General features: G+C 40.9%; 6 protein-coding genes and 1 long non-coding RNA gene across 17 annotated transcripts; all 7 read right to left on the reverse strand.

Annotated features, from left to right (window-relative positions):
* Positions 1–1,347: 1,347 nt before the first annotated feature.
* Positions 1,348–7,267, reverse strand: calr (calreticulin). The gene is made up of 9 exons (XM_084355038.1): positions 6,991–7,267; positions 6,323–6,424; positions 5,275–5,478; positions 4,855–4,949; positions 4,391–4,600; positions 4,170–4,283; positions 3,256–3,399; positions 2,878–2,970; positions 1,348–2,737 (listed from the first exon to the last, which is right to left on the reverse strand). Exons 1-9 carry the CDS (start codon positions 7,082–7,084, stop codon positions 2,498–2,500), a joined length of 1,296 nt encoding a protein of 431 aa, XP_084211164.1. The 5' UTR covers positions 7,085–7,267; the 3' UTR covers positions 1,348–2,497.
* Positions 7,268–8,716: 1,449 nt separating this feature from the next.
* Positions 8,717–14,083, reverse strand: tor3a (torsin family 3, member A). Its single transcript, XM_084354319.1, has 6 exons — positions 13,554–14,083; positions 13,272–13,394; positions 11,790–12,055; positions 10,791–10,966; positions 9,843–9,967; positions 8,717–9,735 (listed from the first exon to the last, which is right to left on the reverse strand). Exons 1-6 carry the CDS (start codon positions 13,900–13,902, stop codon positions 9,488–9,490), a joined length of 1,287 nt encoding a protein of 428 aa, XP_084210445.1. The 5' UTR covers positions 13,903–14,083; the 3' UTR covers positions 8,717–9,487.
* A 210-nt stretch (positions 14,084–14,293) lies between these two features.
* Positions 14,294–17,526, reverse strand: LOC311258296. The gene is made up of 12 exons (XR_014622722.1): positions 17,457–17,526; positions 17,206–17,253; positions 16,972–17,018; positions 16,431–16,475; positions 16,187–16,237; positions 15,953–15,990; positions 15,730–15,767; positions 15,503–15,545; positions 15,277–15,325; positions 14,893–14,948; positions 14,684–14,712; positions 14,294–14,438 (listed from the first exon to the last, which is right to left on the reverse strand). It is a non-coding gene; the product is annotated as an uncharacterized lncRNA (long non-coding RNA).
* A 1,409-nt stretch (positions 17,527–18,935) lies between these two features.
* Positions 18,936–51,477, reverse strand: osbpl9 (oxysterol binding protein-like 9). Of its 5 annotated transcripts, none has more exons than XM_084354423.1 (24): positions 51,300–51,477; positions 49,511–49,561; positions 46,154–46,232; positions 38,566–38,642; positions 33,431–33,526; positions 32,596–32,643; positions 30,904–30,933; positions 30,761–30,811; positions 30,154–30,192; positions 26,967–27,060; positions 26,015–26,119; positions 25,207–25,366; positions 24,909–25,021; positions 24,293–24,411; positions 24,032–24,117; positions 23,743–23,923; positions 22,869–22,953; positions 22,522–22,632; positions 22,355–22,418; positions 22,121–22,261; positions 21,944–22,022; positions 21,625–21,716; positions 21,399–21,534; positions 18,936–21,043 (listed from the first exon to the last, which is right to left on the reverse strand). In XM_084354423.1, the coding sequence occupies exons 1-24, from the start codon at positions 51,408–51,410 to the stop codon at positions 20,969–20,971; spliced, it is 2,223 nt and encodes a 740-aa protein (XP_084210549.1). In that variant the 5' UTR covers positions 51,411–51,477; the 3' UTR covers positions 18,936–20,968. The 5 variants fall into 5 exon arrangements, with proteins under 5 accessions (XP_084210549.1, XP_084210551.1, XP_084210550.1 ...); XM_084354425.1 differs by lacking the exon at positions 51,300–51,477 and adding an exon at positions 50,830–51,069; XM_084354424.1 differs by lacking the exon at positions 30,154–30,192.
* Positions 51,478–53,269: 1,792 nt separating this feature from the next.
* On the reverse strand, positions 53,270–81,766 carry abl2 (c-abl oncogene 2, non-receptor tyrosine kinase). 4 transcript variants are annotated; one of them, XM_084354557.1, is made up of 11 exons: positions 81,058–81,766; positions 66,871–67,032; positions 63,049–63,344; positions 62,690–62,962; positions 62,340–62,424; positions 62,027–62,204; positions 61,746–61,930; positions 61,496–61,648; positions 61,189–61,278; positions 60,761–60,943; positions 53,270–58,772 (listed from the first exon to the last, which is right to left on the reverse strand). In XM_084354557.1, exons 1-11 carry the CDS (start codon positions 81,272–81,274, stop codon positions 56,947–56,949), a joined length of 3,648 nt encoding a protein of 1,215 aa, XP_084210683.1. In that variant the 5' UTR covers positions 81,275–81,766; the 3' UTR covers positions 53,270–56,946. The 4 variants fall into 4 exon arrangements, with proteins under 4 accessions (XP_084210683.1, XP_084210682.1, XP_084210685.1 ...); XM_084354556.1 differs by having other exon boundaries at positions 66,871–67,035; XM_084354559.1 differs by lacking the exon at positions 81,058–81,766 and adding an exon at positions 67,394–67,564.
* A 747-nt stretch (positions 81,767–82,513) lies between these two features.
* Positions 82,514–90,675, reverse strand: soat1 (sterol O-acyltransferase 1). 4 transcript variants are annotated; one of them, XM_084354610.1, is made up of 17 exons: positions 90,554–90,675; positions 90,390–90,450; positions 89,968–90,107; positions 88,701–88,759; positions 87,730–87,878; positions 87,588–87,647; positions 87,303–87,410; positions 86,864–87,149; positions 86,136–86,214; positions 85,947–86,031; positions 85,818–85,863; positions 85,596–85,725; positions 85,383–85,480; positions 85,201–85,299; positions 84,885–85,020; positions 84,547–84,692; positions 82,514–84,465 (listed from the first exon to the last, which is right to left on the reverse strand). In XM_084354610.1, exons 3-17 carry the CDS (start codon positions 90,104–90,106, stop codon positions 84,388–84,390), a joined length of 1,698 nt encoding a protein of 565 aa, XP_084210736.1. In that variant the 5' UTR covers position 90,107; positions 90,390–90,450; positions 90,554–90,675; the 3' UTR covers positions 82,514–84,387. The 4 variants fall into 4 exon arrangements, with proteins under 4 accessions (XP_084210736.1, XP_084210733.1, XP_084210735.1 ...); XM_084354607.1 differs by lacking the exon at positions 90,390–90,450; XM_084354609.1 differs by lacking the exon at positions 90,554–90,675 and having other exon boundaries at positions 90,394–90,543.
* Positions 90,676–92,555: 1,880 nt separating this feature from the next.
* On the reverse strand, positions 92,556–112,148 carry LOC311258089 (uncharacterized protein). Its single transcript, XM_084354135.1, has 60 exons — positions 112,067–112,148; positions 110,031–110,150; positions 109,440–109,478; positions 109,201–109,254; positions 109,020–109,073; positions 108,412–108,519; positions 107,888–107,941; positions 107,670–107,723; positions 107,500–107,544; positions 107,064–107,287; positions 106,931–106,982; positions 106,805–106,849; positions 106,649–106,702; positions 106,508–106,552; positions 106,342–106,395; positions 106,203–106,247; positions 105,928–105,981; positions 105,736–105,843; positions 105,583–105,636; positions 105,413–105,466; positions 105,034–105,078; positions 104,889–104,942; positions 104,028–104,072; positions 103,849–103,902; positions 103,644–103,697; positions 103,493–103,546; positions 103,318–103,371; positions 103,116–103,169; positions 102,902–102,946; positions 102,754–102,798; positions 102,440–102,547; positions 100,954–101,007; positions 100,753–100,806; positions 100,525–100,578; positions 100,260–100,367; positions 100,041–100,094; positions 99,342–99,449; positions 99,197–99,247; positions 98,801–98,854; positions 98,637–98,690; positions 98,459–98,512; positions 98,173–98,280; positions 98,035–98,088; positions 97,225–97,278; positions 96,971–97,024; positions 96,833–96,886; positions 96,654–96,707; positions 96,434–96,487; positions 96,285–96,338; positions 95,776–95,829; positions 95,627–95,680; positions 95,496–95,549; positions 95,395–95,412; positions 94,913–94,975; positions 94,554–94,739; positions 94,323–94,458; positions 94,109–94,215; positions 93,854–93,934; positions 93,545–93,751; positions 92,556–93,314 (listed from the first exon to the last, which is right to left on the reverse strand). Exons 2-60 carry the CDS (start codon positions 110,133–110,135, stop codon positions 93,162–93,164), a joined length of 4,158 nt encoding a protein of 1,385 aa, XP_084210261.1. The 5' UTR covers positions 110,136–110,150; positions 112,067–112,148; the 3' UTR covers positions 92,556–93,161.
* Positions 112,149–118,801: the final 6,653 nt, after the last annotated feature.

Raw genomic sequence — 118,801 nt, forward strand, 5'->3', positions numbered from 1 at the left:
TTTGTGTCTTATGTAGCAATTTGTTTCACTGTTTAATTCTATTTATATACATTTTATTCTACAGTGTGAAGGTGTTAATGTGTTTATATGCTATTCACACCACCAGAAATAAAATAATCATGAATCCTTTGAGGTAGCCTACGTGTGCTTACTTAAATATGTCCATTTTCTGCTTCCTCCACTTCTTCTACGCTACATTTTAGTTGCAATATTGTACTTATGTATCTGTAAATGTACTTAGTTACATTATGAACACTTGCTGCATCAGAGCCAGACTGGCACATTTTAGATGAATGTATTTTATTAGAGATCAGATAAAAGAAAACACTGACACTGATAATCAGAAATATGGTGAATATCAGGCCAAAATGGTGGCAGGAAATCGGTCGACCCTACACAGTGTTCATGTTAATATATGCATACTTTGCTTTTACTTGTACTTTTGATATTTGGTTAATAAAATTGATCAAATTCCTTTAATATCATTTACTTTAAGACTTTTACTCAAGTACTTCGTATGGGTAACTGTCACTTTTACCAAAGTCATACTGTAACATAGCTTTGACTTTTCATAGATGACTTCAACACTGTTTATATCTTTCTATTGGCCTGAAACTTGTCAGTGGGTATAAACATGGTGGACTGAGTCTATAAAATAAAAGATTTACCATGTGTAAGTTTTCAACTGTAGGAAGTAAATGTCCTCGGTTACTAAAATCCTTGAAGTCCAAGAAAAAAACACTGAGGATATGACCTCAGTGTCGTCAATGAGACCAATGGTGCCTGACGACAATGTCAAAATACTCATTACTCAATACTGCATTTGAAATCTTATGTAAGTGAAAGTGTTATTATTACCACAAGGAGGACAGTTTTCTCAGATAGTGCAAAAATAACTCCTAACTAACTTTCAGATAAATGCAGTATAATAAAAGGTATAATAAGGGTTTAAAGTAGCATGAAATGAAATTACACACAATGGTTATAAATTCTAACTAACTGGAGAGGAGCTGCAGGCTTTTAAACTGTGTGTGGGTGTTTTCTTACAGAGTCGTTAAGGACACGTGTTTCAGAGTCGTTAGTTAGAGCTGAAGAAGCCTCTTGGATGAGAGGTGAAATGTCTTCAAGAAACTGAAACAAGTCCAGCACTTAGATTTACCATGACCTGGATGACTAAGAACCTTTATCAACAATGGTTGTAAATGTTAAATTCCACTTCTGCTGTGGAGAAAACAAATAATGGGAGTAAACAACAAATACATATGCACTACTATCCATGTAAATGCAGGCACTCAAAATGAAAAGTCACTTTAAGTAGGACAAAACAACAACTGAGGAAGACTTCCGCTCTTTTTCTCCTGGTTGTTTTTATTGGACAGCACACCTGTCTTTGATTTGTTTTGTTTTTTTACACAGCAACATGAAAATCTTCCCACTTCAATTACTACCATTAGTACAAAATGTGTCTTTTACAAAAGGATCATCTTTCAGACTGTTTCGGGACAGTGTGTTGGGTTACAGCAGTGCAGATATATTAGCATCAGTAATGAGGAGACTGGTTGTGTACACACCGACTACAAGTAAACCTAAAGTGAACGCGAACTAAATGAATGGAAGCTTTCCTGCTACTGGAGTGCTCCTAATGTACATCTGAGATTGAGCACAGTTTATTTAGACACACAAGACTACAGTATGTGCATTGAAGTGAAAAAGTGTTAACTATACAGTACAAAACTATGCAAAGGATTTCCTCTTAAAGCACCCCGTATTACCATCCTACAGACGACAGCTTTTTTTTTTTTTTTTAGAACAGGTTGTCAAATATATGATGTCAGTCCTGATGCACTCCTATCCCCAAGCTATTATCCTTTTTGTTTGAATCAGAGAGGTTTAAATAAGAGCAGGCAAGCTAACCTGCGTAACGATGTCCAACCCTGTGGAGTCCTTTTTAAGATCGACGTAGCTTTTAAAAGGGGAGCGCGAGTGACAAAACTGACTTTTAAAAAAACAAACAAAAAAAAAACAAATGTGACTGATAAGACAAACACATGAGGTAAACAAAAAATATTTTCATGGTATCATCCACAAACCAAGTATAGCTTCTTTTCATGTCACCACATTTTACTTCATAAAAACCCAGAATTTTAGTTGAACACAAATGACGATTTCTCTATTTCTCTTGGGTATAAAGTGGAAAACAATTTAGTTATTTCCTGTCTAGACATTCATTATGACATCTTCATTTTTTATAATAATAATAATAATAATAATAATAACAATAACAATAATGCACATGGAAACAGGAAACAGAACAATAATTGCCCTTTTTTTCCGCCTACTTCCCTGCGTTGTAAACAAACAAAGAAATGAAAAACCCCATCCCACCCCACCCCCACCCCTGGGTGTCAGTCATGAGGGTCGATCATCTCCAGCCTCGTTCCAATGGCTCATTGACACAGACAGTCTGCTTGCTTTCTCAGCAGTTCCTGCATGGAGTTTATAACTCATCCTTGAGTTTAGAGTCTGAGCCTTCATCGTCCTCTTCTTCCTCCTCCTCCTCCTGCGGCTCTTCCCCCTCTTCCTCTTCGTCTTCGTCTTCCTCCTCCTCCTCTTCCTCATCCTTCTCCTCTTCCTCCTCGTCTTCCTCCTTTGCCTCTTCTCTCCTCTTGCTGTCCTCGTCCTCACGCTTCTTTCTCTCATCCTCCTCTTGGCTTTCCTTCATCTTCTTCTCTGTGTCCTGGAGAGGACGCACAAAAAGAAAGCAAATTAAAAAGCTATACAAATATAATTCCTCATAAATACACCACAAAATACTTAAATTAATGCTCAGGATGCATGTTTACATGAGTTTTGAAAAGAAATAAGTTTTGGGCTGACCTTAGTTTTTCCCCACGTGTCATTGCCTACTTCCTCCGCCAGGTTTGGGTCATTAGTGATCACGAAGTTATCGAAGATGGTACCAGACTTGACCTGCGTCAACAAAAAAAAAGTTATCAGGTACTTAATGCAAACAGATACAATAAAAAAAAGCCAAATTTTTTAATCGTGATTTATCTTCACTGGAAATTGACAAACTATTTTTCACCCACTGACTCTCAAACATAAAACTTTGCAGTGGCTCTAACCGAAAATAAGCACCAACACACTGTGCATGTAAAAATGTTCCTATTCCTGGGTGGATATAGTTGAAATGAGATTCAAATACTAGTTTTTCAGCCTGCATTAATCAGTCAGTCAGCTTCAGGATCTTCTTACCTGCCACAAGTCGAGTCCAATCACGCCGATGCTGTCGTATTTATAGATCTCAGAGTCGGGTGTATACTCCGGGTTGTCAATCTCTGGGTGGATCCACTTGCCTTTGTAGGCAGGATTGTTGATCTCTCTGGGCTTCCACTCACCCTGTTGACAGCAAACAGACAGAGAGACACAGAAAGTGTGGTTAGTGTTAGAAGTTCTTCAGAAATGGGAATGTGAATATTAACAACAAACATGCTCCATCTTCTTTAAAATGAAATTAAAATTCAATCTTTACTTGTGTTGAAACAGGCCCGGATCAATCTCTTATTCCGTCATTCCTCACTGACGCCGATTTATGTATTGTTGTACAATTGTAATTTTCATATCCATCGAATGGAAAATATATTTTTTCTTCCCATGTGGAAATTCTTCGAGGGGAAACGTTTTATACCCAAATATTGCAGTCAAATAAAATGCCATTAATAGATAGTATTATTGCAAATAGGGAGTAGAGAATAATCTTGTATTTCCAGATCCACACTGTGTCAGTGCTGGAGAAACATCTGACTGCCCCCATTGTCATATTGCAATAGGAGAAAAAAAACACTCTGGTTTGTTTGTATTTATTTAAACCAATGACAATCGACTGCGGTAGTGAAAAGCCAAATTACACCCTGCTAAATACTGTTGGAGGAAACTTGTTGTGGTGGAATATTTACACATGGGCAAGTCCTTATATTAAAATGGCTAAATCCCAATTTTCTTATTTATGTTCGTACCGTTAGAAACCAGGTTAGGGTGAGGGTAATTAACACACACAATTCAACCTAAGCGGCCAATGGCAGGCTAATACCAACAATCTGCATCAGGAGAGTCAGACTACCTATTGACTGATTATCGTATATTAATTACCATTATCATTCGCTGTTTACCTTGTAATCAGGGTTAGTGACCATAGGCGGCTCCCACTCTCCGTCCATCTCCTCGTCCCAGTCATCAGGCTTCTTGGCATCAGGATCTGGGATGTTTTCAGGCTTGTCCCACTCCTACAAAAAAGATACAGCCAGAGATGAATAAATAAATAAAGAAAAATGGGCCCAAATGGATTGTGAAAAATACAGAATTCTAGTGTGGCTCCAGCTGCCCGACTGACCTCTGGTTTCTTATCATCGGGGTCGGGAATCTTCTCCCTGTCGTCCCAGTCCTCTGGCTTTTTGGCTTCAGGGTCCTTAATCTTTTTGGGAGGCAGGAAGTCCCAGTCATCCTCCAGATTACCGGACTCGACCTTCTTATTGTCGATCTTGACCTCGTAGGTGTTGTCGGGGTTGACGATCAGCGTGTACAAGTGGGTGTACTCATCATCCTGCAAGGTGTAAAAGACACGTTTGCAGCTGTTCTCTGACTTTGTTTTATTCATGGCTGATTTACATATAATGGTTTTATAATGCAAAACACTTTCAGCATCTCCTTGTCGGTTTGGTTTTATGCTCAGAAGAACAATAGCAGTGTTATTACAAAATGTAAGTGAATCGTAAAAAACTTTTTTGTTGCACCAGGAATTATAAATAGCTCAGAATTAGAAAAACGTCTACCGTTTCCAAAGTAAACATGTCTCACCTTGCATCTGATGTCCTTGTTAATCAGATGGTTCTTGCCTTTGTAGTTAAAGATGACATGAACCTTCTTTGTGCCAGGGCCACAGATATCAGGTCCTGAACAGGCAAACAAATACATAAATACGTAAAAATGTGGAAGCTAATCTGCGAGTCAAGAGTGGACGCTGCAAAGACAAGGGGTTAAGCAATGTCTAAAATCCATCTAAAATGAAAAAGAGCCATTAAATTCACTTTGCCAGACAAAATTTGTACATTGTTTCTAGAAAAGTGAGTTACTGGTGTTTCATGTATGCCTATTTGTCAGAGTATACACCATAATTAAGACCTGTCAAACTGTGTGGAAACATAACGAGAAGACGATGACATGTACTATTATCACTGAAGAATAAACAACAGAGTCTTAAACTATCCACATACTCACCAAACATGATGTTGTAGACTGAGTCTCCGTGCATCTCCTCCTGGTTGAGGCCAGAGGGGAACAGTTTGATGTATCCTCCACCACAGTCGATGCTCTGCTCGTGTTTCACTGTGAACTGGATGACTAGAGACTGGCCTTGGTTGTTGAAGTCATCAAAACGGGCCGACATGGCGTAGAAGCGGGCGTCCTGGCTGGTCTGCAGACCTGTAGTGAAAAGAAACAAAATGTCATTGCAATGCATGAAGGGAAGTTCCATCTTTATAATTCATCAATGTTTCTGTAAAACTGTACAGGTTGGCTCAAATGTGGGAAGTCTTTTCTCAAGTTGTACAGCTGAGAGACGGCCTGATGTGATGATGTCATGCAGAGGCTGCTCCACAGACAGTAAATAATGGAACAACTGTGAGACGCTGACAACACCCACAGTGATTTCACTCTGAGTGTTGTCAGCAGCTGATGGACAGTTTATTGTAAGTAAAAAGTATGTATTTACCCCAAAAATGTAGCGTAGTGGAAGTATAAAGGAGCAGAAAAGGGGAAAGTTCAAGTACCCCAGAATTTACTTCAGTACAGCACTTGAGGAAATGAGAAATTACTTATATGGTATTCTATCTACTAATGTATATCGATTCCAAATTGGTTATCGGTCTTCTTGATTACTAATAAATGGCATCGGCCCTGAACAAAAAAAACAAACAAACTTGCATATCGGTGGATCCCTGCAGGAGGCCCTACCTTCAGAGTAATCTCATTTGTGTGAAATCTCACAAACAATATTGACATACGAGTTTATAGACTCAGTAGTTCTGTGTCATCTGAACTTTTTATTACCAACGACCTTCATCCGGGTGTGAGCTACACAGACGCCTTACACATCCCTGTTTGATAAATAGGGAATAGTCTCTCTCTAAACTTCCTCGTCACACCCCGCAGATGACAGAGGATACACACCCATATTGTAAAAAGCACAGCTTAACACCCAACACAATGAGAGAACAATGCGGGTGTTGACCACAGATCCACATCGGGTGGATACCTTCCCACTCACCTTTGTCTTTCTCGGCATCTCCATAGAACTTCCCTGCAGTCAGGACAAACTTGCCGTAGTCGGTCTTGTGCTTGGATTCCACCCAGCGACTCTTCCAGGCATCTGCACAAACAAGAACAGGTTCAGCTGCACAGCAGTCACTCACAGGCCCCTAATCCACCACTGATGATGCATCAGTGCAGGTGCACTGGGAGTGTGTTACACCGCAGGGGCAGTCTGCATAGTGTTTAATGTGAAGATGGAGATTTAAGAACAGGACAGATGATGGTAAAGAGGGGTAACAGTGAATGACCAGTGGGTGGAGATGTGCAGCAGGGGGGGGTGGGGGGTGGGAAGGCAGACATGGTTAGATGATAGCTGGGGGTGAAATGGAGAGGACGGAGAGGAAGGGAGGAGAGAGGGGTCAAAAGATGAATAGTGCCCATGTAGAATAAATGCATCTCAAATGAAGCATCAGGCAGACAATGCATCACATAAACGGAGGCGAAATTATAAGATGTCATGTCAGAAAAATCACTCCAACCAACCAACCAACACGCTGAATATCTACCGGTTTAACCACACAGGCACCGATTCAGTGCTGCACTATGCGACGGATTGTACAGTTTCAACAAATCACGACCACACGGTTACATAATGAAGGAGCAGATCTGTGTGAAGGACCTCACCCGCGTCTTCAAATTGCTCTCGAAAATACACAGAGGACTCGGCCAGGACAGATGCGGCCGACACGGCCAGCAGGAGCAGCGACAGGGCTGTCATGGTGACGAGCTGGAGCACGCTGCCGGACACAAGACGAACAAACTGTGACGATAAATAACTGTGGATAGTCTCTCTACACCGTGCAGGAGCTGCTGTTCGTCAGTCCGGTCCTCTCATACAGGTTACAGTGGAAAAACGCTGCCGCCGCTCTCCTCTCGCCTCGGAACAGATGTCTGAATCTGATTGGACGGCGGCTGAGATCCTCAATGAGGAAGCGTTACCGCTCTCGGCCAATCGGAGGAGAGGAAATCCGAACGAATAATCGCTGCAGCCAATGGGAGCAGACCACGCGTTTGCTTGATACACGCCCAAGGAAGGCTGATGCGCCGTGGGTGAATCATAAAGGGAGGAAATCGCTGTAACATTGATAAATCAGCGTCAAATCACTAATATCTGTTGATTTTTTGAATGTATGTGAAAGCAAACTAAATGTAATAATTCGACATATGAGACACATCCTCATTTTTGAGGATTGTCTCGTGAAATGGTTTGAAATATAAAAATACTCCGTTTTGAATAGTCTTGTTTCATAAAAAAAACAATTAAAAAAATAAAATTGGGTTGAAAACACATGTATTACTTCTTTCTATGAGTGTGCAAACCAAAAGTGTAACTGCTACAAGATGCCTCTTATGTCACTGAAAAATCCGTGAATGTGATTTGGAAATATCAAATCTCAAATCCCACTTCTTTAGGTTACATATTATCTTAAAAACTAGATGTGATGTCACAAAATAAAGCTCATGCATTTTAAATACTCAGGTTTAAAGTGAGAACAGAGACATTATGAAAACAGCCCTCTAGTGTCCGACTCTGCATCATTCCTCTCAAATATCCAAGTGAAGTAACAAATAGCGAAACTCATTTTTGAGTGGAGAGAGACTTTAACTGTGTGGGTCAGCAACTACCAATTATTTTCATCAACAGCAACTCTGACAACTGTTTTCTTGAGGAATACAGTAAAACACCTACAACAATTTTAATGTAAAACCTAAAGGTAGTCCATTTATGCACATGGAAACACACCCAAAACATCAATTATTCACATTTGAGAAGTTGAAACCAGTGATGTTTTTGTTATTTTTACCACCCCTGGCATGATGTGCTTCAACTATTTAAAGGGTCTCTGTGGAACTTCTGTGTTGTGCAGAAAGTCGTTAGTTTATGTCAGCGAACTCCATTTCTAAACTAACATTACCTGCTGTCTCTGTGTTAGCGAAGCAGAGAGCCGAAGCATTCGAGAACGTGCATAAAGGACATCCATGCAAATCATCCAAATCATCCACAATAAAAAAGTTAATACGTGTAAATTGCTACGAATTGTTCCACAGAGTCCCTTTAAAGAAAGAGAAAGATGGTAGGCATCATGCACAGCTGAGACTGAATCCCCTCAAATGATTACATTAAATAAAAACAACTCTTGTTGGTTTACTGTGGGTGTTTATTTTCTCAAAACCATTTATGACATTTCTTCGTATGTTCTTCTTGTGATGTGACTCTGAGCTATAGAGTCACTAAAGCAGACCGACTCAGACCAGTGTGAGAGTATGTGAAAGGGAATGCATGAATCGTGGAGATAAAGCAATGAATAAACAGATTCGTGAACCATGCCCCCAAATTAACAGCAATATATTAAGTAAAGATGATGACATCCAAACATTTAATATGTTTCTATGAATCAACCAAATTACAGACAATAAAAAATACATTATTAAAGTCATCAAACATATTTTACACACAAAATCTAACTTTCAAATAGACTCATTGCTTTTGACACATTCCCAGGAAAGATTTCAAGTAACATTTGCATCACAGCACCACACACTCCATACTCTTCACACCACAGTGCGCTTTAATATTTTCTAATGGCTTACAGTAGCACCAATGTGCATTCAAACAACTCCACTGCTCTCTCCAAATAAATAAATAATGCCGATACAAGCACAATGTCTGACATGCAAATACTAACACATGAAGAATGACATTATCTAAACGTAACAAAGTGCAACTCAGAGTTTGGCAAAGGTGAACAGACATAAACAGTGTGATAAAAATGTATTCCTCTGTGACATACACTGCACAACCACTAACACCGTCTTCTTCAACTCTCAGTCTTGATTCAAACCGGGCAGGTGAGGTAGAGCAGCCACACTGCACATGATGACCGTCTAGCACTTCTCATATCTGCAGGGTGGGTCGTGCTGCTTTCCCCTCTGGATCTGCCCTGCTGCCTGACCTTCTCTGAGGGACCTGGACAGACACATGTTGTATCTTTGGGGACCGGGTGGGGGAGTACATAGAGCAGAGCAGAGCAGAGCAGACACATCTCCTCTGTGGCTCTGTATGCAGATGGGCTGGTAAAGCAATCTTACACCTCCTCCAGGTCTCTGTCTGTGTCTCCTTCTAGGGGAGAAAGAAGTTGATCCGCTGGGGTATGGACTTGCATCCCTGGGCAGAGAATAGTCTCTCCTCTTTGGGGACATATAGCATCGCCTTGGCCACCTCATCCAGCGTAGCTTCATCCGTCTCCAAACCTCGTGCTGCATAGGCGTCCCGTGCACAGAGCTTAACATGGCGGTACTCCAGAGGCAGGAACGGCACGAAGAAGTCGATCAAGTGGCCGGACATCAGTTCACTCTGAGCGAATCCACCTGGGAAGAAGAGCCATACGGAAACAATGCTTAGAAGTGTACACAATTATAGTTTCACCACTAGATGTCTTATATTACAGTGCAAAAGACATGTGAGAGCAGCTTACCTTGAGACTCCATAGTTTCAGCGCGTAGCCGATGCTCCAGGTCTTCCATACCGATGTCCTCTCGATTTTGACCGGAGTGCCAGAAGTCCAGTGCTACATCATTGATAGTTGCTCCACCTATATTACTGCAGACACAACAAGCACGTCAAAGAATATGATGTAAAATCTCTGCATTTGTGGGGGATTTGATTACTTCTGGTTCGGTTTGATGCGTCTGTGAGATGAAAAATCTATCCGTAATCTAAAAAACTGCCTATAGTGATGTCAGTCAGTGGCACCAGGTATTCCACTTTTCCACGGTTGAAAAACAAATGATCAAAATCGATACAGCAGAGCCAGAGATATTACCTTTTATATTCCACCCATTTTTATTCCTTTTCAAAACCTGGCACCTACATTACCAACAATGCAATTTAGCTACTGAGTAACATCACTGGAGGCAATTTATCAGATTACATGCAGCTGCCTCTGGAGCCACAAACGGCTTTATGCTACTTTTTCACATTTGCACTTTTTACACTTTACATCTGTAAAATTGCTGGAGTTACCCTTAAAATCAAAAGAACATCATACTCAACAAGAGATAGATTATTGCAATTATTGTGACACAAAAAAAATTCAACGAAATTTAATGCAGATTTTTTGATTATTAATGATTATTAATAATTATTTAAATGCATCCATAGTGATCGCAAGCCTCTCCTACATCATATCACATAACATTGAGGTGAAGAACGAGTTTCTATATTTGACTGAGCAGATTATCTGTCAGTAGAAGTTGGACATGAGTTATTGAAAACATAAAAAATCCATGAAGAGAGCTAACAGAGACAGAGGAAGAACCATCCTTCATCACAGATGAGCTGCCAGAGGAGCAATAAATTCTGAGTGGTAGCGAGTTTCTGACCCAGCTTCATCAGACGCGACGTGCCTGATGTGTAAACCAACCTGAGGAAGAGGAAGATGGCTCTGCGGTAGCTGACGCCATCTACGTTGTCATAGTGGTCCATGTAGGGTTTGATGGCATCTATGAGGCCTGGGTGAAGCTTCTCAGCCTCGTCAAAGATGAACAGAGTCTGAGGGCAGCGCAACACCATGTCCCGGATCGCCTCTCTCAGCTGGCCCTGGATACAGAGAGGGGGGATCAGAACCTTAAATTAGGTTTGAAACCGTTGGTGCTAAACCCATTTATTGAAGCCTTCCTGATTGAAGCACAGGACAGGTCTAAAATCTGTTTTATGGTTTCATGGAATGCCCTTGGATCCAAACTACAGCTGCAAATCACAAAAGTGTCTATAACCAGAGCACCTTAAAAATAATAGATCATTCCAACATGAAGGAGAAGGATTTGCATTCCTGCACATATTGTATATGCATACATTTTTTTTATTACTAATACCTTTTTACTCTGTGAAAATTCTGTGTTTTTCCTCTTCCTATACTGTGTGTAAACATTTAAGCCATTTACAAGACAAATTTCCATTGCCCTTTAGTCATGAGGGAAAGGAAATGTAATTGAAAAGTTTTAAAATCTATTTTATTACCACCCTTTAACCTTTAGAAGGGAGACCTTACAAACAGCTTCTGAGCATTTTGATAGTAAGAGTTTAAAGGTTATCATGTGTACTATACCCTGTTAAATCAGGAGTCAATATGTGTAATAATACTGTGTCAATATTAGTTTGTAATCTGATGCAGTGACTCTGTTTAACTGTGTTTAGAGGGGACCAGGTAAGCTGGTCCTGGCTGGACAAACACAATGTTTCAAAAAGCCAAGTATGTCAGTACTTGTGTGTTTGATTTGAACAAACTAAACGTTATCATACGCCGAATTACAAAACACAGATTAAACATCTGTCTAAAGCACGTGGGCCTCCGAGAACATGTCCTGCGTGATCCTGGCACAGAGCGTCAAACTCTGTGCCAAGAGGGCTCTGCACGGCTCACCTTGTACGTGTCCACCAGTCTGGCGTGTGGGAAGTGGAACGGGGCGATGAACAGTCGGACACACTCACTCTTCACCCCGTCACGATACAGGTTATCTGCGATGATCCGGGCCACAAAGTTCTTGCCGGTGCCAGACCAGCCGTGGAAGGAAAGAGTCAGTGGCTTGTTGGACTCAGGGTTGTTAATAAAACCCTGGATGGCTTTCAGAACCACAGACTGAGCCAGGTGCTGCCCGTGGAGCTTCGTCTGGAGGTCCTTCGCCAGACCTGCAAAGAAAAGAGGTTTCAGCACATACTTAGTTTTACAGTATACATTAATGTGTCTCTTCAAAGTATGTGATGCACCAGCAAACACATTTGAAGATTAAAAGGGACCTTTTAATTTTCAGGTTGAACATATGTAGTGAATCTACCTTTCCTATATAGCTGGTGTCATTTGCATAATCTTGCAAGCCTTATAATAAACAGTATTCTTTATACCGTTTGTAGCTAGAGCAACTGAAACTATATTAAAGTTGAGAAGCTCTACAAGGCTCAGACGTTAGTCCATGTATCTCAGTCTTACTCAGTCTAAAAATCTTTTGGACTGTTACTACAGTCAAGCAGAGATATTCAGTAATTCGTGAAAATATTCAATGTCTGATATTTTACATTATGTGAAATAGCAATCAATAACTAAAAGTATGAACAGCTGACAAATGGAAATAACCTTGCTTTCCTCTTATGGACTGTGTAACTGCTCGTGCAACAGGCCCCCAATAGAACAAAGCACTGTGAAAGCCTTCATCACCTTTGATTGGCATTTATGAACATCTTAACACCTCAATTTCCAAAGTTTCTCAACAACAGCTCATTGAAGCCAACCAGCAGCTCTGCTCTGGTCCAAATTCAGAGTCTAATGTGGTTAATTTCAGGCTATATAAATGAATTTTTTTATTTGATTTGATTCATGAAATTGTCTTGTCCCTTAAGGTCAGTTTGTTTCTTCAGTCAGGAAAATTAAGAGCTTGTTTATTTAGTCAATGTAGATCTTTGTCTTCTGATAATAAATTTCTTCCCCAAAACTACATAGTGCACCTTTAAACAAATGTAGCGTGTAAAAACTACAATATTTGCCTCCAAAATGCAGCGGAGTGGAAGAATAAAGGAGCAGAAAATGGAAATAATATGTTAAGTACATTAAAATTGTACTTAAGTTCAGACTTTAATAAATGTACTTATCAAAAGGACCTTTATGAGAATTGTTATTTTCATTGAAAGCAGTTCACCTGCTGCCCTGTCCATTGTATACAGGGCCGTCTCAGAGTCTAAAGTAAGGCTTATAAAGCAACGTTTATTACTCTTGCACATGAGCTGTAAATGTATAACTACAATAAAAAAAGCCAACAGGAAACACACACTGAGTTAAAAAGAAAAATCCCTGTGAGAAACACGATCTGTGAGTTTGCACATGCAGTGGGTCATGTAGTCAGACAGCCTCTACCTGTGATGTTGTTGGTTATCCTGCAGTCTCCGGACTCACAGCACTGGCCCAGACTACAGTACCACTGATGCAGCAGGCTGATGTAGTCCTGAGGAAAACCTGCCCACAGGTCTCTGGTAGGAACTGTCACATCAGCAACCAGACACAAACAATACAGTGACATTTACACTGCACAGGCTAGAAATTGTGGTAAATTTAACAATTACATAATATCTTTCGTTAGCCTGCACAAAATCATTCATTCAAAACTGCCCATTATTTCACTCGGCTCAGTCTCTTTACCTTGCTGTGTGGCATCGTCCTGGTTCGGCTGGCAGTCCCCCTCCCATATGTTGCAATAAATGTAATTAAAATAGTAAGAGGAGACATTAGAGATGCTGTCGAACTGGAAGAAGTCGGCCTCTGCGGACAGAGCCCAGAGCACAGGCAGCAGCCACCGCACAGACATCGGAGAAGAGGACGGTCCGAGGCGGGCGAAAGGAGACTGGACACAGCGTCCCGATCTCTCTCTCCCATTTATCTGAGGCTGGCCGTCGGCTGGAGGCCTGCTCTGTGTGGGGTGCTCACCCCTCTGCTCATGGTGGCGAACAGGGGCGCTCGTTTTGTCCACATGACAGCGCTTGGCGGTCATTTAGCCCCGCCCGTCTCCAGTAGGCTCGACATTAGCTGAATTCAGTGAGTTATTCAACCATCTACCACTAGTTCGTAGAAAACGTTAACCGAAACACCGGTTTATAACGCTTAAATACACGTTCAACCTTATAGCCGCCCGTGAGAGGTACCCAAAACATAAAAACAAAGCCACCTTTGGCTAGTGGGACACTGCCATTGGCAGCCGTTGAATGTACAGGAAGTAGGTAGGCAGAAGACAACTGCGTCATTTCCGGCGACGTTTTGCTAGTCTACATACACGCTACAGTTCACCCACTTATTGACCACTTTGTGCCATTACAGTGGCAAGTTCACTCACTTGATTTCTCAATTCCATAGATTTGGCCAAGATTAAAACGATAAACATGATGCAAGTTTTTAGTACAGGTTTTATTTTCCTCAAACACAATCAGGTACTGTTTATTTTAGCATTTATTGACAAAACAGTTGAGTAGTTCTTGATGTTCTTATGTCCACAGGCTCCCAGTTCATCCAGGACCAAACTCAGTGACATTCCTGAGGAGGGAAATGGATTCATAAAGATCAAGAGGAAAACCAGCAACAGGACAAAACAAAATGTTTACTGACCACATGACCTCAGAAATAATGGAACGGTATGGGTTATAATCAGTAGAAATCATTTGGCAGAATCTTTTCATCACAGGCAGTGTGGACAATTTTATCTGAGTTTGGCACCCACATATCAGAAATTGTTTACTGAACATGGGGCACTAAAGGCGAAAGTACTTTAAAATGCTTACCAAGATCAGCTTTGAGATCCAGCTCTTTCCTGGAGATTGAAAAAGAAAAACCTTATTACAAGCTGGTGACTGGTTGACTAAGATTAAATTCACTGGGTTTCTCAGTAACAGATATTGTCCACATTTTAAGTTCAGGTCAGACATTTGTTAAGACATCACTGAACCCATGGCAGCCATTTTGCAGCTTGTGGGAGTATTTGCATTCTCACCTCAGTTTCTCTCTTCCCTTCCATTCACACCAGCCGCTGAAGTGAACGGGCGTCACCTGAAGAGAGATGGGGATAAGTTTAAAACGAACAAAACATTAGGATGAATCTCTACACAGTGACCAGGTCAGCTAGAGCTAATATACACATGACTCCATGGTTGAAAGTCAGTCTGTACTTTGTCATCACACAGGCCAGTCTACAGGGATCAAAGGGTTTACTTTAAACCACGATCCATCCAATACATGTGCAGCTCTTGAGACCCAGAGGAGACAGTTCTTGGACAATGGCATGAATTAGAAAGTAGTGACAAGTAAATTTAAGACTAACTCTACTGGTCATCTGGGTCTTAAGATGTGCTTAATGTCAACATTTATATACACTCACCATGTTTGTGTGACATCGTGCGCTCAGGACAGTCACAATTCTGGGTCAGCTGTAAATTGAGAATACTTGATGTGAATTAAGATTTTAAAAATGATATTGATTTTGTTAATACAATCCAGATCAGAATAAATGACTAATTTCCTCAACTGGATCAGCGACCTGATTCAAATTCATCACATCTGAATGCCATTAGCTGCACATGCCACATCTGTGACATGATACTTACCAAGACAAGGCTGTGAAGAGTCCGACAGCAAGGTTTCACATGTCTGATAGGATGAGAGAATAGGTTTGTTATTCTGGTGTTTGATAGTTGAGGACTTGATCACAATTACAGTTGACACATCAGATAGGAGCGAAAGACAAGCATAATCTTCACGGTTTAATCTGCTGAACTATGCGATCATCATTGCATCACGTAATTAAAGATGGTTATACATCATTTCAACTCACCTTCAATTGGCCTTTTGTAGAGCCAGATATTCTTGCTACTGAAAATGAATATTGGAGAATTTAAACATCACTTCAGAAATAGAGCCTCACTTTTCATGCAGGTTGACACATCAGCTAGGAGCGAAAGACAAGCATAATCTTCATGGTTTAATCTGCTGAACTATGCTCTCATCATTGTATCAAATGCCATTTTAGACAGTTGTGCATCAGCTATTCAGCTCACCTTCACTCAGCCATTTGTAGCACCAGATAGTCTTCATTCTGAAACGTGGAAAGAAAAAATTAATATAACTTCACAAATGAAGAGGCCTCACTGGTCATGGAGGCCGACACATCAGCTAGGAGCGAAAGACAAAGCATAATCTTCACGGTTTAATCTGCTGAACTATGCGATCATCATTGTATCAGACCGGTTTAAGTCATAGGATGTTTATGCTTAAGCACAAGTAAAACTCACCTGTAGTTGAGACAAGAATTTGAAGACTGGATGCAGGAATGCGAGCACCATCTGTAAGTCAGTTTCCAGACATTAATAAAAGCCCATATTCAAAACTACATGCAGACATTTCTTTATATGCACTGCATCAGTTCAAAAGATCTCTTTCACTCTTAATCAGAGAGATTCCCAATGTTTTTTAAACATGATCATCATTGACAGTTTGCTTCAGAGGAACACCAAGGAAAGTAAATTGGTCCATTACCTGCTCTGGATGTTGTTGAATAGTCAGTTCAATCATCCCGAGAACCTGCAGGAAACAATATAAAATGAGCAATCAAGAGAGAATCTATCATGGTTTACAGGTATCAAGTTCTGTGCCTCAGATAATTCAACTGGTGGGTTGAAGTTATCGTCATCCATCTTGTCGAGAGTAGCAAATAAATGTCATCACAGCAGCACAGTGAGTGCATGTAGGATAAAGTCAGACTGATGCTTCTCTAGGTGTCATGTGGGACAGCGCAGCTACAGTTTTAGACTTCAAATATTAAGTTTATGCCACACAGATGGCAGGAACTTAACGTGGCCGACAATCACCTGCACTACAATTGTTTTAGATAATGATCTTGTCATTTCCTGGTGACCCTCTCCATTGTAAACATTTAATTACCAAGTTTAATAGCACACGCTACATTTATCTAGTGTTGCAAGGATGTTATAGGGTTTTTACCTATGTCAAACATCAGTACACCTCAGAGAAGCATAAATCCATACCAACTGCCCTTTCAAGTAAATCTGAACCTTACCCTTTTTGCGCCATTGTTAGCGCCATGTCTCTTGACTTTCCCGCTTCCTGTGGATAAATGTTACAACTTTAGTCTCATACCAGTCATGTCAAGCACAAGAAAAGCTTAACTAGAGAAGTCTCAGTGTAAAATTGCTCAGAAATCACTTCTGTCCACTACTCTTATCATTTAAATCATCACCGACTTCCAGTTAGGATAATTAGGATTGCTTTATTCAGAAGACATCCAACTCACCAGCATTGTATTCGATGATGTTCATGACGTGCAATCATCATTTTGGACCTGAAGAAAAAAGGTACTTAAGTTACACAGCTTATACCAGTGATCACTTTTATGATTGGTTAAATTGCATAAGTCTACTAAACTAATGCCATTAATTCAACTTCAGTAATGCAGTATCAGAAATCACTTCTGTCCACTACTCTTATATAATGAAACATCACTAGTTGTATATTCATAAACCATTGCGTTTGAAGTTTACTTACCATGTGATAGCCACCTCCATTTTACTCAGATCCTGTCGACAGGCCTGCAAACAAATCATAAAACGTACATTTTAAACTTCAGACAATTTTTAAACTATGCAACTTGTAGATTAATCAGGATTTGAAACAAAATCCTGTGATATACAGCACACCCAGCACAGGAGCTGTGCAGCTAGCTCAAAGCTAACATTAAACTAAATTCAAGCAGTTGTCCCATACTGTCAGAAGAGTTGGCGTTTCTTCACTCTTATTCAGATGTCCCTACCAACATATATATCATCACATAGTCATGGGACAACGATGTAGCACGCGTCTGAATCAAGTGAATAAAAGTGAGAAATTAGCTGGTTGGCTAATTAGCATCTCAACATGCGCACTGAGGCACGTGGTGGAGGCCTGCAGCTAACCTAGCACAAGTTCACAATGTTATTCAAAATAAGCGTTTTTGCTTAAAACAGCTAAGATTTAGAAGAGTAAACATAGACAGTGCATGTTAATCTCCTAGTTTTTACAGTTAAATACTACAAATGTAGCAAGACTTCAGAAAGACAAACACTTGAAGACGGAGACGTGGCATTTACCTGCTGCTGCGGAGGAAGAATGAGGACAGGCGAAGGGTGCAGCTCGCTTTTATAGAGGATGGCGCACAGGCCGATGGGAAAAATAGTCCAACGTCTAGCGCCTCTGCCGGACTGTCCGGTTATCAATGAAAACTAGGAGGAATACAACATTTAACACTGTAAATCACATAAATGAAACCAAAGTTTAAATAAAAAATAATCAAATTTAATTAAACTACAAAATTAAACGTTATCTATGAGGGGGAACAGTATCTATAAAAATCGTGATTCCTGTCTGTACCTGCATTTCATTCATTGACTCTAATGTTGCGTTTCAGATTTTCTCCGATTTTCTCTGTGCCTTATAAACACAGATTACAGATATGTTATCTATGCATGATGTTTCCTCACACATGCTGGATTTCCAGACGGGCAAAAGGGGCAGCTTCCCAGGGGCCCCCACAGTGCCATGTGGGTTAACTGTGCGTCAATTGGTTATTTTTGGGCAATAAATGCAAAATATCAAGCAAGGTGGCGATTACTTAAAGGGTTACTCCAACAATTTTACACATTTAAGTGTGTTTACAAGTTTTGGGGAGTCACTAGGTTTTGAAAAGCAGCCCACTGCCGAGAAACCTGGCGCCTAAATCACCCACAATACAACTCACACTGACATCTGGAGGCAATTTATCAGATTACATGCAGCTTCTTCTGGAGCCACAGAAGGCGTTCTACTGTATTTTTCACATTTGCAGAAGTACTCCCCAAGACCTGTAAACACACTTTAATGTGTAAAATTACTGGAGTCACCCTTTGAGTTTGTGTTGTTTATATGGTTTATATGCACATGTTGGTTGGGGTTGGCAATATGGGCCTAATATCACCCATGCTCATCTGAAATAACCATGACAATATCTCGCAGGATTAAACTCATGGAGATTTAATATTATGCATTGATAAACAGGAAAATCTGATACAATCAATGTTTATGATCCAAATGAAATAAAAAATACATTTTGATTCCCCTCTATCAGGCAATACCGAGTGATAATGAAATGTATGGCAAGGCCTCAATTCAATTTACAAAGACATAACATGGAGGAAAAAAAACAATATAAGAGCTTCAAATTTAGCTTTGACTGATTTTTATTTGGCTTGTTTCTAAAGGCCCTTTTTGTTATGGAGGCTTTAGAGAAGGATCAAACTTAACATCTGCAACTACAGGCATTGAGATCTTTACCAGGTTTCATTGATATGCATACAGCACCACTAATATGTTTCTCTTCACCACATTCATTGAATATTCATTTAAAATCAACCAGCGTACTTATCACTCAGGCCAAATATGTAGAATAGATGATAATCACATCTTAAATGTCAAACACAAAGATAACAAGGGACCCAGATTGAGAGATATTCTTGGGAATTTTCGGGTGAAAATTGTTTATTTCTACATTTCATCCAAATATCATTGCATTTAGATCCAACCTATAGCTGTAAATAAGAATGACGAATGATGGTTCAAAAAAAGCAGAGGTGTACAGTAGGATAAATATCGCCCTCTATGTGTGTTATCTTGAAAAACATTGGACAAAAAACAAAATTAAGTTTACACTAAAATTGAACCGGTAGAACAGTCTGGACTGTAGCAGCACTCTGAAACAGCAGCGTGTTTCACAGGTCTACTCTGGTTCCTCGTTTTCACTTTCCTCACCCTCTGAAAGCACAAGAGTTAACCATGAAGGTGATCCACTCTGTCACCTGTGGGTTTGGAAAGGAAAGGTATTGTGCGGAACAAAAGGGGAGCCTTTGGTCCTCATCATGGACCAACGATTCAGAAAGACAAAAATATGTAAACAATCATTTGTTCATAAATGCCTTCAGGTAACATGGAAACCTCTTCAGAGGATCGTTTGTTCTCTGCCCAGATCAAAGTCCCTTCAGCCGTTTATCTAAACCTTTTTGGCATAATGGACACCAAAAATTGTCCTTTGACAGGTAATGTCAATGATCGCTATATTGCATATATTTCACAAATCTATCAAATCAGTGTGTTCAGATGCTATGGCTTATGTAGGGCTTTGCTTCTGGATAACACTTGAGACACAGAACAGTGTGAAGGACCCAAATAGGTGGCAAAATCAACTTGAAATGGGAACAAAACATCAAAAGGGGAATGGAATGATTCCTAAAGATGTAAAGCCATCAAGTTCATATCCTCAAATATTTTTACACTATTGCAGGAAAGGAAAATAAACAAAAAGAGCATTGAAAATAAAAAAGAATATATATTTATATATCCATCATATGTATATCTATATATAAACAACAGTTACAACTGGTTGCAGGCAAGTGGAGAATTTCTCCCCTGGCCCTTTAAGATTCGTCCATTCCACCATTATAAGGCTGTCAAGACTCGTAGAGGGGGCAGCAGCTTTCTTTCCTCAGTCACCAGATTCCCTGAGATGTAGAGCGCCGTTTTTATTTGTTAAGATTTATTTGATTTGAACACCATCAACCACACATCCCTCGCCCTCCTCCTCCAAAAAACCATTAGTGTAGGGAAACTGCTCTGGCTCGTCCTGTGGAGCTGATGTAGGGTGTGGTCGTGAAGCAGACGGACAGAGTTGGATGACGTCGAACCCTCCCGTCTCCACTCTGCGCTGCCGAGTCTCATGTTGGCGGGTGTCAGTGGAGGTGGAAGTGAGATTGCCCAAGTAGGGAGAGGAGCTTTACTAATTTTCATGTTACATCTTGCTTTTCCATTCGATTTCATTCATCTCCATATTGTTATTTTACAGTCAAATGCAAAGCTGTGTACATATTCAATCATCAGTCATTCCAAGGCCTGGAAAACAAGTGGTTTTGCAAAAGAGTTCTTATGAAGACTCTGTCGTGTGTGCATTTATTTATGCATATGTATGTGTGTGTATCAGAGTGCACGCAGTCTTCTCAGTGCCTCTGAGAGGATAATCTCTTTAATAGAGGCTCATCGTAGACCCAGCACTCCCCGTCCTCGTGGAATAGCTGCAGAAACACACAAACAAGTGAGTGAGTGATTATTACACTCAAGTATCTGAGAAGACTTTATTAGAGCTCATCCTGAAATTCAGTTGAAAATTATCTGACACTTCTAAGTGATCTTTGTCAAGCTTTTTGCCTTTTCCTGTCACTATGAATGTAATTGACAACAAGATCTGTTTACTTGCTAATTTGATCATTTGCTTTTGCTCATACAACCCCAGTATGTTGCATTTAGATTCAGTCATTTTACATTAAAAACACAAATACATATTGCTTTGTAGGTAAAAAGATTCACGTTTGTGACTGTGTAGTCTATTATCACAGTGTTCAGATGAAGAATATGGGCTGACAGCCTCACCCTGGTCTCCCACTGCTGCTCGTTCTCCTTCCTCTCTCTGGCTTCGGCCCTCTGTTTCTCCTCCAGCCGGTGTTTGGCTTCTGTTGCCGAATCGATGTCTTTCAGCTTCAGGTTCAACGTCACGTCTCTCCACAATCTGGAGAATTGAAGAAGTGAGGGTTAAAGTTTCAAAGACAAAAGGTCTCATGATGTGAAAGACTGCCTAAAGGTCAGTTTCATTTCTCACCTCCGGGACTCGTAGTCCAGCTGGTCTTCCAGCTTTCTCACTTTCTTCTTAATGATGCCCATCCTCTTAGTGTCAATGAACACTGTGTTCTCCTGGAAAAACACACAAACACATTTATTCATGCATGAGTGCATTTCCTTGCTTCAAATCACTTTCCTTTTGTCGTTGTTCTCCAGTGCATTGAATGCATACATTTTGTTTTGGTTCAACTTATAAATGACTGCTTATTTTTCTTAGGTAATTATTTAATTTGATATGCATCCCTCACCAAAAAAAATTAAAAAAATTAACATCTAATATTATCTAAGAAAAGACTCACTCCAGTTGCCCACTTGGCATACATCACTCCGTTCCACTCTCCTTCAATGGAGCAGAAAGACTTCTTGTCATTAGGTGGACTGAAAGAGAAAAAGAAAAGAGTCGTTAAACATTTCAATAAAAAAATTAGTTGTTGAACTGTGATTTAAAATGTACTGTGTGGACATTTTTCTCTTACAAGATCTCAGCTGTGATCCTGTGCTTTTTCCCTCCGTAGAAGGGTTTGGTGTGGAACACAATGTTAGCGCTGTAGCCTGACTTGGAGCAGGAGATGTTGCACTCCCCGCCCAGCTCCACCCACGGCACAGTCAGAATTGACCTGGACAGACGAACTCAGGGTCAGCACGGCACATTATTGATAATTCAGCAATGACAGGATCACACAAATGAATACCCTAACACACATACACACCTGCCATATCCATTGGGGAAGGTGAGGATGTAATGTTCATCGTGCTCCAAACACGACACACAACCTGAAACGAGACCAGCACAAAATTATAACATCAACTTGAAGATGTGACTGCAAAGTGTGTAAAAATTCAGATTTTGGAGTGTATAAAGTAGCAATCTGAGTACCTTGGCCAATATTGTGGACACCTATGGACATGCCTAAGAACTTAGACTTAGTCCAGATATGAGCGTTGAACTGGATCTTCTTACTTAAACACTCTGCGTAGAATGCAGAAACTACAGAAAGAAGAAATAATCGAGAGTTAATAGAAAGTGTCAAACAAGTTACAGTTCTGAAAGTCTGTCAAATAATCCTTAACATGCAATCAACAGCCTGTATTTAGCTTTATAAGGACAAATGATCTGAGCGACCGGTGGTTACTTGTCAAAAGCGATCAGTGTTTTGATCCTACATGTCAAAAGTTTGTCACAGCGCTCTGTAATCAGTTAAAAGAAGAAAGTTCAACACTCACTGGGTGGGTGGTGAGAGACCTGCTCTGCCACAAAACGCACACTGTTGGCTGAGGACCAGGGAACTGGGCCGTCTGATACCGTCTCCTGGAGGGGTGGAGGAGATGAGGGCGGTCAGAACAAACGAGTGCTGGAGTTTCTCCATTTTATACACAGTGATATATGAAACACAACAACATTTTGATGATTCAAGAATATTAAAAGGAATTGTGCGTTGTGTTATGTGTTAACACAGGAAAACAAAACATAAATGTACATGAAAGGCAACGCAAAGTTTTACAATTTAGTGTTTGTTTGTTTGTTAAGAGTAAAATTGAATCAGTTCTAAGGTACCTAAACCAAATTTTTAAACTATCGAAGCTTTTATCATCACATCTTAATTGTTACTGTAAAAGTAACAGCAAAAAATAAAGTTTACAGAATTCTTTACACCCCCACAGTAATCGATGTGTACTGTCACTTTGTTCATTTTACCAGCTGTACTTAACAACTTTGATTGTATGTTTTGATCTTGATATTTAATGCTTACTATTGCTAAATTCCAGAGTAAGGGACCAACATAAGACAAGTGAAAATGCCAGGGGACAGCATACAAATATGACGACGGGATTGTTTGATTTCATATTTACAGATTTTTGGTTTACATGAGTGATTGTGTTGACTCCTAATCTTGATAACATTTAAAATTCAGCATTTTCTAAATTTGATTCTGATTAGTGGGCATGTGCACAACTTGTTTTATGTGTAACATTAATGTGAGGTGAAAAAAAAATCAGATGCTCTGCCATAGCTGGTCCTATTCTATCAACAGACGCTTAATTACATAATCCTAAGTAGTGAAGAACCAGTAATAGTTGCAGAGGCATGTGGTCTCACCGTGTGTGGGGGAGGCTCCTCTGTTTCACAAGGCAGATCCCAGTGGCAGTAGAAGACTTCTCCCAGGATGGGGTTGTAAGGTTTCTTGGCCACTGAACCTTTCCTCCCTGCATGGAAAGCTGACAGGTACCACTTTACCACATTTACCATGCGCTCCCGGGGCTCCGGCTGCTCAGCGATACTAGTGGAAGACACGTGAATGAGTTAAACTAATGTGTTCTGACTTTTGGATGCATTTAAATATATGTGTGACACAGTTGCTTGCACCAATGAGAGAGATGAGCATTACCTTACAAATAAGTCTGGATGTGCAAAGAAGTCTGCGTACATTTCTAACAAAGATCTCCTTTCTAAGATGAAGGTAGGCAGGACCACCTGTGAAATATAATGAAGGAGAAAAACTGTAAAACTGGAGCTGCGTGGGTTGTTCAAAAGAAAACAGTGTGCGCAAACAATATTATAGTGAGTAAAAAGATTAAGGACCACTGCAGTGAGGGGAATTTAGACAGAAATAAGAGAGAATGGAGTCCAGTATGGAGGGAGTCTTTACCTTTGTGAGGTCCATGCCCAAACGAACTTGAGAGAGAAGGTGCATGATGACGCTCTTGTGCTCCTCCACAGACTCGCCCTCAGGGTCATCATCACGGTCATCGTGGCTATCAAACGGGTCTGAAGACAACAGCAGAGGACAAGTCTCACATGGGTGAAAAATGACTGACTTCCCTGCCACTTCATGATTAAAACATCACTTAACTTTTACCATCTGACGAAACCGGAACCAGACTTTTCTGAATTGATAGAATCGGAAAAAAAGTCAAAATTATCTGATTCCAGATTCTTAAATGTGAACATTTTCTGGTGTCTTTACTCCTCTGTGACAGTTAACTGAAATTCTTTGTGTTGTGGACAAAACAAGGCATCTGAGGATGTCATCTTGGGCTTTGTAAAATCTGTAGTTCTCACCATTTTCTGACAATCTATAGGCCAAACAACTATCGATTAATAAAGAAAATCAACAACGAAAATAATCGTTACTTGCAGCCCTACATGAAGCCAAATCTTTACTGTTACCTTCAATTTCAGCAAGAAGAGCACCAGCTTAGAGTTTAATAAAGCACAGAAACAGAAGTAGTTACAATATGTTTGTGTGTGCAGTCCTATTTTACCTGCATCTGTGGTGCCGTTGGACATGGACGAGTTGAGGGACTCGGTGGTGTCTGGTCGTTTCATAGCTGTTCCTTCATTAGTAAGGGGCGAGGCAGCTGGAGGCCCTGAGGGACTGAGGGCAAGAGGAGGAGACAGAGTGAGCGGAAAGGAGGCAGGAAGCAGGAGAGATGAAGAGATAAAGAATAAGTAGGAATTCACAGGCAATTCTGTTACAAACTTCTCCGACTTCATTCTCTCTAAGCAGCATTTTCCCACCTGTGCTGGCAAACGCTTTAATTACAGTGTTACTATACTCACTCTATGCAGTGTTTGGGGGAAGTGCTGCTCTGGTAAAACTCATCAGCGTCGTAGAACTCATCTTCGCTGGAGGAATAGGAGAAGTCTGGCACAGAGTGCGAGGGGATGGGGATGTGAGCTGGGGAGGCGACGCCGCTGCTGGGGCCTGAAGGGCCACTCCCTGACAGAGGGGAAAAAATTTAATCAAACATTGTGTGTCATGTCAGTGCCCGCTTGTGCTTTTCTTTTCATTTTATGGATCTAATTTATGAGATTTCTCTATTCACACAGCATACAGTTCACAGTCAAATCTACATAATGTTGTTCAGCTGGAGCGTTCATTTCTGAGCCTGGTCCAGCAGGCTGTGTAAAGTAACATTAAGCTGTCTTTAACATAGTGATGGCTTCCTCCGCAGAGCGTATTGACAGTACTCTGGAGCTTGCAGCTTTCCTTCTTAATGCACAGCGCAGCATTTTAATACTGCTGCCTCAGCACAGAAGACAAACAGGCATGCACCTCTGCTTTCCTTTGCTTTTGTACTTTATGTTCATGGACAAGGCACTCCAGGTTGGAAAAGAACAGTAATAATTAATATTATTATTGATTTTGCACTCATGGTTGCGTTCTTATTACGTTAGCCTCATGTTGATTGTAAATTAAAGGCTCTAAGAGGCTTTATGCAACCTGTAATATAAGTCAGCAAACTGTCTAAAACCTGCAAGAAGTCAAGACAAAATAAAACCATATATGTGCAATGTTCCTAAAATGTAATTCGTGGAACGTGTAATCGATGCTGATCATTGGCTGCAGGAGTGAAGTGAACTTTACCTGTGCTGTTGGGAGTTGGGGTCTGCAGACTGCCCATCACTGTGACGACGGGACCAACGGGTAACGTGGAGGGTCGTTGGTCTGATTTACACACCTGAGAAGCGTCTTTAGAGGAAATGAGAAAGTAGATGAATTAGCACCGAAGCCTCAAAATGAAACCAAATCGCATTAAAAACAGCGTCTCAGAGAAAAAAAAGATCTAAGACGCTGCAGACAGAGACTTCAGCTGTGAGGGGGATTACACAGTCTATTAACAGACCGAAATGAGAACGGCCTACTTTGCATGGCTCATTTCAGCAGCACTTTTAAACAGTCTTGTCATAGTCAGCTGACCAAAATAGACTTTGATTTTTTTTCTTTGGTCAAATCTTAGTCATGCGATTAAATTTAATCAATTATTATTCCACTGAGGGGGGGCTGGAGGGATCTGCTTCAACACAGAACAACATTAATGAATCAATTTTCAAAGAGAATTAAGTTGGAAAAATTAAATATAATCCCATTAATATGTGTAATAACCATAACAGATTTAATGCCACTGAAGCCTGCTGTAGATCCCCAACAGTCAGGAAGCTGACTTGCATCACTTTCCTTCAAACACGGATAAAACATTTAGTACATATATTGAAACCCTGAATGACATCAATATTGTCATAGTAGAACATGCTTCAGGTTTCATCCCATTGTGTTCAACACCACAGTGAAACATTACACTTCAAATGCAATTGAGGGAGAACATGAACTGTTGTTAATTGTTGATAAATTTGTCAAAAACGAGAAATGAAAAAGGCTTTTGCCAGCAAACACTCGAGACAGAATTAAATGTGCTGCGCAGAGCGGCCCATCAGCTGAAGGAGATGAAGACTGTGTGAACAACAGGGGGAGCTGCTGCCACCCTCTGTGAGGCACCGGTTTGAGTGTGCATAAGAAACAGTGAGGAGGTGACAAGAACCTGTGGGTAGTGTGGTCTGTGTTGGCATCGTGGTGTTGTCTACAGGGGTAGCCAGAGGGGGCTGGTAGATCCCATCCACTGGGTTGATGGTGCTCTGGAGCAAACAAAGAAAAACAACATTGCCATCAACAACAAAAACAAACAGACACTTGCTCCAACAATAGCACACCCACGCCACTGCCTGCTTACTAATCTATGATGCTGTTCAACAGATAATAAACCAAAAGAGAATTTAGCCCCAGTTTTGGACTTTAAACTGTCTACAGACATTTTGGAAAATATCAAAGAGCCTATTTTAGTGTTGAGTTTTGTTATTTTTGCTATACCCAGTTTATGTCTTGGAAAGCAAGAACAAATGGTGAAATCAAATAAAATCTATAATCGAATGTGCTGACTTGAAACACAGAAGTCAATGTAACCTCTCACCCTCGACTGGGCACCAATCACAGCCTCTGTATAGATCCTTTTAACGGTATACACTGAAATAAAATATGCACCATCCAGCCTGGGAAGATCAATTTCCTCTCACATCATTTCCTGGAAAGCGTGGCGTTTCCAGGTTTCATTATTTTGATCAATACGAAAACCAACGGCAAGGCTTGAAAACCCAAACACCAGCAGCAGCTTTACACAGTAACTAACAGTGCCTCTTGAACTCGGTCTAAAAAGGGTTAATTAACTCCACAGGGCTGCAGACTAAATCTGTAACATGTTTTAACTCCCCAGCTTGTGATTTCCCTGTGGTGAAAACCTGCGGGGACGTTCCTTTCTGCAGCAGCCTGCCCTCACCGGTGCCACCTCAATCAACATCATATGTCCATGATTTGAATACAGGCAAACACACATAAGTGCGCATGCACATAGAAATCAGCCTGTTGGCACGGCCTAATGGGGTCAGAGGCACCCGATGACCCAACTGACAGGAACACCAACAACAATGCGAGCTAAAACAAAACCATATCGACCCTTTATTCCCCAGCGACTTCCCCTCAGGGCTCTTGGTGGCACTGAAATTAGATCCAGTCAATGCGATGTGTAATATCCTATTACTTAAACTTGACCTGCAGTCAAAATGAACAGGCACAGTGAGTCAGAACATGACCCGACCAAAGGCTGTAAAAGCGAAAATACAGTAGCTGGACAAGAATACCAGAAAGTAAACAACATGCCTGCACAATCCCAGGATGCAACACTGTGCATGTTACACAAAACATACTGACTACAGAGGAAGTAGAGCTGTGAAGTAAAATAATGGTCTGTTTTGTGTTGAGAGATGTGCCAACAAAATGAAAGTTATGATCAGAGGTAGAAAATATCATGCAGAGAAGCTTGCTCTGATGTTTCAACTTCATTTGCCCTCCTGTTCACACTACTTTCAAGCTTCTTGCCTTCATTTCTTCCTTTCTCGCTCTCCTCTGCCCAATACTCGCCCTGTCCACGTGCCTCCGTGAAAGTAAGGCGAGGGCTACTAATTATAGACAATTACAGAAATATTGGTCTGTCATGGTGGGACCCTGCAAGCGGGAGCGGAAGCAGAAGCAGGTGAAGGGAAGACAATTGCAGATAAAACGGGTGTAAATGCTGTGTCATGATCGATATATATCTTTTAATCACAGCACATAAACTATTTTGACAGATAAACACTGAACAGGCTGAAGGCGATTCTTACACTTACGGCAATTCCCCCATCGGTGCAGTGTGCTTGGCATGGTCAATCAAACATGCTGCCTGTGTTTGTGTTTTTTTTTTAGCTCTGCGGTGCATTTATCATTTGCTCTACATTAAAAGGCACACATGCAACGTGACATTTAGACCTTCTACAGCTCAAAATGAGATATCTTTAGCACAAAGCTTAACGCATGTAAAGTGTGCACAGATAAATGTGTAGACAGAGCTTATGCTGTGCTATTTATACTACGTAATACTGTACTTAATGACTGTGAGATTAAGTCAGCTGTAAGAGTAAATGCAGGCCTATGAGCTGTACGGCCCCTGTGGGATTCTTGATTCGCAGACCACACTGGAGGTTTTTTATGCGTTAGTCCATTACCTACAAACCGTTCACATTACATTACCCACATTTTCCCAAAGCATACTGAAAGTTTTCAGATGGATTTTTCACCTACAAGGTACTCACTGGGTTTTTGGTCAGAGTAGGGTGGTCAAAGCTCTAAGTACACTTTTCATTTGCCCTTCAGTCCTCACATTTCTGGGACATTCATTTTCCAGTCCACCTCCCTCCCTCTAGAGAAAAATCTACTTGAGCAAAATCTATAATCGCAATATGTAACCCATTCGAGTTGAAGTCTCATTTTTTTCGTAGCACTAGATTGCATGACATTGCCGTCGTGAGCTGTTTGGAAAAACTGGTGAGAATTGATGGCTGACAGCAGACTCAAGCTGTGCCTTCTGAAAGTCAAACAACACACAAGCATGGACGTGTGTGGAAAGGAAAACGCACAACCCAAATGCCAAAAAAGTGGGGACACTGTAAAACCTTAATAAAACATGATGTGACAATTTGATAATCTGTTTTGAGAAAAGAAATATGTTTTTTGAAAACCTGTAGGATAAGAAATCAATTTAAGAACTGATAGTCAATTCTTTGGAAAATGAGTCAGTGATTTAAAGTACATGTGATTTGTAGATAAAACAAGTAAAACTGCTGGTAAGACCCTTGACATGAAGACACGACACCTGCAGAGTCAGCAAAAGTGCTGTGTGGATGGCTTTAGTGCTCGATGGTTCAATAAGCAGGCAGTGTGTACACATAAATCAATGGTGAATTAGTTGACTAATTAATGAGTGAAGGAAAGTGCAATACTCTCATATACAGGCATGCAAACACACATACATATTCAGCAAAAATGTGCATTTTCTAGATTAAAAGTTTGCACACACATACACATTTTGTATCTTGATGTAGAAAAGAATAGTTCCCAACCACTGCTGAAAGAATCCAAATCTAAGATGAAATCAGGAAATTTTTCTAAATCTAAACAGGAAAGTGGTGGCAGAAATGAGGGAAAGAGCTTCAGAAAGAGCTTATCTCCAAATTAGACAGCATGCACTACAAAGATCTGCTTTATCTGATTTTCTACAGTGGAGAATAAATATAGCAAGAAGAGAAAGTTAGCAGCTTGTTTGATTTCAGTTTTCTGTCATGGACGGAGAATGTCAAACTTACTATAAGTCCGTTTGCGTGTTGCTGTTCGTTACTTTGGTCCTTAAAATTTTGAGAAGACAATGTTAGACTACTTAGTGTAGGAAGAGTCATTTCATTTAAAGCATCCTGAGCAAATGCGGTGTAGACAGCAATGAGATCCATCCCTCTCATAACATGGAGCTGAAAATTCACCAACTTGCCACATGTAGTAATCCTTTCATCACATGGTAAAACACAGATTTCTTTCAGTATCAGTTAATACCAGGATTACTCAATTGGTGAAACAATCTCCACGAGTACTCATAAATAAGATTGTAGAAAATCTTTTTCATGAGTTTTAAAAGCTACAACTCTCACCTAACGACTATGTGAAGCAGAAATGATTGCTCCACTTCCTTTTCAAAGGGCTGAATGGAACATGTGATGAAACGACTACTGGGCTACACCCTCATCAACCACCGACCCAGATAGCAACTGTAAGCAGGGAACTACCCCAGAGACACACAGCAGGTAACACAGTGCACACACTCAACTTGTTGTGATGTGGTCTCACGAGAACAATGACTATGGTGAAGTGGCAGAGCAAACAACAGAGATACGAACCAAACTGTGCTGATGTTGTGTTTACCTTGGCGATTTGCAGCAGTACAATACAGTGCTTGATGGACTCTACCATGCTCTGAAAGAAGAAGACAGAAAAGGAATTTAGCAACTCAGAGCTGACTTGAAAACTGAAAGACAGGAAGGAAAATGTGTTCATGTGTCACTTACACAAGTAGTCTCTTTCAAATTTTCAACTTTCTGTAAAAAGGAAAATGAAACAGACAGTAAGATTGAAGAGCGTTTTAAAAAAAACAAATAGAGGTCAAAAGCAGAAGCGTTGCACAACTGGTCGAATAACATCAATGTAATGACGTCCTACTTACTGCAAGAATCTACAAGAGTATTTCCTATTCTTGTGAAGTCAGTGACCAACAGCCAGCATTAATCCCACAGAGGAAGTGAATCACACAGCTGCTGGTAAAATACCGTGACACTCTGAAACTGAACTGCTTCCCCCAACAATAACATGACTTATCTAGGACTAAAATTTTACAGAACAATACAAAATGTGCTTGTGTTGACTGAATGGTCTTAACAAACAAGAAAAAACAAATGCAATTGTAGTGTTAACTGAAGCTAATTTCTGACAACAGTCCCTCAAGTACACGTGTCTTTACTTCATTAATACAAAAGCATGGCCTCTTGTTCATCAGCTGGCAACCCACAAAACACTCAATGTGCCAAATTTAACTGAAGAGCTAACTGTGCCCGTCTGTTAAGAGCTGTGACCATTATCATAATCAGCTGCTATTTTGATAATCTATTATTACCAAGCCAAGGAGGTTATGTCATCACCTGTGGTCGTTTGTTTGTTTGTTTGCTAACTTTTGGTGCTGCTGCCGATAAAGGGAGAGATCCATGATGGCGGTAAGCGCTCTACTGAGTGACATTCTAGTTATCTATTCAGCCATTTATCAAGCAAATATGCTTTACCTTTTCTTGTTCTCCAATGTGAGGAATTGCTGCTGTTGTCTCTTTTAAATCATTGCAAACTGTTTTAAACAGCTGATTGGACAAAACAAGTCACCTGAAGACATAATTTTTGTGATCTGGGAAATTACAATGGGTGTTTTCCACCATGTTGCAACACTGTGCACACAAAACAATTAATTGATGATGAAAATAATAACTTGTTGTAGACATGAAGTCTGCACAGTCACTGCTCTGAAGTCTGGCCTCTCAGTCAGCTGAGGACAGTTTTGGTGTGGCTGGGTATGGCTGAAGATTCAAACTCAGAAAGGTAATATTTACAATATTAATAAGGTAATAATAAGACAGAAATATTCATTTCTTCCATGACTGAATAAATAAGCCGTCCTAAGAGGGGAATAAGATCCCCAGAAGACTGTCTGAAGCCAAAACGGTTGCTACTTAGACGGTTCCTGCAAATATTAACAAAGTAAAAACTGTCTGAAATTGTGTTGTCCTTTGAAAATTGTTTGTGTATTCAATCATGAAAAAATAAATAATGAAAAATGTTCTCTTCTGATTAAATTTCCTCCCCCAAAACTACATTGTGCACTCTTTAAGTAATGTATGTAATGAACTATGATATGTGCCATGATAACTGTTTGGCTAGCTTTTCAAACATAAAGACAAATTCTTCATTTACTTTCTCAATACAAATGCTAAGAAACAGGTTGTACAGTCCAATTCAATCACCTTTAAAAATACTGACAATTTCAAACTGACCAGTGACAGCTACCAAACGCCTGCACCACACTAACAGCTATCATTTTTCATTCCCGAGCGCTGTGTGTCAGCCTGCTACCCCTGCTGTTAGCCAGGCCTCTAATGACAGCGAGAACAGCCGACCAGAGAGCTGACACACAAGGACAGAGCGGCACTGCTGGTACTCACTCTGCGTGATTCATCCTCTTTGCAGTCCTTGATCTTCTCATCAAACAGCTGTGTGAGAGTGACCGGGAACAAGAGATGAAAAGGCAAAAAAGAGAGAAAGAGGAAATATGAGCTAGAAAGGGTACACAGTCAAATGAGTACTGAAATGATCAGATATGAGATAATGTGGTGGCAAGAAGCAAGGTCTTTTCACCAAGGAGGGACACTGTGTTTTCATTATGCTACTGCTTCTCTTAATTTTTCTGCCTTATCATCATGCTACAACAAATCTTATTTTTAATAACTTCTGCTTTGACATCAGAGAGGAAATACCCACAAAAAGTGAGACAAAATAAAGGAAGGTCATCATGACATGGATTCAAATGCAAGTCATGCCATGTATGTGACACATTTACAGATTTAATTTCAGGTTGTAATTTGGAATAAATTATTTGATCAGTGTGGAAAGTCTTTCAAATTGATCATAGTAGCTCTGGATGTCGAAACAAAATATATTAAAGTGAGTGGCAGATATCCTAAATTTCTCAAATCTACATTAGTGTAAAGCAGGATTATTCAATACTTTTTGAGAAGGCCCAGATTTGAAAAAAGTGACGTGCCAAGGGGCCAGACATTGGTCAGTATACAAAAGTACAGGTAAAATAAAAATACAATTCCCTCTGCTTAAACAACATGGGTTAAAAACTTTTTAACGGAGGTAAGAGTATTTTTCTGCTTACCAAAAGACATAACTAATGGGTTAATCAACCTACCAATTAAACGATCAAAGGGCCACATTGCTCTGGTGCAAAGAATTTTAGATGAAATCATGTTGTCGGTTCGGTGTTGCTCCTACCTTTAACTGGTCAATCAGAATCTGTAGGTAGGCGTCGGCTTCAGCAAGTTTCTTATCAAAGTCTTGAACACTCGGAACGAATCCTGTCTCAGCCTCCTGATGGTGGAGAAACAAACAAAGCTGAGCATTAGTGCAGCCTTAACCAAATCAAACACCATGCAAGTATTCGCATAGTCAAAGTAAAATACACAGCCACTACCAATAATATCAGACATGTATTCACATATTATCCATTCATAGAAAAGAAGAGCTCGTCTCTGTCGCCTCCTGGCCAGGTGAGCTTTGTAAACTGTTACACAAAATGGTGGACAGAAACATCAACAGTTCAGGGGAATCTTCCAGCAGCGTACTGTACTGGGGGAGATATGAACACTATTGTTTAAAGGCTAGCCTACATAAAAGGCCAGCAGGTCTGTCTGCCGGCCGGCCTGACTGGAGGCCAGCGGATTTCAGGCTTCAACAAAACTGAATCAAGGAACTCGAGGCTGGAGACAATTAAGCTACTGACAGAGAAGCATGTGTGTAAATGGGCTGTTGTTTTAAATAGCTTGACTTAATAGCCCACATCAGAATCAGAAACGCAGACTTCACACTAGTGTTGTGTTATATCAATACCATTGAAATGGTTTGAATTAGGTGTGGGACAAAATGTCTATAAAGCAATACATCATATTGCTTCCTCTTGCAATACCATGATCGATAGACTGGTGTCAAATATAGCTATTTTTTATTAAAACATGTAGGTGCTCTGAACAGATTCCTCTGACAATTTGACTCACCAGAGTAATTCAATTGGTGTAAACTTAATTTACACAGATTGAATTGAACAGATTTTAGTGAACCATAGTTGCTTCCTTCTTTTAATAATGTCAACTCCAGAAGTGTCAACCTTTTGCCAGTTTAAGGGTATTTTACATCGTAATGATGGCACACATGGACAAGGACAACTTGCAGTCAGTCTGTGTGATAAAGAGGCACTAAACAATGTTTCATCTCAGTTCCTGCCAAATTTTGAGAACTGACACCACAATGCAGTCAATAAATGCACAATTCCTGCACTTTGCCTTTCTAGGGGTCTTTTTCTTCTTCAGTTAGACAGGTATTATGATGTATCGTTAGATGATTGTCTTGCAATGTATTGTATATCACAGAATCGCTGTTTCATGATACTATCATTATTGTGTACACTAAATATATAGTGAGTTACTTTGATTCCCAAGCCTGGTTTCAATACTCATTTTCTGCAGTATCGAGACACTCGCACCAGCTTTGTTGCCATTTCTACTCTCGAGCAGTGAGTTGACACAAACACACACACTGCTGCAGTGCCTACATGGTCAGAGGTAAATTAACTTAGATGCTGTTCTGCTTAACACACAGTACACAAGCCTTGTTATATTAATCTTTTAATAAAGACCTACAATCTTACGCACTCAATGTTGTGTGAACATGGCACTCGATCGATTTTTTTCAAGGTCTTGTATCGTAGATAGAAATTCTAGTATCGCAACAACACACAAACTGACACACACAGAAACTCGGGCACAGTTAATGTCATTACATAATATGCATTAAAAGGTAATTACTAGAATACTGGCAGGACGGAAGTGACCGGACATCTGTCTCTATCTGTCTGAGCTCAACAGAGCACGAGCAATCCAGCTGACTGTGCCACAAAACCAAAAACAGGAAAATGAGCAGATAAGGTACGCGCAGACAAGACTTCCTTAAAAAAAAGAAAAAAATCAAAAAATCATCTGTCAATAGGGAGGAAACTCAGCACCTATGACAACACAATAACCCCTCTACGTTAAGCCAGACAAATCAGTAAGATGACTAACACAGCGTGTCACTGCTACTGTGCACACAGAACAACAAAACTGATAACACACTGAGACCCTGTTAGTCAATCAAGCCCTTATCAAACCATGTTCGGTGGTGCTGCCGCTGCTTTGGATTTGCTGCGTCGCATAGTCCTGGTGTGTCCCGAGTCTGTGGAGTTTTTCCTTCCTGCTAAAGACGATCTCACAGGAACGTGAAGGAAAGCCATTAACAGCCAAACACTAAACACCGTTGGCAGTCACCCTGGCATGAGACCTGCTAAAGTTTAACTGTAAAAACACGCTTTATAGAGAACAAAGTCTGAGTCAACTCAGCAGCCATGAAGCCTGACTGCAGTTAGCTGTCCAACTTCCTCAAAAGGATCAAAGGTGCTTCACTGTTAATGTGACTGCAGAATATAGCTGGCCACATGAGGGCCTGAACAAAAATCGACTGCCATTTCAGTGTGAGCAACTTGCCTTGTCCGATTACTCACACTTCACTGGAAGGATCACCTCAGCTTATCAAGATAAGAGCTGTCTTACTTGAAGCTGCCAGCAACACACCAGCACAAGCACAACATCTGCAGGTGCCTGTGTAAACTTGTGTGGACTACCTTTGTGAATGTTATACTCTCCAAATTTAGAGAAGTGTTGCCTTTTATTTTGGCATTCCACCTCAAGATATAGCAGGGATTAACTCCATCATGCACCACTTCTGTAATACAGAATACAGAGCTGCAAAATTTTTTTTGATATAAATGTCAAATGCGTCACAACATGGCATTATAAATGAAGCATGGTGGTGCTACAGAGATGCCACAGCCTACAAATCATATTCTGTAGACGTTACAGGAATGCATGTGTGGTACAGACCTCAGAAGAAAAACACAATTTCTATATTTTTTTCAGTGAAAATGAAAATTGCTATTCCCACTAAAATGAAGACACACCAACACTTGACAACATGATGCAACTGAATTAAAGACCAAAAAGATGTGTTAAAAAAAACAACCTAAACACTTAAATGCCTCTTAAAGGCAGTGTTTCCCACAGGGCTTGTATATTCAACTAGTTCATTGCACAGGTGTTCTACCATACATCACAACTCGCACTATTTGTATTAAAGCTATAAATACAAGTGAAAAAGAAACCAAAACAAAATTAGAGCAGGAAAATGAAGCTGATAAGGTGACAAAACAGGACAGAAAAATAAGATTGAGCCCCTATTATTACATAGTGAACCATTACTTATGTTTTGTCAACACACATAATGGAGGGGAAGTGTGTTTTTTTTGTTTGTTTTTTTTTTACATACAGAGAAGATAAGTTTGGGAGCGGAAAGTCAGAGGCAGGTGGTTGCTTTTATAAACAGCCACTGTAGCACCACGTCATGGTGCTCGTTTAGTCACTGTTCCTGAAATATTCCCAGACGTCTGCACCTCTGCTCCCCCTCAATCCCACCACGCAGGCCGTGCATCCTATCCTGTGAGTGTGTGTGTGTGACTGTGACGTGGGAATTTTTCAGAGCAGCCTGCAAAGTCTCACACATAAACAGTCAGAAACACACCCAACCACCCAGACTCTACAAATAACACTGCCCTTGCACCCTCCCCCCGCCCTCCCATATCTATTTGTCTTTTCACTCAGAGTGACCCACTTTAAAATGCTGCTGCCCCAGCAGCGCACTGCAGCCGTTAAAGTTCTCCTTGCCGTGGTGCAGTGGCGTTTGTGTATGTGTGTGTGTGTGTGTGTGTTTACTTACTGGGTGCCTTGCTCCAATGGACATACTGCGTTAAACCTTCTACATCTCTCCCATCAGGCCATTTAGCCTGACACAAGATCCTTTTCTCTTTCTCTACATCCGTTATTCTGTTTTTCTCTCTCTCTCTCTCTCTCTCTTTCTGAAGTTAGCGCTCTTTCTCCCTCCTTCTCCTCCTCCACACAGAAACAGAAAACAATCTTCTCCGCTTGCTCTCCACTGCAGTTTGCCAATATAATCCAAAGCAGCCTACAGATTGTGAGTTAGCTGTGCAACCAGTCCGACTACGGCATATCCTTGGGCAGCAGTTATCAGCTGAGCCTTTGCTATGAGGGCAGACGGAGCTGAGTTAATCCAGGACCCTCCCCTGGCAGGAAAGGCAGACTTCCTCTCACGCAGGCAGAAGAGAAAACACACAAAGCAGCAGCAGCAAGTGCTGACAGGGACAAGCATTAACAGCCACTCTGATTGGCTGAGGCAGCAGAGGCAGATGTTTGGTTGATCAAGCAAGCGGCTCTCGGGTTGGTTACTGCTCGGTCACATGGTGCTACGACAGCAGCGCACTAACACTGCATAAGTGTGTGTATGTGTGTGTGCGCACCGAGCAAGCAGGCACACGTAGCACATCAGAAGGACTTGTCACAGAAAAAAAAAGGAGGAGGGAGGGAGAGCAAATGAAAAGGTTGGTCATGAGGTGAAAAAGGAGGAGGAGATGGGTGGGAAGAGCTGTACGTAGATGATGATGAGGGGGGAAGGACGAGGAAGAGTTGGTTTAGGGAAGGAGAGGAGGAAAAACTGTTGGCTAGAGAAACAACTGGAGGGCATGACACACAGGAAAAAGAACTGGTGGAGACACACTCAGTCTCAACAATCATAAAAAACAGAGACACAGAATAAAGGAACAGAACCAGCTGCCAGCAGGTCAGCAGTAAAACTAAGCGTGGTCCTCCTGATACCAGTCCAAATCAGCTGCATAACATGCCATATCATCCTCCATTCACGAGGACATGACTGTCACCATTGTTTCCATGTACACTGGCAAGACTCATCACGGAGTCTCAACTGCTCTGCTCAGCAAAATAGGTAGGAGCAAGACACATGAAGCTTAAAAGCGCTAAAATCAAGACGAGAGATGCAAAGTCCCTTTCAAAGCCATAAGGGTGTTGCCATGTGGCACGGTACATGATTTACAGAGTATGCAAACACATCCAATCTGAGGTTCAATAAAAATCCCACAATGAAAGGTTTGATATCTAGGTAACATACTTATCTACACTTTACAGTTTCAGATATGTTCGCCAGACCGCATCTATACCAGTATACTCTTTAGGTATTACAGAGCATAGCATGCTTACCACCATGTCAGTAAACTACAGAGATACCGTCATGGGAATAAGTAGAAACTGTAAAACAAACATCACAGAGCCCCACAGCAAAGCTACTTTTTCTTGGAACTATAGAGGATGGATTAGACACACAGACATATAGAAACACACACACACACACACACTTACACACACATGAACAAACACGTGTCGTGCATATTAACATACCCGGAGTTGGAGGGTGTGACGGAGGATAGTTCCCTCTAGGGCGTGGATCCACTTCTCCCGCTCGTCTGCATCTCGGGCTGAGGGCAGAAGGACACAGACACACCCAGTGAGCCACGTTTTCCATACAGATAGTAGCCATTACACTTGAGTTACGCACTCAAGGCACCAGGACACAACACTGAGATGACATGAGTACTGGTGACCGAATGATGACGCTGCATATTCATGTAGAAATTATAGCTTGCTTTTAATCTTAAATACTCTAATTTGGTTTATCCTCATGTTCAGAGCTGAAGAATCTATAATTGTATGCAGTTTCACGAGTAAGATAGTAACTATAAGCTTCATTTGTAGAGCCCATTTTATATATTACAGAGGCACATTGTGTGCTTTGAAACTGAAGTAAACAACATAGATCAAAAAAGATAATAAAATCAAATCAAACGATAAAAAGAAACAGATTCAGATGAGTACATAATAACTTCCAGGCGGAAAATCAAAAACAGAAAGATGTCTGGAGATTTCTTATGGCAGATAGTCATAGATTTCCTAAAAGGGACAGTTCAGCATTTTTTTGGTTTTTTTTTTGAGTGGACTGACACCACGCTCGTATCTGTCAGTTAAATATGAAGCTACAGTCACCACCCAGTTAGCTTAGCTTAACATAAGACTGGAAGCAGAAGGAGACGGGGAAGGTTTACCTGTTATTCATAGGGAAAAAAAACGAATGTAGCAATATTGTCTTTGTACGCAGGTTATGTGTCAGACTATTTCTTGGCCAGGTGCAGTCACTTCCTGTGCAGTCACAAGAAACTACGCCTGGGCTAGAAATAGTCAAGCACATAACTCTGACCAGTGCCTGGCTAGCCGTTTCCCCATCCTTTCAGTAATCATATTTAACTAAGCTAACGTCTCCTGACTATAGCTTCATGAAAGAGGTGTTTTTAATCTTCTCCTATAACTCTCAGCAAGAAAGCAAAGTGTGTTGCCAAGATGTCGTTAAATTACAATATTGATCAAGGCTAGTTAGCTAAATAGTAGCCTCAAATTTAACAGCTGTGCTACTGAACTAAACAAATCTAAAGAAAGTTAGCTTTCATTTAATAGATTGAAGTGTACATTTCAATCAAAGAAGTGAAGCTAGATAGGGCATTTACTGATCATCATAAGGATGAGGAATTAGAGCTCCTTCAGAGTAGCGAGGCACTGTTATCACCCTGTCTTTTCACATGGAAGCTTTGGGGTCTATGTGTGAAATGTAGCTGGGCGAGGCTGCACCCTCACAGCAAAGACAGAGAACAAACAGACTGCCGGTGACATTAAACAGTGACCCAACACAGGCTCCCACATGTGCAACACACAGAGACTGCAAAATGGCAATAGCATACAGAGATGTCACGTTCTCTCCTCTGCCAACACACGACCAGGACTGAATCCATCCAGGTCAGGTTGTCTCATGTCTTCGAGTGTTGTGTGCGTTCATATAATGCCACTGAATTCCCTGGCAAACTATGTTCCTGTGTAAGAGTCGTTTTTCATTGAGCTGGAAACAAGACGGCAGAGCAGATAAATGGCTGTGCTAGCACAGAGGCTGAGCAGCACTACGGCACAAAAGCTTTTAAAGACATTAAAAGGTAGCCGAGGCTCGGGCCAATCCACTCAGACAGCGCCTCACTGCCCTCTCACTTTCCCCTCATCCAAATAGACTCTCTAGAGGAAAAGATTACTGCGGCTAATGTTGTTTAGCTCTATTCATGACACAGGAGAGGTTTTAGAAGGGCCACTGAACATAAACAAATACTGTATGAACTGTGTCCCAAGTCAAATTTTTTGTCTGCGGCTCATGTGCTCACTCCATCGTTAAAATTCCCATGTAGGTATGAGCAGTTTGTCAACACAACAAATCTTCAGCCAGTCACATGAGGCAACTGGCAGCCATGACAGTCATGGCAGTGGCTCATCATTAACCAGGAAGTTAAATATTTAAACAACCAGGAAGTTAAATATTTAAACAACCAGCAAGTTATTTGCTGTTCAATTATCTAGGGGTGCAGTGACTGGTTATTTTCAATGTCATTTAACCTGTTAATTATTTTCTCAACGAAGCCCAGGAAGACCTACTCAAAGGTCTTGTTATTGTCATAGAGGAGTAAAGAAACCAGAGTATAATTAGTAATTAGATGTAAATGTAATAGTTGACAACTAATCGAATAGTTGCTGCAGCTCCACAACTATCTGACCTCAGTGTAGAACAGCAGGTGTACTGCTACCTTGTGAATGTTACTTGGAACAAGCTATGAAATGGACCCAGGGAGATGTGTTTTTCCAAGGGTTAAAGATTTGTAGAATATGCATCTTTCGTTCCTTTTTTCTCCATCTTGGGATGAGAAATGAGGAGAATTTCAAAGTACATAAGGGGAAACAAAAGTCTAAACGTCACCAAGTTATTTTGTTCTCCTGTAACTGCACACGCCTGACATTAACACAACTTGAGTATTATGCTGCTGTTTCAACCCTCTTAGAGTTGCTGCTACTGAAGGTGTGCTGACTAAACCCTGTTACTGCAGGCTCTGATGCTTCTCAGCTAAAGGAAAGTGGAGAGGCGCAGCAAGGCTGTTGGAAGAACAAGCACACACAGGACGTGTTGTACCTCACACCAATACACTCCAACCTATCCACCCACACACACCGTTCTAATAATTACAGACAGACCCTGGCCGTTATTGGATCAAGACCCAAGAAAGAAACAGACACAGAGCACAAATAAGCCCAGAGATGCAAACTGAAATGCCTGAATACTGCAGTTCAGTACGCTGACCCATGGCAGGTCACCTCATATCCAGCATGGGGAACTGATACCAGACATTTGTGATATAATACTTACCGATACCAAATGTTTAGACTATACACCTACTTTCACCACCACTGAATGTCAAAACAAACCTGCTATGGCTAGAGCTGCAACTCAAATATCTAACATCTGTTCGATGAACCAGACTTAGTGTCAAAGTAAACTGAACCCTTATAGAGTAAACATTTGAAAGGTAATCAAGTGTCACTTCTAAAAAGGAATCTAAGGTATTACTTTACTCAACAATGACATATCCTACACAAAACCACAATTACATAACCACATGTTGGAACCAGGATTGTCACACTGAATTGCAGGGACCCATTTTGCTCATATTCTTGTCAGAAGTCAGTAAAAACTTAACACCTGAACTCTTTCTCAAACTTTTTATTAAGTCAATGGCTCAATGTATTTGTGTGTTTGCTTCAGGGGGAAGTAACTTACTTCCATGTAACTAAAATGATGTTATGCGAGTGCGCTCCAGTCTGTTAACTTGATTTTCATACTCATTTCAAGTATTTTTTTTTTACTAACCCCCTGGCTAGTAGAATGCCTCTTATATTTTGTTTTCATCTATTCTGTAACTGCATTCTGGAAAAAACAACGAAACAGTGTTATTATACAGAATATACACCGATAAACTGGCAAACTGCTGGCATCAGCATTTATCCACAAGAAAAGGAATATTATTATTGGTCCAGTATCATTTTTATGTCAATACCTGGCCAAAACTGTAAAGCAAGCAACTCTGTAATCTTTTTTTTTTAAGTAAATGTCACTTTCTATTATTTAAACTATAAAAATGGACATGCTTGAAAAAGCTTTGCCTTTTTCCAATTGTTTCTTAAGCAAGTTATTAACCAGACAAGCATCTTCTGCTCCACTGTCCCTGATTTTATTTGCCTCAGGATACTACCGTCTCTAATTTAGATAATGAATACTGACTTTAAAAATCAGCAGGTTTGGGAAATAAATGTACACAAATTTAAGCTACTGGTAATGACAGTCACCTGGACTGTGGTAAATGCAGTCATAGACAGATGGTGCTGATATCTATAACCAGCATGAACAATTACCACACATACAGACAGACAGGTACCAGGTCCAGACAAGCAGACAATTGACATGCTAAGCTAACAGCACCAGTGGTACATCTTTAAAAAAATTATTCTCCTCCATTCTCAATGGTCGGGGTAGATTTCCTTTTACAACGCTCAGCCTCTCCCAATAACGCTGCTCCTCCATTCTCCAAAGGGTCCCTGTGAATTATTCATCCCTCCCCTCTTCTTTCTCCTCCTGCCATTTTCCGACAAGCTGATGAAATGTCTCTGTACATGCTCCAGTGGGGAGGATGGACTGCAACCCGTAAATAAAGCAGTAGCTACCCAAATGTGGTGCGAGGAAAAAGCACAATTTCATGATGAGTATAACCAATGAAGGCCAATGAAGTAAAGTTGTCTACTAAATATCTGTCCAGTGCTCTGCTTAATGAACACATAATCATATTGCTTTGGAGTGACTGAGGCATGTGTGACTGTTTTAATTAGAAAGAGTATGTACTTGGGTACATCTTTCTAACTAAATAACAACAAGGGCAGATGTATTGAGAGAACGCAATGTTGAGAAAAAAAAAAAGATGACCAAGGTGGGACAGAAATACAAACAAACAGTGCAAGTGATATCAAAGTGAGGGAGGAGAGAACGGCCAGAGCACGAGGAGGGTCTCTCATCCTGGACTGATGATGATCTGGGCAGTCGGGGTGGCCTGACAAAGAGGGAGCGGGGATGAGAAAGAGGGTGAGAGATTGATAGCTACTGTGGATAGGAGGAGGCAATTGAGAGAAGAGAGAGGGGAGAAAGAGGAAAACGGGAAGCTAAAGGGCTCTCAGGCAACTCTGATGCACCGCCGGGGGAGAGGGGTTGATGAATAATGGATGCTTCTCTAAATAGAAAGACAGTACAGAGCTGCACTAGAGGCTAGCACAGAACTACACTTTAACCTGTGAGCTGGACTGTCCCAGAAGAGAACATACTGTGGCTCAATCCTGGAAAATTATCTTTTTTTCTTTACTCCATAACATGAGAAACACTTTGATAACAAGCTGTGTATCAGCAGGTGTACCGGTCATTGTAGATTGGGTGTCAGTCTATAGTTCACATTTTTACACCTCTTAATCTTGGTAGTGATTTTCTACCCATTAGACAGTTTATACCTTACACAAGCACCAGCCTGCACAAAACGGCACACAGACATATACTGTATGTATAGACTGACTAAGTATTCAGACACATCCGCTGTGAATCCTGGGAGACTGACTGCATAACATGCTCAGACCAGGATCGTTTTACAGCATCAGAGAACTCTCCTCAACATCCTGCCCAACATCCTGTGCATCTCTTGATATCCAAGCTAACAGCTGATATATCCAGAATCTTATGTTCAGCGCAACAGTCAGTGCTAATTTTCCTCCCTGTTCCTGAAGGGGTGACACATGGATGGTATCTGGAGAGCAGATGTGTCTGCAGTGACGTGTCATTGATGATCAGTGGGGGGTAACAATGTGCCGAAAATATTCATGTGAAAGGACATGCTGCTTTCAAAGATTATTTATCTATTTATTTATTTATTTATTTATTTATTTCAGCACTGATGTAGATGAATTGAAAAAAAAAAAAGAGCTTTAATTATCATCCATTTTTTAAATGTAATATCTTTACAAATGCTACTATCTTGTAGTACTGCACTTTCATATTAACTACACACATTGTATTGTCCTTGTTGCCTTTGCATGCAAGCTATGCACCCTGCCAGAAATTAATTTCCCTCTTTGACTCTTTGACTGCATTAACAAAGGTTTTTGAATAATGCTCCTAAATTTGGAATAATTAAATCATAATTAGAATATAATTTGCATGCACTCCTGCTGCTCTCCTGTTCTCCAATGCAGATATATCAGAAGTCTCTCATACTCAGGTAATCTACATAAAAATCTACCAACAATTCAATATTTTAGACTAGTTGTTGACCATCTTGGTTAGGATTCTAGTACCTTAAATCCATTTTTATTTTAATTTATTACATTAAATTTATTTGTGTTTACGGTGTAATTCTCAATCTAAAAGGTGATTTTCTTTTTTGATGTTAATTGCCCGCTAATGTTTACCAATGGCAATAAAGTTCTTTTTTTTTTTTAAATCTACCAAAAACAGAACATAAAGAAATGAAAACAAACAAACGAAAAAACCCTGAATGACTCCGCTTTCTCACTAACTGGGGCATAACAGCTGAGGTCAAAAGACTCGGATTAAGTGTGGCACAGGAAGTTTCAGAATAAATTACAACCATGACATTTGAGCTCTCTCTCTATGAAAATGTGCGTACAATTATTACCATGTGACGGAAAAAAAAGCTCATTGTTTAGCCAAACCAGTGAGGAACAGGATGAACACCAGTAACAACAAACATCCTTCTCTAAATAACACACCTAGTCTGTGCAAACATTTGACTGACTCAGGACGATGCACACGCTCTTCTCTCCTTAATAATCCCCCTCAGCTGACAGCAACTAAACGATCGCACTGCTCTGAACTGTCCATGAACCTCAATAGCAAACCAATACACCCTAGCGCCACGAAACATACCGCTGCTCCACCGTAATTGCACATCCCAGAAGACAAACAAATAACGCCTCCTCTCGATCCTTTTTGCCCGGGACTGGCATGCATGCGGACCATGAGACGTGCACGGTTTTCTCCTTACCCTTGCGTTTGTAGAACCACAGCATACAGCTTCGGAACACAGACATGGGAGAGGGCATGGAGGAGGTGAGAGGGGCGGGGGGCCCATGGACTGTGGCTGGTGACCCTCGAGAAGGGGGGTGAAAGAGGGGGTGCTGGTGTGTGTGGGGTTTGGTGTTGGCAGGGGGTGGGAAAAAATGGATACAAATGGATAGATGGAAGAACAGAGATGAAGGAAAGGTGGAGGAGGTTAGTTAAAGACCTGGTGGAGTGATAGAATAAAAAAAAAAAGGTGTCTGCGGTGCACTGGAGTGGACGGCTCCCTGTCAAAAAAGAGAGAAGGGTTGGCAGGACGGGAGGGGGGCGATGCTGTAGCTGGGAGCCAATCCTGTCCCTATGAAGTGACTGGTTGGTAGATAGCGAGCGGCGGCGGCAGCAGCAGTGGAGCGAAAGGTGTACAGCAGTAGCAACCAGAAGAGACCTGAGCTCAGCTTCCAGCTCAGCAGTATTCCTTTATTATTCCCAGAGGACCAACTGCAGAGACACACAAGCAGCAATCTTCCTCCTCAGCCACAGTCAGGAGGACCGAGGAAAAAAAAAAAAGGCCTTACTTGCTCGTTCTGTTCCAGAGGAATCTGTCTAGCTTGCAGAGGAACAAATCGTGTTTATCTACAGAAATACGTGTCAGTCCAACTTCACAGAGCTTGGAGAGGTTCCACTGGAAGGGAGAAAAGGCTCTGATGCACGCAGCACGCTTTGACATTGTGTAGATGCCTGTGTGCATGTGTTTCCTGGCATTAGTGCAGACCAATCCAAGTCTTTAAAAGGCAGGGGGGTGAGAGAGAGAGAGAGAGAGAGAGTCGGGGAGAGAGAGAGAGAGAGCAAATGAACAGCAGGGATGGATGCAAAAGAGAGAACGCACAGGAGAAGGATGCCAGTGATGGCAGCACAGTGAAGAGGGAGTAAAGAGAGAACAAAATGAAAAGAGGGACACCTCACCTTGGAAATGGAAAGTCTTCTGGTCCACAGTGATGGTGAATGTGCTGTCGTCCTCGTCATCGATGCCGATCACAGCTCCCTAGGCAAACAGAAAGAAAGAGAGAGAGAGAAAAAGAGAGAGAGAGAGGGGGGGGGAACAAACAGGCAGTCAGACAGCGAGACACGTCATACTCCACTTTCCATTTCCACCCTCATGCCCTCCACATGTTCCAGTAGCCCGACCGGCTCTCTTTACTAAATTACCCTTGGTCCGTCTCATCAGCACCTCAGTCTCTCCCTTTCAATAGCGCCTCGTGCCTCATCATCTCCTTCTCTCTAACAAACACACACACACACATCCGAGTGAAGCCTTTTGGAACATGGGAGAGAAGAAGAAGGGAGGGGACGAGGAGGTGGGATTTGGGAGAGCGAAGGAAGGAGGAGAAAGGCAGTGAAGGGTGGAGAGAAGCAGACACCGGGGACCAGCAGCTAGAAAAAGAACTGCAGAGAAAACGGCCTGCTGGCTAGTTGGGACATTAGCTCCTAGCAACAGAAACAGGGTGTGTGACTCATACAGCAAACCTGCAACACTGCAAATAATACATACAACAACTAAAGCAGATGGATTATCTCATATTAACAGCTGAAAATATTTAGGAGACTGGTACAATAGCTATCCACTTGTAATTTTGTATTAATATCTAATGTCAGACTCGCAGTGAGGTGTAAACTGAACTATGTTCAAACTTGCACCACAAAATAAAGTTGACTGACTGGACAACATTTACGACATTTAATACTACGTGGCATTCAATTTTTTTTTTTTAAATCTATCATTCTTTACCTCATTTGTGTAGTTTTTGTTGTCCTCCATCCTAGCTGTATGTCTATTTCAGTGAAGTACACTGAGAGCAATGTAAAAATTGGAGACAAATTCTTTGTGTGCACATATTTAGACATTAAAGTAGATTCTGATTCTTATGATCATTTCATCCTTTATATGTAGTATACTAAATACATATAAAGTCAATTTGATTGTTTTAGAACAATTTTTTAAGGTAGATTTTGATTGACAGTTGCACCGAAATGATAACGAGCATGTATGGTCTTTCCCACTCTTAAGAAAGTCCAGAGAGAAGAGCTAGTTACATAAAAAAAACCTCAAACAAGCTCTCTGGTATGTACAGTATCTTGATATGCCTTATATTAACGAGGCTCAACAAATTAATAACACAAGATCAAATGGAATATTCTAAGAAGTGGTCTCGTGCTTTGTTTTCTTCTCTGAACCTCCCAAGATATCTTATAGGAAAGCCCCTACTTTACAAGTTGGTCATGGTTCGCCGAGGGGAATTGAATATCTACGATGAGGACTAATGTACCGCTGATGTACTCTTGAGTTAATGTTTCTACATTGGGCCTACAAAGAGACTCAGTCTCAAGGACTGAGTAAATTAAGAATAATGATGGAGGAGTAGAATACACTGAATAGTCCTTCACAGTTGGTCAGTGGCCGCTGCACAGGGAAAAGGAAACTACAGGATTTTCAAATTCAATGATAAATCTGTGTCTGCATGTAAAATAGATAACAAACCCTGCTATATGAACACTGGGCAAGGCTGTACCTCATGATCAGGATGCATTATACTAGATGAACTGATTTGTAAAGTCATTATTACCTAATAATCATTGTGGTAATGTGCATCTGTTGTCATTTCATTATGTGACGCAATAATGTTACCCTGTCTGGCAAAAACCAGTCTGTATTTTCAACTGCTAATATGGCCAACTGTTTTTCTTCTCTGCCTTAGAGTCCTGGAAGAACATTTCTTTTTGTTGACCACAAAGTATAGCCTCATAAATTACTGATAAGTGTGTCAGCTTCACCACTAACTGACAAACAAAGGTAATGATTTATTAAAGGTTATTATAGTGGACTGTACTGTTTTCAACAGATCTTATTTTTTTCAAAACTCTTACTCCAAAAATGCTGAATAATTTGACTCTATAAAAAGCTTTTGCCTTATAGCACTTGAAAATAATCAAAAAACAACCAGTATAACACTACTGTACAGGTAATGGCTACACTGTTATTTCATACAGGACCAGGCGTGCTTGGGAGCCAGTTGGAAAAGTACTATGTGGAAATTTAAACCGAGTCAGTCAGCTCAGTTTTGGTGCGATAAACGCACATTTAAAAATATGTGACACAGACAAGGTTATTTACTAATCTAAGCTGTACAATTACCACAAATTATTGTTAATTTTATCGTTTATAAAATGTTTTTAAAATTATCGTAACTTAAAAGATGTTTGATCTAGTATCACAATAATTTCAGTAACACACTTCTTCAACCTGTACTGAAACCTCTGACCTTTCACTGTGTGTCTGTAAACAACACTGGATCCTCTTTTCAGGTAGTTTCAGGAAACACTTCCTCTCTTCACTGAGATCTAGGCTTTTTCAGGGTGCTCGTCAATGCCTTTGTCTCTCTAAAATAGATGTGGTGGGACAACATATGACTTTTCACGGCTACTTCTGTAAAATCTCATGAGAAACTTTACCTCCTTGTTTTTATATTCACCCATGAGGGATGCTATGTCGCTGACAGTGTTTCGGCTGAGCAGGAACAGGTTCTGGTGTGCGAGTACTGCCATGGGTCCTCAAGTTTACAATGTATAAAGTTGGGAATTTGGATGAGGATTAAAAGCCTGGGCCTACTTTGCCTTTTACAAAATGTCAAGTAAACAGTAAAGGTTCAAAGGAGGCTCCATAATGAGATTTCACTCAACAGATCACCCCTCAACTGCCTCAGTAAAGAAAGCGGAACAAATGTTATCCCATGTGTTTTATAATTATTCAATTTAAGCCAATATATGTAATCACACCTTTTAAGTCTGGCACTCACTTAGCTTCTTCTCAAGAAAAATATAACACCCTATATTTTTTTCCTTTCAAAACCCTTCTGCAATAGGAATCTTTCCTGCCTCTCCCACTAACAACTTGTGATACACATACTGTAATAGGACGACAGCTGCCATCTAGTGGATGTAACTCAATACTGAAAAACTAAAAAAAGTGGAGCAACAGAGCTGTGGATATGTCTGAAGTAAACTCCTGACACATTTTAAACTAGGCCAACAAATCAAAGCTCAAGATTGATATATATGACATGAAAACTGCACAATGCTGTTTGTAGCTGCATGGACGAAGCAAACCTTGCAAACCTGGGATGACTAGACAACAATGCCCTGAACATGTGGAGCCAGGCGCTTCCAAATACTTGTCAAAAGCAGGCCAGCAATACACAGAATATGCATTGAATTTATCAAAGACAGCAGTCAGGAGCAGGACGGCCTCGATTCTTGAGAGCTTACCCTGAGTCGCACACAGCCTCTTCTGGATCCTCGCATCATCTTGTCCTTTGACTGTAAATCAACAACAGAACAAAACAGGGGTTAATACAGTCAGTATGCGGGCCAGGGTAAAGGTTTATAATTCAGGCTTGAAACAAAAAAAGTTCTGTAAAAAGTCCAGCCAGTCAACTAGATTAAAATGCAAGATGGTGATCTCCTAAGGACCTCTCCAGTGAAGATGTCTGTCTTGGCTGCTTGTCCCTTTCTGGGACACTTAAATAGGATAGAGCGATGGTTACTGTTTTTAGTAACACCTCTGCTTTTTCTGCTATGACGAGCGATGATGCCATGCCCATCTGTAGCATGAAGTTGTTTTGGTTATGTTAGTAACATTTAACACAAATCACTGTGTAGAGATTCTAATAGGCCAGCTCCATATTACGTAGCACGCTAACTGCATTTAAACTACATAGTCTGGTTGTCCTTCTATATGTAATAAGACTATTAATAACTATGAACAATTTGATCCAAGTGTAGTCTCATAGTCTCTGCTCTAATTTAGGTTTAAGAGGAAGAGAAAGCCGAGGATGAGACTGAAGTCATGTCACTTTAAGTCTGACTCAAAACACAACTTAATTTACTGTTGATACTTTCCTTATGATGCAAACTTTGACTATTAAACTGACTGTCAATTAATTTGCAAATGTTGCTCCTGATTAATCAAAGTCTACAAATTTCCAGAAAATAGTTACTGTTGCATGTCACAATATCTCAGAAGCTGGTGGTTTTGTCTGACTGACAGTCCAAAGTTCAACGATATTGAGTTTATTATCTTTAAAGACAGAGGGCAAGTAGCAAATCCCCTCATTTGAGAAGCTGTTTAGATATTTTACACGTGGATTAACCAGAGTTTGAACGCCTAAAATGTATAAAAGGTTAATAACTGTAGGTTTATTCTCACACCTCGGTATGCACCATAACGAGCATCACAGCGATTACTTCACGCAGCTATCTGAACAAAACCATCTTTCAGCCAGGGCTCAGGCTAGTGTCTGCTACATATGTAATAGTTTAACCTAGCGTAAAACATCTCTAAGACAAGGAAGTCATTGAAAAACAACTACTGTGTTGCCTAACGTTACTGTAAAACTGGCTTTACAAGATTATTGCTTTGACGACTCAACTTTCTAAGAGGAGTGGGCAGCTCTTAGTTGCTACCTCCCCTACATCTTGTTTCACTTACAGTAAGACTGACAGTTTGTTGTCTGGTTTACTCTCGACGCTGCTAAACAGCTTAAAGTGAATTCATTGTCGTCGGATTTAGGAAAAATCTAACTAACCTAGCAACCACTGTCTCCTCCCGCGGTGTCTTGTTATCGTTAGCCTTTTGGCTAGCAAACCAGCGAGTGTCGTACTGTTATTCAACAAGCGGGGACAAATGTCGTCTCTCCTACATGCACGATGATGTGTCTCTCTCATCTAATTCTGTAAAATATCCACAAAAATGTCCCGACAAGCCTGTGTATTTTAGCTTTTAACCTTGCTAGCTAGTAAGCTGGCTACATTAGCGGAAGTGTGGAACAAATACTGCCATTCGATTGGTCAGTTGGTCTTGGAGGACTGTTGCTATTGGCCAGCGTGAGGATCTGTCACGAAGAGCCTCGCCTCTTTGTGCCAGCTGAGACTCCCAACTCCTGACAAACACAAGGCCTTTATCCCACTTGGGTTTGACAACCAGCGACAACTTCTACGATCTACCCTCTTGTGCGAAATCAGTTCAGCGTCTACCAAACCGTGTAAATGAACGTACCGTGTAGTATGACAGCAAGCCGGCATTGTAGTCCAAAACGAACCAGCGATACTGCCAGCCCTTCATAACGTTAGTCCACTTGCTAAGCGGCCCCTCCATGATGGACGCCATCTTTACAATAGTGTAGGGTTGGGGAGGAGTCGGATAAGGTGTGGGCCGGCGTCGCGGGGAGGATGATGCTGCTGCTGCTGCTGCTGCTGATGATGATGAAGATGGTCGTGATGGTGATGGTGATGATACGCCCCGTACCAAGAATGCAAATAGTGGAAGAAGTATTCAGATTATTTATTCGAGTAAAAGCAGCCATATCCCATCTTACTTAGCAAAAAACATCTTTTAAATTACTTCTTCAAACCCACTTTTATAGACTTGCTTTTATAAACTGAATTGTTTTTTCATTCCTTTTACTGCTCTTTGTCTATTTATGTTTTTAATTCCTCCTCTGTGATGTCTTTTTTTCTTTTCTTCTTACCACCCTGTTTTTCTTTTATTAGTTTGTTTTTTAAAATCTATTTATTGTCCTTTATTCCTTTTTGTCTGTTCTTAATTTCTTTGATGTGATGTTGTCCTTTATTGATTTTATTCTTTTATTTATTTCTATTTTTGCATTACTTTTCCCCCCTCTCACTCTTCTTTTTCTGTGATTTTGCCTGTTTCATCACTTTTACTCCTTTTACTTGTAATGACTCATACTGACTTATCGTGTGTTTACATTTTCTGTTCTGAGTTCTTGTTTTAACTCACCTTAGATAAGGCTTCCTTGTGTTTGGCTTGACTGTTGAGCGTTTATTCTGTAGTATTGTCTTCCTGAGTTCCCTGCTTCTACTTGATTGTCAAAGCACTTTGTAAACTCTGTTTTTAAAGGTGCTATATAAATAAAGGTTATTATTTATTACTATTATAAAAGAATGTGCATGAAGTATTAAAACAAACTCTGTGAAGTGTCACCTGTCTGTTATATTATTACATTATTGGATCATCATTTTTAATGTATGAACACATGAACAGGACTTTAATATTGTAATGGGCCAGGCAGGGTGGAGCAATTTAACTACTTCATACTTCTACTGTTTGTCCCTTTTATTTATGATGCATCGAATTTGATGAAAGCAACATTATGTCACTTTTTTATCTTAAAATAACAGCTTCAAAATAATTTTGATGGTACAGTGAATAGGGTTAATTGTGTCTCTGTCACAGCCACTCCGCCCCCCTATCATAACTTCAGTGAGAGGGTAGGATCACAGCTTACATACATGTTTACTTCAAGATACAAGTTTTCAGCACATAACATTGTTATGATGTAATGAGTTTTCTTTGTAATTAGCACCTACATTACATCTGAGAAATTGTTACAGACCTGGGATTTGTATTTATGACAGTGGTGTACCACTCAGAAAAATTCACAAAATGCCAGTTTCTACATCCATCCATCCATTATCTGAAACCGCTTATCCTTTTCAGGGTCACGGGGGCCTGGGGCGGATCTCAGCTGACATTGAGCAATGCCAGTTCATCACAGGGCTGACACGTAGGGACAATCAACCATTCACGCTCACAATCAAACCTACGGACAATGCAGAGTAACCGATTAACCTAACATTTGCATGTCTTTGGATTGTGGGAGGAAGCCAGAGTACCTGCATCTGAATGTCTTTTACATCACGAATAGCCTGTAATTCATTGTGTGGTATTAGATGTGCTTTAGATGTTGACTATAATTTACAATAACTTCACGTTTGAACATACGGGTCATTTTTAAAAGGGTTCTTCTGCTTGTTGTTTATCCATTAATTATGCATCTGCTTCTCACATTACATCTAGTAACCATATGTTTCCTGCTGTGCTTTGACATTATTTTTCATCTATTTTCTAATATTGAAGGACATGTTCACACTATTCTTGTTTGTTTGCTATTGTTTAAAATTGATTTAAGTGTTAAGAGGAAGATGAAAAAACCAAGAGTGTAACAGTATTCATCAATATCTTTATTATTTACAATAGGCTTAACACTGATAAGCAAAACTTCACAGTAATATAACGTGAGCTTTAAATAAAAAACAAAACAAAAACACAAAATATATATTTTGTACAATAAAAAAGTTAATGTTAACATCTCTGCCATTTTTCATCCCTGTTTAGATTCACATATTCCATTATTGTGTGTGTTGTTTTTACATTGCACTCGTACAACTGAAGAAGTGGCCTTTGGTATAATGATGTGTACACACGTTCTCCAGAGCTGTTCTCCAAAACAGGGAGACAGGAAGGTAAAAAAACAAAAAAAACAAAACAGAAAAACAACAGATATACAGGATACATGCAGGCAACATAAAGAAAGAAAATGCAGAAGACTGATAATGAGAATGAGCAGAAATTTGTGGTCAGCATCAGTTCAGATATGAGAGTTGAAGAAAAACAACAGTGGGACCAAATCAGTTTATTGACACTGTAATCTTTGACTTAATTCCTACATATTTTATTTCTTTCAAACAGTCCAGGGTTTTTTCACTCTCTGATAAGGCTTTTAGTGAAACCTGCTCCAGATAGATGCACTAGAAATCAACAAAAACTTAACGTGTAAAGAGGCCGGACAGGTGCTTGGCAATTCTAGTTTTTTAGACAAATGTTTTGATGTGGTTAGATTATGAGACAACAGAGCAGCAGCAGACTCATATGTGTCATTTGTTAAAGAAGTAACATATGAACAGTGTTAACGGCCACTGATACGTGGCCTTGGTAACTTAATAAAAAGTGCACCTTTTGGTTTCAAGTTTGCATCCGACCATTAACCTCCAGATGATAGAAACGCATGCTGTAGTGATATCGCAATCTCATGGTAAAGGAAAGAAAGACATAAATGTTTAATGATATGCTCTAGCCATATGAGTGAATTCTTGCAACGATAGTGTATATTATTTGTTCACAAAAAGGCACCAAGAATCATGAAAAAATATGGCATTTTTCATCCATGTTTGAAACTCACAGTGATTAAATTAATCATTATTTTGTCTCAAAGGATCCTGTTTGGCAAGAAATTGGGCACGTATACTGACACATAATAAACATGAAATGATGATATGAAACGCACCACAAAACAAGTTGACAAAAAACTTTTACTTGGCAATCCATCAAGTGTTATTAACAGGCATTTTGAAAGTGTTATGGAACTGCAGTGTTTACAGATTTGATTTTATGCAACATGTGTCAATGAACCAATGTGTCTGAGGCCTTATCCAGTGTACATTAAAACGTGAGCCAAAGCAAAGAAAAAAAAAAGATATCTGTGAGTCGAGTGTGCGCTGTACACAGTTTTGTTTGCGCTCGAAAAAGTAGAGCAGCTGTTTCTTGGACATTTTTTTAGTGTGTATGGGCCAATAAAACAATTGTAATAATAAATTAAAAAAAAGAATGGCACCTAAAGAAATTAAAGAGTCATGCAGATGAACATTCGACCGGATTCAGAACGGAAGAATAATACATTCATAAAGCAGATATTCAGATCTGGGTGGATGAGCCTCAGTCTTGCAATACATCTCTTCAGTCAAAAACATTACTCTTTATGCTGTAACCACACATAAATCTTTTGTTTCCTGGATATGAAATAAATCAAATATTTACATAACTTTTCTCTCAAAATAGGTCTGTGCTTTTAATAAAAAAAAAAAAAACAGGAATAATTTAAAATTCAAGTTCATACATAGACATTCTAAAAAGCATTTTTTCTTTGAACCAAATAATGTACAAATCGCTCATGTGCTGAAGACATACTGCAGTTTGTTTGCTGAGAGATCAGTACTGTGTGATTAGTGTAAAGTAGGTCTCTGCGTTTCGCAGTGTTCATACATTGAAGAAATTTTGAGGCACTGAGGCCGCGACAAGGCTACAGGGAATCCAGCACTGTCCATACTCGGAAGGACACTTATAGAAATACTGTCCCAATTCACCTCCTCATGCGCTACCCTGTGCTCTCCCTCTCCTCACTCTGCTCTCTATGCTGCGTCATACAGGGAAGAAATGTGTGCGAGGATAACTGGACACAAATATTGAAATGCTTTAGGAGACCGGGGATTTTCCCCATTTGTGTGGCACTGTGTTGTCTGTGTCAGTCACGTCACTGAAGCGAAGACAAATGCTGTGAATTTGATAAGACACCCCGCAGGGATTTAACAAAACAGATTCAAATAAATCTTTCTTTCTTCTTTTAAAAGATTTAAAAAGCCTGTATTTGGTATTGATGAAACGTGAAATTGATGTTTCGTTTGAGCTTATTTACACGCTTGTCAAAAGCACACAACTTTCTATGATGTAAGTGATCCCTTTAGTCGATCTCAACTGTCGCACCTTGTGCGGACAAGTGGGAATGTCAGCGTCAGAACTGGTGATTAATCTGTAAAGATTACTCTCAAACACAAGGCTTTAATCTGATACCTGCAGTTTTAGGGAGGTTTAATCACATTTGTCCATCTACTTAAAGGTCCCATATTATAGACAGTGAGATTTCAATGGGGTTTTTTTTATATAATAAAGCAGGTCTATGTGCTAAAGTATCAAAATACTCAATCCACAGGGAAATGCATTATATTAGAAACTGTGCCTTCAAACGAGCTGTCAGGACACCTATAAGGTTGTGATGTCACAACTATACAGTCACCGCCCTCAGCCATGCCCCAAGTTCAGCCGTGGTTGCAAAAACACTGGCAGAGCTGATGAAGAAACACAGCGAGTGGTGACTGCTCAGGGCTGTGAGAGCTGACCAATCAGAGCAGACTGGGCTTCTTGGCAGGCCTTAAAGAGACTAAAATGTTCAGACAGAGGGTGAATAGAGGTGCTGCAGCAGTAGCAGCATGTAAACATTGAGTAGATACTGAAAATAAAAGTTTGAACCTGAAAATGAGCATAATATGGGACCTTTAAAAAATAATGTCAGTTGCAATCTATGAAATGAAATTAAAAGAAGGAAAAAAAAAAACACCTGCACACAAAATAAAAGTTTGAAATTGAGACCCCCAAACCTTGAATCATGTTGAATCCATGTTGTTTTCAATGCTTCAGAATACAATGGCTTTTTAAAAATGGCTTATGGTCACTCAGTTCTCCAGAAACTGAGCAAAATACTCTCCTGTGAAGCACCCAACTGACGATGATTCACGCATTCATGAAACACTATGAGCTTAGTCAGTGAAAACAGTTGTCTAGTCTTCTCAGTAAGGCTGGGCACAACCACCACCACCATGCTCGCTCAGTATGTGGCAGACTGACAGATAAGCAGAGTGAGAGTAGACCTACTCTCTGGGCTGGCTACACACAGCTGATACACTCGACATTCATTTAACAACGAGGCCTTTATCGAGGCCTGGTGGAGATGTGGGCTAAACATTTCATGGTGTGACTTAAACCACATTTAGCTTGGTATAAACATTTCTCAATATGTACAGGTCAGAGCAAAATTAGTGTCCACACTGGCATTTTATGAAACGGTTGTTTGTAAACAATAAAAGGATTACATTTTGTAGTGATTTCTCTGAGGTACTTAAAGAGATTCTTCTCATTTCGGCCCCCAAAAAGCTGTCAATAGATCCGGAAACATAAAGGAAATATAAGCAATCTGTCGGGTAGTAAGAGGTGACAGTTGGTGTCACAGTGGCTACCTCTGTACTACATCACTAATCTCTTTAATACAGCTGTGCAGGTTGTCCAGTACAGTGTTGGGCCCCACGCTACTCAGCCCTCCTCCTCCTCCTGAGGACGAGGCCCTCAGTTCCTGCAGGCTGAGCTCCAGCTTCCCCACTGCCTCTCGGAAGGCAAATTTGTTCCTCATCTGAGGGATGCAGTCCACATAACCTGAGCAGTAGTCTAGCAGCTGATGGCCAGCGTCCAGCACCTGGCTGCTGGCAGGGCTTTCGGAGCTGGCATGGAGGGCGCTGCTCAGGCACTCTGCACACTCCAGCAGGGCCTCGCGGCTTACCCGCTCCAGGGGCACTCTCTCCGCTTGCTGCCTGGTCCGCCGAAGTGCCACTTTGGAGCCGGCTGTGTGTGAGGAGGAGGCAGTGGTGGTGGCTCCGTTGGCCATTTTGGTAGGAGTCGTATTGGTGGTGGCAGAGCATGACGAGGAAAAGGAGGAGGAAGATGCAGGAGGCACTTGTGGTGGTGGCACTGACGGTCTGCCCGTCGTCACTCCTCCTGACGTTCGCCCTGACCTGTGACCTTTCAACGTGTCTCCGTTTACCTCCACAGGTGTTCCTCCTACCTGCTCCTCACCGTCGCCGCTGTAGGAGTGTTGCAGGCTGCGCAGAGTGGGAGGAGGAGGAGGCGCACACTTGGGTTTGACAAGCCGTGGCCGGTCCCGGTCTGCTTGGTGCTCAGACAGCAGTTTGAAGCGGTTCCCCTGAGAGTCTAACCCGACCAGATGGACGTCAGCTGGGCTGTGCTTCAGCGTGGGGGAGATCAGGACCGGAACTTTGTGGTTGTGAGTTGGTGCACCTGCTGCAGCCGATGAAGCACTCGAACTAGAGGTCTTAGAGGGAGATGGCCAACTCTGCTGCCTGTCCAGTCCTCCCACATTCTCCTCTCTACCCTCCCTGACCCGAGACAGACTGTCTGATTCCCCCACCTCCCCCCCAACCCCTGGTGCCCTCACCCCTACAGCAGTGCCCCGGGGTAGTAGCTTGGCTTTGGGCCTTTCCCTGATCTGTGCAGTCCCCTCATCCATCCTCCGCAGCAGAGTTTCTGAGGGCCGTGCAGCCCCGTTCTCTGGTTGGGAGGTTGTGGAAGCAGTCCTCTCTAGAGGGGGCTTTGCACTGCGGTTCCTGGGTAAAGTCAGAGCCATGCGCTCCAGGTCTGGCAGCCCAGCAGACATGGAGGAGGTAGAATTGGACCTAGGAAAGGGCTTAGGCCCTCCAGCTATACTTCCACCATCGTCTGAAGAGGCTGTCTTTCCTGTCCGTAGCCCCAGGGTCTTTTTGATGAGTCTGGGCGTGAAAAAACCAGCCAACCCACTCCAACTGCTGCCGCTCGTCAACTGTGAGCCAAGGCCCCCGCCAGAGGGTTTCTGTCCAAAAGCAGCCCCACAGCAGCGTGACTGACCCTGGGTGGGTTCCCCGTGGGTGTGAGAGGGAGAGGCAGAGAAGCCACCGAGACTGTCCGACTGGGGTAGGGGGGGAGGAGCGCTAAAATCAGCTGTGGGCTCGTATTTCTTGTGAGGCTGTGTTTCCATCTCCCGGAAAGAACTGCTCCTCTTGGGTGGCGTCGGGAGGTTCTGTTGGAGCTGGGAGGATGGTGAGGAGGATGAAGAGGAAGACTTCTTCTTTATGAAGGAGCTAAAGAAGCCAGTCTTGCGGTCTCGTGTAAATGTGCCCATATCCTGTGCATCCTCCAGAAGGCCGGCAGGAGATTTATCTCGTGGCTGCTGTTTTCTGGGTAGAGCCGGGGAGCCTGAGCGACCGTCACCCCCGAACAGCGTGGAAGCCCAGCCTAGAGAAGAAGAGAGAGAGAGGGCTGGATTAAAACCAAACAACAGAACTGGGCTGAAGTCAGAAGGAAAACATCTATCTTTGTTTAAGGTTGCTTAATATCTAATAAAAATACTGCCTTCAAGTCTTTTAGTATCTCAATATGCCTATACATTAACATCACTCATTGTAACAGACAGGTTTACTGTTGTGATAAGATCGACTCCATCTAAAAGCTGTTTTTCCTCCTTGGGGACTCATGAGTAAGGAAAAGACTTTTCAGAAAAAGGGATGGAACGCTTTGAGGCTATGCCAGTCATGAGTGTGCACATACCAATTCAATGATTTATGAGTTACTCTTGTAAAAAACCTGATGATGAATACACTTAACGATAAAACATGCCAAACAGAAACTGCCCAACCCCTGTTACTAGGAGGACTGTTATGTAATTATAATTTTTCACACTTGGGCTTGCCGTTAAATCAATAAAGAGTGATGCATAATTTTCTCTAACCAGGCAACGAATAAAGGCACTTATAGTTCACTCACACACAGTATTTCTTACATGGCATGGTTCTCTCTTAAGAAATAGCATCTAGATGTAAAAATAAATGAACAAACATTATTTTAAACATTACCACAAGCATACCAAATGTACACTTGATGTTTTTGAGAATTTGGTTTTGTGCTTTATGACTGCTTTAAGTTCACATAACTTTTCACAACATCTATTGGATGCATAACTATTCTTCACTTTATTGGAGGTAACTTGTGTTCATGGACCAAGAAGTAAATGAAATGGCCACAGTGGCAGAAGAAGTGAAACGAAGTTAGACCAAGACAAAGACAGACGGTCTTATTTACACATCAGGTAATCACACAAATAAAACAGAATTTTATTTTTAATATAAAACAAATAAATAAGCAATAAGTTAAACGAGACAAGACAAACAACAGACAATAGTATGGAAAATTTAATATTTGGGTTAGCAAATATGAATACATGGCGTGTTATCAAATAATAAATGGGATGTGGGAATAATGGCAATGCAACAAATAGGACAAGACAGAATATGAACATCTTCCATCACAGATAACAAATACATTCAACATATATGTCAGAAACAAAGACTGATGATTTGGTTAAGCATGTAGTTCACTACGATATAATTATTGCATTTTATTTGCTTAATTTGTCATTCTTATACTGTATGGTATTATATTCTGTGAAGCACCTTGTAACTTAGTTGATTTTGAAAGTGGAAAGTCTATTACTATTTATTATGATTATTATATTTATATACATATATCTATATTTGGGAGTCTTTGACATCAAGCGACCCCATTAATCAGATGATAGATGAGCTGAAAACATATTTACAATGCTGGAGGAAACTAAAATCTTTCATGTCAATCCTGAAATGTTGTTGTTTTATGTAACCTGCATAGGAAACTAGCAAAGCCAGGATAAAGATTCAATGTATTTAAATATTCAATCAATTTAATAAATGTAAACTCAGTTTACTATTATCATATGTTCGTTGGGACAGTAGGGGACTGTTAGATGTAGAGACAGTCACTCTCAGTACTACGAGATCTTGTTGTTGTGGAGGGATTATTTTAGTTTTTGTGGAGAACTTTTACGTCTTTTAATTGGTGTTGGTTGACTGAAGTTTCATTGCTGCATAAATAGAACCTTGAACCTTAGAAATCAAATACTTGTTCCTAAATGTATCAATTGCTGACACAGTTGTAATTCTAGGCCAGTTTATAGGGACTACGTCAGGCTGTGCTTGCAGAACTGCCTCGAGACAGCACCGGATGTTCGACTGGGTGCCAGTCAGACGCCGGCAGCAATGTTCAGTTGGGGAGGAAGATGACGGCTCTTCTCTTCAGACGCCGGGCTCGCCGGCGCTGCAGTGTACTTTGTGAATCCTCTGGCATACCTGCAGAATCATAATGTGGTGCAGCGGACTGGTTGGTAGTAAGGTAGGCATGCCTGGCTGTACCTGAGTGACCATGCGAGCTGTGGTCGGATCGCCCGTCGAGTCCGCCCTCAATGTTCTCCTTGTTTTCTGTGTGCTTGTGGAGTGTGCGAGATTTGGAAGGCAACAGGGGCATGTCGTGACTGAAAGAGTGCAGTGGTCCGCAGTGACCAGAGGAGGCTGTCTTACAGAGCTCCTCTGCTACCTCTGCAATGTCCAAAAACAGATAAAAAATATATTAAAAGGAAGTCCTCTTTCAAATTTTACACTTCTATTTATTCTTCTCGTATTCACTTATCTTTCTACCCATATTTATATACTTTTTTTGCTTTCTGGCTGTCTCTTAAAGAAGCTTAACTGAACAGCCTTCTGAATGAGATCCAGTTTGCCTGTTAAGCCTAATCACCGCAGCAATTTTAAAAGCTTTATAAAAGCAGCTTCCCAAACTGTACCTTCAGAGATGCTGGAGTCATGGAACATTGTTTCAAAGGCTTGGTGGATCTCTGCAAATGAAGGCCGGTCCAGTGGGCTCCACTGCCAGCCTGGTAGTGAGACAGACAAAAAGGCGCGTCATTAAAAGAAGGTATTGTATTTTAAGACTATATATGAGTGGATAGTGACTTTTAAGTGAAAGATGCAGTAAATTGTGACATGATTCAGATCTGACAGAAATATGGACAGACTAAACTCTTTCCAACACATGCTGTCAAACTCTGTTTATGTTCATGTGAAGGGGTAGGCAAGATAGCTACTACTCACATGCTCTCATGAGTTCATAGACTTTGGGTGGACATCCCTCGGGCTGCTCCATCCGGTAACCTTTCTCCAGGAGGTCATAGACCTGAGACAGATCGATGCCAGGGTATGGAGACATGCCATAGGTGGCAATTTCCCATAGCAGCACCCCAAATGCTGTTAGGAAGATAGTTTTAGAAGATCAAACATTAGCATATTGGAAATACAAGAGGGAAAAACACTTAGTATGAATGTATGCACATGGATTGCTCACCCCAGACATCAGACTTGATCGAGAAGGTGTTATATGCAAGGCTCTCTGGTGCAGTCCACTTGATGGGGAACTTGGCCCCAGCATGGGCAGTGTAGGTGTCACCAGTCATCAACCGGCTCAAGCCAAAGTCTGCAACCTTCACGACATGATTCTCCCCGACCAGGCAGTTCCTCGCTGCTAGATCCCTGAGAGAGAGACGTGGGGAAGAAAGAGAAATTAGACTACTGTGACATATGAGGTGGACAAACTCATGGAGAACAAAACTAGACTATTCCCCTTACCTGTGTATGAAGTTCTTCTTCTCCAGGTACTCCATGGCAGAGGAGATCTGTGTGGCCATGTACAGCAGCACCACAGCGTTCACCTCCTCTTTGTCACAATCTCTCAAGTAGTCCAACAGGTTGCCGTGTGGCATGTACTCTGTCACGATGTAGAACGGAGGCTCCAGCGTGCACACACCTGGGGGAGAGGTAGCAGTCAGAATACAGTTACCAACGAACGCTAAGGTCAGACTGTATTGGAATAAAGATTGTTTATGTACATATAAAAAGGGTTATTAGCCAAATACAGTCAATAATGTTCATAAATACTGACCTAGTAGCTGAACGAGGTTTGGGTGTTTAACCTCCTTCATGACGGCAGCTTCTTTCAGGAATTCTTCAACCTCCATGGTGTCCTCCTGTCATGATAGAAAATTGAAAAAATTGAAAAAGAAAAGATGGATCAGTTTCATCAGTGAGTTGGACAGACAAAAGATAAAAGTTGGTCCTAAGTGATCAGCACATGTAATACCAAAGTCCACCTGCAGGTGATGCTCTACCACCACTGTTTTACCTATGCCACACCACGTACAAATGAAAGTACTGAGATAATAACTATCAAGAACAGGCTATTCTTACAATTTAGCTTTCTATAATTAACTTGACACGAGGGCCTTTTCTTACCTTAAGTGTTTTGACAGCCACTGTGAGGTTGTACTTTTTCCACACTCCCACATACACCTCACCATACTGGCCTCCACCCAGCTTGTGCTTCATGGTGATGTCTGTGCGCTCCATCTCCCACTTGTCATGGATGGGCGACACACCGTACACTGTGGGTTTGTTGCATTTGGGTGCTGGGTAGTGCAGGGTGGTGACCAGGCCATCTGCTACAGTGGAGTGGTGGTGGACCAGCTCGGCCAGGGTGGCAAAACGGCTCTCGGATGTCACATACACCTGAGGAGGGGAGCAGAGGGTTTTGAAATGTTATCACCATCTTAACACCAACTACAGCTAACTCTGATCACTCTATTAAACTCTACCTTTCCATCAGAGGCTGTGTTGATTCGGTAGTGGTACACTCTCCCCTCATAGCGGAGAGAAATTGACAGCTGTCCTGGGCTGCTCTCGCTTTCCCGGACCAAGAAACTGCCGTTGATGAGGGATGAGAGCAGGTACTCTGCGGCGCTGCGTGACACGGGCCCGTGGTACCAGCTGTGCTTCTCCAGACTGTTGACTGGCGTGATGTAGTTGGAGGGCACCCAACCCTGGCCGTTCTTTGAGCGCACTTCGCTCCACTCCCCATTCTGGTTGTAGCCCAGCACACGCAGCTTCTCACCTGGACAGAGGAAGGCAAACTTGTAAGACTAACGGTGGCAGCTTGGACTGGTGGTTGGAAAGATTAATATGTGTCCTGTTAAAGTGCCCTTTAGAAAAGAAGACATGATAGCTAATCAATACTAACAAATGTCTTAAATTAAAAAGTGAATCAAGAGTTTAAAGAGAAAGCATCTGGCACGGATCACAGGATTCAATTAATTCAGTTTTCCTTCAAATTCCTTAGGGAGACACAACACAGAACAAAATTTCTTATCAGGTAACAGGTTTGTCGTTAATAACAGGTCATAAACAGAAGAGAGGAGTCATGGATACGACATGCCTCTCGTTGAAACTACATCAAACACTATGGAACAATGATAGGGTTGGGTGAGCTGCATATCTGTCATAGAGGGCTAGGCAAAGCCAGGCATGTAGTGACTTGGTCCGTTGTCTTCGCCTGTCTGTGACGCAAGTGCAGAAGACATGAGGGAGCAGAGGAGCTGATGTGCTGAGACTGGAGGAGGGAGGGAGCAATCAGTGCAACAAACAACACTGAATGAAGCCGTGGTCAGACTGATGGGGGATTGGAGAAAGAAAAAAGGGGAAGATGAAGGGGAGGAAGAGGAAGAGAGGGAGGCAGAAGTATGAGTCTATCTAGCTCTGCACTTCCACCACACATTTCGACACCAAGTTTTCTTCCTGTCTGCACTTGTCTTTATCTCTCCCTCCACTCAGACTCACACACAAATTATCCCTTCACCCCTTGAATTCTTACAATAGCTCTGATGACTACACGGCATGTTACCCTTTAGTGGGCGTTCAGACCAGAGAAGAACAAAACGCAAGGTGCTGCGTTGGTGCGGTGTTGCTTCAGATTCCGATGAGACACTTACATCGATCCAGGTGAAGCAACAAATTAATTAATGATTAATGCTTTTAAAGGCTTATCAGCTGCCAAAACACTGTGTAGTGGTTTATAATAACCAGACAAGATTTCACAACTTGAAACGTTATCACAGTAGCAACAATTTGATCCTTTGTTACGAGCAAATTCACCGTTCAAATGACACAGTTACCAGGATACGCGACATGGATTTTTTTCCAGCTGATGCAATAACCGATTATTATCGGCTTCTTGTGACCGATACCAATATGACAACCAATAATATCTTAAAGTTCAGTGTTTCACACACATATAGGATTCGCCTAGGTATATTCACAGCTACCCATGTATATTTGGTGATCCATTTTAGCATTTTATAATTTTCTATCCGTCTGAGAGAATGACACAGTCTGCGATCGATTAACTAGCGGACAATCTGCCCTTGATCTCCCAAATACTGTCAATCAAATGCTCTGCAGACGGCGAGATGCTCTCTGGTTACGTCCCTTCTGTAAACTGGTTGTGACAATAAACACATTGATTGTGATGTAACCCCTCCTAATTAATGCAGGCCTACTTATATCGTTGACTTGTACAAACTTTTAGGTGCAGCTGATTGTTGCAATGTTGTTCGGTACACGTTGCTTTTGATTGGCTACATAATAAACAAGTTTCTTCCACACGCTGCTCGCTGGCTGTTATAACAATGGAATCGAGGGAGAAAAATCCTAAACGCAAAGGTTTTTTGCGATCCCAGATTGACCCCGATTTGTTGTGTTTAACAGACTATATCCCTCCTCTCTGAACCCTAACAATTGTGTTGTCTTCCTCTGAAACTGTAAAAAATGTCCACATCGGCAACAACATTTTTGGCTCTCTAGTCTACACTGTGTGGTGGTCTTCTTCCTCATCTCCCTTTCCTTCTTCTTCTTCTCTATGTTCATCACAAAGCTATGGATCAGGCATGTGCAGTTGCATGTATTTGGCTGGTCACAGCAGCACCCTGCTGAATGACATCATGCTGCAGCAAAAGTTGAGCCAGGTTCAGTTTTATTTTTTGCCAGACTACCCTGTGTTTTCTGGCAAATTGTGGCGCAGGAACAGCCTCATTCAAACGAACGAGGTGTTTTTTTTTGCACACGGCGAGAGTTGATCTGAATGCAGATTTAGGGTATCACGACTGGGTCACATAATGCCTTAAACTGTGAGAAATAGCAGAAATTTAACAGTAAGTCTAGTCAGTAAAAACAACCATGGCCTGCAAACCAGACCTTCTCTTAAAACGAAACACTCTTTGCTAGCTATCCAGAGAACTACATTAAACAGAGATGGTTATCCACATCCAGCCCACCAATCCATCAGTCTCCTCTGTGTCTGTCTTCTTCTGTGTCTGTAAGTTTTGTGGGAGTGGAAACACTGACTGCCTCTCTGCCTCACACTGGGAGCAACGTGTGCCTGAAGCGGGCCTCTGGTCTGCTCTAGCCTGGTTTGGCCTGGCACGGAGAAGAGACGACGCTTAGCCCCAGACAGGGGCCTGCTAAACCTCTCTCTGTGATCAGCCTCTGCCCGCTGCGCTCATCCACCTGTTATTATTACAGTTGAACATATTCCATATTAACGCAGCATTAGAGGCACGCTGGGCTGGTTCCATGTGACGGAGCAAAGAGCAGGACGGAGAGGAAAAGTGCAGTGGAGCCTGGGAGTGCACATGTGCTTGCATGCATGTGGGCAGGGATCTCAGATTCACTCCATGAGTCAGGGTCTAAACATCATTTCCATCCCAGGCAGCTGCCGTGGAAGTCCTAAAACGATGGATAATTAACACACTCTGCCACGTTTAATGCTTTAGATCGGGTTGGGGATAAGAGCCTGGCTGTCTCTGGATAATATTATGAAGATATTTTTAGCTCATTACTCAGGGGAGAGCTGGGTGACCGGTTAACTGCTGCTGGTTGAGAGAGAGGAGGTCTACACTGTTTGCAACAGAGAGTGGAGTGAGAAGTGAGAAAATATTGAAAAGACATCAGCTGTATTTTAGTCATGCTGTTTGCAAAGGTTTAAAGTAACATTTCATTGTTACCAGCTATAATAGTATTTTTCAACCTCTGGATTTGTTGATAATAAAGAATAAAAACAACAGGCTCACAGATGTTGTAAATGAATCAAAGTAAAGTGTGAAAGAGCGTGTTGGGTGTGGGTGGGCAGGTGACAAAGAAAGCTGTAGGCTGGGTCAGATACCTGCTGATGTCACAACAGGGTGACATAATAATAGCAGTGGTTTCTGCTCCAGTGACACACCACATTCCTCTGACATAACTACACTTTTACTCATAAAACATTCTTTTCCAGGAGTTGCTGAGCTGCCAATCACCATCCCGCCTCAAGGATTTTACCGATGACTGTAAGGGAATCACTCGGTCCTGTTGCAACAAACAGCAACAATGCTGCTAAGGAAGGTGTGGTTGAGAACAGAGTAACATCACGTAGCTAAGAAACAAGCTTCAGTGATGATACATGGAAAGACTGAACTGTAGGACGAGTCTTTCAAGTTTCAGCACACAACATGATGAAACCGTTTTTGTGAGTTGTGAGGGATTTAGTAAGCAAACATAAACATAATCAGCTGGGCAATTAATTTACAGTGATCAACGTCATTGTTTACCTTTAGTGATGCTGAGCGTGTTGTCTCCGCTGGCGACAAAGTCATAAAGTGCAACGAAGAGGTTAGGGTCGCTCTCGGCCGCCCCCAGCAGGTTTTCCTTGGAGCTCCAGCGCACCGCCTCTGTCAGCGCCGCCGAGTCCAGGCCGAATGGCCTGTGGAGAGCTTCTGGAGGAAGACGATAGGGCAAAGGGCAGGGAAAGAGAAGAAACACCGTTAGACTAGAAAACAAAATCATGACTGAGAATACAACATCACTTACACATGCGAACAGTGGCAAAAAAAGAGACAGAAACACTGTGCTGTCCACAGTCCAACACATAAAAAAACAAGTTACAATAAGTTGCTCTATGCCTAAAAGTCACTCAGCAGATACAAATCACAAAAATGTTCTATTCCTCTCCTGTCTTGAGGCAAAAAGTGCTCCAGTAGCAGGGTAGCTGAGTGGTAAGACTGATGTCCTCTAACCAAATGCTACAGATTGAATCCAGCATAATCCCAAGAGCCCATTTCACAGATGGTCTACCTGTCTGTCCAGGCGGTTTCCCCTGCCTGTGCCCTGTGTGGAGCTGACGGCCACTCAGAGCAGCCCACTCTTCCTCAAAACTGCTGCTCGCCTGCAGGCACCTCAAAAGCATTACTTTAACCGAACCACTCTCTGAAGAGCACTGTTATCACAAGCTACACACAGAGGCCTGCTGTGTCTAGCCCAAACCAGGTAAGATCTGAGGTGGGAGTGTTCTTGTACGTGTGTATATAAGGAGAGCAAGAGGGAGGAGCCAAAGCACTGGGATAGGATGCAGTGATTACCATAGCTACATTGCACACACCCACAGACACACAATGATGAACGAGTACATGCGTTGCGTAGCTAACACGCAGTACACTCGACAGCTGCTGCCAAACTCACTGCATGTCTGGACAGCTGCTGAGCGAGTGGGAGAGGAGGGTGGTGCAATCGAGGGACGCAGAACAAGTAGTGTAATACAAGCAAGTTTAAAACAACACGTAGCAGGTTTTTCTTGCTTTGAGATATGGTGGAGGCGGTTGCTCAGCATTAACCTAGTGATCCTTTATTTATTTATAGAATGACTTTAAACATAAACAACGTCAGACGTCCTAATCTATAAACTCCTCCTAAAGGAAGCACCAGCTGTAATCTTATAACTATCACTGAAAGAAATGACAGACTTTAAACAGAGTTTAAATTTATTTTCACTTGCTTTACAGGTCCAATGTGTAGGCTTAAGTGGCATCTAGCAGTGAGGTTACCGATTATAACCAACTGAATCCCCCTCTCCTCACCCTCCAAGCGTGTAGGAGAACCTATGTTGTCTCTCTCTAAAGCCAGTGTTTGGTTTGTCTGCTCTGGTCTACCAGAAAGACATGGCGGTGCAACATGGCGGGCTCTGTGGGAGACGACCGTCTCCTATAGATATAAAATACCTGTTCTAAGGTAACAAAACACAATTACCATTTGTTTCTAGCGAGTGTATACTAATAAAAGCATGCTTATGAATGAAATTCAATTTCTGGAAATAGTTCCCCCTGTATCCAACAAACTGGACCCTTAAATTAAACACACAATTGAAATAATGTTATCAAAACAGCCCTGAAATGTGCATTAAACTCCACGGTTGTTTTGGGAGCTTGCGTTTATGGTGTGATTGTACAGAATTGCATTATACTGAGTGGTATGTCGCAAAAAAAATATCGAGAAACAACTGGGAAAGCACCACACAAACCCCCAGATGAGGGCAACACCATAAACAGAGCCGATCTGGCTGTATTATTTTTAAATATGCAACTAGTATAATACAGTACAAAATAAAAAGTGGTTTGGCATTCAACTACATTTGCACAGACGAGTCATTATTTTGTTGACCATGGTGTGGTCTTGAATCCTGCATTATTATTTTTTGTCAAAATCAAACAAAATAGTTCATGCTGATGTCTTAAATTGAGAAAAAAAAACATGGGTAGAATTTAGTATTTTAACAGAAAAAGACAACACATGGCACTTGCGAGGAGAGCTCAAGGTTTACTTCTGGGTTTCAACATCTGCCATCACTAAAAGCTACCACCTACACATTCAGGCTAAAGTTTAACATGGAAACTAGATAATTGTTAACAGTTCTTCCTCCTGTAGTAATTGTACTGATTCCTTCTTCTAATTAATATATAATGTGCTTTTAATAACAAGCGCTAATTAGCATTCCTGTCGTACCGTCTTTTCACCTTGAACCACCACGGACTGCTTCTGTGTTTGTAATAACAGTTGACAGTGAATGTAGGATTATACTATTAGCACAGGTTTCATTATTCATAACAAGGTCAGATGAAGACAGAACAGCCAACTGAATGGAAAAAACTGAAGAATGATGTCAATGCTACATGGTAGTTGTAGAAATTCAAAACTCTTGTGAGATTTCTACCCGTTGTTTCTTTATTGTGCTCATTGGTTAGATGAAGGGAACAAATTACTCTGTTGTGCTACCAAGCTAAAAGTAACTGGTTTAAAACCATGACTGTGATTGACACAAACTCTACAGCTGACTGTGACAATTGCACAGCAGCTTAGAAGGTACATTTTTTTTCCAATTTGACAGCTGAGATCAGAAACTTGATAAACGTTAGACGGCAGAGAACTTTTTATCATCAGACCATGATGAGGAAGTCAGTGAGAATGGTGCAGGCTTTTCACCCTAAGATTCTGAGACACTGCAGATTAAACCATGTTAAATGCTCCAATTGATCCATGCAACCTCAAAGTATTGAGTGGAAACAGTTGGTCTTTGTTCTAATCTTGCAATGTTGGCAGAAATTCATCAAATAATAAAGCATTTCCCATTGTTAGTCTGCACCATGCGGCAGACACACGCCATGCACGCGTACGAAAGCAGAAAGATTGAACACAGAGATTTGTTCAAATCAACACTCAGTATCTGTCTCCTCCGCCAAACAATTTAGCTCTTTATTGTCTAGTCTGTCCACATCTACACACGAGGCTTGCCCACCTTTATTCTGGACCAGCATGCACTGTAGCGCAGCACTGGCCGTGACCTGGCTCAGCCACAGTTCCCAGTACATCTTCAGCCCAGGTCTGGTCAGCTATCCAAAGAAACACTGTGGTTTTCTTGATCTCGACTCCGGACAGTTGTTTTAAAGCTCGGCTGTGTCTATGTACACTCAGACGATGGAGACTGAAAAGCACAAGTGTTCATTCTCCTGGCAAAGAAAAAACTATAGAGCACGAGCCACTTCTCTAAACCATCTCCTTCACTGTGGGAGTACAAGCGCTGAATGCAAAGCAATCCGAGAGAGCCCGAGACCCCCCAGACAAAGTATTTACCCACGCCGTCCTTGAATCCGACCACCTAAACTTCTGAAGTTACAGTAGTGACTAGCAGCCTCCTGCTGGGAACTCCCAACTAGCTTTGATGTGGCCTGCGGGAGTAAAGATTTCCAAGGTCCATCTGGAGAGCACAGACGTCCATGACTGATGTTCTCTGCGGTTTAATGCACTGTAAGAGATGGCAAAACGTGGCAGAGAGAGGGAGCGAGGAAGGTGTGTGGTAAAGGGGAGGGGGCATGTATATACAGAGGTTGGGGGTGGTGGTAGGGCAGGGTGTATGGTATGGAAGAAAGTGGAGCTGAATGTGACGTGTGTGCATGTGTGTATATGTGCGGTGTGGGAGTGTGTGAGGCCTGGACCAGCACTGTGGCCAACAGCAGATGGCTGGTCTTGTTCTCCTTGGATAGGAGGGGGGAGTCCTATTGACCCACACTTTTCTTCTGTGTGTGTGTGTGTGAGTAAATGTGTGTAAATGTGCATGACTGCAACTGCTGTAGCCAGGCTGAGCCAACTGTCAGAGCTGCTCCTCTTACACAGCTACGTATCACATCACTCTTCTCAGGAATGTTTTTAATGAAATAGAGATATTAAGCCATTTGTCAGAGGTCTCGATTTGAGGGATCTCAATTCCAGTCATCCCAGACAAAGAGTAAGACGCGCAGTCACTTCGTCAAATATTCCAAGCCCCAAATAAAATAACCTAATTAGATGAAATTGTTTTCATAGCACCAGATCCAGTTTCATTAAGTCGATCATATTTCTTAAATTGCTTCTAAATCCTTCTTATGCCAGACAAAAAGCAAGATGCTGTTCCACTTGGCCAAGCTTAAACCTCCTGTGCTGAACTGTTTGATTGAAGGAGCAGTTGGTCTGCGTGGGGTATGTCGTGTGCCCGTCCGGGTGCCTCAGTGTGTGTGCTGTGAAGTGTAGCACATGTGCATTTTGAAGAAAACTACGGCTCTTTGTGTCGAGCAGAGCAGAGAGGGTATTTGCAAGTCTGAGGGGCACGCCAAGCCTGCGGCCCCTAAGACAGCTGGGACAGAGGTGACCCTGGCCCTACGGCGCACACACACACACACACATACATAACATGAGACACACATCAATGGTGAGACTATCTCCTTGCTGCTTCTCCTGCAGCTGTTTGTATGAGGGTCTCCATGTGGCTATAAAGCTTTCATTTTGCCAGCCCACCACCTTGTGCCAAAGTATTAAACAACACAATAACATCACTTCCACACCCTAATCAAAAACAATACAGATCGTGTCTGAAGCCCATGACCAGCGAGGTAAGGGTGTATTTTTAGCTGCTGGAGAACAAAACATAGCAGCATGACTTCCAGAAATAACTCTGCAAAGCGCATAGTGATTGTGGTGGTGCAGAGATAGATGGCCGGCTGCCTGCAGGAAGCCCGAACAAAAATCAAGACAATGCCGCAGATGACACCCACGCACACAAGACATTACATAATCCTATAGCACGGGTCAGATCAGATCCTGTGGCAGACTTCGAGACAGAAAGATGAAGAATACAGGAGAGTCATCTTAAAAGAAGGACTGGAGCCCGAGAGACTGGTTTACAGTGATCCGATAATCTAGTATCAGCATTTCTGATATTCACTGAGGACCACATGATGCTTCACTGATGAATCATGTTGTTACATAAACACAAAAACCGGATGTAGATTGAGGGAACATGTAAGAGATGATCAGCTGCTGCCAGTAACTTCAAAATTAGGGAAAATTTTGGACTCAAGTAAAGTCATGTTTACTGGTACAGCTCCAAATCAATCTATCACACTATATCTGATGGACTTGTAATCTGTTCAGCGTTAGACATCCTTTAACCCTTCCCTACCCTTAAATCAGATAAGGAAGAAAATATTTTTTCTTCCAGTGGCAACACATGAACTGACAAAACAGAAGTTTTGATGTAGAGAAACGGAAATATAGTATCAGAGCTACAGCGCTTAGTTGATAAAAAGAAAATTAACAAGTAACTATATGATAGCAAAAGATGATCAAAGGTTTTGGGACTCAAACATCTCTGCAAACTTGTAAACAGAATATCTGTGATTAGAGCTCCAACGATTAGTCTATTATCTATTAGTTGAAAATTAATATTTATTTTGATAATCGATTAAAGTTTATGTTGGACAAGAGAAGCGATCTGAAGACATTAAGTCAGACTCTGTGAAATTGTGATGAGCACTTTTTATATTTTTTGACATTTTATGGACTAATAGATTAATTATGAAAATAACTGGCAGATAAATGAATAATGAAAACAATAATAGTTGCAGCCTTAACTTTGAGAAATAAAGACATTTTAAGATGTCACCTCGTGTCTGGGGTTATTCTGAAGGGCATTTTTCCTTGTTTTTGAATGTTTTGTAAAGTAAACAAAAGAGCCAAACACCACATGATTAACCCAGATATTTTTTTGGGACAGATTAATCAGTTATTAAGATAGCAGCCCTATATAGTTTTCAAAGAGGGAATATAAAGTATCAACGCTATCAAGTAGAATATAACCAAGAATGGTCAAGTAAAAGAGCTTGAAACAGAGTGACAATATACGATGTAACGCTGCCACAAAGGCAGAGTGTGGACTGTGATGCCTATCAAACAAACACACAAAGCTTAAATAGAGTATTTAGTATTTCTGTATTAAAAATGTTCAAATCCACCATCAATTAATGGAAAATACAATGTATGTTGAAAATGTTGAGTTTTTTGCAGAATAATCCCTTTGTTGTCCTAATTTGTGTACAAACCATACTTCAGGCCCTATCTCACGCAAGATAAATACTAACGGTTGAAGAAAAATTATTAGTTGTAACTGTATTGAAGTTAACGTGTTTGTGTGATATGTCATGATCAGGATTTATGAGAAATCCATCCACAGTTTGAGAGGTAGTCCATAGAGAATGTATGAGTGGAGAGGAGAGAGGAGAGTCAGTTGTTGTTCATGAGGATTGGACAAAGGACAATAGCTTCATTAATGCCACAACGCAAGTGTGTGTGTGTGTGTGGACTGGCTCAGTAAGATAATCCCTTGTTTATGAGGACTAGAAATTTACCGTGTCAAAATAAAACTCTTGTGCTTGCAGATATCTCAGTCTGAAACATCTGAAGATTTCATGAGCAGTGGAACTAGTGTATATAGTATCATTACATCAAACATGTTTACTCTTGTCCTGTGCCTGCACCAGAACATTCATTTGTCTCCATCAATCAGACCCCCGCCTTTAACACATCCTGGTGTTGCAAACCTCCCTGACTAAGTAGTTACACACTCACATGAAGGCTGTTGCCGGGAACGCCTTTGAATGTTCTCTATTCAGCTCTGTCTATATGGCCATCATGTCTGCTGTGTACATGGAAACATGCCAATTAGGGAGTGGACAAACACCAGTCTGAGCCTAAGGGCCAGTGGATCATCCTAGACTGGAGAAGAATGGTGTCCTAACCCGCAGCTCACCCGGCCCTGCCCTGCCCCTCTCAGGGCTTGTTATGGGTTAATAATGGGATCTAAGTGCTTCCCTTTAGGTGTGCAGGAAACAAAGCTAAGTGCTCCTTTATGTGACAGCAGAGAGGATGAGTGTGGCATATGGCGACTTGAGACAAATGCCTCATCCACACTAGTCTGCTTCACACATCGTGCATATGGCAAATGGCCAATTATATATTTTGATAGACTAATTCCGATGCACACACAATATAGAGTTAACCTGAAGTCACCCTGGCTTTCTTGTCTATTTGCTGAAGGGCGCTTGTGCTTAAATATATCATTTAGTCCAAGTGATGTAAAGTGAGAAAAAAAAGCAAAAACATGTCTTCGGATTGTTAACAAGCATTTCTACTTTAAATTCCCAAGTCAAAAAAACCCAATGTTTTTTGTCCAGCAGAAGTCATGAAATCACAGTGGAAATTTTAAGCCGACATGACTCGTAGATGTCGGGGCACTGTCTTCACAGCAGATCTGCCCGCTCTTGTCTACTTCCATCATGCAATTTAACAGTGGATGATGTAACATTTCTGACTGAGGTGTGTGGTTATGTTACCAAGCAAGGTGTGTTTGGCGCAGCAGATTTTTCCAAAGCATTTAAAAAAAACACTCTCCTTGTTGCCTCCCGCCTTTTCTTCTCTCTTTGCAGCGAGGGTTTACAGGAGAAACCGAGGCCTAATCTTGACGTCTGAACAGTTAATCTGTGCGTGGTGTGGTTAAACTGTGTTAGGATGTATGTTTAAGCTGCTTTACATTAAATGACTTAGTTTAAAGAGCTGACTGGAGCCTGACAGGTTTTACTTCCACTGTGCTCTGATAGCTGAGACGCCTCTGGATGCCAAACCAGCCCAGAGGAGCATCTGCATTCAATGCATGTGCCATGATGCCATACCTCACTTGTATGGTTTCTCTACTTATCTTACACATACTATCACAAATTCAGAACATCTTTACTGTATTATTTGCATAATGTAATAATAACGTGGTGGAGCAGCAGGATGGAAGAATTATTAACAGGGTTCCTACGTCTTTCCCATAGTCAAATTCGAGCACATTTTTTAGTATACACTCAAAAATGGTTATTTCACTTCATCACATCACATCAGATATTTTTGTGCTATAAACAACCAAAATAATGTTTTGTGATAGCATTCTGAAGAGTGACAAATTAAAGGAAAAACTCAACATTTGCTTATCTACAGTATTGAATTTCTACCATATTAGTGTTATTAAAAATATACATATTTCAAATGTATATCAAGTTTCATGTCTGTCAGGACAAAACACTTTGTGTTAATATAATAAAGCCATTGTATCTGATAACAATTGTGTAAAAGAGTATACCGTAATACCATAAAACTGTGACATATTTGGAGATGGTTATTTTATTGTTAAAATCTCTGTTAAAATACTGCTGCAACCCTAGTTGAAAAACGTGTCCCCTGTCTATGAGTAGACTTGGCATCCTACATAACTTGGCTGAGCTCAATATACAGCAATTTATTATGTAAATAATGCAGTTACAATTTCAAGCAGTTTCAAGCACCAAAATCAGAGCACCTTCAAACCTTAAAAACATCACAATAAAACTGAAGCATTTTCAAGGATTTCCAGTACCCATAGGAACCTGAAAAGTAACCTGTAATCTGTCATCGAGCAAATCACTAAAAGTCCTGTAAAAATCAACTACTCTCAGCTGTCTCCTCTCAGAATAATCACATCATCATAGGGGATACTTGAGGACAGCAGTGCCTCAGGGTGTCCTGATTAATGTTTTCTGACTGACTGGTCAGCTGGTGGGCGATTACACCGCAGGAGTAGGACGTGCTGGATAATCCTCAGAAAGAACTGCAGCACATTACAACTTCACTGACGAGGACAGACAGAAAGGGAGACAGTGTGAGGAAGAATGTGTATGCATGAGCTTGCATGTGTGGGTGTTTACAGTAACGTGCGCAAGTGTGTGTTTCCATCCAAGTCTCCAGCCTGCAACCCAGAAGATAAGCAGCAGAGATAATGCCAACAACAGAGGACCGATCCTGGAAGCGAATCAATGCTTAACAGGCTTGGCACAGGGACTGCCCCCCTTTCATAAACCATATCTAGTTTCCCCCCCGCTTCTTCACCATTGCAGCTTAAAAGCGAAAGCGTGATTTAACCAGGAGCTACCGAAAAACAATTTTGCGAGACTCTCTCCACAAAGTTGAAAACATTTGGTGTTTCTAAGCTGACAGCTGCCAGGGATGGTTTTACCATCTGCACAGCCAATCGCTTACTGTTCTGATTAATCCACACTCTTTAATGATATAAGCTGCACAGAGCCGAGGCCAAGGAATAAAAACTAGGACTGTGGTTTTGGGAACTACGGAAGGTTGACTGGTAGCAGATGCAAAGGCTTGAGGCTGCTAAATGGGAGTTTGGATGCAGAGACACACAAAACTTTGGGAGAAAAAAAAGAAAAAAAAAACTTTCAAAACTCAGCTCTAAGATGTTAAAATCTTCAGTAATCATCTGATCGGTTTCTTAAAACATCATTACATGCAAATAAGATAAATCTCTGAATTATGGGCATTTTACTGATTTTAAATGGCTTAACTCTTCTTTGACAGATTTGTGACCAGGTCATTACAACAGCCAGGGTTCAACAGAGACAGGACAGGCAGAGCTGGTCAGTGCAGAGACTCGTATAGAGGATCAGGCTGGAGGACAGAGAGGCCTAGCAGTCAGTTGTAGTACGGGGAAGGCTTGGGATGAGGACGAAGGCACAGAGAGACATAAATTATTGAACACACGTCCATTAGAGAGAACCATGGTACATGCAGTCTTCAGACATAAAACATGTTTAATTGTGATAAAATGATCTGCACAGAAAAACTCTATGCCTCTACAAACACATTTACACTCACTCCTAACTTTGAGACAATCAGACTCATCAGTTTTGCCCTAATTTCTATCCACTTGTACCCAGAGGAGGTGTGGCCATGGCTCCTCCTAGTGGTTAATGGCAGTCACTAGGACTAACTAGCTAGTTTTATTTTTAAATCAACAAATCATCTTTACTCGAGGATATTATCTTTTCAAGCCTATTAAAATCTCACCCATAGCTGCTGAACAATCTGAAGCTTGATTTTCCCTGATATTGCAGTGGCTGCTGTGTGACTTATCCTGGTTGTTGGGGGTTTTAGCACATAGAGTCCAGAGAAAAGTGGATTTGTCTCTAATCTAATTTCACCCGTGATGCAAATCAGCTTAGGTCCTTGGATCCTGGATCCAGGCTTCTCCCTTCTCCTCTGGGCAGCTTTAACAGCTCTGCACTTTAGGTACGGCTGGCTCTACATTCACTATCAGTAAGCTGCCAAGAAATATTCAAATCCACTCATCTGCCCCAATTTCTATGATCTGTTTAGAGTAAAAATAGATGAGCCGATTGCTTTGTTGATTTTATAGAAGGAGCCTTCAAAGGTAGCTGCTGGTTCTTTACACAGTCCATCCACCAATCAGGCCGACCCACCCTAATTTTTCACAAGCCAGATAAAGGTTTCATTTCAGGAAGGCAAAATATAAAACATCTGAAAGTGACAAACTATGAAAAGCAATCAATTGAAGTGCAACCTTGCAATTGCTTCATTAACACGGCCAATTTTTCAGAAAATTCACCCCACTGTGGCAGTTCAAAAGGCCTCTCCCCTCTGCAGTGTGTAGCAGATGAACCCACTGCAGAGATGGAGATCTCTGAACTCCTGACAAGGCTAAAGGGTGGAACCATCAATATGTTGCAGCCACCAGTACTGCATTTCAACCAATACTCATAGAGATGGCTGCCTGTCTCCCTCTGAATCAGCACATAGGCAATCTGCTCCCCGTCTGTCCTTGTTAGCTCAGTGTTTTCTAGCTGGCCTGTCTGTCTTGTGGCGTAAACACTGGCGTGCAGAGAGACAGGGATGCTAAATTAGTGATGAGCTTAGGGGAACTGCTGCACACCTGAGCAGGGGACAGGAGCTGACTCACCTTGTCTAAAGTGGGGAAAGACAAAGACAGCCCTGAGCTAGAACCACATGTTGAAAAATTCACTACTACTGAGGAGAGAGATGTGACGTGAAAGGGGAGGTACAGGCCACTGGGCCAGGCAAATTAACAGCCAATTTACGCCAAAGGCCTCCAGACTCTTGTTTGTCCCTTCTGAAATGACTCAGTGGTTTCAGGCATACTGACAGAAACCCTAGTGGAAGCCTGTGCACATATGATACCCACTGAAAGACATGCAGCAACACACAGGCATGACTTCAACAGACAAAATCGCATTCTTCATAGACTGGCACCTTTCAATTACATACCAAGAAGGCATCACTTAGTCGTACAAGTATGCGAGTCAGCTATAAAGTGCTTAAGAAGCTGGATTAATAAAACCACTTCAACATGTTGATCTCCAAGAGCTTTCACCAGGAAAGACTCTGAAGACATTCTGCCTATGAAAACACAATTAGATATTTAAACACACATTACATTAGATTTGCCATCACACCAACACCTTGTCACACTGGTTGACTTTACTATGCATCTATTGGTGTACTTCCTTCTGCTGCTGTGGCACTTCAGTTTCCCTGCATGCATGGGATCAATAAAGCTTATCTTATCTCAACTTCCTCCTGGCCACATAAAGTCATTGTCAAAGCAGCAAATCAAATCTAGCCACCTCCCTAACACCCCTAACACTATTTCAGGACATAAATGACTGCAGATACATGATTATACATTCAAGAAGCTGCTTGCTTATATATTTTATCTTTTATTATTATACATCATACTACATTATGATTGTCAAAAGAATAAGATACGTAGGCATCCTGGTAGCTCACATGCTTGAGTGTGCACACCATATAAAAAAAGCTGAGTCCTTACTGCAGCGGCCTGAACTTGATTCCAGCCCGGCCCTTTGCTGAATGTCATCCCCTCTCTCTCTTCCCACTTTCCTGTCTCTCTCTTTTGTTGCCATTGAAATAAAGGCAAAAAAGCCACACAATCATCATTAAAAAAGTGTTGCTACTAATTCTGGTATCATGACAACATTGTTCTAGTGAAGTGTTGTCACGATACTGGAGATACAATGCCTTGAAAATATTGACGTTCTTTGATACCACAAGGAGAAATTGACACAACATTGAGGGCATCAAAAATTTTATTTTTATTAGAAAGATTAATATATAAAGACCATAGTATGATAGCTAGGTATGACCTATTTTCTTGGCTAGTAGCAGAGAACTGAGTGTAGAAAACATTAAACACTATTTCTTAGAAACATTTGTTTTTTCCATCAGGCCGTTAAATTAATGTTATTATTAATGTGTGTGGCGTTTGTATGAGAATTTGTGATTCATTGAAGTTTTATTGACATACAAACTAAATGGCGAAGTAGTTCATGGAGAAATTACAGCATAACAAATTATTTAAACAATATTTTTGAGCCCTAATGAACACTGTCCCGTATAATCAAAATAGCCTCCTTAAAAGAACAAGTCGGAACATCACCCACAAAAGACATGTATAATTAATGCTGCATCATTATCACACAAATACACGAGCATAAAAAAAGGCACTTTGATAGTCAATGGAAGACTGAGCGCACAGTCCCAAGCTTCCTCACTTAAGAGTCTTTGTTCTATTATTGTGTGCTTTGAAGAGTAGCATTCTCTCTGCAGAGTGGCTATGTGACTGCATCCTGGCTGCTATAAAAAGGCCACTCCTGCACCGACATCGGAGAGAACAGAGCAGCGCAGACGCTCAGTGGTGCTGCACTTAGTAGATCTGTGTATGTGCTTCGAGCTCAGGAGGGTTACTTTTAAGAAGTGCTGGCCAGGAATCGAAAATGTCTTCCATTCCCAAAAGCTTTGCACCTTCTACGTGTCCTTGCTCACTGCAGCGGTGTGAGGGGGTTGGGTCTGGGACATGAGTGAAAATTAGAAAAGTCTTGCCAGCAGTTTTACGTCTATGCAGCATACGCGAAGTGATTATCCACGAGTGAGAAACAAAAGACGACTGCAGGTAGACAGACATCGAGCATCCCACCAGAGTGCACAATCAAGCAGAGCACAGGATGTCACAAATGCACAGAGAAAGAAAGACAGGGTATATGTGTGGGCGCCTTCTTGATTGCCGTGTTAAACACACTGGACAACTGTGGAAGCCCTTTATCAATAAAATGCATTAAAGTGATATGGATAACGCTGATAATAAGCACACCATCTAATAGACATCCCGTCATCCCCATTTCTTATAAGCTCAGATCAGCCATTGAGAAATTCTGCCTGAGGCGAGAAGGCTGGGAGGAAGGAGGCAGGCCATCTAGGGCATGGAGGGGTTACTGCTGGACTATTGCTCCATGACTCACAGAGCAGATAACAATATCAAAGCTCTGGGGCAGGAACATGGGTGATGGGAGGCATTGCCACACCTCTGCTTTGTGGACATCTGTCTTTATATGACAGTTACCCAAGATTATTCCTGTAATAAATGAGTTGCCCAATAGACTCCCTGAACATGTAAGTGGATAGACGTAAGAGTATTAAAATATAATCACATAAGAGTAGCTTTAAACTTTGATGTTCGCATGACTGTAGTCTTATAATGACTGAAGGTGACTTAAATAATTCACAGAGATTTTCCCACAGGATCAAACTGTGCAGTCATCTTGCTGAGGGTGTTGTAACAGTAGACATCATCAGACAGAGGATGTAAGTGAGCATGTGAAAACCACTAGGTATTGTAATGTGAGCCTGTGGTGGCTGCTATAGTGAGTTAATGGGGTGGAATTGCTGCTCAACCTCCGCAGGCAAGAATCAGTGTTTACCAAACCAGGGATCACACAGAGGAGCATTAAAGGGAAACATAACTAGCTAACCTCCAGTCATGACCCTTATTCGGGGAATAAGAAAGAGAGAGAAGTAGACTCTTCCTCTTTTCAAAAAGCACTGACTCTTCCTGTGGGGATCATTGGGTCACATGCAGCACATACATTTGCTCCAACATACTGGTGTGTCGGTGTCAAATCTGAGCAAATCATTAATCGACCTTCTGAATACACGGCCCCTGCATACACAGACAATGGACAAATTAACACACACACACACACACACACACACACACAATAAAATGGATGGGACATGGAAAGCTAATGTTGGTTGGCATGGCTATTTCCGCTAACGCGTCGTTGTCAAACTAGCATGGACTCGGCTAGCAAACGCTAATCAGCAGCAAACACATATCAAAGTAAAAACGGACTTCTTCATCGTCACCCACACCTCTTTAATTAACGTGGTTCTCTCGTTACCTGAATGCTGCGTGAATATATTGATCCCTGGGTCGGGCACGTTGACTGCAGCAGTCCTGCCTGGCGGTGTCCCGGTGCTACTGCCGGGTTCTCGGGGTCTCCTCCCGGCGCCGCTCCCCCGGTTCCCCTTCCCTTGGTGCGGTTGGGACGCGTGGGGCTGTGGTGGCTGGAGTCCGGTCGATGTGCCCTCACCGACGCGGCCTACCTGCTGCCCCATCCCGGTAGTTAGGCGTAAGGACGTTTGGGACGAAGCGAGCAAACCCCCCAGCGCACCTCTGGTTCACATTCCCCCAAGCTGGAGCGGCCTGGCCCGAATAGTCTTCCTCAATCCCCTCCCCGCTCTTCTTCACAGAGCTAACGTTAACTAGCTCGCTTGGCTAGCCTGTTAGCTAACGTTAGCAGCTATCAGTGAAACCCACCCACCCTGCCTTTAACAATAAAATCGCAACCCCGGCGTGTGACAGCGATTATCCCTATTCCGGTGATCCAGACGGTATCCGAGCAGATATTGACGGTAACCGACGAGCGAGATTCGGTCAAATCCGGAGCTTTTCAGAATCGTTTTGCCGTTGTCCGGCCGCTACGCGCCCCCTCTGACGCCGCCATCTTTACCGCAGAATAGAAGATGTGTTGCACAAGGCGGGGGGTTCGCCGCGATCCCCTGTCACCGTGATCCTCCACCTCTCCAGCACAACCGGGTCCCAACAAGCCCCGAGCACCGGTTCCAGCGGGCGGGGGGCTGATGTGGGCTGTCTGATGCCAGAGTCCTAGAGAAAAATGCAGAAAAGCTTTAAAGACCACTATCAGCTATTGTTTTGTCAAGGAAATGCAGAGTGGTGATATAAAATAGTGAGTGGTTCAGTGGGTTTGAAATCCTATGTAAAACTCTGATTAAGATGATATGTAATTACTTAAATATAAAACTACAGAAATGGATAAAAGTACTTTTTTCAAAACAAATATAAATATATATGAGCCACTGTGAAATCCATATGTATGGTAATATTGAATTCTGAAGTCTGTAGTACAACATTTTACCTCATAAATACTACATTTCTAGTGATTTGTAAGTTTTATACAGACTCCACCAATCTTCTGAAGTCCTTCCTCAGTACTTCATTCATGTATTCTATCTGATTATCTGCAAATCAACTATGATAGACTACACTACTCAAAATTAGTTAGGGTTAGGATATGGGTACATAAATGCATGTGCCGGGATATGCAATGAAAGTCAAATGAAATGTGTCGCATTCATTTTGTGGACTAAAAATATTGACAAAACACAAAATTAACATTCAGATATGTAAAAATAAACAATAATGTGAAACACCAAAATATCCCAATATCCCTAACTAATTCTGAGTAGTGGATTTCAATATACATTTGAACATTACAACACAACACAACACAACACAACACATTAAGTTGAATGAAAGAGATAAAAGGGACATACTTCATTTTTTAAAATGTTTAATAGCTGTTACTTTGATGTGTTGATAGTTAATGCATCAGACATATTTGTCTACATCCAAAAATAGAACCACATACTGATTCATAAAACTGTCACTTGTGATGATGAACTATTCAAGGCCAGTGGGGAAAAAAATCACAATCATCACAAATACAACAGTAATTAAGTAGGAAACGTTCTGCTCGACAAAATTAAATATCTAAATAGACAACATCTCTGCAGCTCTGCTCTTTTTTCACAATCACAAATATTATCCTTATTAACAAAACCTCCATGGCATAAAGCACAGTTAAAGCTTCAGCCAAATGTGGAGTTTACAAGAGTTAGTAGCAAGTACCACAGGCATTCCAATATTTCCGCTATTCTCTGTACATATTACAAAAATAAGATGCTGGTACTTGTGTTTATTAACAATATAACATTTTGTATGGGATTCTGGGGAAGCCTGTCTCACTGCTGACCACAATTCACAGCCAAACTGAGCAGAGGATCACAAGTAAAAGCTTTTAATACAGTGCCACCTTGTGGTCATACAGTTTTGGAATCGTGGAGTTTTCCATTGCTGGTTTTCGACTTTGTACTGTGCATTTCATTATTTACAGCCTCCCTGCATTGGAATATGTCAGAATTGGCAACAGTAGTTGTGCAATAACCTTTCTGATTTCCTCTAAACAATACAAATGTGTAAACATATTATTTTAAGACCACAGGAACTAAAAGCACAATGAGCATATAAATTCCTTCATCCATTAGATTGACATCAAAGTTACTTTTCTGAAAATGTACACTTGTTACACATTTTAACAACAAAACAGTGCCTCGTTTAATGTACTCAGTATCAGACGAAGCAAACTGTAGCCCTTAGTGCTAATCAAGTATCATCATTATTTCAGTGTTATAACATTCTCGCAGCCAGCTGCAGCAGTTACAGAAGTTATTTAAGTGATTTCACCATCACGACTCTCAACATTGGCCATGATCGAAATAAACATCATTTAGGTTCACGGGGAATATTCTGTATAACAATGTATGTTCAAAACAGTTCTATTTGAATCACCAGGAATACACTCAGCAGACACAGAATATATTCATTTCATACAAACAACGTTCATGTTTCATGGAGTTCATTGCCATGGTTTGTGACGAGTGCCCATCATGCTTGTGGCTTGACAGCTGGAGAGACTTTAAGAAACATTAGATATAAAGTGTACCACAATCAGATGTGCTGTAAAGTAATTTCCCGGCTATATCAGCATGTCGAATGCCACCTTCATTTTCCTCTTTAGAGAAGTTAACTGCAGTCTTGAAGTTATAATACAGAGGCCACAGTTCCTCATAGATTTATACAAAACACCAAACGGTGGCAATTTTTTTATAAATAAATCTTATTGGCAGTTAATGTCATTCAAAACAACACACTGAATCTTATTTATCATAGAGAAGTAACTGCAAACTTTGTTAAATATTAACTTTTACTGCATATGTGAATGTTTGTATTCAGCTGCCATATCATGACTGCCACAATCCTATTGGCACATGGAGTGGTTTCACAGTTGATCAAGGCAAATTAAATGGGAATGCATCTGGAAAATAAATAATAAATAAAAATAAAAGAGTTCACATGTGGTTTTATGTGAACTTTTGTAAATGTTGCTAGGTTTGTTTCTTGAAATCATAAAAAGGAAAAGTAAGGCATCACTTTGCTGTTAGAATAAAGAACATTTTGGCAGATGCAGTCACGACCTTAGTGCAATAAAATAAAACAAACACGAAAGACCAGAAGTTATGACAGTAACAGAGGGCTGGTCAAAGTTTAACTGATCAGTGATAGTCCTCAGCAGTAGTTCAAACATGGATCACAGTCTGTCTGGATCTGACGTCAGGCCTCTCTGACAGCTCCAGGAGCGAGGCTTCAGTAACTCAACGAACGAAGGCTGAAATGAAAAGAAATAAAAACATCACATGAAAAGGGGGCAACTTCACCAAAATACATAAAGAAATGCTGCAGGTGTTACCTCATCCAAAGGGCAGTAGCGCTGGGCATACCACTCCTGGGAGTACAGACAGATAATAACCCCCTGACCCAGGAAAAGGGACGTCCACATGATTATGTTCCAGATGGGACCTTTCCTTTGGTCATGCAGAATGAAGTTGAACATCACTGCCAGAGGGTGAGAAATGAAGACGAGGGTAGAGGCATTGATACGGAGAGATAAAGCTCAAATTTGTTTGTGTCACAATAACAGACAGAATGGTAATATTTAGGCGTAGTTGAATTTTCAAGCAAGTCCGGATGACTTTCAATAGACAATAAAAGCAAGTAGTATGAGGAGCACTGAGCTCTTTCTCTTACTTCCGAAGCACATAAAGAGGCAGAATAATACAGGATAGAAGAAGCCAAAACAGACTGCAAGGATGTACTCGTGGACCACTGCAGACACTGTAAACACAAACAGCATGGCGGCTGGTCTGAAACGCTTCTCAGATATCTGCAGTGACAACAGCAGAGAGAATAGACAAGTCAAAACAACAGTGGTGCAAAGGTTTAATCTCATCGATGTATTTTCACTTAAGATAAATGTATTTAATGGCTTGTTACACTGATGTTACAATTTTTTCCATCATTACAAAGTAGGTAATAAAAATTCTAAAATAGCAGAACCACTCACCCACAGGAAGTCCCGGTACACGTAGTAGTACAGCCAGTCATGGACCACTACGTTCCAGGTGCGATAGTAATTGGCAAAAGAGGTTGAATTCCACCAATCCTGTTATGTGTAATCAAAAATAACTAAGTCAAGTGTGAAGTAGAAACATAGAACCTTAATCTAAATGTCTAAAGCAGAAGTACCTTGTAAAACATCCTGTCAGCAAAGCGGAGCATCTCAGCAAAAGCATTAAGCCAACAGTGGAGGAAGGCAAAGAATGCCAGGAAGAGAACCAAAACTCCTGCAAATGAGAAAATGTTTTAATAAAATGTGACTGATGTATTACTAGTATATACCTTAAGACTGATGAAGACCATGGGCTGTATGAGGGGTATTTGTTCAGTGGCTGATCTCACCTGGCAAGATGGAGTTAAAGACACAGAGGACCATGGCCCTCGGGTCAAACAGCTGCAGACTGGTGCTATGGAACTGAGGGATGCACAGCCGCACAAACACGTAATAGGCATAAAACAGACTGCCTAGTACCTGTGGGATGGGAATGGTTCGACTGTAAGAATATGGGCTTTTGCTTGAAATCTTAAGTAAGTTCCTCATTAAAATGTAAAATATGTTCGCACCTGAAGTAACTTTGAGGCCACGTAGCCCCATCTGATCACTGGGTTCCTGCATTAAGTGAGAAACAATGTTTTATCAAACACATAGAGTGGCTATGGAAGAAAAAAATAACAATGAGAGGGTCTGCTTACCTGGGGTACTTGTCTCTGTAGATGAGTGTGGGTGCAAACAGAAAGTAGAGATACTGAGAGACCTGAGGGAGCACTGGGCTGGGGCCTGTAGATGACAGAAGAGACTCTTATCAACATAAGAACATGAGGAAAGGGGAATACAGTAGTGATGAGTAGGAACTAAACATGGACACGCAAGAAGTTACATACCGGTCTTTTCTTTTGCCCAGGCCAGGACTCTTGGTACATTTTCCCTGACAAAGGAGTGGACTTTCATCATGAGACGCACCTGGAATTAGAGAAATAATGAAAATGTTCACAGCATCTATTACAACTTTTTACACATAGTCAATTCAAGAAGGGAAGACGAGTTTATGAATCACACTTTAAAGGGCATTTGAAAGTGCTTTACATAAGGCAAGCAATATGGCATGACATAACACACATGGTTTTTTGAATGCAGGTAAACCAGCTAAAATTGGCAATTGACTCCTTTCCCATTGCCAGTACAGCAGTAGTCTATCTGTTTTTTTTTTTCTGATGTGTCATGTTTGACATCACACACGAGCAGAAAACAAAAAAACGTAGAGAGCAGATAGGAGGCCAGTGATAGTGGTTACCTGTTAATATATTTTACTTAAGTCTGTCTTTTAATTTCAATGCCAACTGAACAATATCTTAGTGCTGCTTGAACAGATACGAATGGAAAAAAGCATTTACACATCAGCATCCTGAACATTGATGCATGTCATAGCATCACAACACTCATGATTACTGCAAAGTCATTTCATCCAAAAATAAATGCCAAACGTAACCTTTTCCACTAAAGACAAAAGACAAAATTTAGTGGGTGTAAGTGGGTTTTGCCAGTGTAAGAGGTGTTAACTGTAGTGGTAGTCCCACTGATCAAACTAAAAGCAGCCACGCTGGTCATCTACCTGCTCCAGGATGATAATGAAGCGGGATGCAGGAGGCAAATTGTTGGTCACCACCACATATGCAGGCAGGAATCCCAGACCCAGAGCTTGGTAGAGCAGGAACACAGAGCCAAACAGCAAACTGCACAACCTTGGGTGACTAAAAGACCCAGACTGGGTCTGTGACCACTGGTGGAACAAGGTGTAGGGAACCAGCAACACAGACAGGAACATGCAGATCCATGTGCACACCACCAGAGGGAGCTGTCCAAATGCATAGACCAGCAGGTCAAAGTCCAGCACCAGTCTGAGCCCAAGGAGAGAAAGATGAGAAACTTGAAAGATCTTAATAAGTTCAACGCAATCTAAATAGTTTAATGACTCTGAAAAGGCTAGACAAAACAAGCAATATGGTGATTTATCAAGTTAAATGACTTAATTGACAAGTCCTATACATTACCTGCCTTCATCAATGAAGTCTACCACCAGTGTACTGAGGATAAAGAGAATGAGCAGGGCAATAAACATGTGGTAGATAGTCCTGATGTGGTTCACCTCAAACAGCTCACTGCAGAGAAACAGACAGCAGGCGATTAGACTCTGTGCAGCTGCACTGATGCCAACAAACAACCTTCAAGCAGCAGAAATCTCAGAAGATGTACACTGTCATAAACAAATGTTTCGATGCGCTTTAGTGTTCATGTAGAAGTATTTACATTTCATTGACATCACTGTGTGGACTTACTCTAGGAGGGACCTGCGACTGACAAAGTTCTTGCCCTGGCCATGAGGAGGCCGAAAATGCCTGCAGGAAAACAGAGTGACATCAGTGACCAGCAACAGATCTGTTATTGCTTTGATAGGCTGGAGAAGTTGACAGGCAGCACCTGAGTTTGCTCCTCTCCTTGTCTGACAGTGGAGGGGAGAAGACTGCAGGTACAGGCGCAGGCTCCAGGCTGGCAGACTCCTCAATAAGACTGTCCATGAAGTCATTAACCTGAACGTCAAACTGACGCATCAGGTCACTCTTCAGGAACTGAGCAAGACCAAAAGCAACACAGGAAGAGTTATCATTCATAGTCTGCAAATACTTGAACAAATAGGGAATATTTTGTACTTAAGTGGCAATAACCATGATCCTTTTGAATAGGAGGTAAGGAGCAAAGATGTGTTGACAAGGTTGAGACGTTTTACAGTTATAATAACATCAACTTTGCTTTTTATTTAATGACACTGCTGCAGAAGAATATTTTTCATTTCATTTTTCAAGTGTCTTTGAGCATCCCACTGAAGCACCTATTCAGTCATCAGCAGTCATTCTCCATAAGAGTGTACTAATGTCGAGCACATTTCCTCAAGGAGGATTTTTTTCTGGCACATCAACCATTTAGAAAGATTGCCAATACACATTTTGCCACCATGCATATAAGCCCTTTGAATATCATGAAATTGTTTATGTGTGAACAGTCAAGACCAAGTCAGAGTTCTCTGTGCAAACATTCTGATGACATTTAAATGTGTAAGTTACATGTTACTCTAATTTTAATGAGTTTTTCTCTCCAAAACTACATAGTGCCCCTCTAGGTTCAAAGATAATCCATATTTGCTGATGTCAGAACGTATAGAAGATTTGGATTTAACGATACAGCTCATTGAGGATTGTGGCAGACTGAAATCAATCCACAAACAAAACAAAAGTGTAGCATATTTTTAACTGTAGTGGTGAGTTCGTCTATGCTAAATAATTTATTGTCAATAGGATGACAAAATAAACATGTATTAATGGGTTGAAGCCCACATTTTGTGTTCGAAGTTCTAACATGCAGCTTGAGCCTTTACTACACTCAAACTTACTGACCTCTGCTTTCCTTTTCAGTTGTAGCTTTTTGCTGATCACATGTTCCACTTCAATTTTCCCTGAAATTGAAAAAAGAGCACAAAGCAAATAATAAAATACAAAATGTCATCATGATTCTGTAAAATCATGCAATATCATTCTAAAGATAAATGCTCTGAGCACACCCAAATTAACAACAGAGCAAAGCAAGTTGCCAGGTTACCTCTCGCGATAGAAGCTCGACCTGGGCAATGTAAACATCAATTCGTGCCATGTCAAATATTTGAATAAATGAGCAAAGGATAACCTGCTAATGGCTATCTCTGCTTTTATTGTTGATCAAGAATTAAAACTTGTTTTAGACAGCGCAAGTAGCCCAATACAAAGTACTTTCTTTCGCATGATTATAATACTACTTCGCCTACATCAGTCTTTAGGTCCAATGTAGCAAAATCTACAAGGAGACACACACCTATGACAATATGTAGTACAATCGAGTGTCTGCCAAGCAAAGCAAATGTGACAGCTTGTGGCAAAGGTTACTACAGATCATTTGTCTTGACAGCTGTCTGATGATGAATAAGTTTGTTCAGTTATTGAGGTCAATTGCCACAGCAGCACTCCACCCATCTGGAAAGAAGATGTCAACAGTACTTTTATTCTTAATATATATATGTTGTCCGAAGACAGGTCAGATTGTCACATTTATGGCCATCATTTCTCATAATCATTTCACTGACCATCACGTCTCATCTGTCACTATATGGGGAGGATAACAGCAGAGCCACGACTGTTTATCGATTAACTGAGTGGCTGCCAACTACGAAATTAATCGGCAGCTATTTTGATAATCGATTAATCAGTTTGAGTAATGTTTTAAGAAAACATTCCAGCTCCTTAGACGTGAACTTCTTCTGGTTTATTACTTCCTCTATGACAGTAAACTGAACATCTTTGGGTTGTGACAGACGTTTGAGGACTTCACCTTGGGCTTTGGTAAACACTGATCAACACTTCCCATCATTTTCTGACGTTTTATAGACCAAGAAATAATCGATCAATTGAGAAAATAATGGACAGATGAAAATTATAATTAGCTGCAGCCGTAGATGACAGCATGGGAGCATGTTTGACCACACAACTGTACCACAGGTCACATAACATCATCGCTTAAGAGGAAGTGACTACCACATCCAGGGAAATTCATCATTACACACTGACTGTAACAAGAGGTCAATGTCCTCTGCTTTGGCTCTGCTTGATGAGGCAGTAGAGATGCTCTTCTCACCGTTGCTGGTAATGTGGTTGTCTCCATTGCCATGCAGGTTACAGTTCCCATCCAGAGAGCTGTCTAAGTCAGGGAAGGTGGGGCTCTGGGGAATGGCTCGACAGCGAGACCGGAGGAGACTGTCGCCCCCACTCTCCATCCTGAACAAACAGGTAACTTATGTTTTAAAAAAATAAACACATCAGTGGCAGCTTTAATACAGTGAATGTTATCACGAGGACGGATAAAGAAGCGAGCTCACGGTGAGTTAGCATCATGGATAAGAATGCTAAGGATTTTTATTGACTAATAAAGCAGTTGAGATTGAAATTAGTCTCACATGACACGCAGCACACAGACAGCTAACACTCCAGTTAGCTGGTATTAAGAGTTGTCGATTAATCCATGAGCTAACTACACAACTTTAAGATAAACAGGCTTACCTACTCTGACAGTAAAGCTCCTGCCCGGGGACACTCACGGCTGCTAGCACCCGGGTAACGTCTAGTCAAATTAGCCAACTTGTTGACGTCAGTCGTTAGCTACATGTTTACAGACACTAGAGGAAATGTATAAAATACTGCCTACCGACTTCCTGGATACTCACTCGCTTTAAACAGCCGGGTGCTCGCTTATCCAGAGACGTTTCCGTGTGAAATCTCAGATATGAGTGCTGTAACCGCAGCAGTCCGAGCTGCTGCTCACCTTCCCCATTCTATTAACTGAGGAGATGAGGAGCAGGGCAGCCGACGCTGATTGGTCGAAAGTCTCTCCTCCTTTTGACGTCACCAGCGCCCACAATGTTGACCATAGCTGTCATCAGACTATTACTAGATGTGTTTGGGCTTTCTTATTCAGTGCCATACCGTGAGGGAAAGCATTGGGAATTTCACTGTGATAAACAGGCTACTGTGTCAAAAGGAAAAAAAAGCTGAAGGAAGTGTCTTTTTTATATTGAGGAGAATTCACCTGGTAAAACTTGGACCTTGATTGTCTGATTTCTGTGGACTTGAAAAAAAGAAAATTTCCCATTTTTTTCTTTCACAGAATATGGATTAAAGCTGACTGAACGATCTCTACACAGGACTAAGTGTCTTGTCTTAATAGCTAACGAATATGTGAAAACACCGTTGTTGGCAAATACACAATATGAAATAGAACGCGAGATGCACTTACTAACACTTACTGTGCAGTGTGTGCGGCTTTATATCCCAGCTGGGAAGAAGAGGATAAAGGATTTATTTTCTTTTATTATTTTATTGGTCTCTTTTACAGTGACAGATGCTTATTGATCAACACAAACAAATAAATGCATTTAAGGACCTGAGTTTATGAATTAGCACCATGCAGGCACACTTTGATCAACAATAATAAATGTCTTTAAACTAGATTTTGATCCAGGGACCCTGTTCAAGGGAGGACCCATCTTATCATGTCAGCTGATACAGTACCTTACAAGACCATATTCCCAAATTGCCCCCAAAAGTTGCAATTGATCAAAAAGACCTCCACTTGGGGATTGGTGGTCCCCGCCAAAGTGAAAGTGAAACAACACTCCTAGATCCTTCCCTTTATCCGGTTCTGCACCATAAGTTAATGGGGTATATTCTGGGCCGAGACCCATCCTCCATCCAAGTTTCATGGAAATCTGTTTAACAGTTTTTGTGTAATCCTGCTGACAAACAAACCAACCCACACGGGTGAAAACATAACCTCCAGAAGGTAATCAGCCTCTCCAGTAAAAAAAAAACAATGTTAAAAAGCAGACCACACAAGTAGCAGGAAACAGAAAACTATTGCAAAAGTTATGCGCCTCAAACTGAAGGCCATGTGTATAAAATGAGCAACAATAAAACACATCTAATCTCAGAAATAGAGTTTGCTTTAAGGTGTACTGTTTACAATACACATAGTTAAGTGCATGAGTATCTCAACCTTTACACCACATGCTCATTATACGAGGTCATAAATATTATAAGAAATAAGTTCTCGTATGAACTCTTGAAATATATGTGAACTGGTATACCCTCAAACCATAATGGGTCATAAAAAAATTAACTGGTCTCATGAGTTGAGTGTGACAAATACAATTAACAGCAAAGACAGAGGGATATGTTTATGCAACTCATAAACAACTGCATCATCTATTCGCAAACTTCCCAAATGAAGACATACTAACCAACGATTTGCCTCCAGGCTGCTGTGCGAGATTGAAGGATCATGAGTGAATTTGTAAGGGAGGATTGAGATCCGGTAACAGCTACAGGATACTCAGATGATTCTGTAAAGTCTATTAGACATTATTCAGACCAGTTCCACTGCCTGGCTGCAGACCTTTTCTGTCACAACGAAGCCACTTTGTGATAAGAAATGTTCAGAAATGGTCACCATATTGTATGGGAACTCTCCGCCAACAACTTATTAACTAAACTATTGTGACTTCTTGACTTCCCTGAACTTGGACACTCAGGTAGAGGTTACTCTGTCCAAAACTGGAAATCTACAGTTCTGGCATCAGGCCTTTATCTGCGGCAGAGTAGAAAAGATGCTTTTCATTTTCTGTGTTTAACAAAACTCATCCTCTAAAAACAAGAACAAGAAATGAAGTAAACAAAAAAAAAAACAAAACTTAATTATCACTATAAATCCTGAATAATGCTGGATCTCAACTTGCAAGTTCAGCAGTTACATTAACAATCATTTACAGCTTAATGTCCACAGAGGAAAGAACAAAAATCTACACAACATCTTAAAGTTAAAATAATAACTACTTTAAATTGCAACAGATGCACATGGCACAGTTTAATTCCACATGTTCAATCTCATCATTTTATTTTGATAGTGCTGCACATCATTCCCCTGTGAGGATACACTGAGTTGTCATATAAACACTTTACGCTCCAATTCAATTTCATTTAAACATTTGATGCTACATAACATTTAATAACAATTTATAAAATACTTCATATGATTAAAAGAAAATCAGCTTGTGACAGTTAAATAAATATACACAAAATACAGTACTGAGCAACTTTATCTGAACAAAATTCTTCATGTAAAATGTCTAACCACCATATAGTATATTCATGTCTTTTTTTAATCAAAGATATTTACAGTATTTCATCACGTGTACACACACACACACACACACACACACACACACACACACACACACACACACACACACACACACACACACACACTCTCTTCATAGGTCACAAGAAGCAGAGGGGTCCCAAAACAGCAGTGATCTCAGGGACAAGGGGAGATAATGATGTCATCTCTACACCAAAATCTCTGACAGGAAGTAACTCCATATCACCTCGATCGAGCTCCTTGCTCCCCTGAACCATCACAACCACCTCCACCTGCAAAATGATCAGACATCAGAGGCATGAAGAAAGCAGGTTTACTCTGTTTTTCCTGGATTTATTATATGATCCTGTGACTGACATCATTTTTTTCTATGTAAAATCTCCTATTGAATGTTTACATCTCATTTGTTCCCATACGTTATACTACTTGATTATTTTTATTACACTTTTGAAACTTAATAAAAGCTGCTAAAAACAAAACATCAAAAATCTCTTAATCTTACCTCACAGCCCTTCCTGGACACTGTGGTAAGGTGCGACATAATTTCTTTGCCAGAGTCTCCCAGGAAGTAAATATTCCTCTTCAAATCATTTGTGTCAGCAGTAATGGAGTGGTTTTCTGTACAGCTGAGAGTCATGTGTTGGAAAGATGTGTGGCTGTGTAACCGCAGAAACCTCAGCTGGACAACATCCACACCAGCATACTCAAACTATCAGAGACAGAAATTATTTTAAGTCTCAGGAAATGGCTCACTGATGTTAGATGTGCTAAATATTCCTCAATTAATCCACAAATGTGTTAAAAGTCTTACCTTGTTTCCACCATGTTGCTGACTGAACCACTGGACAGACATTTTTGATTTCTTCTTGTCTGGTTCCCAAGATAACATAATCTAAAAAAAAAATATTACAGACATTTTTAAAAGGGACAATCCGCCAGTTGTAGAACAAGAGATTAAATGTTTTGCAACTGTGCTATGTCCCATCAAAAGAAAGTGAAACCACTCCTCACACAGCACTATGCCCGCTAACATTAACCCTAACACTGTAGGTAAAAATTAGTGTACCTGTGACTGTAAAGGTTCGATGCAAGTCGTTCCTCCTGCTGTGAAGTTACAGAACACCTTCACAGCATCATAGGGACAGCCTTGGTTGGGGTCCATGAAAAAGTAACCTGAAAGATAAGAAAGTGCGCGATCACTCAGACTGGTTTGTTATACAGCGTATTGTCCGAAACAGATTACTATCATATCATGGGTATGAGCCTTGTCACACCCTCACCATCATTCAGATGTGGGTGTATGAGTCCCAGCTCGTAGCAGGTGGTGGCAGGGTCGTCTTTGGTTCCCTGAGGCCAGCTGAAGGATTCCTCAGCCTCATCTGCTTGAGGCAACCTCCTGGACACTGGCCTGGGCCGCTACAGAGGAATCCATCATTCAGTCATTCAATCAGAGAACGAGAACGAGAATGTTGTGTTGATAAAGTGCACATGAGAAGAAAGCTTGTACCAACTTTTTGTTGTCCTAATCTTTGCTTCAGGAGGCTGGGTGTTTGTCTGGATCTTGGCACATTTTTCACTCTTGGTCTTGTATTGGGTCTTGCTTTAGGCCTCAGCTCATGTCTTTGATCTGGTTTGGGCTCAGGTTTTGATCCCCGCCTTTGTGTAGGCCTGCTCTTGCCTGGTGCACCAGGTTTTCCCTTTGAAACAAATGGCTTTGCTTAAAGAGCATGAAACACACCTCCTGGGTATCAAGCACGTTACACTGACATCAAGCTTCAAATGCATCCTAGAACTTTACAGTATGTTACATTTAAGTTTGTTAATCAGGTCAAACCTTTTTTACTTGTATTGTGTGAGCAAAATATCTTACTGGAGGTCCACGCTTGCCCTTAAGTCCCTTTGGTCCTCTCCTGCCTTCAACACCTTTCATCCCCTGTAAAGTCAAAGTGTTTATTAGTTTCCCTGTACAATGAAATTCTTCCTTTACCTTATTTTCAAAAAATACAAGAATAAAACAAACAATAAAAATAATAATATAAGAAAATATACAGAAGATGCACAATCTACAATATGCAAATATACAGTATCAAAGGCAGTAGGGCAAACAAGCTATTGATACAGCCAAGTGAAAGTGATGAAAAAACTGACATAATTTCAAGGTGGGTACATCAGTTGTCTCTTAATAAATAAAACTTGAAAACTATAACTGTGATTTCAGGATGCTGACTTTTTAAAAATAAAAGGGATAAAAAAGGAATCAATCTGTGACTAGATCAGGTCCAGGAAGATCCACAAACCTCCAAAGTAATAAGCAAAAATCGACAAAAATAAAAGTAATAAACAGTCTCTCACCTTCTTTCCAAGCCGGCCCTGTAATAAAGACAGAACAGAAATAACTTCAGTAAAGTGTTCCAGTAAAATACTGTGTATTGCAGAATATCAGAGCAACGTACAGGAAGTCCAAGGAAGCCTTTCTGCCCACGTGGACCACGAGGACCGGTATCCCCCTGTGAAAATCAGTCAGTTGATTAATAACTTGCTACCTGTTAAAAATGCTATGAAAAGAAAGTAAAATACAACTTACCTGCTTTCCTTTATGACCTCTTTGACCTTTCAGGCCCTGCAAACCAGGATTACCCTAAAATAAAAAGGTAGAAATATGGTGGATCAACTAAAATTATGCATTTTATTGCATTTTCAAGTGATCTCATATTTCAAACATTTTCAATCTACCTTAAGCCCCGGTGGCCCAATTGGTCCCAGTATTCCTGTGTCACCTGGGAGACCCTGTGGATGAAGAAAACATGGGTGAGAATGGATCAAACAACAGTGGCATGATTCTTAGACAACTGACTGAACGTGTTTTTCTGATTTCTGCACATTTGGCAGGGCCTATTGTGAAACCCTGAAGCAGACTGTTATTTAAAGACAAAATATTATTCAAAATAAATCTCTTATAGTCCATTCAACTGACAGTTTTAACATCAGCAGATGATGGGTAGAATGTATACTGTACAGACACGTGACAGGACAAAGCAGTGATTAAAGCAATATGAAAAACTGCAGCGCAGCAGAAACACTCCTTAAAAAGAGTATTATACAGAATAAGTACATACTTTCAATATAGGAGAAAGGAGCATCAGTAAATATCAAAAACATCAAAAATCTATTTCAACGGACAAAACCCGCTCATCCAGGTGAGGTGAGGCTGTGTACTGCACTGTGTGTCTTTGGACTTTTACCTTTCGACCAGTACTTCCAGATTCGCCCTTCTCGCCTCTCAGTCCTGGAATACCCTGTATCCAGAGCAGTAATGACGATGTTTACTGGAAAAGGCATTTTGTTCTATATCAGCAATATTACAATTATGCCATTGAAGAAAGATGTATACCTTTGGCCCCATTGGTCCAGGTGGCTCGTTTTTTCCTTTTGGTCCAGCTTTACCCTGAATCACCGAGTAGGACATCAGTAAGACACATGTTAAATACTGGTATCCTGGCACAGTGAATATATAAATGTAAAGTTAAATTGTGTACTCGTGTTCAAGGTGAACATGCTATACATATAATCAAGATTTATCTTAAATATAAATGAATTGCTTGTTTTTGTACCTTGAAGCCTGTTGCTCCAGTGTTTCCACTGATTCCAGGAGGTCCAGGTATCCCCTGGAACATTGCGTTTAAAAATGTGTTTAATATCACAAAATTATGTCTGAGCATAACTAGATCAGATATTTAAGAATAAGGTAAAATTCCCATGGTTTTATGGTGCTGTCTGTTTTGGAGCGTACCGTTTTGCCAGGCCTGCCAGGCATTCCAGGAGCGCCAATGAAACCAATATCACCCTTTGAGATGAGCAGAGGATGGGCTGAATTTAGTGAAAAAAGTTGAACAACAGAGTAATTTGCATAATGGCACATTTTTCTTACTGGATCTCCTTCATTTCCTTCAACTCCTAGTAAACCATCCAGCCCGCTCAGGCCCTGAGAACATGATCACAAGACAGGAAACCAATTGTCAACACAGTCCTCACTTTCTGCTACAATACAACTGCACAGTTTAACATAAACTGAACTTTTTGGTTTGCAAGTGATTCTTATTTTAGTACTTGAAATGAACAGTGGTAGCAGTACTGTATTTGATGATGTTTGTATGTATTTAATCTGTCAAAAGGGATACTTGCGGGTTTTCCAGGTTGTCCAGCAGGTCCTGGTCTGCCCTGTGAGCCTTCATCTCCCTACAAAACACACTTCATAAGATGAGCTTCACACCACAGGGTAAGACTGTGAGAGTAAAATTTGGATTTGATGATTTAATTCCACCCATTAAGTTAAACAAAATGTCATCTGAAATTAAAAGAGCGCTTGGGATGATTTGTAATAAAGGCCCCATATTATGTGCACTTTCGGGTTCACACTTTTCTTCTTGGTGCCCACTACAAAATATTTACATGCTTTAATGTAAAAAAAAAACCCAGGATTTTTGTAAAGCTGTCTATTGCTGTAGCACCTCTGTTCATCTTTTGTCTCAACACTCCATTTTAGTGCCTGTCTCTTTAAGGCCCCCCTTCTGACAAGGCCAATGTGCTTTGATTGGTCAGCTTTCACAGGCCTGAGCAGGTGATGCCCACTGTGTTTCCGCTTCAGCTCTGCTGGTGTTTTCTTAAGCATGGCTGTACTGGGAGTGTGGCTGAGGGCTTTGACTGTATAGTTGTGACATCACAACCTTTCAGAAGTATTTATAAAGCACCTAAACCTGATTTCTAATTAAAAAAGACAACATAAACATTGTGTGAATGGAGGATTTTAGACCTATCCATACAATGTGGGTAGAAAGTACTGTACAAGCTATCTTTTATCATTTTTCATTTTGGCAGTGTCTGTGATTTTCCATTTGTCAGAGATTAGAGATTAAATCAGACCACACATTTGTCTCAGTGTATCTTAATCAGAACAATCATTTTTTTCAGAGTTTAGATTAAAATTAAACTCACAGTTTTTCCAGGAGCGCCTTTGTTTCCTTTCCTTCCAGGCTGGGCTCTTTTTCCCTTTACAAAGACATTATATGCATTACAACTTAGTTTTGTTCCATTTCAAAGTTTCATCTAAGCTGAGCAAAGACTTCCTCTTACCTTTGACCCTTGGATTCCTTTAGTTCCTGGATGACCTGGAGGACCAGCAGGTCCAAGTTGACCTTTAGCACCTGGAATGCCAATGAATCCCGGCTTCCCCAAAGTCCCCTAAAAAATGAAATGCACTCATACACATAAATGATGATATAACATGACCTCTATTTACATAAAATATAGACTTTTGGAACTGACAAAACACCAGAATATTCAATATAACTGACTGGTCTAATTTTGTATGCTGAGAATTGCAAACCCAATCTTTGAGAGTTCAAACATGCCCTCTTACCGCTGTGCCTCTTGTTCCAGACTCTCCTTTTGCACCCCTTTGACCTATAATACCCTGTGGATTACAGAAAGTTACGCATTGACACTGCGTCACTGCGGTTACATCTTTATACACACCATTAGATATGCTTAACCAGATTAATGATGCCCACAGGGTGCAACATATGATAAGCACCCACCATGTCTCCATTGAGGCCAGGAAGGCCGGGTTTTCCATTCTCACCATGACTGCCCTGAGTTGAACGAGCAGAGACAGTATTACATTTGTTAATTGAATCTCTACAGATGGATAGATCACTCTCAGAGCACCAACGTATTATAATGAATAAATGGTACATTACACCTTTTGTCCAGGGAGTCCTGTTTTACCCTCAACACCTCTCTTGCCTGGCAAACCCTGAAAAACATGAAGTTGTATTTTATGTCCTATTTTGTTAAATTAATTTAAAGAATATTAAGCAATTAGACCTTCAGTCACATTTTTTTTATCACAACCTGTAAAGAACCCTTACCAATGAATGAAACACAGTATTATGCACTGTATATGCAATCTAAAAGTAGACCTTCATGTATTTGACAGTGAAACATAACTAAACACAAGAGAAACTGCCTTAACTGTCATCTAGTGGTTGAACAACTCATAAAATTCATCACAACCATTTTATAATGCCATAAACATTTCTGTTAAATTTAATGTGTGAAATATGGTAATCCCACGTTTAATTCCAATATCACATACTTGTATTGATGGTCCAATCTGTCCAGGGGGCCCCAAACTGCCAGGGGGGCCCTGAAATAAGAAAGCATAAAATTTACAGTGTTTATTACATTAAGTTGTTGATTATCAATTATTGACGGTCAAAGAATCCAACTGTGTTACTAACAGTTTGTCCCTGGAACCCCTTCTGGCCTTTGGCTCCTGCTGCCCCAGTGTTGCCCCCTGGTCCGAACCGTCCAGGTCTGCCTGATGAACCTTTGGTACCTGGTTCACCCTGTGAAAGCATCATCATCATCATTGTTGAGTTTCTAACTCTGAACAAAACTTTTGACATTCAGTTAGCCGACTTTATCACTATTGGCACTGGACTAGTAGTAAGATCTCACAGGATTTATGAATTACATCATTACATATTAATCAAATTTACTCACATTACCCTCAGATATGTTCAAAGCATCATATAACATTAGTGTTTCAGAAGAAGAGCCTCTGTTCTTCAGCAGCCACAATAATACTACAGTTTGCAGGTGTTTTGCTCACTTTCTGCCTGTGTTACAAGCATGAATACACATTTGCAGCTCATTTAGATCAAGAAACTGACAGTTTGTGGCTGTACTTGAATACAATATGCTTGACAACCGTTTGTTGCCCCTAACCTCTCTCTTCCCATGGGACTAATATTATCACAGGAGATCTGTGTTTGCGTTTACAAATTATGGACATGGCAGATTCACAAATGATCACAGCCAACCTCTGCAATCATTACGAATTACTGGAGGTCCAGAAGTAATACTAGTCCCATTTGAATAGGGCTTTTGAAATAAATCCTCAAGTCCAGTGTTACTTCTGATTGAAAATGACTGACCTTGAGGCCTGGAACCCCGACTCTTCCTCTGTCCCCTGGTGCACCCCTGTATCCCTGCAAAAGAGGGTTGATTGTGAGGACAGGGCAGCTGGGACACATTGTCCTTCAATCCACACATCAAAAAATGACAATACCCCGCATCATTAATCTCACACTGTATGGATGTGAGAGGGGTTACAATTTTAAGTAAACTTTACTTTAGAAACAACTACTACCCACCTGTCTCCCTGGTGCCCCCTTTGCTCCCTGTGGCCCTTGGTTGCCTCTGTTGCCTTCAGCTCCCTTTGGCCCTCTCTGTCCAGGAGGCCCAGTGTCCCCCTGGTCACCCTGAAATGTCAGTAACACAAAATGGCTTTCAAAGTTTGATTGATAAATGTATGTTCCATCTACATAAAGGTCCATGAAGAATGTGTAATAGAAAAACTACACTTGTACCCACTGTTTGGAAATGAAAATGACAAATTACAAACTGACATTTACTCACCGATGTGCCTTTTTGACCAGCTGGACCCTCAGGTCCCCTCAGTCCAACTGGACCCTAAACACAAAAGCACTGTATTACTTAATACACATAATCAAGCTTAAAGTACCTCTTTTCGTACAATCAAGCTGCATTGGTGTCTAAATCTGTGGCTTTAGAAAATAGAAGAAAAATAGAAAAATAGAAAAGATAGAAATCAAATCTGTGACAAACACAGTCTAATCAATCTACCTCCTCACCATCGAGACCAGCAACTCCCTTCTGCCCCAAAGCTCCTCTGGATCCCTGAAAAGATGACATTTTAAGACAAACATAAAACAACTGAGTGATAAATCATTGACTACACCAGCATCAAGATACTCGTAGCATTTCCTGGTGCAGAAAAGAAAGTGCAGATACCCGAAGAGAATCTGAGTAAAATAAAAGCTTTACCTTATATCCTTTGACACCAGGTGATCCAGCTGATCCCTGAGGTCCATCTTTACCCTAAATGTAGAGAGAATAAAGCAACAATTGCACAAAAAGTACTGATGCACTTCATATTCCTTCCCTATAGCCTGCTCTCAAAGAGCCTTGAAGGAAGACGGGATGCTTATGCACAACAAAGTCATCAAGCTTGGTGTTTAGAAAAGTGCATTTTGTGTGTGTTTTCTGGTACAAATTACACATAACAGATGTGTGATTTGTGTGTTTATCACATGAAAAATACTGTATAATTAGATGTCAGAAGTTTGTGTAATTTCCTGTGTATCAAATCATATGTGTGTAGATTCGTACAGTGAATCAAACATGTTCGAAACTTCACAGTTTTTAAGTTTATTTGCAGCAGAATTTCTTATCATGGCCAATTTAGCAATAACTCAAGTTCACGCAATTCTATAAAAATGACAATATAAACAAAATGGGCAACATTCTATTTGTATCCACTGGGGTGGCTATTGAAATATATTAAAAAAAAACAAAAAAACAAGTACTTTGTCTGTACAACAACAGACGTTAAAAATCCCCCCACATCCTAATGATGTCTGGGTGGTTCTGATGAGGCCCCTGGTGAGCTCAGCAATGCACGGATCAGATCATGAAAAGCAATCATAAATCTTGTAATGCATAATTAACTGTGCAAGCAGGATGGCACTAAAAAGATCAAAGTACCAGAGTAATCTATGACACCCTGAATCATCACCAGACCTGGTCTGATCTGATGACCAACCTGAAAAAAGAATGTTAAACTCTTAAAAACCATGCCAGACCAGAAGAAAGATACTTTCTGTTCATTGATCACATAAGCAGTTGTCATAAGAGGCCTGGCACTGGCCAACATTTTGACTTGTGAAAGTTTTGAAGTGTTACTAAGAATATCAAACTGGACGAGTGCTAATGCACGCTGACTCACTGGCATGGTTTACTGACGTAAGCAGATGTAATTGATAGCCTCATTTTGGACATATATTAATATTTAAGGAGGTTGTGTTTTTGCCCGTGTCTGTTGGTTGGTTGGTTTGTCAGCAGGATTACACAAAAAGTACTGAACGGATTTCCACAAAGCTTGGATGGAGGGTGGGACTTAACCAAGATAAGACACCTTTAACTTTTGGTGTGGAAAGGGATGGATGGGATGGATGCCGCCTATTTATGAATGAGTGCAATTTGATGTGGATACACGTAAAAATCTGGATTTAGTGGATTTAAATATGTTTTATCCGATAATGGATTAGGCTTGATTGAATTAAAGGGGAGTGTTGGGCCTTGAGCATTGAGAGGCATGCACTCTTTGGGTTTGATACCTTTAATTGTTATGCAGTTCAAGTTTACTGACGGACACTGACAGCAATGTGCAATTGGTCAAAAACAAGATTAACCGCCGGTGTTCAGGCCCTGAAGTTTATACTTGACAACAAAAACATAAAAATAAACTTACAGGGTAACCTGTAACTCCAAGGGGGCCAACTGGACCTCGTGGCCCCTGGTCACCTGGAAGGCCACGGGGCCCAACCTCGCCCCATGGTCCTATGTTACCCTGGATACCCTGCAAAAAGAGAATATATTTTGGGAAAACAAAAAAATAAGGAAAGGACACATTTCAGGTCAAGTCAAGCTAATTTGGATGGGTGGATGGATGGATGGATGGATGGATGGATGGATGGATGGATGGATGGACAGATGGATGGATGGATGTATGGATAGATGGATGGCTGGATGGATGGATGGATGGATTTAATAAAATCATCTTACAGGAGATCCTCTGTATCCCCGTGGTCCAGGCATGCCCATCTCCCCCTGAGCACAGAAGGACATGAAGTTAGTAAAGAGAGCTGAAAAAAACTTGAAACTTAAAAACTTGATTAAATAGACAAATTAAAATGGAAAATAATTTACTTACTGGGCGGCCTTGTTTCCCCCTTGGTCCCTCCTCGCCTCTCTTACCCTTCAAAACAATTACGACAAGGTGACCAACACATTAAATTTCAAAATATAGAGCATGTAATCAATATTTGTCCAACATGACAGAATGATGCAGCTTACAATGCTGACTGATGCTTATTCTGATTAGAATGTCAGTACTGACAAATATGAATCTTTGCATTATTAGATACCTTTAAGCCTTCACTTCCTGGAAGTCCTCCTGGGCTTTCTTTACCTTTAACCCCCTAAAGAAAACCAACAGTCCTTTAATTTCAACATCATCATGTCTACATTCAAAATATCAAAAACTCAGTCTTTGTAATTCATCCTCATCTTGTGTGTCCTCCTGTTTTCAGCAATCTTAGAGAATTATGCAATATTTTTGTAACATACTCTCTCCCCTGGCTTTCCTGTTTTCCCCTTCAGCCCTCTGCTGCCAGCTTCTCCCTGTCAATGGACACAAGTCCACAGTTATTAAATATGTATCAGTGCCACATACCATATTTTTGTATTTTGTTTCATAAGAGATTTTGTAAAATCTGAAAAAAAAAAGGTGATTAACACTTACACTCTTGCCTACGGGTCCTTGAAGGCCAGGAGTGCCTGTCTTCCCCGGCAATCCCTGTATAAAATATTAAGTTGAGCTATCAGCCATCCATTTGTGACACTGTGAGGTAAATGTACTTGTTCAGTGTTTAAATATAGAGGGTTGAACTCACTTTTTGTCCTGGAGGTCCAGTGTCGCCATTCATTCCATTTGCACCAAGAGGTCCCTGAGAGAAAGATGATATTCGTCTATCACTCTCCTTGTTCTGGTAAAGGCCAAGGCTACTTTTACTTAAATATAGAGTTTATAAACTCTGTGAGGTGATAAGTGAATGGAGAAAGCAATATGTATGTTAACATATTGTTAGTTGGTCTTACCAGAGCTCCAGGAGGTCCATCTTGTCCCTTGTTTCCTAAATGACCTTGAAACCCCTAAAATGGAATACAGATTATGTGAGATCTTTTGGCAGGCTGATTATTTACATTTAAAATGAGACCTCATAATCTCAACAGTTTTACTTGACAATATTTCACATTATTCATATAATTCTGACTACCTTTAGACCTTTAGGTCCAGTCACTCCTGGGACTCCAGGCATCCCCTACACAAAAGGTGTATAAAAATACATGTCCTCATTAACATCTATATTAGCAGCAATTTAAGACATATAACCCTAAATTGCATTAACATTTTAGTAGATAGACTAAAACAAATAGACTTACTCAGATTTATATGTGGGAAATTAACATTTGAAATTAGTTTCAGATCATCGTGAATTGGCATGAAGACTTTTTCTACCATTGACATACAGTATATCATTGTATAGATACATTTAACCGCTTCAAATGTACGTATGTTAAACGTCCAGCGTGTAGGATTTAGTGGCATCCAGTGGTGGGGTTGCAGATTGCAACCAACTGAATACCCCTCGTATCACCTTGCCTGCGAAAAACACAGAAAACACAAAAGGCCCTCTGCCCCTCTCAAGGGAACGAAAACACAGGTGACTTTTGGAAGAGAAAGATCTCCATTGACTGATTGATATTTTTATGCCTAAACAAGCTAAATAAACAAACTCTCTTTTTTCATGACTGAATAAACTAAATAAACAAACTGATCTTAAAAGACAACACAATTTCATACTGTTTTATATGTTTATATTTGTATATTATCTAGCTTTAAACAGTGTTCTGGGGACCTTATTTTCCTCTGAGAACAGAGATAAATATTTCTGAGTTTATAAAACCTGTACTGTAAATATTACAATTCTGAGTTTTAATTTTTTCTCCAAAACCACATAGTGCCCCATTAAGTCCTACAAACTGGACCTTTAAATTATTGTATTATTTATTTTGATTAAAGCACTGAACACTGAAGTCACATAAGAACAGAATAAGAAGAGTAGTCATATAGGAACCTTAATACCAGGTTCTCCTTCAAGTCCTCTCTCTCCAGATTTTCCCATCTCTCCCTGCAAGCAAAACACAACAACATCGGCGGTATGGATTTAGCCCAATGATCAACAGGTAGAATAAACTTCACTTCCACTCACTCATACTCACAATTGGACCAGGCATCCCAGAAAATCCTGTTCGACCTTCCCGACCCTTTAGCAGGAAACAAATAAAAAACTTATTAGGATATCATGTTTTTTCTGGTAGCTCCAAATGCTATTTTTATTGAAAACATTCCCAAATCGAGTGTAAAACCACAATATGAATATTGGTCTAAATTTGTATCAGTATATTTAATTTCTGGTGCCAAGTTGTAACTAGCTGACATTTTTAACAACAATGTTCTCTCTCTGAAAAACAGCAATAACCAATGAAACCAGAAACATTTAACATAAATATAAAAATAAGGAAAATTATTGGCCTTTTGTCAATTAACTGCTTATTTCACATGAATTACATTATTCAGCAGCACCCATCTTTGTCCTACCTTGTCTCCTCGAGGCCCAGGAATTCCTTGGACACCGTCTGGCCCTCGATCTCCCTACAGAAAACCACACATGTACATACATGTACGAGTTCATTAACATTTATTTAAAAAACAAAAACAAAAACAAATATACATACAAGTAACGATTTTTGAACCTTCTCAAAACCCACCTTCAGTCCATCTTTGCCTTGCTTCCCTTCCTCCCCCATAATGCCATCAAACCCCTAAAACAATGAAGGTAGATATAAATCAAGATAGTTAGAATTGAAGTTGCGACAGCATACGTGCTGAACATGCCTTCATCATCCGTTTTTTTCACTCACACTGGATCCAGGAGGTCCTGGTGGCCCTGTTGGGCCTCCAAGTCCCTCAAGTCCCAAAGGGCCTCGGCGCCCCTTCAATCCATGTTTACCTGGAGGCCCTGGAGGTCCCTGTACACAAATACAAGTCATTGAACTGACTCACTAATCTGATCAATAAACTCATAAACAACTAAGAGGAAGGATCAAACTCACCAGGTCACCCTTAAACCCTGGATCACCCCTTTCACCCCGCTTTGCTTTAGCTCCCTAGTGGAGAATAATTGCACACACACACACACACACACACACACACAAACACAAAGCAAACAGAGAACACCTGCACATTTAGCTCAGTACTTAGGAACCAAAACAACAATTATAGTATAACATCTTGAAAAGATCACTAAACATTTCCACACTTGTGTTATAAAGGATGTAAACAGTTTAGCTGCAGACTGCAAGACTGAAATTGCTTTAAGTAATCTTACGGGATCACCTGAGGGTCCAGGCTTTCCTGGATTCCCATTGGCTCCCTGAAATGAGACAGAAAAACCAAATTTTCATGCTCTAACATGACGAACTCACTACAGCACATCTAAGTTAACATGTTCATCCTTGTTGTCTTACGTTAAGTCCAGATGGTCCAGGTTCTCCGATATCTCCTTCATCTCCTAGATCACCCTGATGAAACACACTGAGGTCAGATGACAGAGTGACCCTTAAATAATACCTGCAATCTTCTGCTGCATGTACAACTTTGGTTTCTGGTTGTTTTTCCTTAAAGCGTACTCACAGGGTCCCCTTTAGGGCCTGGAGGTCCAGCTGGTCCTGGTTTTCCCTGTAAGAAAAAAAAGTTATATTATATAAGTCATATTTCTTTGTCTTCATGTGATAAAACTGAGAAGTATGACTGCTTCAAAAAATCTTGTTATACCTGAGGGCCACGGACACCAGGGAACCCAATCACTCCATCAGGACCAGGCTCTCCCTGAAGCCAAACGTGTTTATACAGGTTAGACATTTAATACAGTAAGTAATTGTCATTATTTAGTCTTTGTCACAAACAGTGCATCTGTAAGCATCTTGTCACCTGTGGTCCAGCTGCTCCACTGATGCCCAGTCCACCTTGATGACCCTGATAGCATAAAATATGTTTCACAAGTATCTTTATATGGTCACTTTGGTTTATGACTTAATCGATAAGTTGTTTACTTACTGGCGGTCCTTTGACTCCTAAGAAACCTTTTACTCCTCTGGGGCCCATTTTGCTCTGAGCAAAAGTCAAATGAATTAATATTCTCAATTCTTCATCCATTTTTTGAAGAAATATATCGTGTCAGAAAACTTACAGGTGGGCCTGGTGGTCCACTAAAGCCTGGAGCGCCAATCTCCCCCTGAGAATAATCAGCAGTTTATCAAACACAGTGTCATTAAAAGCAATGAGAGATGTGGCCTGATGGTCAAGATGGAGGAATATGTATATGATTAATGTTATTTGTGGATAGTTGTTGACACTGGCCTGAGTTCCTGATGGTCCTGGAAAACCAGGAGGTCCTCTGGCTCCAGGAAGTCCCTGTTAACGTAGGATGGTTCAGATGTTGTAGTGAAAAATTACTTTACACGAATGTGGTGATTAATGAATCATGAAGATTTCAGTAATCACTCAAACAACCACCAATTAACAAAAAGTATTCATTTTCATCAGAGTAAAAAAATCTCACTTCATTCTATGAGAACTTTATAATAATGAGGCTGCCATTAGTTAGTAAAGTCATCTGTACTTACTATGTAGCCGGGGACACCAACAACACCTCTCACTCCTTTATTTCCCTGATTACAGTAAAACAGGAAAATCAGAATCACATATACAAGGCCTTTACTGCTGAGAGATGTGTGTGTGTGTGTGTGTGTGTGTGTGTGTGTGTGTGTGTGTGTGTGTGTGTGTTGGATCTGACCTTGTCGCCATTTGGTCCTCTGTGTCCCTGTGGTCCAGGCTCCCCTTGATAACCCTAAAGGGGTTTGACATACAGAATACGGATTGAATTGAAGAATTGGCACTTCTGCAATACCGAACAATTTCACATACGGCTACGAGAAACTACAATAGTCTAAGTTATACTTAGGCCTCCATAATTTCCATCCCCATAACATTAGAAGTCGAGGCCACTCTTACCCACTCACCCAGCTCCCCTTTGCTGCCCTTCTCTCCTCTGTAGCCTTTGGGACCCTGTGGAGATGAGCACAAAGTGAATTTATCAAGCTGTAACAGTACTGCACTTGTAGAACTGCAATGATCAGCAATTTCGACAGGTCGATCGAGAGAAAACTGCCAACTATTTTCATCATCCATTAATTGTTTCGGTAAATTTTCGAGCAAAAATGGCAAACATTTGCTAATTCCAGCTTCTCAAAGTATTTGCTGCTTTTCTTCGTCTTTGATAGTAAATGAAGTCAGAGTGTTTGGGTTTTGGTCTGTTGACTGGACTAAATAAGCAATTTGAAGACGTCACTTTGGGCTCTGGGAAATTGTGATGTGGATTTGGCAGCATTTATTTTACAGACTTAATGATTATTCGATGAATTGTGAAAATAATCATTATTTGCAGCCCTATTTACGTGAAAAGACCTGTTTGATAGCATTGCAACGCTATGAAAACACACATGTACAGTATTTGTCATGACTCTCAGCAGATTCACCTGTTCTCCAGGTAAGCCAGGAGGGCCTGGATCTGAGTGCTCTCCTGGGTTGCCGTCACTTCCGGGTCGGCCCTGAGGACCCGGCATACCTTGTGGTCCGGGACTGCCCTGAAGTGCAACACGACATGTAAGGAGTTGGTCTGGTCTTGACTGGACGTTCATAGCAGAAAAGCTACGTTAAGAGATAATTTGATCATAAATGTTCTTCTTTATATCACAAATGATATATGAAGCAGTTCATTAATTTGTATTGTACCATATCCTAGTCCATACAATTTGTTCTATTGTTAATATGCTTGCTGTTGAGAAACATATTGATTAGTAGTGTGTGTTGGGGCATTTAACTTGGTGGAGAACATCCATGCATACATTTTAGTGTTTGTAGTTTGTAGTTTTTTAATAAACTATCATGTTTCCTTATTGTTGATTACATGTCTTTGTACATAAATCAGTCAACTCAGTACATTATCAAAGTCATTCTGTAGTTCTGAGTTCAGTGGGGTGTTTGCGTGAACAGAGAAGAGGCTGTAATAATGTACTGTCCATGAAGCTGAGCACCGCCTTTCTACATGTCTGAGATAAGATGCAAATAAAGGAAAGATACCTACGATTTTCCCTTGAACTCCTTTTCGTCCTTGTTTCCCAGTAATTCCAGGTGGCCCCTGGAAAACAAAATCAGAACAGAACAGGAGTCCTTTCAAAATCTCTCTATGTTTGGTTTTGTTATGGAATGACAATCTGTTTTAATGTCGCCTTTTCAAGAAAATTACAACACTGTTGACAACTTACAATTGGTCCGTCGTCTCCAGGAGGTCCGAAAGGCCCCGGAGGCCCCTTAAGTTTCTGACGAGGGAAAAAAGAACTGACTCACAACATTCACTACATGTGTGTTTTTTTACACTAGACACACTAGAAATGAAGTAATAGTACAGCATGAAGTGGAAGTTACAGAGGCTGAGATTCAGCTAATTGTTGAAATCAGTGGGGAAAGAAGGATTTTAGGTGCGTTAATTTTAACAAACACCTACTGGCCAGTTAGAAATCAGCTTTTTAAAGATCTTCTTTTTCTGCGAGGAAATAACAGACAAAATATTACTTTTATATTGGAAACCTGTTTCTCTCAAATGATTTTTCAAATGTATCCTCAAACAGACTACCGATGAATGTAACACGCTTCAAAAACAATAACCCAAGCATTGGAAATGAAATCGTCAGCAGAAAAAAGATGATTCTGTTTTAAAGCATGTATGTAAACATTTAAAGAATTGTACTTGTTGTATCACCTTTATCTTGATTGTGATATGTTAATCCTTTACAGTGAATTATATACAGAAGTGACAACAGTCATACATGCTAAATATTAACACTGAAATACATATGAGCAACAATGTGCCTGATATTTATATACTATTGTAGTAGTCTCTACTGTTTCAGTATCAACTAGGTGTTGCTTTTATTTTCTTCATACTGTACGTATAGGCTTTCAGTCTTTTTGTATAGCTCGTATATTGGCATTGCATTACTTATTTTACCAGATCCATATTCACACTTTGAATATAAATTCAAATAAGTGTGTAGCACCAAGTGGTTACTGGTGCAGAGCTACAATAACAGTTTACCTTGAAAGCCTCCCACTCTTCTTCAGAGGTTTTATATACAACAATGGCAGGCATCCCCGGAGGACCAATGGGGCCTCTATATCCCGTCTGCCCGGTCCTGCCCATAACACCTTGATAGCCCTGTGAAGAAGAAAAACAATAGGTCTCAGAGAGATTAAATTACATTTCTACATTTTGATCAGCACTGCCAGAGAGAGGAATCTGGCTTTTTCATTCAGAACTGAGAATTAATGGCTGCAATAAGCTGTTTGACCACTGGGGTGCAGAAGAACTCCACAAAAAGCTAACAAAACAGTGACATACAGTCAGTGGCATCAGAAAATAAATGTTAAATCTGATCATACAGCAGAAATCACAACATGGCACCAGAGCAACTCTGCTTTATCTGATGTTTAATCAGAAAGTAGGTTTTTGTCGGTTATCTGACAAAGTGAAGAGGGTAATTTACACCATACATAAACTTACTAATGACTAATAATATCATACTTCATTAATTAGTGATACTGCATATAGGTATCATAGCTGGGGGAATTAAAGAAACCATCTTGATGTGTATTAAATGTACAAGCTATTAACAGTTATTGATTTTGTGAGAACTGAAAAAAAAAAGTGAAAGCTGCCTATGAATAAAAAATCAAATAACGAGGAAAATATTGTAATGCAAGACTAGGCAGACAACTAGCCAGACTACATGGGTCATATTTTAATGAAATTCAGAATTCAATCAATCAATTGGCAATAACATCATTTAAAGGTGCACTATGTAGTTTGGGGGAAATAAATAAATAAACAAGCTCTTCATTTTCCTGACTGAATAAACTGAATAAACAAACTGACTTAAAGGACAACACAATTTCCTACTGTTTTACTTTGTTTATATTTGGTGGACCCTGCCACCTTGCTAGCTTCAAGCAGTGTTCTGGGGACCTTATTTGAACAGCTTGTTTATTCAGTTATGGAAAAAATAAATATTTCTGAGTTTGTAGTATTATTACCTCATTGATATTGAAAATATTGAAATTTTGAGTTTGAATTTCTTCCAAAACTACATAGTGCCCCTTTAATAAGACATATGCATAAATATCAAATCAAAAATAACTCTACACAAATTCTTACAAAGAAATCTTCTGTAGACAACAGGTTAAACTGTTTATGTTAGTTTATCTTGTTTTGACACACTGACTGAAACAAACATCTGCCAGTTAAACTAAGCTAAACTCACCTATATAAGCTAAGCTAGTCAAATGCTTGGCCAGCTGTTAGTTATAATGCCACAGCCCCTTATGACTAACTTGCTAAATGCACACCTAGCTAATGTCATGTTACCTGAAAACAAAGTAACATGAGCATCCTACTTGAGTCATATTCTTTCTAAACACCTGACAAATACAAGGCTAATATTTACCTTCTTGTAATGTCTGGTTGTTGACCAACCCCTGAGAAAAATGTCTGGGTGTTTAGCATGCTAGATGCTAGCTTTCCTCACCAGCTTTACATTCTACCTTTACCATTTTAAACTGGTCTGAGTCTGACTGGCCACAGTGGTGGGTGAGGGCACTGACACTCAACATACTCTTTACACCAGTGGTTCACAGCCGACTGACACTATGAGTTATTTCAACTATTTCAATTGATTATCCATTAATTAGAGCTATCGTAGCTAATCTAACCATGCCAACCCTGTATCACTTTCAGCTATTTCACCATTAGCTTCTTCTAGCTATTTCAATTACTAGCCTTTGAGCTCTCTGTTTTAGCCATTTATCCATAACTTTTAGCTATTTGACCATTTACAGGTACTGTATACCCTCAATTACCTTAAACTAACCATTTGAAAGAGAAAGAGATGGATAATAGATAAAGTTAGCTAAAAGTAATGTTACTACAGAAATCCCCCCTGGGGTAAAAGTAGCCCTAAAGCATCAGCCAACTTGGTAGTATATTGTACATTCTCTCAATGTCTTTGCAAATTACATCACTTTCATTACATCATTTGACAAAATCATTTCTTGATTCATGTTGAGTTTAATACATACTTTGTCTCCTTTAGGCCCTGGTGGTCCTGTTAGCCCAGGTGGACCCTGTAACCCCTGATGAAGCAGTGAGGTGGAACAGTTACATAATTTCTACCAGAAAATAATGTACTGCAACCCTTTAAAGGCTGGGCAAACATTACTCTCTAGACAGAAGATAGTGAAGCTATCAGAAATGCAGATATTACAGGTAAGGAGAGTTTGGTGTAAACAATCACTGCATACAGTCTTCAGGCTGAGACGCTGGAATCTGGATTTCACAGTTCAGGGTTAGAGTACACCAGTTTAGCCAGAGGAGGGCGACGAAGGCTTTCACTTTGGAAACTAACCTCTCTCTCCTCTACAACATACACACACACACACACACACACACACACACACACACACACACACACACACACACATGCATGGCTTTCTAGGTGCTAGACTTGACACGGATATATGTTGCCATCTCAGTCATCAAATCAGCTGCACGCAAACTCAATTTCATCCCAGGTCATGATGGAAAATGAGATGAGAATATCACACAGATGTGATTAAAATATCCTGTGTGGTTTGTTTATGCATTTGTAATGACATTAACACTCTGCACTCAATTTCACTGTGAATAAATCTGATGTTTGAAGTATGCCAAGATGTGAAATGACAAAAATAACTTCGATAGTCACATTCATCTTTGGTTATTGTAAATGCACAGGTACTGCAGCTGTATGTAAACAACATCTTACCCTTTGACCTCTGATCCCAGGTCTTAATCCTGCACTGTGATGGTTTGTTGTTTTAGTAGTCTGCTGTGTTGGTTCAGTCTCTGATCGGATGAACGAGTCTTCAGTGCTCCAGTCAGGTGAGGACGGTCTAAAGTCCTCAGAAATGTCGGTGTCATTATCATAACTGTCTTTATCCAACTGTTGTCTCTGCTCCTCCTCCTCAACAGCTAAACCTATCTTATCGCCATCTGTCTCTGTTGCACTCCCCTGCTCTGCACCAGGAAGTTGCTTTTGTGGTGATGTTTCTGTTTTGGGTGAAACAGTTTCCAACCTGTCTTCTCTTTCCTCTTTTTCTTTTATCTCACTGGCTGAAACATTACTCATCTCGCCCTCCATGTTCCTGACTCTGAACGCTTCTCCACTTTGTAGTGTGGGAGTTAAAACAGTCAGGTTTGGGGTTGGATTTGTCTGAGGTGCATCAAAGTCCTCAGCTGAAGCTCTGTCAAGGGATACATTTTCTTCTGTCTGTCTTAAGAGTTTAACTGGCAGGTTGCTTGAAACTGGAGGTATAATGACTAGTGGTACTGCCTCCTGTCTCGCCTCTCTTACTCCTCCATCAGATGAGGGGTGCACGCTGGTAGCAACAAACCTTGATTCTGTAATGGGGCCTAAGATAAGAGTAGATCTAGTCGCGAACTGTGGCTCATTATAAAAGGACCTCTCTGTATCTCCAACAGCCTCTCCTGATGAGACACCTGGAGCTGTGGGGTTCTCCGCTTGAACTGAAGGGGTTGAAATGGCCGTCTCAGCACGTTCCAAGACTGATGGTTGATGAAGTTGTCTCAAGTACTGAGAAGTCTGAAGTGTGGGGACCAAAGGAGTCCCGGTTATGATACTTCCTTCTGTGCTCCTTGGCTCCTTCATTGTCTCTAATATATCAGGTTGTAAATTAGAAAGCTGCTCACTTCCAGTCAGAGGCAGTGGTACAGTGCCTCCACCTTGAGTTACTTCCTTACTCATAGTCGTTGGTTTGTCCTTTTCTCTGTTGGTTGGAGTGTCTGTGCGAGCCTTGGTTGTCTCAACAGCGTTGGTGTGGTTCATTTGATCCACTCCTGGTGTCAGCTCAGTGGAAGCAGCCTGTGGACTTGTGTCTTGAGGGGTGTTTTCTGGTGTGGATGATACTCTGATCCTAGGTTGCATGGTCACCTCATCTACAGCTCCAACCTCCTGGGAAAGGTGTACATAAGGAACATGTTATACTTTGTCCGCAACATGCATTAGTGCTCAACTCCTTTCAAAGTCACCATTTTACAGTCTTTAGCGAGAATAACACAGACTGAGGTTTCTCAGTAAATCCTGTACTGTTATGTAATTGCCATTCTCCTCAGTCCCAGTATGGATTAACTCCAAAGCAAGAATGGATTAGTCAATTCTAGGGCACAAAGTAAATTAAAATCATCAATTAAGTTACAGTAAGTAATAAATAATGCCCTAAGGAGCGTTACACGTTACAGTTCAGCACTGTGTTCTCTTTGCTGAGTCTGTTCGGAAATGTAAACCTTCTTCTCTTCTAATGGGATCACACACAAATATAACACTCAGTTAGTGTCCAAAACCAATCAAATTTTTATGATGTTGAACCTCTCTGAGACACTCCCTGTGTGTCTTCCACAGAGAGACAGACAGACAGACAGACAGACAGGAATGGTATTTCCGCAGATGCTTTAACCAGCAGCGTACTGTGGATAAATATTACAAAGGACCACTAACATGTCATTGATAGATTAAAAGCACTGTGACCATTTTGTTGAAAGCATACCCTGAAGGCCCTACATACCCTCAGTTCACCAACACTTACTTACTTTTTCCTATCACACCTGTTTTAATTATATTGGTGTTTTAGTTATATTGGCATGAGGTTTGGAGCTCCCAGGCCAGCTCCTATCTTTAACCTGTTCACTGGCCACTTTCCCACACATAAATATTGACATTGGCTTTGAACAAACTTACAGTCAGACTTCAGATAGTTGGGTAAATTAAGACTTCTTCAATACTGTAAACATGACCATCGTGGTCGAGCACCTGTGTCAAACTGCTCAGCTCCGTTCCTTCCAGCAGGAAATATTTGCCTTGTGGAAGAATTCAACATTTACATTTTACTAAGGAAATCTGAGGAAGACTGGCAAAAACTCTTCCACCGTATAAAAGATCTACACATTGCAAACCGACATAGCAAACTGGGTGGCTAACATTTTTGGCTTAAGATAAATGTGGCTTTTGAAACTGTCTAATCTAGAACAAAATGAGACTGGGGACTAATCTTAAAATATCTTTGTGAATCATGACCCGTAAGAGTCTCATCATTCAGAGGTCCTATCATACATATACGGTATATGCTTGGATGGGCATAACAGCAATAACATTCGTAATCAAATAGTCTTTATTTAGTTTATGTTATGCTGGATGGATCCATTTGCTGGCTGTTAAGTTCGTAATATCAGGAAAAAAGGAGAAACAAAACAGGTGCTATCAGGACATAAACCTTTTGTGTAAGAACCAACAGTTTAATGTCTTGAAGCTGACTATAGTGTCTTGTTTGTACCTGTGTGTCTGTCAGTGCTGAGCAGGTGCTGCTGTGATCTCGACAGTGCTGCTCTGCTGCTGTAGGATCTCCTAAGACAAAGATCATCTGCTGGATCGTGCCCTGAACACACCACAAACACACAGACACACAGAAGACCGAAGGTGACTAGTTTAAAGAGTGTTAATCCAAAGTATGGTTTATAGCATCAGTGAAGTGTGTGTTGGTGTCTGCGACAGTGTCTTTTTTGATCACAAGGGGGCGCCAATGTCAGAAACATTCAAATCTTATACAAATGGCTTTAAAGGTGCACTATGTAGTTTTGGAGAAAACAATTTAAACTCAGAATTTTAGTATTTGCAATAATAATGGGGTAATAATACAAACTCAGAAATATATATCTTCTCCCTATCTGAACAAACAAGCTGTTCTCAGAGGAAAAAAAGGTCCCCAGAACACTGTTTGAAGCTAGAAAGGTAGCAGGGTCCGCCACATATTAACAAAGTAAAACAGTATGAAACGGTGTTGTGTGATGTCTTGAGGTCAGTTTGTTTATTCAGTTTATTTAGTCTGACTGTATCTGACTGGATCATGCTACTGACAATTGTAGCTCAATTCATCCAGAGACAGTGAAGAAAAAAATTAGAAATGAACAGGATGAATATATCAAATTCTGGCTCAAATTTGCAGGACGCTTTTTATTTCTTCTTTTAAAATTGACCCACTATTGTGATATGAGAGGGACACTCTCAAGTGAGCGTGATTGCTCATCTGGCTAACTGACTAATTAGTTGGAAAAAGAAGAAGAAGATTTATTGACCAGGCCTGAATTGAAATATGGGCAAGTCCAGATATTAAGTCACAACAAAAAACTGTCATCAGTCTATATGTAGCACTGTATATGTGTAAATTTACCCACTGTTTTGTACAGTGGTGTTTGTTACCCTTTCAGGCCTTATTTCTGCAGGTGGCAAAGGGTTTTATGAGATTTACTCTTTGATATAATCCTCTCACATGCAAATGTTAGAAACACACAAGCCTGATGCAGAAATATTTGATACACCATGTTAAAAAAACAGAAACAAACTGGTTCACAGTAATGCCTACCCTACATTTACTGAAAACTTAGATTGATTGTAGAGACAAGAAAGTTGAAGATGAGAGTTCCAAGTGTGATTCTAAAGGTCAGAAGATAACGTGCTATATCTAAATATAAAAATATATCTTGTACAGCATATTTCCACATGGCACAAGTAAAATAAGACTCAAAAGATAATCCACATCGTCTCGAGAGGATCAAATGCTCTGAATAAATAACATTTGTGGAAATGAAGCCAGGCTTGGTGTACTTATTTGTATAAATATGCAGGAAACATTGTTTGATAGTTAAAGTCTTGTTTTCCAAAGCTCTTTGCATTCATAATTTATACAGACATTCAAAATCTAAGCAGACACAGCTAAGAAATTTAACTCGAACCCACCGTCAACATTTTAACAGAGATAAAGTCAGTAGATAATCAGACTTACGCAGCTCAGTAGCAGTAGCAGCGCCACAGCTTCCTGCATGGCTTCTGATAAAGATAACCACTGGACTCCTCTGACCGTAGCTGCCTTACACACTCTTCCAGGGGCTGCTCTTTAAAAACACACACCCCTCCCCGGAGGACCGAGCCCAGCACTGGCCTGACTGACTGAGCACACGTTTTCAGCCCAGAGAGATGATGAAATCAGCAGACCAAGCAAGCAGACACCCAGACACTTAGAACAAAAAAACATACATATCCTCTCTGCTTCCTGTGGCAACACAGTGCCAGACAGGTTAGTGTCCACCACCCCATTACTCAGCAAGTTAGCAAGTGACCACAGTGCAGTACAGTACGGGTAAGGCCTTTGTTTCCCAGGTGGTTGAGACTGTTAGATCAGGGCAGAGTGATGACAAAAGAGACTTTATAGAAAACAGAACTGTCATTGATGTGCATGAGGGGTGAGCTCATCTCATCATCATCCTTTTTATTTCCATTCTAGTCTAGTCCTACATCAACTACATCAGTCCTCACAAAAGACATTAAATGATACCTCAAGGCAAGTTGGAACCATGTTAAGGTTTTCATGTGCTGTATTTGCACAGAGAGGACATCATTATATTGTTCATAGAGATCCTGAGATTAAATCCCAACTGCAGTAGACTTTGCCCTCAAATGAATCAATTGTTGGCTTTGTTGTGCTTCATTTGCCATTGAACTTCACAGTGGGCCCTCCCTCGCTCCATCTTTTTTTGTCCAGGGTCAGGAGGTGAGGACTGTGGCCCATGTGAGGAATGTGACATGGAGATCAGAAGAGCGAGGGGCTGCTGCCTGAGGAGGGTTGTGTCGGGTGAGGTTGGGTTTACCGTAAAGGGTGAGTGGTGAGGACGTGAAGCTCCTCCCAAGAGCACCGGGCCTGAAGTGGTGATCTGCGGTCTCAGGGCCCCGACGCCAGGGGGCCTCAGTCCAGATACAACTCCAGTCCGGACAGAGAGAATATACAGTAGGTGTGTGTTTCCTCACTCATAGCCTTGTTTCCAGGCACTGACTAAAGTGAACAGTCTTCACCTCCAGCTGAAGAAGCTCCTCCCCTTTCTGCCCTAAAATAGCTAATAGCGTCATCTCCTCTGACCACCGTTGACCCAGACGCCACAGCACACTCAGCTCATCTGGAAAACTGTCATGTAAACGTTACCACATTCACAAATAAATGTACACATACAGAAAACTCTCCCACGCACCCCATCAAATACACACATACATTCATAAGTACTCACACGCTCATTTTTGCTTAATCAGTCACTGGACGTGGACAGTTATGAGATGAGTAGACATGACAGTATAGGTTTTAAACACACAGATGTGTCACAGACAGACTGAAGACTTTCCCCTTAGAGAGCAGCTTCACAGGTGAATGTAAACTGTATCACAAAGCTGACAGATTCAGACGGCATTAGTACTCTGTGTGTAAACATTCAAGGTCAAGTTCAACACCAAAGCCTTGAGCTTCACATCGTGGAAAGAAAAACCATCCTAGGTAAACAAGTTCCCTGCAGTCACGTGTGACCTTGTCAAGTCTCTGAAAATGAAAAATTATCTTTTAGTGTAGAAGATGCAATAATCTGTTTGACAACAGTCACTGTAGAAAAGGTCGGACCTTTCTCTCTCTGACTCATCAGCGTAAAGTTATCATCACATTGACCCTCTCACTTATCACCTGCAATCAGGAAGCTGAAGAGGAGGATTGCAACAGCTGTGAATGGACTTTTTATGTTTGCAATTGCCCTTCAAGCACTACTTAGGTTATTGTGTGTGTTTATTTGTGTTCAGTAGTTTTTAAAGTGGAAACAGACAACTTTCCCCTCCAGTGTTTCAAAGTCTTTTCCTCAGAGTCGCAATGGAGAAAGTTGGAGGTGGTTCTGCACAC

This window comes from Pagrus pagrus, assembly GCF_965226575.1.
Source record: "Pagrus pagrus genome assembly, chromosome: 6".
NCBI classification, from domain to species: domain Eukaryota; kingdom Metazoa; phylum Chordata; class Actinopteri; order Spariformes; family Sparidae; genus Pagrus; species Pagrus pagrus.

Excerpts from the sequence above, each read along its gene's own strand:
- calr (XM_084355038.1), bottom strand. The coding sequence starts at position 7,084 with ATGACAGCCCTGTCGCTGCTCCTGCTGGCCGTGTCGGCCGCATCTGTC. Across the intron at positions 5,479-6,322 it reads AGATGCCGAGAAAGACAAAG|GTCTGCAGACCAGCCAGGAC; the intron begins GTGAGTGGGAAG and ends TTTTCACTACAG. Across the intron at positions 2,971-3,255 it reads TTGGACTCGACTTGTGGCAG|GTCAAGTCTGGTACCATCTT; the intron begins GTAAGAAGATCC and ends TTGTTGACGCAG.
- tor3a (XM_084354319.1), bottom strand. The coding sequence starts at position 13,902 with ATGACCGCCAAGCGCTGTCATGTGGACAAAACGAGCGCCCCTGTTCGC. Across the intron at positions 13,395-13,553 it reads GGACGATGCCACACAGCAAG|TTCCTACCAGAGACCTGTGG; the intron begins GTAAAGAGACTG and ends CTGATGTGACAG. Across the intron at positions 9,736-9,842 it reads TGAAACTATGGAGTCTCAAG|GTGGATTCGCTCAGAGTGAA; the intron begins GTAAGCTGCTCT and ends TCTTCTTCCCAG.
- osbpl9 (XM_084354423.1), bottom strand. The coding sequence starts at position 51,410 with ATGGCGTCCATCATGGAGGGGCCGCTTAGCAAGTGGACTAACGTTATG. Across the intron at positions 49,562-51,299 it reads GCTTGCTGTCATACTACACG|TCAAAGGACAAGATGATGCG; the intron begins GTACGTTCATTT and ends GTTGATTTACAG. Across the intron at positions 22,419-22,521 it reads TGTCCACAATATTGGCCAAG|GTTGTGTGTCGTGTTTGGAG; the intron begins GTACTCAGATTG and ends GTCTCGTTTCAG.
- abl2 (XM_084354556.1), bottom strand. The coding sequence starts at position 81,274 with ATGGGGCAGCAGGTAGGCCGCGTCGGTGAGGGCACATCGACCGGACTC. Across the intron at positions 62,425-62,689 it reads TGGCTGTCAAAACACTTAAG|GAGGACACCATGGAGGTTGA; the intron begins GTAAGAAAAGGC and ends CTATCATGACAG. Across the intron at positions 61,931-62,026 it reads AAGAAGAACTTCATACACAG|GGATCTAGCAGCGAGGAACT; the intron begins GTAAGGGGAATA and ends TCTCTCTCTCAG.
- soat1 (XM_084354607.1), bottom strand. The coding sequence starts at position 90,106 with ATGGAGAGTGGGGGCGACAGTCTCCTCCGGTCTCGCTGTCGAGCCATT. Across the intron at positions 85,726-85,817 it reads TGGCCTCAAAGTTACTTCAG|GTACTAGGCAGTCTGTTTTA; the intron begins GTGCGAACATAT and ends CCCATCCCACAG. Across the intron at positions 84,466-84,546 it reads GCTACTGCCCTTTGGATGAG|CCTTCGTTCGTTGAGTTACT; the intron begins GTAACACCTGCA and ends TTTTCATTTCAG.
- LOC311258089 (XM_084354135.1), bottom strand. The coding sequence starts at position 110,135 with ATGGGCAGGACCGGGCAGACGGGATATAGAGGCCCCATTGGTCCTCCG. Across the intron at positions 104,073-104,888 it reads AAGGAGAACCTGGTATTAAG|GGGATGCCTGGAGTCCCAGG; the intron begins GTTCCTATATGA and ends CCTTTTGTGTAG. Across the intron at positions 96,488-96,653 it reads CTGGAGCAACAGGCTTCAAG|GGTAAAGCTGGACCAAAAGG; the intron begins GTACAAAAACAA and ends TCGGTGATTCAG.